The sequence below is a fragment of the Podarcis vaucheri genome (genome assembly GCF_965113315.1).
Source record: "Podarcis vaucheri genome assembly, chromosome: 17".
Taxonomy (NCBI): domain Eukaryota; kingdom Metazoa; phylum Chordata; class Lepidosauria; order Squamata; family Lacertidae; genus Podarcis; species Podarcis vaucheri.
This window is the reverse complement of record NC_138755.1, coordinates 3,442,519-3,580,542: the sequence shown is the minus strand read 5'-3', so window position 1 is coordinate 3,580,542 and position 138,024 is coordinate 3,442,519. Positions and strand designations below refer to the sequence as shown.

Genomic DNA, 138,024 nt, shown 5'->3' with positions numbered 1-138,024 from the left:
GCAAGCCTGAGCCACGTGTCTCTCCTGCCCAAATGGGCCAATCACTGGCTCCCCCCAACTGTAGGGCAACTGAGTGGGAGGAGGCAGGCAGACTCCGGAGGTCCCGCCCTCGCCCCGCCCCTGGGGCACGCCACCCGAGCAGCTTCCTCTACCGCTGCAGGTATGCCACCACCATATTCCATACAGCAACCTTGCCAGGTACCATTAGTGTTCTTTTGAGCAAACAGTGTGTTGCATGGAAGTACTGAGTGAAAATGTGTCTGAAGAGACATTTGAAGCGAAGGCCTTTAAGTGTGCATGTACTGACAAAAATAATTATACAGAGCCAGCCAACCTTCTCAGCTGGTGAACATAGCATGACAACCACACTGGAAAGCCTGTGTGAAGCGGTTTCAGTGGGAAACGGCTAGATTGTTCCGTTGACATACAGCAGTACATCATAGCCTGCACAGGCCGATGGGTCATGCCGCGTTATCTCAGAGAAGGAGTAAATGGGCACTATTCGCTATCATAAAAGCGGAATGAAAAGCAGAGATAAGTGGCCATTGAATATCCTGCTATGAGTCAGGGAGGGCCTGATCTGGCCAGTGGGCCAGATCCTCCACCACATGGACCACTTTGACAAGTGGGTAGAGTTGCTCACCTATCAATTGCCTGGTTTTTTTAAATTTGCTTTTTATTCCAATTGAACAAAATTAAATAAAAATAAAAGGTGCATAAAGGGGGGGGAGGAGGAAATGTATATTATATCACTATAAATGCAAACAACTACAATTCCATATTTGCTTGTCTAACACATAGGCAGTGCTTTTCCCCCCTAGAATATTAGGTGCCAGTACAGGTATATAAATGTTGTTATTATCCAAATACATATATTGATATTTATAACCTACTATATTTTTTATAAATGCGTTCCAAATATTGTCCATACACATAAGCAATCCATTCATAACTTGCAAGTGTTGTCACAATGTCAATCCATTGGCTGAACCCGGGAGCCTTAGATTTATCTTTCCAGTGCATCCATATCAGTCCTTTGGCCATAGCAAGGGCACGGAGAATCCATTTACATTGTCCAGTTGTCAAATTCCATACAGTAGGTACGTAATTCAAAAAGAACACTTTCCTCTGAAAATTTTACCTTTTTCCGCACAGTCATGTTTATCCAATCCAATGTTTTCTCTCAAAACTTAGTAAGCATAGAATATTGTAAAAACATATGTTTCACAGAAGTCTTATCCAACTGCCTGGTGTTAACACCATGACCTCAAGGGAAGCACGGCCACCAGGCAGGTGCCATCACTGTATCGCCTTTAATAGTCAGCTGAAAACATTTGTTTGGGCAGGCTTATTCAGACACACACCAGGCTGCATGTTTTACTGTGTTTTGTTGTTTTTATATCATTTTCTAATGGTTTGAGGCATGTTCCCACCAAAAAAAAAAGGAAGCACTTTGCACTTTTCTAAACCCGAAATCTGTGCTGGGAAGCATATCTGACTTACACCCACATTTCCTGATCAGGTGTAACTGATCAGGTATAACTAGGGATGGCAGAATTAGTCCCGAGAGGGAAAAGCACCCCCATCCGGCATGTGAGCTCCATCACCTGGAAACTCACCTGTCCTCATGAGGACTATCACCATTCAGTTCACACAGGTTCTGCTACATGACACATGACACAACGCATGTCTGTTGCTGTGCGACTCTACCGCACCCCAGGAAACCTCCGCTGTGCCCCCACAGCCTAGGAGGGCGACTGCCGTCTTCCAGCTATGGCTTGGCATGGTATTTTACAGCATGCCAACTCCAATCCTGGGACAAGCTGTCTTCGGCTGATGGGGAGTGACTCTGCCCAGCTGGGTCTCTCTCTGTCTGCCTTGTGGGTGCATCAGCCTGGCCAGTGTCAGCAACTAATCCAACCTGACAGGTCCAATTGCTTAGAAAAGTCCCAGAGATTTCCAGTGCCTCCCGGCTCTGGCTGCAGCTGCACTGACTCAAGAGGAGAGAAGCAGGCAACCCTCGGAGCAGTTGCAGGAGGAGTACAAGCCTGGCCTGCATCCCCTGAGCATCAGCACATCAAAATATGTGGTGCCCAGAGATACTGGATTTGGGAGGTGAGTAGCAAACCCTCCTCCTTTTCACAAAGGAACCATTCCCACACTTACCCCCATCTAAACAATGGAATATAGGATGAGACAGGGCACAATGTAGTTATTCTCTCTCTCTCTTTCCCCCTCATTGAAAAGGAAATATTTAAACTGTATTATCTTTGTAATTTAAATGCATGGCTGTTCATATCTGAGCTGTGAGCTGCCTTGTGAAAATTATGTAGAACAGCATATTATAAATTTGAACACTGGTAAAAATAAATACAACCTAACACCTTCCACTCAGTTTCCTTCAAGGTCTTGCATTGGGTTGGGGCAGAGTGAGTGCTATATGTAGATTGTGGGGAAACTGAAATTGGACCACCTGCCTGGTGGAACGAGTCCTTAATCCATCCCTTGCATGTGGCTACAGAGTCTGTTCCAGGGCTGGGTCAGCTAAGCTGTAGTGCTGCCTTAGGTGAAAATGAATTCTGCTCCCAACCACATGGGATGGCAGGCAGAAGGGACTGACCCCCTCCTTCAACAACACACAGGTCTTCCTCATTGCTGCCCTTCCAGAAGTAACTGAAGGGAAGGGAAGGCCTGGTGACTGGGGCACACAGTGGCCCCCTATTGCCCCAAACCCTATGGATGTAACATCCTGGGACTTGGGTTGGGGAAACCACGAGCACGTTTTCTCAGCCTGCCCCACTGCTAGTCAAGGCGGCAGCAAACAGGGAAAGATGCTGGAGGAGGCGGCAGGAGGGAGCAGTCCTTGGCCCTCCATCAGCTCTGCACTCCGCGCCTGTGTTTTTGCATTTTGTATGCGTGGGGTCAGCCCACACCAGTGGACCAACACCCCTCCTCCATCTCAAGATTTCCCTTGCGGTACTCAGTAGGGACGCGGGTGGCGCTGTGGGTTAAACCACAGAGCCTAGGACTTGCCGATCAGAAGGTCAGCGGTTCGAATCCCCACAACGGGGTGAGCTCCCGTTGCTCAGTCCCAGCTCCTGCCAACTTAGCAGTTCAAAAGCACGTCAAAGTGCAAGTAGATAAATAGGTACCGCTCCGGCGGGAAGGTAAACGGCATTTCTGTGCGCTTCTCTGGTTCGCCAGAAGCAGCTTAGTCATGCTGGCCACATGACCCGGAAGCTGTACGCCGGCTCTCTCGGCCAGTAAAGCGAGATGAGCGCCGCAACCCCAGAGTCGTCTGCAACTGGACCTAATGGTCAGGGGTCCCTTTACCTTTACTCAGTAGGCAGGACAGTGGGGGCAAAGCTAGAACGAGTTGGCTCTGCCTGCCATTGTCTCTGGCGCCACCTACTGTTGGCCTCCCGCCACGCCACCCCAGGAGGCACCAGGCGCCACTAGCGTTGGCTGCAGCATCTCATAGCAACCCCGCGACCCTCCGCGCCCAATTCCGCCCACGCTGCACCGGTGCCTTCTTTCTTCCCCCTCCCTTTTCTGTCCCTCTTGCTTCTCCCCTAGATTTGCAAATCTCCCTCAGCTCCTGCTCGCCCTCTCCATCTCTCTCTCTCTCTCAGCTGCTCGCAGATTGAATTATTTCATTCTTTGTAAACGAGCTTCGGGAAGCGGCAGGACGGACGAGAGACGCAGAGGAGGGCGCGGCTGAAATGAAAGAGGCGGGTAGGAAGGACAGATGAACTGCCCCCCCCCCATCGCCCATCACCAGCCTTGCTGAGCATTCAGCCTCGCCACGCCCTTTCTAGGCCCATTTGTGCTGCTGTCTGCTGCCATCTAGTGGGAATCCGGGTTGTTGCACATTAAGAAAAGCGGGCGGGGGGCGAGTAATTCCACGGGGTGATCCTGGTGACTCCCCTCCCTCCCTCGTGCAACACGCGGACTATTCTGCTTAGTGCTCAGGCCAAGAAATGTTGCATAGGTTCGAGCTCTCAGAACAAGGCCACCAAAACGTGTTTTCCGCCCGGTGGTCGTTCACCTGGGTGTCCTTGATAACCCTTTCCCCCCCTGGCCCCCCAAACAGAGTGTCTCCAGGCCAGAAGCAGGCAGTGACCGCAGCTCAGTTCATTCAGGCGGATTCGTGCCGCTTGATGTCTCTCAGCTGAATGCAAGATGAGGCTCCACATCTTGTGGAGGGGAAAACACGCGCATCAGGTTGGGTTGGCATTATCATTTTGTCTGTGGCAAGGCATCTGTGCCATGCTTGTTTGTGCATGCAGGGCAGCCATTCATTCCTTAGAAGCAGTGGCGTAGCGTGGGGGTGCAGGGGGGGCTGGCCGCACTGGGCGCAACATCTGGGGGTTAGGGTTAGGGGGCGCAAATCCATGGGTTAGGGGGCGCAAATTACTTGCCTTGCCCCGGGTGCTGACAACCCACACTACGCCACTGCTTAGAAGCATTTATTTCCTTGTCGCCCTATAAACAAGTCCTCAAACTCCACTTGCTACAGGCAGGCAACCAACAAGTGAAGAAGAACATACTATCAGGGACGCGAGGGGCTGGCCTAGAACCAGCAACAGCCCAATGCAGTAGCTTTCCATCCAAGTGTCCCTATTTTCCAGGGACAGTCCCGAAATTACAAAAGCCATCCTGGCTTCCGATCTGATCCCAGAATGTCGCTGTTTCCCCTGCCAGTGTTGTCGCTGCTGAGCTGGAGGAGAAGGCTGAGCGGTGCTTGGCCCAAGCAATGGCCGTGGTGGCCGTGACAGCTGTGAGGGAGCATCCTGCGGCCCCTCCGCCCCTGCTGGCCTCCTCCTTTGGGCAGCTTGTAGTGGCTGCTGGAGAGCAGGCGAGGAGGCCATAGCCACCAAAGCCCAGCCCCACAGGACAAGCCGGCTCTGAGGGGCAGGCAGAGGACAAGGCTGCCCTAGGCGGGAAGAAAGCGGGAGGGAAGTGCAAACAGTCTTGAACTTTTTTTAATGAAAAGCTGTATCCAATCTTTGGCAATGGGGTGCTCAGACAGTGAAGGGTTTTTTTTGGGGGGGGGACTTAAAAGGGTGTCTCATTTTCATCCCTGAAATACTGGATACTGTGTGATGGTCCCCTACAGAATTTAAAATGCTGGGTGTGATCTTTCAGATCTTAAATAACTCTTCATCCTGTATTGATGTTCAGAAGGAAGATGGGGAGGGGAAGAAAAGAAGAGAAATCAATGTTGCATTGTTAGGCAGATATCTGGTGCTTTTGAAAACAATGAAGCAGGAAGTTAGCTGAATGCAGATACTGCTAATTAGGTTACCAAAAAGCCATGTTGGTAATATTCAGTGAACAAAAACTCCCTCCAGGGACAAAGCATTAAATGAAAAGAAAAGGAAAAAACCAACCACCATTTCCTCTGAAAATCTGGCAAACAAGAGCAAAGGTACATCTGTATCTGCAAAGCCTTTCAGGTCTCCTAGAACTATGGGAAAGCAGAGAACAGGTCGGGTCAGGGTGCCCTTTATGTGAGGAAGTTAGATATTAATTCTTGAGGGGTGGGGTGGGCACGCCAGGTAGCAGGTCTACAGCAAACAAACAAGCATGGTGATATTATCTAACAATGTTGCCATTTTTGTTAGTTATCAAACCCTTGGAGATTTCTTAGTTGGGTAGTTGTCTGCCTTTTACTGTCCCTTTGAGGCACTGAGGAAAGTAAGGTAACTTGGCAAACCATCCTATACTGCTCTCGAGTAACTTTGCACTGGGGGGTTCGGAGTGGGGAGGTGAGGGATACTTTCCCACTGCACCTGGAATGGCCACCTGATCCAGGACACACTCAAGAGCAGCTCAGGAGGCTAGGAGAAAAAACGTTACTTAGAAAAGCCCCCAAGTGTCATAGAAACTGGAGACACATCCTCAGGGACCCTTGAAACATCACCAGTGCCCACCCATCAGGCATGGTGCTGGTGCTGGTATTCACATAACACAGAGAGAGCCAATCTGCGCAGGCTGAAACAGGTGATTGACAGGTGGGCAGTGGATGGACTCAGCTACCTGTCAGAAATGGCCTGGCCACTTTTGGGTCCATGGTGCCAGACTCAGAGCAGTTTCCCACTCTGGCATTGCAGCCTGCGCTTCTCCCTCTCCCCCATGGGAAGTGCTCTGTCCTGGCACCACCTGTGGTTGGTGTGTGTTTACATCCAGTGCCAAAATGAGGTGCTTAGGATCCTGGGTGAAGATGTGTGTTCAGGTTCGAAAGAAAGGGTTACAGTGATATAAGACTAGATTGAAGGAAAGATTAAGAGGACAGAGGCTTGACAGAAATATTTAGAAGTTGCTAAAAAACTTTGGACATTGGGATGCAGAAAGGGGAGGTATGGGGGAGTCTGAGAAACAAGGTTTATGAAAAAAAGGTTATGAAACTATACGTGTTTGTATGTCTTTTTATATATTTGTATTGTTTTAAAAAAAATTGTAAAACCAATAAAAAAATTTATATAAAAAAAGAAGATGTGTGCTCAGGTTCCCATGTATGTTTTAGAGATAGGCTCTTTGCAGAAAGTACCGGTACCTCTTTGCACAAAGGCCACAACAAAGCCAAAATGGCCTCAAAAAATAAATACAGTGGTGCCTCGCAAGACGAAATTAATTCGTTCCGCAAGTTTTTTCTTCTTGCGAGTTTTTCGTCTTGCAAAGCACGGTTTCCCATAGGAATGCATTGAAAATCAATCAATGCGTTCCTATGGAGACCGTCCGGGGACAGAGGGGACCTGTTTTAAAGCAAGGGAAGGGGCAGCGGGGAGAATCGCTTCTCCCCGTTGCCGCCCCTTGGTTCAAAAGGGGTCCGGGGAGAGAGGGGAAGGCGCGCGCGCCTTCCCCTCTGTCCCCGGAGATTGCGGGGCTGGCAACGGGGAGAAGCGATCTTCTCCCCGCCGCCCCTTGCTTCAAAAGAGGTCCGGGGTGCGGGGGCAAGCTTCGTTTTGCGAAGCAAGCCCATAGGGAAATTCGTCTTGCGAAGCAACTCGAAAACGAAAAAACCTTTCGTCTTGCAAGTTTTTCGTCTCGCGAGGCGTTCGTCTTGCGGGGCACCACTGTAATCTGCCCTCCCATCTCAGCCCAGTTGAAATTTGCCTCCTTCAGTTAAAATCATGCTCCCAGCTATTGTTCAACTAATGCTTTAGTTGATTAATCTGCTACAAGGCTGATGAAAGATTGCAGCAGCCCTGATTCCTATAGTTCCTTGAGAACTGGGATGGCACAAGTGGTGTTGACCTATAGGCTGGAGGCTGTGCGCAAATCATCTTTGATTGCTCCACACTCTCAGCAGCCCTGTCACATTTTAATAAACTGTAGAGAAGCAAAGCCAGTAAGGTCCAGTTATAATTTGTCATTCCCAGTGCATTTGGCTCTATGATGGCATGGAAGTCATGTCTGAAGTCACACCACCTACATAAATTAGATAAATTAGATATTTAGAGGGAGAAGCAATCTAGCTAACTTCGGAAAGTGTTCCTCAGCAGCCGAAATGCATTGCAGATGTCTTATTAAATTAAGTAGGACCTGTTTGTTTGTATGTTTAGGTTACTTCCTAAACAAACAATGCAAAATTAAGAGACAGAAGTAAATATTTTGTTCCCTATGGCAAGGAGTGCTAGGATGGGAAGCATCCATGTAATCCACCTTGTCTTAGACGCAACCCAGTGATACATCAGAGGAGCACTTGGCTTGATTTGGTTCTTGGGGGGGGGAGAGAGAGAGAGAGAGAGAGAGGTTGCATTGGAAGTAAGCAGGGACATGGCAGGGGCTTTGTCATGTGCCAAAGACACACGAGAGCAGAAGCAGCAAAGCAGGCTGGGAAGTGCTGGGACTGCACAGTCATTTGGGCCTAGTCAAGTTACAGTGGTGCCCCGCAAGACGAATGCCTCGCAAGACGGAAAACTCGCTAGACGAAAGTTTTCCGTTTTGGAGGTGCTTCGCAAAACGAATTTCCTATGGGCTTGCTTTGCAAGACGACAATGTCTTGCGAGTTCCTGCTGTTTTTTTTTTCCTCCCCCCCCCCCTTTTTCTAAGCCCTAAGCTGCTTATCAGCTGATCCTATCAGCAGATAAGCCGCTAAAAGCCGCTAATAGCGCTAATCCGTCAATGGGCTTGCTTCGCAAGACGAAAAAACCGCTAGACGAAGAGAATCACAGAATGGATTCTTTTCGTCTTGCGAGGCACCACTGTATTCAGGCCTGACTGCTAACTGTGGAGTCACTCTGGCATGTGACTCATTCTCCTTATAAGAGCAGCCATTTTCTCTCTCTGCTCTCTGTAAGATTTCAGTGAGAGTCTGTCCTCCTCAGTGGTGAGCAGAGTCAGTATGGAATCTCAGTCAAACTGTTTGGAAGCATGTTGTTTATGAAGAAGTTTATTTTAACTCAGCAAAGCTTTCTTTCACTTAAAAACTCTGCATTATTAATCTACGCTGCGCACCAGGCTTGAACGCCGTCCTGGAAACCAGGAGCGCCAACCACCAGCGTCTTTTGGTACACACACAAATATTCATCACCAGATCACTGAAACGCCCAGCAATAAGTTTCACCTGTGAATGGACTTTTACCACGCCTCAAATGCAATAGTTTCCCCTCAATGAAATCTGTTTGCACATTCAACAGGTAAATGAAGAGAAGCGAAATTATGGAGAGGGTTTTTATTTTCATTATAAAGTGTCTAATGTTTTCTCTTTAACATTTTCTAAAACAATGCACGCCCTGCTTACATAATTAACAGTCTTTCCTTTGTTTTAGCAGGTCTCATATATGAACTTAAACCCCAGACAGCTGATTCACACAAGCAGTTCATCCTCTCATGTTACAGGGTCCCGCAACGAACATTGTGGGAACAAAACCACATCCCTGCTGCCTGGGGCTGATGATGGGAGTTGGCCTCCAACGTCTGGAGGGTCACAGCTTCCCGGCTCCTGCATTAAGGACCAACCATGCACATGTTGTGTGAACAGGCCTGCCAATAAGAGGAAATAAAAATGACTGGTTACTTGTCTCTCTATTGCACTTGCAAATCGCCATCCCAGTAGGGAACAAATGGTGTAAAAACACTTGTGTACCATTTTGGCTAGCGAGCTAGCTAAACAAACAAATAAATAAATAAATAACTAAATCTCCATCGTAATTGGTTATAAACAGGAATCCGTGGCTCACATTTTTTGGTTCTAGGTGGGGGGCGGGGATAAAAACACCCCAATATTCCTTCTTTGACCATGTCTCTTTTTTGACAGCCACTGCCAGAATGGAAATAGCTGTCAGGTGGGAAATGTGGGGAGGCCCTCACTTTACGATCTTGGTTTTTCCAGGTACATGGGACATGGCACTATCTGGGAGTTTAAATCAGCACAGCAATGAGATGATAAATGGGCAGGGTAAGAAGGATAAATTTCTAAGTACAGTGGTGCCTCACAAGACGAAATTAATCCGTTCCACGAGTCTCTTCGTCTTGCGGTTTTTTCGTCTTGCGAAGCACGGCTATTAGCGGCTTAGCGGCTATTAACGGCTTAGCGGCTATTAACGGCTTAGCGGCTATTAATGGCTTAGCGGCTTTAAGAAAAAGGAAACAAACTCACAAGAACTCGCAAGACGTTTCGTCTTGTGAAGCAAGCCCATAGGGAAATTCGTCTTGCGGAACGACTCAAAAAACAGAAAACTCTTTCGTCTTGCGCGTTTTTCGTCTTGCAAGGCATTCGTCTTGCGAGGTACCACTGTACATGGCAATTGTTCATTGATTATATCAACAAATTGGCACTGTCGCTATGACCACCTGCCATGGGTGTAGCCTGGATTTATTTATTTGGGGGGGGGGGAATTAGGGTTGCCATATTTTGAAGAGCAAAAAAGAGGACACTATGAAGATTCTCATTTTAAATACTCCTACTATATGTAGGCTATAGAAGCGGTGATATATTGCTCAGGGGGGCAGGGGAAGACAAGGGGTAAGCAAGTCTTCAATCACCAGTCTTGTCTAGGACTCATCCAAAAAGTATAGCCAGAGACATTTGGGCAAATTTTTAAAATGTTACCCCTGAAAAAGAGGATGTGTCCTGGAAAAAGAGGACAAATGGCAACCGGGGGAGGGGGCAGAAATGAGTTACCTGCGACACAGTTGGTCAGTTAAGTTTATTTATTTATTTATTTGATTGGGGCGGCAGTCCGTCCCCCCCCCGAACCCCCGGCCACCCCACCTGCAACCAGGGATGGAGGAAAGGGGGTGTGCTAGGTATGGGGCTGCGCCAGGTGTCACCACTGGGGGGGGGGATTATCGGGCGACACTCAGCACAGGGCCCAAGGCTCTGTGCTGTCCAAAGGGTCCACCCACTGCCTCCCCCCCAGCTGTAGGGCGACTGAGTGGGAGGAGGCAGGCAGACTCTGGAGGCCCCATGCTTGTGCAGGAGACCTTCCAGCAGGCTGGACTCAGAGCCCAAAATGTGTCCCGATTGCCAACACACCTTGCCTCTTGTATAAGGGGGCGCCTGGCCAATACACATGCAAGATGTCCTCTGTCACATCGAGTTCCTTGCTGATCCCTTCTTTGCGGGGCTCAGGGTCAGGGGCCAGAGAGCCCAGTGCAATCTGGGCCAATGATGATGATGCGAAAGGCATCTTCAGCTCACAGGTGCCTAGCCCACCTTTTGCAGCAAGGAACACAAGTGAAAATTTGTTGTATCTCTTTTTAAAGTTGTAAATAACAACTTCAGCTCTGACCAGTGAGAGGGCTAAAACCAGTATTATTGCCAGGGACAGTCAGTGGCGGAGAAAGCCACTCGGACACCTGGGGCGCAAGCTGCCCATAGGGGTGGGACGAGCGTGGGGTGAGCAGCCCATAGGTGTGGGGCGCACCGTGGGGCCTCCAGAGTCTGTCTGCCTCCTCCCACTCAGTCGCCCTACAGTTTGGGGGGGGGAGGCAGCAGGCAAACTGGGCAGCGCAGAGCCTTGGGTGAGTGCCGCCCGGCATAGTCACCCCCCTCAGTGGGGACACCCGGGACAGCCCCATACCTACTGCACCCCCTTCCTCCGCCCCTGGTTGCAGGTGGTGTGGCCGGGGGTTTGGAGGGGGGAACTGCTGCCTCAATCAAGTAAATAAAAATATACTTAACTGACCAATTGTGTCGCAGGTAACTCATTTCTGCCCCCTCCCCCGTTTGCCGTGTGTCCTCTTTTTCCAGGACACATCCTCTTTTTCAGGGGTAACATTTTTTAAATTTGCCAAAATGTCTCTGGCTATACTTCCTGGATGAGTCCTAGACAAGACTGGTGATTGAAAACTTGCTTTCCCCATCTCTTCTCGTGCCCCCCTCAGCAATATATCACAGCTTCTAAAGCCTACGTATAGTAGGAGTATTTAAAATGAGAATCTTCATGGCGTCCTCTTTTTTGTTCTTTGAAATACAGTGGTACCTTGGGTTACATACGCTTCAGGTTACAGACTCCGCTAACCCAGAAATAGTACCTCTGATTAAGAACTTTGCTTCAGGATGAGAACAGAAATCATGCTCCAGCAGCATGGCAGCAGCAGGAGGCCCCATTAGCTAAAATGGTGCTTCAGGTTAAGAACAGTTTCAGGTTAAGTACGGGCCTCCAGAACGAATTAAGTACTTAACCCGAGGTACCACTGTATGGCAACCCTCACTTGCCTCCCCTAAAATAAATCCTGGCTACACCCATGGCAGGTGGTCATAGCGACTGTGCCAATTTGTTGATATAATCAATGAACTATTACCATGTACTCAGAAATTTATCCTTCTTACCCTGCCCATTTATCATCATGCTGCTGCGTTGATTCAAACTCCCAGATAATGCCATGTCCCATACCTGGGTAAAACCAAGATCGTAAAGGGAGAGCCTCCCCCCATTTCCCACCTGGCAGCTATTTCCATTCTGGCAGTGGCTGTCAAAAAAGAGACCATGGTCAAAGATTGAATATTGGGGTTCAGATCCCCCCCAAAACCAAAAAATGTGAGCCACAGGTCCCTGTTTATAAGCAATTACGATGGAGATTTCAGGATTTATTTATTTAGCTAGCCAAAATGGTACACAAGTGTTTTTGCACCATTTGTTCCCCACCGGGATGGGGCTTTACAAACCATTGGAGCAATGGAGAGACAAGTAATCAGTCATTTTCGTTTCCTCTTTCACCAGAATGCAAAGGTGGCGACAGAGGTGGGGACGTTTTGCTTGCTGTTTAACAAGTAGGAGCCCTGCCAGAAAGAAAGAAAGGAAAAAAGGCAAATCTTGCTATATAAATAGGACTTCAAGGCCATGCCATCCGTTTTGGGTCCTCTGCCACTTGGCCCCCTCCTTTCCTCACTGCCAGTTATTAGCTGCTTTCCCCCAGTGGCAAGAGAGACAGAGAGAAGCAGCAATGGGGATGGGGAACCTGTGTCTCTCGAGATGCTGCAAGGACTACAACTCCCATTAGCCCTGTCCCTCGGCCATGCTGGATGGGGCTGAAGGGAACTGGAGTCCAGCAACACCTGCAGAAACACTCTGATTAAGATTTTGCTTGTGCTTGTGTAATTGATTAATCAATATGGTGAGCCGGCTCAAATATATATAATCAGTTAACACATGCAGACTATAAAGCACACTGGACAATTTATTAAAGCTCCAGATTCTATGTACATTGTCTTATATCAAGGCAGTCCCAGGCTTGCCTGCTTCTCAGCACCCAAAATCTATCAATGTCCAAGAGTATCCGAGACCAAAGAGTTCTCTGCTGGCTCCAGAACACAAAGCAACATCTTGGCTCTAAGGATGGCATGTTCAGCGCCTCCTCTGACATCAGTAGCCCATGGGCAAGTCCAGAGTCCAGCCAAGACTATGGGGAAGCTTCCTGTTGCAACCATCTATCAAGCCACAGGAGGCCCAAAGAGGTCCATCGTTTCCACCACCAAGGAGAGATGCTCCAGGAAGGAGCTGATGGACACACGCAGAATCCGGGCTTCATCTGCTCTCCATCGACTGCAAAAAAATTAAAAAAATGTATTTTGTGTAGACTGAAACATAAAACTTCAACACTTGCACTACACTTAAGAGTCCAATGAACATGCCACTCCTTCTGCCAATATCCTCATTCTATTCCAGTCCTTGAGCTCCCCTTTTACTCTTGGCAGACACTGGGCACCTGGTCCAATACATTTGGATGCCAGAAAATATACTGTTCCACTTAATTAATTTATTCTTATCATACCACCACCTGAATGCAAAGTACTCAACAGAGAGGAATGAATTATTCTTATTATCCTCCTCCTCTATATAGTATCATCAGCTTGTATAGCACTTTGCAGAAAATACAAGGCGATAGATCTCTGCCCTGACAGGCTTACAGTTTAAAACTTGGCTAAAACGGGGAAGGAGAGGGACGTGGGGGCAGGCGAAGGAGGCGATGATTTGACTGACAAGTGCTGAGCTTTAGTTAGAGGCCTGGCTGCTGCAGTGTCCCTGCTCCAAGGGCTTCATGGGAAAGGTGATGGGAGGGAGGGCTTGAAGGAAATAAGTGAGGAGGATGCACAGAGGGGTTCTGAGAAGTGGTACCAGGCATATGGGGCACCAGGGAGGAAAAGGCAGAGTTGTTTCGGGGAAAAGGAGACGTCTAGAGGTTGAGGAGCGAAGATCACAGGCAGAGATGTCTCGGGATACAAGAATGCTGTCCTAAGGATGGGAGAGCATGGCCACAGAGGGCTCTGAAGGAAAGAGCAAGGCGTTTGTGATGCATCCGAGGGAGGAGCATCATGTTATGGGAGTGCTGTGAGAGATGAGTGATTTTGGCAGCTAAGTCAGCAAGGGGAGACAACAGAAGGTCGGGGTGCAGAAGGGCCCCAGCTCAGTGGGAGAGCAGCCACTTTGCATGCAGATGGTCAATCCCTGGTCGGTCTGGGAGCTACGCCTGTCTGTCCCCCTGAAAAAGTGCAGGTGGTCCTGTGCTGAATGGATGGTAGGCAGATTCCTCCGTTCCCCAGGAAGCAGAAGCACACGGATCCAAACGCAGGTCTTGCTCAGCACACCTCTTTCTTTTACTTCCACCCCACTCTTCCTCCAAGTTATGCTCAAAACAGCCCTGCAGGGTAGGCCAGGCCAAGAAGCAGACTCATTCAAAAGGGTTCAGCTCCAAGGGCCTCCTGGCAGTTCCCTCCTGTGAGAAATGAGGTTACAGAGATCCAGGCAGAGGGCCTCCTTGGTGGTGGCACCCGCCCTGTGAAACGTCCTCCCATCAGATGTCAAGAAGATAATACAGTGGTGCCTCGCAAGACGAAATAAATCCGTTCCGCAAGTCTCTTCGTCTAGCGGTCTTTTCGTCTTGCAAAGCAACCCTATTAGCGGCTTAGTGGATTAGCGCTATTGGCGGTTTAGCGGCTATTAAAGGCTTAGCGGCTTAGCAGCTAAAAGGCTATTAGCGGCTTAGCAGCTTAGAAAAAGGGGGGCCGAAAAAAATCGCAAGACGTTTTCGTCTTGCAAAGCAAGCCCATAGGGAAATTCGTCTTGCGAAGCGCATCAAAAAACGGAAAACCCTTTCGTCTAGCGGTTTTTTCGTCTTGCGAGGCATTCGTCTTGCGGGGCACCACTGTAAACAACTTCTAGAAGATATCTAAAAGCAGCCCTGTATAGGGAAGTTTTAAATGTTTTATATTTTTATATCTATTGGAAGCTGCCCAGAGTGGCTGGGGCAACCTGGTCAGATGGGCGGGGTACAAATAATAAAACTGTTGTTGTTTAAACCCTGGTACAAGTCCAACATGCCATCCATTGCAGCGCCACCTTGTCTCTCATCCTCCTGCAGCTTGTGCAGGAGACCTTCCAGCAGGCTGCACCCAGGACTCAGAGCCCACCATTTGCCCTGACTGCCAACACACCTTGCCTCTTGAAGAAGGGGGCGCCTGGCCAATACTCACACATGCAAGATGTCCTCCGTCACATCCAATTCCTTGCTGATCCCTTCTTTGCGGGGCTCAGGGTCAGGGGCCAGGGAGCCCAGCGCAATCTGGGCCAATGATGACGATGGGAAAGGGATCCTCAGCTCACTGATGTTGGGGGTAGCGATAAGGAGCATAAAACGTACAATAACACCCCCCCACACACACGCAGGCACACACTGCCCACCTTTCCAACAAGAGACACTCTCAAAGTCACCTTTGTATTCTGTGTTTAATATTTCTGGGAGAGCTTCTAGTCCCTGGTTTTTTACTGCGGAGCTCTGATACGGATTGGAATCTCTGCTTCTCCATGACTGTGGATGGGAGAAAACTCAAGACCAATGTTCAAATTGCAGGGTGGAGGGTAGAGGGGGGCCAATTTTGTGCCGATCTCTTTCGCTTACTATTTTTAGAGGGGGGGTGTATCAGGGAAACAGGGGGAGATGTGTTATAACTAGAACAGGAGGGGGCCCAGGTCATGTGGATTTCATTCAAGGCCTTCCTACCTCTTTCCTTTCACCCCACTCAGTCACCATTCTGTCCTATTTGCATTAAAGGGCAACTTATCCCGATTTCTCTCCTCACAAAGAATCCTGGGCCCTGCAGCTTACCCCTCACAAAGCTACAAAGTGCCCCTAATACTTTGCGGGTGAAACCCTAGCAACCCACCACCTTGATTTCCCAGCAGCTCGGGAAATGCAACTTAGCACACGCGCAATTCATTCAAATGCATGTGGTGGGTCTGCGCTTAGAGTCCCTTCAGCAACACCCGGGCAAGTGACCAGGGATTCCGGCCCCCGCCCCCCCCCCAGCAAGAGGGCTCAACCTGCCGGATCCTAATCGCACTTTTAATTTAAATCCCCTTTCGATCTGCAAGCGGGGAAACCCATTTCCAGCGCCTTGGCCCCTCCTGCCTCTTTCCGGAAAGGCGCTTGCCAGAGGCGCCTTGACGCAGAAGCGAGTCCCGCTTCCGCCAGGCAGGATGAGGCCGCACCGGGGCAGCCGGGGGCCTGATCCCCCCTCCCCTCGCTCTCGCCCGCGATCCCGGCGCTGCCCTCCCTCCCCCCCCACCTGGTCCGGGAAACTACTGCCCCCCCCCCAGGAAAGGAGGCCCCGAGCAGGAATGCCCGCCCCTCTTGGAAACAAGGAAGGGGGGGGACCGCGATGCCTCCCTCCAAGGGACCCAGGCGTCCGAGAGCCCAGCCCGCCCCCTCCTCCTGCTGCTTCTTTCCCGCCGGATACAAGGCGAGGCCTGGCCGGGACACAGCGCTCCCTCCGGCCGCCGCCGCCGCCGCCGCCGCTCCTTCCATCGCCACCTCCCCCTCCTCCCCCCGGGGGCGGATCCCGGGGAGCGGCCAGCCCACGTGGGGGGATCCTTCGGAATCCACCAGCCTTAGCTGCAGCAGCGTCGGAGAGGAGGCGGCGGCGAGAAACAGGCGCTTATGAATAAAAAAATTCCTTCCAGTAGCTGCTTAAAGACCAACTAAGTTAGTTCTTGGTATGAGCTTTCGTGTGCATGCACACTTCTTCAGATACACAAGATGCATGCACACGAAAGCTCATACCAAGAACTAACTTAGTTGGTCTTTAAGGTGATACTGGAAGGAATTTTTTTATTTTGACTATGGCAGACCAACACGGCTACCTATCTGTAACTGGAACCATGGAAGGCGCTTATGAATGTTAGAGGGCAAGAGACCCTCTAACAATGTGTGGAGGGTTGGGGTTTCCTTTTGTTTTTAATCTATTTTGTTGGTTTTTCCGCAGAAGAGCAATAAACACGAAAGCAAAACTTGTCACTCCGCCAATCACTTTTGGTATCAAGTACAGCAATCCCGCAATTTAAGTGCATTTAACTTGCACGCTTTCAGCTTTCTGCGCTCAGCGGTGGTTTTAGTGTGTGATTTTTTTAAATTAAAAGAATGGGGTTGAAAGGATTGCGGGGAAAAGACTTTGGCAGGCTGGCACGCCATTGCACCCAGTATGTTTTGACTACACGCGATTTTGGCTTTAGGTGTGATTCCCCGAATGCAAGCCCCAGGTAAGTTGCGGGCTTTCTGGTCCACATAACCAGAGCCGGCCCACTGAGGAGGCAGGGCAAAGCACCCGCTTCTGGTGGCGAAAAAGCAAGAGGCAGCGCTCTGCCCACCCCTTCTGCCACCTTGTGGAAGGCTCCCTCCTCTGGCTGAGCTGGGCAAGGGCACAGCAGGAGAAGGGGTCACATAATGGTAATTAATTTGTTGCTGATTTAGGCCTATACACATGGCTTCCCCAAAGGATTCTGGGAACTGTAGTCTTTCTTTTTTAAAAAAACAGCTTTTTATTCAAAATTAAAACAAAACATATTATCCAGAAACATATCCTTATTTCCCCCCACCCATTTTTCCTCCCTTTCCCTCCCTCCCCCCACAGAACCCACTCACCCCCACCCCGACTTCCCTCAGTTCCAGTCTTTGGTTTCTCTAAAAATGCTGTTTTCTGCATGTTACACAGTTGTATAAATCCTCAAACTATTTAGCTGATTATTATCAATAAAAAGTTTGTGAATGTTTATTCAAAACCAGCCAAGGAGTCCAGTTCGCTTTGTTTTGTCTTCAAATACTTTGTAAAGGGTTCCCATTCATCTTTAAAGTCACAGTTATCCTTGTCCCGTAGCTTATATGTCAGTTTTGCCAGTTCTGCATAGTCCATCAATTTTTCTTGCCATGATTCTTTAGCTGGGGTTTCTTCAGTCTTCCATCCTTGTGCTACCAGAACTCTCGCAGCCATTGTCGCATACATGAAGGTGTTTTTCAGCTTTTTTGGCAGATCATTCCCTACAATCCCTAATAAAAATGCTTCAGGCTTTTTAATAAATGTTAAATGGAACATTATCTTCAATTCATTGTATATCATTTCCCAAAATTTTTTAATTACCTTACAATCCCACCACATATGATAAAATGTCCCCTCCTTTTCCTTACACTTCCAACATATATTTGAACTAGTTTTGTACATTTTCCCTAACTGCACTGGTGTTGTGTACCATCTGTACATCATCTTCATGTAATTCTCCTTCAATAGGGAACAATCTGTAAATTTGAAGTCAGTTTGCTCCCCATGGCAAGGAGTGCTAGGATGGGAAGCATCCATGTAATCCACCTTGTCTTAGCCACACACCAGTGACGCATCACAGGAGCACTTTGCGCTTCATTTAGTTCTTAAGGGGGAGAGAGAGAGAGAGAGAGAGAGAGAGGTTGCATTGGAAGTAAGCAGGGACACCGCAGGGGCTTGAACCCCGTCCTGGAAACCAGGAGCGCCAACCACCAGCGTCTTTTGCTTTTTTTTGGCCAATGCAACAAGGTGAAAAGCAAAACCTGAGAGAACACTCTGAATACAGAATGTTCTCAAAGGAAAAAAGAAAACCCTTAAGAATTATGAAGTTGCAGACAGAACACAATCGAGGTTTTATCCCTTGCCATTAGCAAAGGGTATTCACCTAGATGTGTTTAAGTCACAGAGTGCCACGTTGACTGCCATTAATTTGCAGGGCAGAACAGAGAGACTGGTTCCAGTCTTCAAACTCTGCCTTTATGCTCACCTTTTTGTTTGTCCCTCCGAAGTGTGAATTCATGGGCCTGGAAGTTCATTCTGCTGGTCTGTGAAAAGCAATCTGGACTCATTAGTTTGTCCCCGGCCCTTTCCCACCAATTCCAGAGAAATGTTTTTGGAACCCAGCTCTTCTTACTGACCTGACTTCTGCAGGAAGAGCTGGCTTCACCTGAGTGTGGTGGGCTCTTGGACAGAACTGTGAAGAGATCAAGGGGGGGGGGGGGAATGGAGAAGCCAGCCCAAAAGGATTGTACTGAAAAAGATCACTGAATTGTGGAATGTGAAGTTCACTTGCCGTTAAGTTTCCTGAAGGCTTGCAAAATTCTATTTCTTGCGTCACTGAGACGCACCTGGAAGAGACTTAAGCAGCCCTCCCCTCCAGACACAGGAGCAAAAACATCCAGTTACCTAAAGCAGCGCAGTCAAGACGCAGGTGTCTCTCAATCCTGCACTGCAGATGTTCACTTGATGGATCAAGAGCTCTGAAACTGCCTCTTACTTGTCAATGGAGCAGATCTGCTTCTGGCACAGGTAGCTCTGGAAAAGAGCTGGAATGAAACAAGGATGGATGCCCCACCCAAAGATGTACCTTATTGTGTGGTGATGGCACAGGAAAGGGCCTCCCCTGCAGTGGTGTCCCGACACGAGAAGTCCCTCCAGGTAGAAGTACGGAGAGCGACCGCATTCGGCTTTCAAGTTTGCAGCTCTTCTGAAAAAGGGATTGAAGAACCAACATTGCTCAATACAAGCTCTTTGGAAGATTTAGTTTGCATATTTGATGTATGATTCCATTTAGAGCCTACCTTTTCTCCAACAGGCTCAGGATGCTTGAATGGTCCCCCTCACTGCGACCTGAAAGAATCCTTGTACAAAGAGTTGCAGGCAGAACACAACAGAGATTTCCCTCTCAGCCAAGCACAAGATACTCACCTAGTTGACCTTCAGCCAGAAGAGACACAACTGTATTGCTGCTATAATTACGATGGAGCATTTAGAGATTACTTGTTGGCTATCGCTACCTCTGAGAATTCAAAAGGTTTTTTTAATAGAAGCTACAATTGCAGTTGAAGGTAACCAAGTGATAGGTTACAGGCAAAGGAAGCAGTTTGCTACACCTGGTTTTTAAATATATTACCTTAGGAACAGAAGAACTGGCGAGGATCCAGATTTTAGTACCGTATTTTTCGCCCCATAGGGCGTACCGCCCCATAGGACGCACCCCAGCCCCCAGAACAGCCTGCTATCTGCAAGCCTAGGGAGCCCAGCAGGAAGTCGCGCCAGTCTCCCCAGGCTTGCAGAGAGCTGCGCAAAACCCGGGCGCGCTCTTCAGCGCGCCCCAGGCTTCAGAATGCAAGCAGCTCTGCGCAACCCTTGGGAGACCAGTGCGACTTCCCGCCGGGCTCCCGAGGGCTGCACAGAGGTGCGCAAAGCCCGGAACTGCAGGCAGCCCTGCGCAGCCCTCGGGAGCGCCGGTCTCCCAAGGGTTGCGCAGAGCTTCCTGAAGCCTGGAGAACGAGAGGGGTCGGTGCGCACCAACCCCTCTCGCTCTCCAGGCTTCAGCGAAAGCCTGCATTCGCCCCATAGGACGCACACACATTTCCCCTTCATTTTTGGAGGGGGGAAAGTGCGTCCTATAGGACGAAAAATGCGGTATTTGTTGGAAACCCAGCAACCCTATCATGCAAGTTTTCACCAAAAAGCCAGTAATATCATTTGGGTCAAATTAAATTTTGAATAAAGTCTCAGCATTTATGGATCATGTTCCCTGCATTCAACAATCATACATGTACCCCAGGCCAAGAAAATTGGGAGCTACATGCCTCCTTTATCTACAGAATTGAAGGGTACAGACCTCTATTCTAAAATATTTCACAAATGTGGGTTATTATGTGTGGCCCCGCTCTGGTCATTAGTGGAACAATCAGCCACCCCCTTATGTATGAGTGAAAATGGCCAGAGAGTCGGGATTCATAAGATTTCAAATATTTTCTCAGTCATTTCAGCCTTCTCAGTCATTAGCAGACAATTTATTCTGCCCTTTATGTACAGGAAAAAAATGGTTATGGCTCATCCTTCCTAATTGTGAATATGTTTGTGCTTAAACATTTGCTGGACTTTTTTTGCTTAAAAATGGCTGACAAAATGGTGAAAACCTCTACTCACTCCAAGGCCTCTACCAGGCCGCCTCTGCCATTGCCTTCAGTAGATTCACCCTCAAAATGCCTTATTTGCTTTTTCACACTGAAATCAGCAAGGCAACTGTTACAGACCAAGGAAGCAGTTTGATGCATCAGCTTTTAAAATGGGTATTCTAAATACCTAAATACCCTTAGGAACAGAATTACTGGCGAGGATCCAAAATGCTGGCATGTTTGGAACCTTCTGGATTTATACACATCTGAAGGAACAAAAACTCAGTATTCTGGAGACCCTCTTCTGCAGTTGCCCAGTAAGTACAATTCATTTGGCTTCAGATGCCAAATGCCACCACTTTTAAGCAGCTGCTCAAGAGCGTTTGTTATTCTACTCCTGGGAAGCCACATTATAAATGAAAGGAAGTTCTTCCCATTAGCGAAGGAGCTTATCTATAGTCCCCAAGAAGCTATCACAAAATGGCTGCAAAGCATTTTTGTCAACAAAGCAATCTGAGTTAACATGAAATTAAACGGAACTATGTTGTCTTCTGCGCCTCTGCTTTGCCCTTTAGCACATGCACAGCTTTCCTTCCCCCTGGATCCCCCTAGATCCCCCTACCCTTCTAACTTCTAAGTCTTACCTGTCTTAAAATCTTACCCGTCCTGGTTTTTCTAACTTCTGGAGCGAGGTTCTGGAGCGAGCGGTTGCAGACCAGATCCAGGGGCCCTTGGAAGAAGCTGGTTTTCTGGCTCCATTTCCATCAGGGTTTAGGCCTGCTTTTGGCACAGAAACGGCCTTGGTCGCCCTGCACCTGTCGAGAGACAAGGGAAGGTGCTCAGTGACCCCCAGTGCCTCCCATCAGCTTCGGCTGGTGGCCCAGTTGCGCCCCTCTCTGGACGGGGATAGCCTGACTCCTGCTGTCTCTGCTCTGGGAACCCGTTCTTGGGTCGTTCTTGTTTTGATTTGGTGTAGTTGATATTTTATGTGAGCCGCCCTTAGACCTTCGGGTATGGGGCGGTATAGAAATTATAGAAAAGCCTTTTATTTTCTGCAATTATTCTTCACTCTGCTTGAAGTAGACTTCATATCCACCTACCCTCTCCTTGGTTCCTTTTTACATCCAAAGACTTGTTGGTCGAAAGGGAAATAAACTGGTTTTTGTCCCTCCCGTTTCTTCATTTGTCTTAGTTTTCCCTTGGCTTTTCTAGTCATCAGGTGCATCTGCCTTTCTTGATTCTCTTTAAAATCTTCTTCTTGGTATTTTTATGAGTTTTCAGTTTAAATTTTGCTAAGCTCTCTTTTGGGGGCTTTCTCAAAGTCCATTATCTGTCCACAATGTACTCTCCCTGTTTTATTAAAATTGCCAACTATGGAGATCACAAGGGAACATTTGTTGTATCTCTTTTTAAAGTTGTAAATAACAACTTCAGTGAGACTTCAGCTCTGACCAGGGAGAGGGCTAAAACCAGTATTATTGCCAGGGACAGTCTCACTCACTAGACTCTGGCTCGCTCCTTCCACCACCTGTCAGTCATAAGGGCACATAAAATAGTCCCTTGGCGCATTAATACAGTGGATACAAATGGGTTTGTTTTCAACATGGGATCACTGCGCATGGGTGAGAAATTAGTACCGGCCCCACTCCCTAATAACAGGGTTGCTGGGGGGCCAACTTGAGTAAAATATGGGGGTGGGGGGCAGTAAGCCCTGGCCTACATAGTCACATGACATGACACACACAATTAAATGGGAATTCCCCTGGACTTTGGGGGGGGGGCGGCCTCCTCAAATATTTGGGGGTGGGCGGGCGGGCTTAAGAGGAGTTAACTTCTAAGCCAGGGTATGTGTCATTCCTGGATCGATGTCTTTGCTTGCTTGACTATGTGTAGCACCTGTTGTGCCTTTTAATGGCATTTTGCCCCTGTATCACACTGATCTGAGCATTAAAGATTTTGGTAGACATTGCAGCCTGAGTTTGAATTCTTCTTTGAGTGGGAGCCAGGAAACTCTCCTCCACAGTGTGCCTTTTTGGAGGTTCTCCTTGTGGGAGGGGCCCGAGGGCCCCAAAATGGCCTATCGCTTTAAGAAAATACTAAGAAACTGTTAAAGCTATCTATCTATCTGAATAAATTAAAAATGCTTCTTCTTGGTCTTGGCTCTTATGTCTTTCCTGTTACTGGTGCAGACCACTCTCTATTCCTGTATACCAGGCATGGCCAACTCCCAAGCAAGTGTGATCTACTCCCAGTATTAAAACAAATGGCAGTGATCTACCCATTGTCATTGCCAAGAGCTTTTTTGACTGGGGGAGGGGGGAGTGATCAACCTGCGATCAACCTGCTTGACATGCCTGCTGTATACATAGAAATGTAAGACTGTTGTCACCCTGCAGTTCACATTGCCACCAATAGATGGCCACGCACATAGATGGTGGAGCAGCAGGCAACCAGCCCAGGGAAGCCACAGATGAAGAGCAAGGACAGGCTGAGGTAGCTCCGCTGCCACCATGCACCTCACACCAACACTGCCATTTTGGCCTCAGCAGTGCTGGCCCCTGAGAAGGAGGGAGGCAGCAGCGGATCAGGATGGTTCCTGGGGAGCTGCCCTGCCCTGTCCTTCCTGTTCCTCTGCAGCCTGCCTAGCCCACCTTTTGCAGCAAGGAACATAACAGGCAAATGTCCTGGAAAGTGTGGGATAATAACGTTTGATGTGATGTTTTATAACTGCTGCACAAAGAAATCAGAATGAATGCGTGATAAACAGTGGTTGTCATAGAAATTCCCCACATATTTATTTTTTTACAAACAAATCAGGATGTGTGCTCAATAAACAGCTTGCCTGGAAGTGAGTAAAGAGCCTTGTGAAGTGGCGTCCTAAGGATTCACCAATTTATTTATTTTTTTATATAATTTTTATTAGAGTTTCAAAAAAAGAAAATATCATATACAGAAAAAAAAAACGAGAAAATAACAATAAAAGTAAAACCATATGTACAACCAATCATTTTCCTTTTGGACTTCCATCAGCGTTGCTGACATCATTCATAGTTAACCTTTTAATACACATTCCATCTTTTTTGTTCCTATTGCCAGTTATTCCATCCTTCCTCATAATCTCTACTAAACAATATTTATTGATATTTTACAAAGCCTCTTTAAATCCCACTAGCGTTATTTTTGCCCCATAATTATTTTCCAAATAACACACAAATTTCTCCCAGTCCTTTATAAATTTCTGGTCCTTAGTATATCTGATTTTCCCTGTCAATTTATCCAATTCAGCATATTCTATCAGTTTTGTTCTCCACTCTTCCACCGTTGGAACTCCTTCCTGCTTCCACTTCTGGGCTAACACAATTCTGGCAGCTGTCACCGCGTACTGGAAAAGTCTACAGTCCTTTCTTTTGACATCCTTCCCTACGATACCTAATAGAAATGCTTCTGGTTTTTTCACGAAAGTATATTTTAGCATCTTTTTCATCTCATTATATATCTCTTCCCAAAAGCTTTTAACTTTCTTACACTCCCACCACTGATGGAAGAAAGTCCCTTCTTTATATCTACATTTCCAGCACTTGTTGTCCACCTTATAGATCTTTGCCAATTTGGCAGGTGACAGGTACCATCTGTAGAGCATTTTCATCATGTTTTCCCTCAGTGAAATGCAAGCCGTAAATTTAATGTTCTCTTTCCACAACCTTTCCCAATCCTCTAGTTGAATGTTATAGCCTAGGTCCCTTGCCCATTGTACCATCACCACTTTCACTTCCTCATCCTTCATATGCCACTCCAGTAGTATTTTATACATTTTTGACAGGATTTTATGTTCGTTATCTATTATCTCTTTTTGGTAAGTTGACTCTTTTTCTACGTAATTTCTTTCCTTCAACTCCTTTTTAAACATTTCGTTTATCTGAAAGTAATGCAGCCAATCGTATGTTAACTCCTTAACTTGATCATAGGGTTTTAATTTCCACTTCCCTCCTTCCTTGGTAACCATTTCTCCATAGTTTCCCCATTTCCCTCTCATATTAACTTTTTTTACAGACATCATTTCTAACGGGGATAACCAGTGCGGGATTTTTGGTTCCAATATGTTTTTGTATCTGTTCCATACCTCTATTAGAGCACCTCTAAAAATATGATTCGTAAATCCTTTATCTGCCTTCTTTTTGTCACTCCACAAATACATATGCCACCCGGCTTTGTTGTTGAACCCTTCAAGATCTAATAACTCCTTATTCTCCAACTTTACCCATTCTTTAATCCAGCACAGACATGCTGCCTCATAATAAAGTTTCATGTCTGGTAGAGCGAAGCCACCTCTTTCTTTTGTGTCTGTTAGTAATTTAAATTTAATCCTGGGCTTCTTCCCTTCCCATACATATCTTGAAATCGCCTTTTGCCACTCTTTAAATATTTTTGTGTCTTTAATTATGGGTATAGTTTGGAATAGGAATAGCAACTTAGGAAGAACCATCATTTTTACCATCGATATTCTTCCCCAGAATGATAATTTCATTCTGGTCCAACTCTCTAAATCTCTTTTTGTGCCTTTCCATACTGGGATATAGTTAAGTTGATATAAATCTATGTTCCTATCGGAAAGCCATATTCCTAAGTATTTAATCTTTTTCACAACCTCAATTTCCGTTCTTTGTTGTAATAATTTGATCTTATCGCCATCCATATTTTTTACTATCATTTTAGTCTTTTTCTTATTCAGCCTAAATCCTGCCATTTTTCCGAATTGTTCCATCTCCTCTAATATCTCTTTTATACTTTCTATGGGTTCTTCCACCGTCAAAACCACGTCATCCGCGAAGGCCTTGATTTTGTATTCATTTACTCCTAATGTCACCCCTTTAATTTGGCTATTTTGTCTAATTGCATTTAGAAGGACTTCCAAAACTACAATGAATAGTAGAGGCGAAAGTGGGCAGCCCTGCCTTGTACCTTTACATATCTTTATTTCTTCTGTGATAGAGTTGTTTACTATCAATCTTGCTTTCTGGTCCGTATATATTGCTTCAATGCCGTTAAAAAAGTCTTGACCCACCTCCATAAGCTCCAAGTTCTTCAACATAAATTCCCAAACCACATTATCGAAGGCTTTCTCTGCATCTACGAATATTAGGCTTGCTGGTTTATCGCATCTATCAGATAGATATTCAATAACGTTCACTATGCTTCTTATATTATTTCTTATTTGTCTGCTGGGTAGAAAGCCTTCTTGATCTTTATGTATGATCTTTACTAGTATCTTTTTTAATCTCTTAGCTAAAATTCCTGCGAAAATCTTATAGTCTATATTTAATAGCGAGATGGGTCTATAGTTCTTGACTTGTGTGAGGTCCGAATCTTGTTTTGGTATTATTGTAATAAATGCGTCTTTCCATGTTCCAGGGATATCTTTTTCTTTTAAGATGTTGTTCATTACTTTAATCAACGGAGCCATTAATATGTCTTTCATTTCTTTGTAGTAGCTGCAAGTGAATCCGTCCGGTCCTGGTGCTTTCCCTCTTTTTAACTCTTTTATAACTTCTTCTACCTCTTCCTTGCATATTGGTGCATTCAGCTGTTCTTTTTGATCTACCGGGATCTTCCTTACCATTTTTTCTTTCAAGTATCTTTCTATTTTTCTTTTGTTATTTCTATCTTTATTTCTGTATAGTTGCTTATAAAAGTCCGTAAATGCTCTCCTAATTTCCTTCGGTTCTGATGTTTCTTCTCCATTCAACTCAATTTTATGAATTGTGTTTTGTTCTTTTTTTTTCTTAACCTGCCAGGCGAGCCATTTTCCTGATTTATTGGCGAACTCGAAGTTTATCTGTCTTAATCTTTTCACGTTCCATTCAACCTCTTTATTAACTAACATTGCAAATTGGGTTTGGAGAATCTTTATTTCCTGTTTTATCTTCACGTTGTTGGGTTTTTTAATCAACTTTTGTTCATTGTTCATAATCTGTCTCAGAATCTCTTTTGTCGCTCTTTCTTTGTTGTTCCTTTTCCATACATTCTGTTGGATGCAGAGGCCCCTCATCACTGCCTTACTCGCGTCCCACACCACACTCGTTTTTGTCCCTTTATCCATATTATTCATAAAGAATTCAGTTAGATTTCTTTGTACTTTTTCAACAAACTTTTGGTCATTCCATAAATTGTCGTTTAGTCTCCACCTAAAAGATCGTTCTTCCAAACTTTTTAACTCCATTACTATTGGATTGTGGTCGGAGATCACCCTCGCTTGTATTTCAATTCTTTGTATTCTTGGGGTTAACTCGTTCGAGACCCATATTTGATCTATTCTTGAGAAAGATTGATTTGGTTCTGAGTGATGGGTAAACTGCTTCTCCAATGGGTGTCTGAGCCTCCACATATCTACCAGATTACAGTTCTTCGTCATCATAAAAAAAGTTTTGGGTAGTTTCCCTTCTTTATTCATCGTTTTTCTTAATCTATCCATTTCTATTGAAGTCACACCATTCATATCTCCCATTAGTATAATTTTTTGGTCCATATACTCAAATAACATCTCTTCGAGCGATCTAAAAAATTCTGTCTTGTTCCCATTTGGTGCGTAGATCCCAACAATTATTAGTTTTTCCCCTTGCCAATTAATTTGGACCGCAATGATTCTCCCTTCTTCATCTTTAAATAATTGGTGTGATTCGATTTTATTTTGAATATATAGAACAACGCCTCTTTTTTTCTCTTTATCCGAAGATATAAATTCGTTCCCTAATCTTTTATTGATCAGAATTTTCCTATGCTTTCTTGCCACGTGCGTTTCTTGCAAGCATATGATGTCCAACTTTTTCTTTTTCAAGATATGTTCAATTCCGTTTCGTTTCTTCTTATCGTTCATTCCATTGATGTTCCAGTTCCATAATTTTAGCGTCATTCTTTTAGCTGTTTGGATTTGAGTTTACTTTAAAGTTTTTCTGTCCTTTCTCCTTCTTCCTCTTCCTCCTCTTCTTCTGATTCTCTCCCGGTCAATTCTTCTTCTCCTTCTGATGTAGAGTCTTCCTTCCTTCTTGCTCCTCCTTCTGCTCCTTTTGCCTCTTCTTCTCCTTGTTGTAGTTCTTTATATCTTCTTGTGAATTTTCCTATTTCCTCCGGACTTACTAGTCTTCTTTTTACACCTTTATAGAAGAACGAAATTCCTTCAGGGAATTCCCATCTAAAGTCGATCTTGTTTTTCTTAAGTAATTGCACCAGCGGTTTGTAAGCTTCTCTTCGTTTCAACAGTCTTATTGGTATGTCTTTGAATAAAATTATGTAATTCCCGTCTATGTATAATCTTCTCTCTCTATTCCTTTGGAGTACCAAATTTCTCATTTCTCTATCTTTAAAGATTATTAAACAATCACCCGGGAATTTCTTTAACTTATTTGTTTTGATTTTCATTCTAAATGCATTTTGTATTCTCTTTGCAACTTCTTCCTCCGGTAAGTCTATCCACTGCGCAATTTCCTTTGTCAATCTTTCTTTTATGTTTTCGTTTTGTATTTCCGGTATGTGTCTCAATCTTAAATTCACTTCTCTCTGTTTTAGTTCATTCATTGCAATAGAGTCTTTCATTTCTTCCTGTGTTTTAATTAAGTCTGCAATCTCATTTTTCATCTTCTCTTCTTCCCGTTTCAACTCTTTCATTTCCTGCTTTGATTTCTTAAATCCTTCATCCACTCTCTTTGAAACCTCTCTGATCTGTCCCTTCAGTTCACTAACTGTCTCCTCAATCTTTTTATCCATCTTCCCGATTTTATTATCTACCTGTTCTAATTTCGTCTCTAAATTTTTCTCGCTTTGTTTTATTTCTGCAAACATCTTCAATATTTCTGTTCTAAATTCTGTTTCTTGCTTTGAGGGTCTCCTTTCTGTTGGAGTCCCCCCCTCGCCTCCTTTTTTTTGTGTATGTGACATTTTCTTAGGTATTGAGATATCAGGTATTCACACCACTTGCTTACTATACCGTTGCCACCCAATTCTAATTAATTATTAATGAAGTACCAACCAGAAGCCAACAGTATAACAGATTCAGCCTAAGGAAGAAAAAGAAGAATCAATAAAACCGATACAATTTCTACTTCTTTGACTTATCACACCCGGAAGCTTTCCATTAAATATTTCTACCCCCCCCCCGGGGAAGGGGAGAAAGAACAAAAAAGAAGTTAAAAAAAAATTGTTAATTTATCGCCTCTGTCTGTATCTTTCTGTTTTCTTCTTGCCCCTAATTGTGCTAATCCATCCGTGGCATTGGTTGAACAGTACACTGATTTGTCAGACCAAAGTCTAATTTCTAAAGTCAGGTAAGATTCAGATGTAGTTCAATTATAATCCAGAGGAGGGCGTCGAAGTAGACAAAGAAGTCAAACCAGATTCTAATTTATAAGCTCCAAAATCTAATCAATATACTTTATACTGAGCAGTTCATAAAGTATGAGCTGTTAGGAGAAGGAGTTTCTCTAAAGAAGTTTCTAATCAGCTGAGTTCACAAACTTTATACGGTTTCCATTAGAGGTTTCAGCATTGGAGTGTAGTAATTAGTTCAAGCCACAAGATGGGGCCAGAGAGCCAAGTTTAGAGGGAAAGTTTTAAATGGTTATTTCCCCTATTCTTCCAGCTCTGCCCCTTAATTTTGATAGTCTTATTCACCAATTTATTATGGCGTAAGATCGACTAAACGACTAAACAACAACAAAAGATGTAGTGTAGTGGTCCCCTTGCCTCGCCTTACTAGAAACTGCTGAGTCTGCTCAGACCATTTAGGCCATAGGGTTGCCATATTTCAAACAGTGAAAATCTAGACAGAAAAGTTGTCGAGCTTTCTTTAGTTTCCCCATACATCCAGATTTCCCCTGAACATTTCATAGAATCATAGAGTTGGAAGAGACCACAAGGGCCATCGAGTCCAACCCCCTGCCAAGCAGGAAACACCATCAGAGCACTCCTGACATATGGTTGTCAAGCCTCTGCTTAAAGACCTCCAAAGCAGGAGACTCCACCACACTCCTTGGCAGCAAATTCCACTGTCAAACAGCTCTTACTGTCAGGAAGTTCTTCCTAATGTTTAGGTGGAATCTTCTTTCTTGTAGTTTGGATCCATTGCTCCGTGTCCGCTTCTCTGGAGCAGCAGAAAACAACCTTTCTCCCTCCTCTATGTGACATCCTTTTATATATTTGAACATGGCTATCATATCACCCCTTAACCTCCTCTTCTCCAGGCTAAACATGCCCAGCTCCCTTAGCCGTTCCTCATAAGGCATCGTTTCCAGGCCTTTGAGCATTTTGGTTGCCCTCCTCTGGACACGTTCCAGTTTGTCAGTGTGCTTCTTGAATTGTGGTGCCCAGAACTGGACACAGTACTCTAGGTGAGGTCTGACCAGAGCAGAATACAGTGGCACTATTACTTCCCTTGATCTAGATGCTAAACTCCTATTGATGCAGCCCAGAATTGCATTGGCTTTTTTAGCTGCCGCGTCACACTGTTGGCTCATGTCAAGTTTGTGGTCAACCAAGACTCCTAGATCCTTTTCACATGTACTGCTCTCAAGCCAGGTGTCACCCATCTTGTATTTGTGCCTTTCATTTTTTTTGCCCAAGTGCAATACTTTACATTTCTCCCTGTTAAAATTCATCTTGTTTGTTTTGGCCCAGTTCTCTAATCTGTCAAGGTCGTTTTGAAGTGTGATCCTGTCCTCTGGGGTGTTAGCCACCCCTCCCAGTTTGGTTTCTGCTGCTCACTGCGGTATTCTAGATATGTCCAAGAAATTACAGACTTACAGTAGCCCTACATCGGCACTATACATTTAAAGCATTATTGCATTACTTTAAGCAGTCATGGCTTCCCTCAAAGAAACCTGGGAGCTGTAGTTTGTTAAGGGTGCTGAGAATAGTTAGTAGACCCCTATTTCCTTCACAGGGTTACAATGCCCAGAGTGGTTTAACAGTCAACCTCTCTTCCCAGGAAACTCTGGGAATTGTAGCTCTGTGACAAGTATGGGGAGCTCCTAACAACTCTCAGCACCCTTAAGAAACTACAGCTCCCAGGATTCTTTGGGGGAAACTGCCAGGGATGCTGTAGTTGCATCTGGCATTGCAGGCATTGCAGATCCAGCATTAAGCAGAAGGGTTGACTAAACGACCTCTAAGGTCCCTCCCAACCCTAACATTTTATGATCCTACACAATTTCTGACAGTGGCCACCCGCAAGGCACAGACATAGGACTTTCCCATAGCTGCAACTGTTTGTTGCTACCCTAGAGCTTTCCTCCAATCTTTCTGAAGTTCAGAAACTTTTGCGGTGAGATAGCAGCTTTATGCCAGGAAATTTCATGCCTCCTCCTATCATCGGCATCAGGGAATGATTATCGCTCCCTGTTTACTGGCCCCCCAGGGAACCAAACCACTTGCAGTCCTTGCTTGGACCATTGTGGTGATGGAGCCAAGTGCAGTTTTCCAGGGGCACCACTTAGAATCATTGAACCCTGGAATTGTAGAGTTGGAAGGGACCCTGAGGGCATAGCTGTCAACGTTTCCCTTTTTTAAAGGGGAATTCCCTTATTCCGAATAGGATTCCTCGCAAGAAAAGGGAAAAGTTGACAGCTATGCCTGAGGTGACCCAACCCCCTGCAATGCAGGGATCTTAACACATGCTCCCCCATCCAATCTGAAACCATACCAGACACTGCTTAGCTTTGCAAATGTGCTAACAGTTTTATTGCTGCACCATCTTCCACAGTGAACAGTGAATGGAAAAGGAAAGTTGGGGTTGGAAGAATGAGGAGATGCTGAGTGTTAGTCCGTCCAGCCCATAAGTGCCCAGGTGTGGTGATAACCCCCACCATGCTTTTTTTAAAGAGACGGATTCATGGAGAAGAGCGTCTATTAATGGCACTGGACATGAAGACTGAATGGATCCTCCAGGTATTCTTTGGAACAAGGCTGGCTCCATTTCTTAGGGGGACTTTGGCAAAGTGTCCCCACCAAAGCAGGCTGCAAAGTTCAGTAAGGAATCAGCAGGAGGCAGGCATGATGAGCTGCCAGCTGGGCAAGCGCTCCAGGGAGTGGGCTATTGCAGGGTGAGGCTCCCAGACGACAGTAAGCGTCTCACTGGTTACAAGCTTGAGAATGAAGCAGGCAAAGAACAACACTCAGGATGTTGGCTGATTATATGACAATGAATATTTGTTCTGCATTTATCCTGATTTGCTTGAGGGTGTTTACATCTCTTTCTGTTAGTCATTTGCTCACTCAACACTTTTCAATGCATTTTCATGTTCCTTTCAATCTAAACTGTGAAAAGCCTATCTGTGGGTGTTTGTTTGTTTTGGAAAAAGTAGATTTCTTATGCTAGAGGGACAGAGCCTTTAATCCAATTTAAGGGTGCAAACCTAAAGTTCTCAGGGATGTGCTTGAATCCCTTCGCCAAAATACTGGCAGTCTGGAGGCTGTGTGTGTGTGTGTGTGTGTGTGTGTGTGTGTGTGTGTGTGTGTGAATGAGAGTAGAGCCAAGACATCTTGTTGCCACCAGTTGCCAAACCTTGAAATAAACCATTCTGGTCCTTGGGCTACTGTGGCCATGTGCCCTGCTTTACAGAGGACATTCCTCTTTTGCAGTAGCAGGCAACCCTTGGTCTACTAACGCATGCCAGGGACGTGGTGGGAAATTTACATGCTGACTGCTTTAAGCTGCACATCATGGATTGCAAAGGTGCTGCCTCCCGCTGTCTGTGGCAGGACCCACTGACATAGAGCAAAAACTTTGCTGAGGGCCCCCTAAGACTTTGAACCAACCCTGTTCCAAGGTATACTGCGCCTGCACCTGGAGGCTCCCCTTAGTTTTCATAACTGAGACCACTGCTAGCTCTTCTCTGTGTATCTGTCTATTTTTGGTTTTTTATTTAAACTTAAATTGAGGACTGAGCCATGCTACAGGAGGCTGCGCCTTGCTAGGAACCTTCAAGGCTGTCCCAGGAGTACGCTGTGAGAAAATGGATAACCCCTCAGGGTGATCTGTATCTACTGAGTGAGGTGAATGAGAGATTAAACAGGTGAAAGATGAGGAAATTGTTTTAATGGGGATTCCATGTGTTCAGTGAAGCCGGCGACAGCCAGCAGCCAGGGTCCCTGGGAGAGGGCAGCCTGAAATATACAGATCTCCTACAGGGCTCTCAAACTTTAAAAGCCTCCTTAACATTTTGGAAATCTACTGCTTGAGTTTCCGCATTGCAACTAAAGGCAGAGCAACACAGCACTTGCTGGTTTCCTCCTCACCCTGCATTTGTCACGCTATGTCCTATTGCCAATGGTGGTGCAACTCCAAGTCAGAACTTCTGAGCAGGAGAGAGGACTGTTCAGCCTTCCTTTTGCCTTCCAGCTCTCCCCAAAAAGCCCCACCTCACAATTCAGGGGGAAAATGAGTATTGGGGGACTGAGGCAGCGAGTCCTCATTAACCAGCATTTATTTATCTATTTCATATATTTATATACCACTTAATACCAGAACTGTCTTTTCAGGCCCTTCCAGACTGCTGGGGGGGGGGTTGTTTTGTTTTTCTGCAGGTGTATTCTGCCACATGGGGACACGGGTGGTGCTGTAGTCTAAACCACTGAGCTTCTTGGGCTTGCTGATCAGAAGGTCGGCTGTTTGAATCCCCGTGATGGGGTGAGCTCCCATTGCTTGGTCCCAGCTCCTGCCAACCTAGCAGTTCGAAAGCACACACACACAAAAAAGTGCAAGTAGATAAATAGGTGTCGCTCCAGCGGGAAGGTAAACGGCGTTTCCGTGCGCTGCTCTGGTTTCGGTGTTCCGTTGCACCACATGCTGGCCACATGACCCGGAAAAACTGTCTGCAGACAAACACCATCTGCCTCAGCCTGTAAAGCGAGATGAGTGCCGCAACCCCAGAGTCGTCTGCGACTGGACTTAACTGTCAGGGGTCCTTTACCTTTACCTTTTTATTCTGCCACATATCACTGACGAATGATAGCAATGATGGTGGATTTATACTGGACCTTCCACACATGAATTCTGCTTTATTAGTTGCTCTGTGATGCCCATTACATCATTAATAATAATAATAATAATAATAATAATAATAATAATAATAATTTTTTTTTATACCCCGCCCTCCCCAGCCAAGGCCGGGATCCATCTGTCTGGCATCCATCTGTCTCAATAGACAATGGAGTGCACCTCTGCGGGTGAAGCCAAAACACTGCATCAGCAGCACTGAAATGACATTTCCAGGGCACAAGCCTGAGCAGTGTGTCCGGAGGTCCTGGGCTGCCCAGACAACAAGACCCCCTCTTGGCCTCGCTGATGGGGTCCAAAGGAAAGCAGAGCAAAACATTTGGCACCAGCTTGGCTGAAGGAGTTGCCAGAAGGAGCGCCATCCAGCCATCTTAGGGACTCTACTCCAGATTTGTGTAGGGTTTGTCCTGAGCCTTTTCTTCCCCCGGAGATATCCCACAAGGCTCCCTTCCCTGGTGGAGGACGAACCCCATCTACCCCTCACTTCCCTTTACAGCACGTACAGAAACTGCCTTCTTGACCATTGAACCCACTAGTGGTCTTGTCCACTCATTCTGCCAGAGCCTGTCTCCTCACCAAGGGCTTGAGACCCGTTGGCTACCCTCACCTGGATTTACCAGCCAGTCAAAGCTGTTTCCCAGGATGTGGCCCCTGTCATATGCTGACAGCTTCCAGGAGCCACAGGTGAGAGCTGAATGCAGAGTGGGACCAAAGGTGGATGAATTGCCTCAGAAGGAGCATGACATCTCTCCCCACCAGACGTACGGCCCCTCCCCTTACACTCCATACAGCCCATATGCACCATATATATACAACAAATATCAAGGACTGCCAACATGGCACCTGTAAGGGCACCTGGCGCCCCTGCCCCTCCTTCTGCTGAAAAAAAGCATTTCTATGGTAGCCAGTCAGCTAGGCTGTGTGTGAGCTCAGCTGCAACATGAGTGTGTGGTGCCCATTTGTAAAGGTGGCCATGGGCTCCCAAAAGCAGGGCAATACAATAAAAGCAAAAACACAACACAAACATAGACGTATGAACTGCATCAAGCATGACTAACTGAGGCAGGAGAGGTCACCTCACTTCTTGGGAGTAGAATCATAAGCACGCAGGGGCCCTGGATCCACACAAAGCAGACAGGATGCCCGGTGAACAGCAGGCATGGCATCCCTCCCACGCCAGCTTTGGACAAATGAAAACAGAACATCTGGAAGCCCCCCAGTACTTCTAAGGAGGGGGAGGTTGGGGAGGCGAAGGAGCTTGTTTCAGGCCTCTAGAATGAAGCAGATCAGGGCAGGAGGACTCTGGTACATCAAGGGTCAAGTGCTGAGGACCGGGAGGCTAGTGTGCTGTCCAATTTTCTGAATTGCTTCTCCTCTGCCAGTTGGCCAGGACCTACCCTGAGTTGCATAAATTATGTTCTGCAGATAAAGTGGGAACATACACACAAGACCCTGGCCGGCTGCCCACTCCTCTCAACCCTGCCCCTCCCGGCTCTCAACAAGGCCATAAAAGGGATAGGACTGAGAAGAGGGTTGGGGGAATGCTGGGGGTGGGGAGCAAGGGAAGGGCAGAATTTCAGGAGGTGCTTAGAGCAGGGGACCCTCTGGATGTTGCTGGACCCCAACTACCATCAGTCCAAGCCAGCATGGCCAATGGTCATGGGGCAATGGATTGGGTCCTGTAGTCCAACAGCAGCTGGCTCTCCATCCTTGACTTAGGACAGTCTTCAGCTTGGGGCTCTCCGGATGTCTTGGGAGTTGTAGTCCAAAAGGCCAAGGTGGCAACCTCAGGAGACAAAGGGCTTATCTGTACCAGTGGTATAGTGCCAGAGCCAGTGTGGTGTAGTGGTTAAGAGCGTTGGACTCGTAATCTGGGGAACCGGGTTCGCGTCTCCGCTCCTCCACATGCAGCTGCTGGGTGACCTTGGACTAGTCACACTTCTCTGAAGTCTCTCAGCCCCACTCACCTCACAGAGTGTTTGTTGTGGGGAAGGAAGGGAAAAGAGATTGTTAGCCACTTTTAGACTCCTTTGGATAGTGATAAAGTGGGATATCAAATCCAAACTCCTCTTCTTCTACTACTTCCTCTTGTCCCGTGGGAGAGCAGGCGAGGAGGAAGAGGAGAGGCTGCCACCCCTGAGGCCCAGCCTCACATGGCACGCTGGCTCTGAGGGGCAGGCAGAAGGGAGGGCCCCCTGAAAATGCTTTGTGCACCTGCATATAATCTTGCTCCTTTCTGAAATGTATTTAATGGTGTGTGTTTTTCTTTTTGTAAATCTACCAAAGAATAAAATAAAATACAATTGGGATTAAGGGGTTTTCTCAGAATGTTGGAGGGCTTACGTGCGATGTCCCGTTGGTGTAGTGGTGGAAGAAATGTCCCTATTTTCACCTGAGGAATGTTGGAGGGTACACAGTATGCCAGATATTATCTAGATTCTGTCATTTATTTATTTCTTGGGTTTAGGGAGCTCCCCTCCCCCCCCCCACCGCCATACACATAAATAACACTATGAACCAAGCTGTGGCTTAGAAGGTGCAACTGGAATCCCTGGGCCTGGAGAGGAGGATGGGAAGTAGGGTAGGGAGGTGGGCATTCATATTTCTCTCCCACGTTACCCAAAGTGAGATTTTCAGGCCTGGAGTGGTGATACAATCTCTCTGCCCCATAACCCCTTGTCCGATAAGGTGCCAACTGATGTGGAAAAGAAAGGAAGGAACTTCATTCCTTTAAAGTAAAGCTTGGGGAGCAGCACATGTGCACACGTGGGATGGGTAATCCAGGGCTTCTTGCTTCTATCCAAGTTAGCATTCGGTTCCTACTTTGGACTCCTTTGCCTTTAATAGCTGCATGGAGCAGGCAGAGCATTCAGCAGCTGTGGCTTTACCCCGCCCCCTCTGATTTCCTGTCTGTCATGGAGCCGCTAAAAGCCAAAGCATGCACACACCAAGGTTTGCCAGAAAAGAAGGTGATGGCCTTAGTTCAGGCCTACACAATGTGTGGGTCATAAGATGCACAGGCCTCCCCTGGAGGGATATGGAGTCTTACTGGTTAGAGCATGAGGGGCTTGGAGGTAGAATGCTTTGATCCTAGGAGGCCCAATACATTCACACAAAAGTCAAACCCTTCTCAATGTTGAGGTTTCCAAGCACAGAATTGGGGTGAAGTTGGCACTAAGGTCCATGTTGGGATCCAACCGTTCACACATTTGGTGGCGTCATCATCCACCAGCACTTTTCCTGCTGCTCCTCCCGTTTCCTGTAGGGTCTCCTTCCCTCTAGAGAGAATCCACCCATTGCAGAGTCAGTGTGTTTGGCACCGGGTCAAGTTCTGTCAGCTGTGTTGCCCAGGGGGTGGGAAAAAGGCGGCTCAACTGGCCCTCTCCCCTTCACTGGCCCCCTCCCTTCCTCAGCCCCTCCCTCCCTCCCTCCTAGCTACCCAAGACTCAGGCACGGACTTTCTCACCAACGTTCTCCCTGAGAGGAGCATTGCAGCATCCTCACTGCCAAGATTCAGGAGAGAGAGCTCGGAGGGCTTCAGGAGATGCTTCTCAGAGGGATGTATCCAGCATCTCTTCTCTTTCCCTGGTGGGTTCTACAAACAAGCTGTGGGCAGCAAACATGGTGAGGTTTCACCTCTGAAGCTACTTGCCAGCTGATGCTCTGACCATGGATGACCAGGTAACTGCTTGAACAGGTAACACACCAAGGTGGCCCAAGTTTGCTCTTGCATTCTTTTTCTCGGTGAGAGTCCAGCCCCACTGTCTGCCCCACGCACCCTCATTTTATTCCACTGGGCACTCCTGCAATGCCCCTACCTCTTCACACCCCGCCCTCTGCTTTTATTTATTCATTATTAATTTCATAAAATTTCTATATTGCTTGATTGTAGAGAAAACCTCAAACCACTTTTACTCTGCTACAGAAACAACCTTACTGTGAGGCAAGTTAACTATAGCAGGCAATGGCGAGACCTGACTTGTGGGGCATGATAAACCAGGACTTTGTCACATGTCTGGTTGGCCTGATGCTGACTTCCTTGGGAGCAGGATCTCTTCATCAGCACCTGTAGAATTAGGTGTTTGGTGAACTCTCTGCCCCCAAGTGCAAATGAATTATAACTACATCTGGGGAAAGTTGTGGAGGAGCCGGTTGCTTGAGGGGGATAATGCAATTGTGTTGCATGCAGAGTGTCCCAGGCTCAATCCTTGACGTCTCTGGTTGATGGATATCTGCGCTGCCTGTGACCTTGGAGAGCTACCAGTTGGATAGGCAGGACTGGGCTGGATGGGCTGACAATGTCCAATGACAATGACTCCTTGCAAGGCAGCAGCTACATGGTACCCTCTTTGATATGGGGGTACCATCAGACTTGAAGGAAGCAGTTGATCTATGTATCTGCAAGGTGAAGGGCTGGGGGAGAAATGCCATCACTTGCTGTCTCCAACTTAGCCGTGTCCATTCATACGCTGCTGCATTTCCCTAGGAAATTATGAACACTTGCCAGGGAAAACCACCTGTTCACATTGCCCAGTGCATAGGATCCAACTCTTAGGGGCCAATAAAATATTTGATGGGTATTGCCATTCAGCAGTTGTGTGTGAACCACATCAAGTGATCAATTATGCAAGACAGGGCTTACTTAGCCCCTCCCCATTTTATTCAAGTTGGCACCCCTGGCCCAGTGGCCTCTAAGGGGGCTTGTAACGGGCAGGGGGAGTTCAATTGATGTTATCTTTCAAAGTTAAACCTACCAAGTTTGTGTGTTCCAAAACACAACCGTCCTTTGAAATGCAGGCTTCTATGAATTTTGCAGTGCAGTTCTGCAGCCAAGTAATGTCTACAGCCATGCATATTTTAGTATAATGTGCTCACCAAAAAGCATTTATTAGTTAAAATTACATATAAAATGGAGTTGGTTTGCAAAAAAATGTGTTTCTTAGGCAAAATTGCATGGAAAAATTAGGAGACATTTGTGCCAAAATGCTGAGCTGGGGGGACGTATTATTTAAAAATGCAGATTTTTGTCCCTTTATGATTTACCAATGGGCAAATTGTAGGGCTTAGGGCCACACATTTCTTAAAAAATCTACTTTTGTGGAAGTTTTGTATCTCAGAAAATGTTCATCCCAAATATTGATAAAAAATAGTGCACACACAGGTAAACAAATGTCCCACAATGGGGTGTGGAGACATTGAGGAGGGGAGGCAGTCAAGACCCCCACTCCTTGTAAAGTTCACTCTCTGTACCCCCCTCTGCTGTGTAGGGAGATCAGGCATGGAGCTTCCCTTTGCACTCTTGGGGTAGCGTGCCAGTATCGCAAAGTGATGTGAACAGAGGAATTCTGGGGTGGAGAACAAGCCCCATGCACTTCAGACTCTTAGTGTTCACACAGTGTTAAACAGCAGGCTGATCCTGTGTCAGATTTCCCAAGAGCAACAGTTGAATTCCAGTCAGGGCCAGTTCTGATTTTCTCCGGTCATAGTCAAACACACACACACACACACACACACACACACACTGCATTGGGCTCCGTTCCCACCCTGCTGATCAATTGCGCATTCAGGAAACATCTCCAGCCATTAGCTCCCGCTGAGGAAACATCAGTCAACCATCCCTGATTGTTAGCAAACAACCCATGCAAACAAAACATGGCAGCCGTTACAATACCAACTTTCAGTAAAACACCTGAGCTGGGTTTTTATTGTTTTTTTTAATCTGTCAGATATGAAAAGCATGTCATTCCCAGTTGAGGAGGTCAAGGCAGTTGGTGTCGGAAGCCTGAAGTGAAAGAAGAGAATGGTTGCTGGACCACTATGAGTGTCCAAACATTCTGTCCCTGGCCTGCAGGAGAGCCGATATGGGAGACTGGGCTGGACGGGAGACTGTGCTGAGGGCCCAGGCAGACATGGAGACAGGCTAGCTCAGCTGCTATGGGGCAGCAGTGATTTTGGGGTAGCAATGGGGGAGGCATTTGATTCAGTTCCCATTTAAGGTGGACTTGCCTACTTCACATTTTCTGAACCAAAACACAGCCACCCTTCAAAATTCACACTTCCTCAAATTTTGCAGTGCTATTCTCTGGCCATGTTCTGGGTACAAAAATGTGCATGCTAGGGCAAAGTGTGCATACAAGTGCAGATATTAAAATAACATGCAGAAATCTGTTGCATTAGGGGAAATTGCTTTGCTGAAATGTGTATACTAGGCTAAGTTGCATACAAGACTCTATATCTTAAGAGAAATTCACATTAAAATGCCAATGAATTTTCACAAGGACCTTTAAAAAAATCACACATTGATGTGGAAATGTAGCAGACTGCTAAAACTGAGAAAATGAAAAGTAGAGGGAACCTGAAGTTGGCAGATTTGCCCTTTCCTATTTAGGGATTGTTATACTTGCTCTCTGTTTATGCTTCTGAGCTGATGAATTCAGATTCTGCATGCACCACAACACCCATCATCATGGCAAAGGATGATGGGACTTGTAGTCCAAAACTTCTAGAGGGCACTATGTTGGCGAAGTAAGTGCTGTCTCCAAAGAACCTTATATTGCAATAAACCAGACTAATATCCTGCCCTTGATTCCATCCCTGTGTACCCTTGAGTTGCAGCAGTGCATCATTTAATCACGCGTCTGTGTTTCATCCCTGTGTTTGCCTTTGAAGTGCTGAGTTGGATTAATGGGTGTATACCATAACGTTGTTTGGGTGTTCTCCCCTCCCATTTGCCCTCTTAACTTCTGCAGAAGCAAATGCTCAACGCCTCTTCCACGCTGCCTGTCCCCACCTCCAACACCTCCCTCCCTCTATCTGACGACCGGGACGACGCTCTAGCCCAAGTGGAAATCGCCATCTTGGCCTCCATCTTCCTGCTAGCCACTCTGAGCAATGGGCTGGTGCTGGGAGCCCTCTTCCGCCGCACTCACCGGGCCAGCCCCATGCACCGCTTCATCTGCCACCTCTGCCTGGCCGACCTGACCGTGGCGCTCTTCCAGGTGCTGCCGCAGCTCATCTGGGACATCACCGACCGCTTCCAGGGCCCGGATGTCTTGTGCCGCGCCATCAAGTACTTGCAGGTGGTTGGCATGTTTGCCTCTTCCTACGTCATCGTGGCCATGACTTATGACCGCCACCGAGCCATCTGCCGGCCCATGCTGGCTTTCCGGAAGGGCCCAGCCAGCTGGCATCGCCTGGTGGTGGCGGCATGGACCGCATCCTTCCTCCTCAGCCTCCCACAGCTCTTCATCTTCTCCAAAACCAAGCTGCCCAGCGGAGCCCACGAGTGCTGGGCTCACTTTGCAGAGCCCTGGGGAATTCGGGCTTACGTCACGTGGGTGACTCTGATGGTCTTCGTCTTCCCCACTTTCTTCATTGCTACCTGCCAGGCCATGATTTTCCGTGAGGTCCACCGCAGCCTGCGCCTGGGGCCAGAAGGAGCATTGCGGGGCCGGGGCAGCCGGCAGGGGCCCTCCCCCATTTCCGGGGCTGTGTCCAAGACTGCAAAGATGACCCTAGCCATTGTGCTTATCTACGTGTTCTGCTGGGCCCCCTTTTTCCTAGTCCAGCTGTGGTCTGTGTGGGATCCTCAGGCCCCGCTAGACGGTGAGTCGTGCAGCAGCATAGGGTGTCAGGTTCCAGACTACAAAACTGGCATCCACCGCAGCATTTCAATCCACACACACATTTGCCCCGCATTTCTGGGCACAGATCTGGGCTTTTCAGGTATGGATCCAAGTGCTTCCCCTCCTCCACAAAAAAACCCTCTTTACCATTGTATTGGAACAAACTGCAATCCACCCCAAACCTGAATTGCTATTTCTTTCAATTCAGCATTAAAGAGTGTGTTTTCCTGGGGGAAATGGCAGGGCAAAAAAAGAAAGCAGTTGGACCAGCTGTGCCTAGAAAGCAAATGGTAAGTGTGGATGAGCCCTTAAAAGCACCTTCCTCCTTCCTTCTTATTGTATGCTGAGCAGCAGAACAAGGGCACATGAAAAAGTTCAAGGTTACAGGTAGGACACTATTTCTCTTGCTTTTTTAAAAAGGTCTGCCACTTCTTTACTTCCTTCTGTTTACAACTGTGGATACAAACTACAGGCTATGTTTCACATATATAAAAGCATTGTTTACTCTTTAAAAGAAATAAGCACACACACAGCTACACACCCTGCCAATCCAGACCACAGCATGGCAGGGAAGGACTTCAATGCCTCCCCCCCCCCCCCGCACTTTCCTCCAGCTTTGGGAAATGATCGGGAAAACGGTAGGGGGCTAAGCACCACTGTCATGATCCAGATCAAGGACTCCCCATGGCCAGCTGTGGAGATGACTGTCAGCGTGCGGCTGGGGCCTGAAACAAGTTCCAGAGTTTCAACCTGGCCAGCTGGATCCCATTTGTGGTCTAGGAACCTACCTGCTGCCTCCTATTCTCTTATCTCACTGACATGGCAAAAGGTGGGTGGCAGGGTGGGCACTTTGCATGCACTGTATTGAATTCCATTATCTGTGAATGAAATTTAAGCACAGCATATGGACTCACAATTCTATGCCTAATACAGACAGTCCTACTGGACCCTCCATTGGGAGTGGGGGACAAGCAAGGATAAGGAGGGGGAGAAGGATTAAAAGGAATTTATATACTGCTTTTCATTTTGAGAAGAAATAGCTAGATGGTTCACAAGCCAGTTCAAGCCACCAGCAAAACAATGGTGCAAGTGCAATGCAACCTGCAGTGGAGCCGGCAGGGAATAGAACTGGAGGGGGTTGTCTCAGCCCCCAAGACGTCTTCTCTTAAAGATTTTACTTCCTGCCAGTGGAGAGATGGGTGGAGATAATCCCACACAGGATCACATTTCTTCCCTAAAGGAGAACAATGGTTTTCAGCTAGGGATATATGAGGTCTCTTTGGGAACGACATCGCCTCCCCTGGAAGCCCCAAAGCATGTGAGCAGGCTGTGGTTACCCAGTGTTGGGAGAACTGCACTCTATCTATTCTCAGAGGTGCCCTTGCCTTTATTATTTGTCTTCCAGAGCATGTCCCATGGCTGAGCTCTTGCAATTCCCAGGCTGACCCTTGCTCCTTTTCTCCTCTCCAGGTCCAGCTTTCACCCTCCTGATGCTCCTCGCCAGTCTCAACAGCTGCACCAACCCCTGGGTCTACGCCACCTTTAGCAGCAGTATTTCGGGTGAGCTGCGACAAATCTTTTGTCCCAGACTGGCCCGTCAGCAGATTGGTTCCCTGCATGAGGACTCCACCTTCACTGCCAGCTTCTCCCTGGGACGGGATGCCCTTTCCTGAGCCAGAGGCCACTAACACCAAGGGTGGACCTAGCAAGGAATATGTTCCTTCTGCTGAACGGTGGCTTCAAAGGCACTGGGGCTTGGCCAGAAAGGTGGATGCAAAAGAAACCCCCAAAGAGGAGCGCCACTCTCTCACCAGCCAGCTCTATAGGGTGGAAGGATGCCCAGCTTAACAGAGAAGCCGGCTCCAAGGACACAGGGGCACTTAGGATGGCCGGAAGACCATTGTTTTCAGTGCCCTCTGGAACCTGTAAAGCAATGCCTTTCCCAACCCTGGTGTCATCCAGATGTTTTAGGCTACAACCCCAGCTGTGCTGGATGGGGCAGGTAGGAGTTGCAGCCTAAAACATCTGGAAGGCACCAGGTTGGGGGAGGCTGGGCTAGACCAAGCCACCTTATTAAACACTGCAGCCTTTTGAAGTGAAACATCCTAATCTTTTGTAGGATTTGCTCTTTTTCATGCTTAGAAGGGGCAGGTGCAAGATGAGAGGCAGCCCTAGCATAGAGCAAAATAGTAATAATAATAATAATAATAATAATAATAATAATAATAATAATAATAATTTTTATTTATACCCCGCCCTCCCAAGCCAAGGCCGGGCTCAGAGCGGCTTACAAGCAATAATAAAAACAAGTTGAATGATTACAGCTTAAAAACAAAATTAAAATACAACATTAGAATATTACAACATTAAAATAAAATGTAGCCTCAACGCAGGAGGAGAAGGAAAGAAAAAAAGAAAGAGAGGGAGGGAATCAAATTGGCTCCAAGCCAAAGGCCAGGCGGAACAACTCTGTCTTACAGGCCCTGCGGAAAGAAATCAGATCCTGCAGGGCCCTGGTCTCATGAGGCAGAGTGTTCCACCAGGCCAGAGCCAGTGTTGAAAAGGCCCTGGCTCTGGTTGAGGCTAATCTAACTTCCCTAGGGCCCGGGACCTCTAGGGTGTTGCTATTTATGGAACTTAAGGCTCTCCGTGGGACATACCGGGAGAGGCGGCCCCGTAGGTACGAGGGTCCTAGGCCGTGAAGGGCTTTAAAGGTCAAAACAAGCACCTTAAATCTGACCCTGTACTCCACCGGGAGCCAGTGCAGCTTGAAAAGCACTGGGTGAATATGCTCCCATGGCAGAGACCCCGTGAGGAGCCTCGCTGCAGCATTCTGCACCCGCTGGAGTTTCTGGGACAGCTTCAAGGGCAGCCCCACGTAGAGCGAATTACAGTAGTCAAGCCTGCACATGACCGTCACATGGATCACTGTGGCCAGGTCGGGGCGGGAAAGGTAAGGGACCAAGTGCTTGATGCGGCAAAGGTGGAAAAATGTTGCCTTGGCTGTTGCTGTAACTTGCACCTCCATGGAAAGGGAGGCGTCAAGGATTACACCCAAACTCTTAACGGAAGGCAATGGCACTAATTGGGCCCCCGCAAGAGAAGGGAGTTGGTCCCTCATCCCCATGCCATCCCGACCCAGCCATAGGACCTCTGTCTTCGAAGGATTTAGTTTCAATCGGCTCCCACGAAACCATCCAGCCACAGCTTCCAAGCATCTGTTCAGTGTGTCCGGGGCCGAGTCAGTGTGGCCATCCATCAGCAGATAGAGCTGAGTGTCATCAGCATACTGGTGACAGCCCAGCCCAAAACTCCAGACAATCTGGGCAAGGGGGGCGCATAAAGACGTTAAAAAGCATCGGGGAGAGAATTGCGCCCTGCGGCACTCCACACACCAAGGAATGGCGCGACGACATTTCCCTCCCTAGTGCCACCCTCTGTCCCCGACCAGAGATAAAAGTACACAGCCAGTTACAGGCTATGCCCTGTATCCCCACGTCTGCGAGGCGGTGGTCCAGAAGATCATGATCGACCATGTCAAAGGCCGCTGACAAATCTAAAAGGATCAGCAGTCCTGACCCGCCTCGATCCAGTTGTCTACGGAGATCATCTGTTAGGGCAACCAGAGCCATCTTGGCCCCAAAACCAGGACGGAAACTGGACTGAAATGGATCTAAAGCCGATGTTTCCTCCAGAAACCTACCAAGCTGTTCAGCAACCGCTCTCTCAATTACCTTACCCAGATATGGAAGATTTGAAACTGGGCAGTAATTGGATAGGTCTAAGGGATCTAATGAAGTTTTCTTTAAGAGTGGACACACTACTGCTTCCTTCAGTTCCCCTGGGAATGTCCCCGTGTCAAGGGACAAATTGATAATTTCAACCAGGGGGGTCCGCGCAACATCTGGACACTCCCTAATCAGCCAAGATGGGCATGGATCAAGGAGGCAGGTGGTGGGCCTACCAACTTGGAGGAATCTATCCCCATCAGCAGGGAGTATCCGATCAAAATGGTCCAACACTGGACTTGATGTCAGTCGAAAAGAAGGCAGCTGCCTCCTGGACACCATGAAGGTGAGGAGGCAGATAGTATCCAGAGCTAGTTCCTACCTGTTGAAGTTAAGGAACCTGACTAAGGGCTCATCCACACTTCTGCTTGTTTCATGCTGAGAAGACACAGGTCTGAGTGGCTTCCCATTTCTCTTGTGCTTTGGAGGCACAGGTCCAAATAGTTTTGCATTTGTCCCACAGCTTTGCCCAGGAAACATGCTGTTTACCACAGAATCCGAACAAATGGTCAATCCACAGAAAAACCAATGGACATTTGTTCTGATTCAACGATAAACAGCAGGTTTCTCTGGGAAAGCGGCAGAAGAGGTAGAAGTGTGGACGAGCCCTTGGTCATGTTTATCAGCTTCAGTGGGTCTACTCTGAGTAGGACTAGCATTAGCTATCAGCCATTGATTTGATCCAAGGGCCCAACAGGTGCTTGCCCTTTATTCTAGGATTGCCATATTTCAAAAGCTGAAAATCCAGACACAAAGTTGTTGAGCTACACTTCCAGCATTGGTTGCCAGGTTGCCAGGTTGCCATATGGCCGGAAGCTGTTGACGAGGGATGATTGCCGGCTATGTCCTGGAAATTCCAGGCGTATGGCAACCCTATTTTATTCCAATGTGGCTTCTGCAGAAGAACCTATCACTGGATGGTGCCCCATGTGAAACTGGTGAGGAGCTGGGTTTCCTTCCTCTTCAGAGAATAAACTGTCTTAAAGGCAAACGAGCAACCACAGAGGTAGCAAGTCAATATTGACAATGCCTATAGGGCATATGAAGGGGAGACCAGAAATCAACTTGGATAACAGCCCTGCAAAATTTGGAGAAGTGTGGATTTTGAAGGATGGCTGCATTTCGGGTCATGTATTGTTTCAGGAAGTGTGAAATAGGTAAATCCACCTTTAAATGCAAACTGAATCAAATTTCTTCCTCATCCCTACTTCCCACAGCCCTCCCTCCCTCCCTCCCTCCCTCCCTCCCTCTGATAATAATTTCTAGTTTTATTGAGGTGGCTGCATTACCCGGTTGCAGATGGCGACTATATTTGCTGCTGCAGACTTGACCCAAATAACTGTTCGTTATTTCTGTTAAGCATTTTCAATAAAATTCATTTAAAAAGAACAGCAACAAAAACAAGTTGCTAGTTGAATGAATTACTTACACAGCGTCGGGTAGCCTTGCCCAAAGACATGTCCCCTCCAGATGGGTGCTTTATTGCAGGTGCATTCATTCTGCAACATGTGATTGACCCAATAATGGTGGTGAATTTATTCTGTTTTATTCATTGTTCTGTGACGTTTCCCTGATGCTACCACATTATTATCCAGAGGGTACAACCAACGAACAACACATCACAACAAAAGCAGAATTTTAGCTGGAAGTTGCAGGAAATGAAGCTGTATGTCCTCCCCAAAGCTTTGGCAGGCACAAATAGTATTAAAAGCAGGGTCACGAATAGCCACCTGATATATTGGAGGCAACTCCTAGGGGCTGAGGTCCCTTTGCATGCGCAATAAAATACTTGAGGGGGGCAGCCCTCCCCAAAGTTGATGGGCGTTGCCGTTCAAATGGTGTGAGTGCACCGCATTACGTGATTGATTATGCAGGGCGCGGCTTACCTGCCCCCCCAAATACTTCGTTCAAGTTGGCATCCCTGGCCTGATACCGTCAAGAATCATCACGAATGCAGAATCCAAAGGATGTCTGGAGGGAGCCTGGGTGTGGGCTCCAGCTTCTCACATTCTTCAGATTCCCAGGAAGAATACACAGTGAGTATAACTGGTCTACCCAAAACTCTGTGGAACTCTGTTGTGCAGGAGGAACACCCGCGTAAGGAAAGGTTTCCCTGTTCACTGTATCCCCCACGTGCAGTCCAGATGCCAATGAAGGGCCCTGCCAATAGTCTCACTCTATTCTGCCTTGGTCAGACCACACCTGGAATACAGGTGCCAGCTCTGGGTGCCACAAGTTAAGAAGGATATTGGCAAGTTGGAACATGTGCAGAGGGGGGTGGCTAAGATGCTCAAGGGTCTGGAAACCAAGCCTTATGAGGAATGGCTGAGAGAGTTTGGTATGTTTAGTCTGGATCAGTGCTTTTCTTCTAGAAAAAAGGGTGCCCGTAACCTTGAGTACCCCCAGAAAAAAAACACTGGCCTGGATAAGAGGAGACTGAGAGGAGATGTGAGAGCCATTTTCCAATATCTAAATGGCTGTCACCTGGAAGGTGGTGTATCTTGTTCGCTCCTGCTCTGGAAGGAGCCAAAGGTTTCAAATTACAAGAAAGGAGATTCCACCTAAACACCAGGAAGAGCTTTCTGATGGTAAAAGCTGTTCAACAGTGGAATGGACTCCCTCATAAGGTCATGGACTCTCCTACCTTGGAAGTATTTCAGCAGATGTTAGATCTGTCACAGATGCTTTAGTTGAGATTCCCACACTGCAGGGGGATGGACTAGATGACCCTCAGGAACCCTTCCAACTCTACAATTCATAGAATCATGAAATCAGAGAATTGTAGAGTTGGAAGAGATCCCAAGGGTCATTTAGTCCAACCCCCTGCAATGCAGGAATCTTTTGCCCACTGTGGGGCTTGAACCCATGACCTTGAGATTGAAAGTCTCACGCTCTACTGACTGAACTTTCCTATGAGAATGAGAATTCTCTGACTGTGTGGACCTTGAATCGGGAAGCCCTCTGTGAGTCCAATACAACCTATGGGTTTGGGGAAAGTAATGCAGTTCATCATCAGCTTTATTTGGGTTTCCCAGAACCCAGCAGAAGCCTTGAAAATGCCAGCATTTTATCCCAGTCCTACAGAACCCAAGGAAAGTTTCAGATGCCACAAAATGCCTCAGATTCCTGCAGTTTTGGTCCCATGAGTGTTGCTGAAAGTTGGCAAGATTGTGCACAGTGTGCTCTCTTGACCTGTTGAATGTTAGCTCAGAGCCACTAGATGGTGCCCTGCTGCTGTAAGTCCCATTTAGCTGCCATTGGTATACACCCTATTTAGTTCACCTGGCTCTGAGCCCTGCTGCTGCGACCCACTGCACCCCATTCTTCTCCCAGTTCCAAGAATACCCTGTGCTTGCATATATTTAGCTGGGCCGCCATTCCCCATTTCCGCTCCTCAGCAAAGGAACTCTGGGACGGTGGCATATTTATACCCCTTGTCCCAATGCATCTCGCTCGCCCCATGTCTGCAAATACCAGGCGGAGGCGTGCAACTGCTGAGATCCTCCCTCCTCGACTCCCCTCGCCCTCCAATCTATGTTGGCCAAGGCTGAGAATAGAACTGGAGTCAAGTTCCTGCACACAGATGGAGAGAAATACTGTGCAAGTGAAGAGTGGACAGGCAGGTTAAATAAGAACAGACAAGGCAGTTTCAGTAAAACACGAAGCCTATGCAACAAAAGGAAGTGTTAGAGGCAGAATTATAAAGAGGTTCTTGATAGCGTTACTGGATCCCCCCCTTCTGAGAGAGCAGCAGCAGCGCCTGCAAGTGCTGATCTTCTCCCTCCTGGCAGGATGATCAATAACGATTATCTGATTGAGTGCAAGTTGGATCCAGAAGACCCCCATTTGCAGGAGCCGGGATCTCCCATGTTCCTGCAGTCCGCTATCAACACACCACCCAAAGCAGACCCTCGGGACCCGCGTGGGATCAACCAGCACCTTAAGGTAACAGAGGGAGCTTACCTGCCTGCCTTGGGGTGGGGATGCCTAAATTCTGACTTCCTAAACTCTAAGGGCGCAGCTCTCTCCTACCCACCCAAGGTGGGAGTTGTATCCTTGTTCACCCCCAAACTCCTCCCAGCCCTTCACCTGCAGCACAACCGATTCTTCTCCACCCCCTTTGCTGATTGCTGCTCCTTACATGCCCCAGAACCACACAGAAGGAGACGGCATGGGTCCTCCTGGTCCCAAGATGCTTTGCTCTGCCTTACAACATTCTCTCTCTTCGCTGGAGAATCTTCAGTGACCAGATTCCCTTGTTCTTCCCGGCAGCTGGAATTCTCCGACATTCTTGCTGAACCTTCCTCGTTTCGCAGCTTTGACCGGGTTTGGACCTGGAGTGACATCGTCTTTGAGAGTTCGCGCCTCTGGTGCTACCGCATCATCTCGCTGCTGTGTGCTGTGCCCGTCTCCCTGTTCTCGGGCTTTCTCTTTGCCTGCCTAGGCTGCCTGCACATCTGGTGAGGGTCTGCCCCCTTTGCTCTGCCTCCTCTTGCCCCTTGGCTCTGCCAAGGCCCTTGGCTCACGCCCAGCCTCTTGCTTCCAGTTGGTTGCACATTCATTGACCATTAGCAAGGCTAATTCTAGTGGTTACTGGGGGGAACTACCAACAGGAGGAGGCTGTGTTACTCTAACACAGACTTTGCCAAGCTCCAGGCCCTTTGGACTACAACTCCCATCAGCCTCATTGCTGGCTTGGGTGATAGGGGGTGTAGTCCAAAATGTGTGGAGGGCACCAGGTGGGCAGAGGCTCTTCTAGCACTTTGACTTTTGACTTGTCCTGTAGTTTTGTGGGTGCTTCAGGGAGTAGACTAGTAATGGCAAACTAATCTCTTAAAAGACACTTTACCAAACACTTATCCCAGAGGGAGTTGGTGCTAAAGTATGTGTCGCAACCCACATGCATGTCCAGCACTCACATGTATTCATACACACACCAGTGAGAGGTTTGGGGTCTTCATTTGTGTGCGGGCGAAGTGAGTTTGTTGCACAAGACTGCCAAATCCACTTTTAATTGCACAACCTGAATTTGCCAGGATGTGACTGAATCTGATCTGCAAAATAGCAATACACTAGATCTGGAAGCACCTACTGTTTGTGTGATGGCCTTGTTCTGCTAGTTGGGGGTGCAGATAAGTACTGTCTGCCTAACACTGATGTGAGGAATGGAGGAATCTGAAGACAGAAATGCTAAATAAATTGGTCACTTGGTGGGACCCAGGAAAACAAGGACATGAACCAGAAAGGAGCTTTCCTTCTTTCAAAAAAGTTGGAAGAATGGTAGGCATCTTCTGGAGGTGTCTGGGGCTGCACACAGGGTTGTATCCAGTGCTAGGCCTACACAAAGTAGACCCATTGAAAGTTATGAACCTACCTAAGTTAGCCATGTCCATGCATTTCTACTCTTTTTTATTATTCTTTTTAAAAATTATTTATTTGAAAATGTGTATTTTAAATCTAGATCAAGATTATCAATATTGCTTACAAAAGAGAACCATAAAACAAATATAAAACATTTCTACTCTGAGTAGGACTAGTGCTGGCTACAACCCATGGTCTCTGGGTCGCAGGTTGCCTGCCTGCAATCGAAGACATTCTTATTAACAATGCTGTAGGTGAGTATATATTGGCCCTTAGGCTGCCTAATTGGAGTCTAAATGTTGGGGTGCTTTGTTGCTTCCTGGAGGCTGCCAGCCACATCTCTCCCCTCTTCCTCCCTCAGGTGTGTGATGCCCTGTATCCAGCTCTGCACAATGGCAATGCCTCCGGTTCGCACCCTCTGGGCCAGCATCCTGGATGTTGTGGTGGCCCCACTTTTCACCAGTCTGGGCCGCTGCTGCAGCGCCATCTACCTCACCGTTACTCAGAAGTGACACAGAGACGCCTCCCCCCCCCCCCCCGACCCACGTGCCAAAGACTTTCCTTCCCATTTCACTCAGATCCACTAAACAGGCTGGATTTCACAGCAGAGAGTAGAACTCACAGGGAGCTTTTAGCCTTGGGTCAGAAATGGGGAATTGTGGGCGAGGGAGCAGGTCAGAGGGAAGGAAAACAAGGAGGCCAGAGGACGAGGGGAATGGCGCTTCAGAGAAAAGTCTCAAAATGAAACATCCGTATTCTGTTCTCTTATTGTCATGCCCCTGCTTTGTCCAGACCTGCAGAAAGAATTCCACATTATTCTAGGAGTGGGCTCTCCATAGACCTCCCTGTGATCCTTGGATGAAGGGTGGTCTACATTTTTTAATAATAATAATAATAATAATAATAATAATAATAATAGGTGAGGGACTTTCAAAACTACCCTCCTCCGTCCCTGAGATTCTAGCTGGATCATCTGTCGGTTAGTATCTCAGAGACAGGGATGGGGATCCACCTGGCTTTGCACACAAGACGGTCTCTGGCTACTGGCCATGCTGTCTGGGGCTGATGGGAGCTAAAGCCCAGCCATCTCTGGCCAATCCCCGACAGCCCACATAAGAATCTCCTCCAGGAAAAGTAACACTGGGATTAGCCTTCTGAAATTTTGCACATGGGGGGGGCAGGAGGGGGACTAGGGCAACTCCAGACTCAGTGTTGGGCTCTGGCAGAAGATATGTTCATTTCTGTGGGAAGCAGCCCCCACTCCCTCCAGCCCCTCCTCCCAAAGCAATAGCTGAGATGTAAAGCTCCGTCGTCGTCTCCCCCTTTATTTAATAAAAGAAAAAAAGTTGATTTGCTTCCCCTTGTGTTTGAATTCTTTTGATTCTGTTCTGGCAAACCAGGCACAAATGGGTGTTAAAGGGACAGGATGAAGGAGGAAAAGGTTCTGTGCCTCACAGAGGGGTTGCAGAGGACATATCCCCCAACAGCCTTAACTTTGGATTTGGGACATCATAGACTCCACCACACTCCTTGGCAGCAAATTCCACTGTCAAACAGCTTTTACTGTGAGGAAGTTCTTCCTAATGTTTAGGTGGAATCTGCTTTCTTGTAGTTTGGATCCATTGCTCCGTGTCCGCTTCTCTGGAGCAGCAGAAAACAACCTTTCTCCCTCCTCTATGTGACATCCTTTTATATATTTGAACATGGCTATCATATCACCCCTTAACCTCCTCTTCTCCAGGCTAAACATGCCCAGCTCCCTTAGCCGTTCCTCATAAGGCATCGTTTCCAGGCCTTTGAGCATTTTGGTTGCCCTCCTCTGGACACGTTCCAGTTTGTCAGTGTGCTTCTTGAATTGTGGTGCCCAGAACTGGACACAGTACTCCAGGTGAGGTCTGACCAGAGCAGAATACAGTGGCACTATTACTTCCCTTGATCTAGATGCTATACTCCTATTGATGCAGCCCAGAATTGCATTGGCTTTTTTAGCTGCCGCGTCACACTGTTGGCTCATGTCAAGTTTGTGGTCAACCAAGACTCCTAGATCCTTTTCACATGTACTGCTCTCAAGCCAGGTGTCACCCATCTTGTATTTGTGCCTCTCATTTTTTTTGCCCAAGTGCAATACTTTACATTTCTCCCTGTTAAAGTTCATCTTGTTTGTTTTGGCCCAGTTCTCTAATCTGTCAAGGTTGTTTTGAAGTGCGATCCTGTCCTCTGGGGTGTTAGCCACCCCTCCCAGTTTGGTGTCATCTGCAAATTTGATCAGGATGCCCTTGAGTCCATCATCCAAATCATTGATAAAGATGTTGAATAAGACCGGGACCAAGACAGAACCCTGTGGCACCCCACTAGTCACTCTTCTCCAGGATGAAGAGGAACCATTGATGAGCACCCTTTGGGTTCGGTCAGTCAGCCAGTTACAAATCCACTGAGTGGTAGCATAGTCAAGACCGCATTTTACCAGCTTCTTTACAAGAATATCATGGGGCACCTTGTCAAATGCCTTGCTGAAATCAAGGTAGGCTACATCCACTGCGTTCCCTTCATCTACCAGGCTTGTAATTCTGTCAAAAAACGAGATCAGGTTAGTCTGACATGACTTATTTTTCAGAAATCCATGCTGACTATTGGTGATCACAGCATTCCTTTCTAGGTGCTCACAGACTGTTTGCTTAATGATCTGCTCCCGAATCTTCCCTGGTATTGATGTCAGACTGACTGGGCGGTAATTATTTGGGTCCTCTCTTTTCCCCTTTTTGAAAATAGGGACAACATTTGCCCTCCAACATCAAAACGCTGGGGGCAGAAGGGACAGGGAAAAGGAGTGGCAGCAGCACCCGGCCTCTCCTCTACTGGGCCCCAGCATGCCAGGGAGCTGTGGAGGCCACAACATCCTGCAGCTCCACTCCCGGGTCAGCCCTGACCTGGAGACAGAAGTGGCAGGGAGGAAAAGTGGTGGCGGCGATGGCACACCTCTCGTCCGCTGGCGCGTCACTTGGAGCTGGGCTTCAGTGGCAGCAGCCGCTGTCCAGCGGCCGCTAGGAGCTGCCGAGGGAGGAGGCTGGCAGTGGCGGCCATGGAGAGGCTCGGCCTCCCTGAGCTCAGTGGTGGTGGTGCTGGAGGGGGAAAGCAAGACATTCTCAGATCCAAACAGAAGCAGGGAATGCCTCTGTGAATCCAGGAGTGTCCTGCTTAAAACAGGGCAGTTGGGGGGTATTGGAGGAATGGCTGGTGGGCGGATGGAAGTTAACAATAATGTGGAGATTGCAATTCACACCCCTCTCCAACTTGTGTGAGACGGAGCCCAATTCAGTCTTGAGTTTACTCAGATGTAAGACCCGCTAGATTCCAGTGTGCATAAAACTGCAGTAGGAGTCTGTTTGTCTTCTCCGGCAGCCCCTCGCTATTCTAATACCCACAGGCAGATGACAGAGATAGTGCCGGGAACCACACCTTAAAATGCCACGCTGCTGCCAGGAACACTGCATGCTTCAGCTGCTGATGCCCATCACCGTGGTACCCCTGGAAACGCTGGCTGGCAGCAAGCCTGTTGCGTGCACTTATGGAGCAAGGGTCGCATTACGAGCACATACCTCCCTTTCCCAGCCATGTCTCGGACTTGGCTGGGGGCCCTTCTATAGCTCTGGATAGTTGCACTCAATGCCAGCAGCAGCAGCTGCCCACCACTGTGGCTTTGTTATAAAAAGAGGCTGCTGGATCCGACCAATGGCCTATCTAGTCTAGTGTCCTGCTTTCACAGTGGCAGGACCAAATGCCACAGCCCACTCCCAAATTGCGATTCCCAGCAACTGGAAATCAAAGGCTTAACTGGCAGTGGAGGTATTTGTCTAATCCTCTTTTAAAGCCATCCAAATTGGTGGCCATCACTACTTCTTGTGGGTGTGAGTTCCATAGTTTAACTATGTGGTGTATGAAAAAGTGCTTTCTTTCTTTCTCTGCCTGAATCTTCCAACATTCAGTTTCATTGTATACAATGAGAGAGGGAGAAAAACATATCTCTATCAATTTTCTCATAGGAATAGTTTTCATAACATAGAGCAGAGGTTTTCAACCTTTTTGAGTCCACAGCTCCCTTAACTGGAGAGCCAGTGTGGTGTAGTGGTTAAGAGCGATAGATTCATAATCTGGTGAACCGGGTTCGCGTCTCCGTTCCTCCACATGCAGCTGCTGGGTGACCTTGGGCCAGTCACACTTCTCTGAAGTCTCTCAGCCTCACTCGCCTCACAGAGTGTTTGTTGTGGGGGAGGAAGGGAAAGGAGAATGTTAGCCGCTTTGAGACTCCTGAAGGGGAGTCATAAAGCGGGATATCAAATCCAAACTCTTCTTCTCTTCTTCTTAACCAACAACATTCTTTCTGCGGCACCCCTGTGGGGCTCAGGGGCCCAGTTATGCCACCCCTTGCCTGCAGAGCTGGCAGCCTCTCACCAGTAACATACCGTAGCTAGCCGTTCGGGTGCCTGGTGTGGTGCGCGCGTCGTGCAGCCAGGGGCAGGGCGAGCCACCCATGGGTCTGGGGCACACTGCGTGGGGCCTCTTCACTGCCTCCCCCTCAGCTGCAGGACAAATCTGGACTGGTTGGATGGTGCCTTGTACGCCTCCTTCCAGCAACTCCTGCGGCCAAGCTGGCGCCAAACGTCTTGCTCTGCTTTCCTTTGGACCACACCAGGGAGGCGTGTCCTGGGCAGCCTGGGACCTCCAGACACTGCCCAGGCTTGTGCCCCAGGGAGGTCACTTCAGTGCTGCCAACACAGCGGTTCCTCTTCACCCCTGGAGGCACACTCCATTGTCTCTCAAGACAGACGGATGTCAACAACAATATTGACAGCAGCACTGCATTCCAAAATCCAGAGAAGTGTGAATTTCAAAGGATTTGGTTCAGATGTTTCAAAAAGTACAGATTTTTTAAGTTCACCTTTAAATGTGAACAGAATCAGATTTCTCCCCCATCTCTAGTGATGCAGACTTTTAACACTGCTGGTAGCAGCTTTAGCAGCAGTTCTTAGAGCAGCTACCCCCCAAAAAATTGGGTCATCTGTTACTGTTTTGGTCCACTGACTTTAGATTGGCTGTATGATCTCCGACACACCTGACCTCACAGTAACCCTGTGAAGTACAAGGTACTTGTAGGTGTCTCCTAGGACACTATCTACAAGCTGATCTTAAGTTGGTCATAATAGAAAAAAACAACTTTTAAAAGAGACTGCAACGACACTGTTGAATTACAGTTCATTGAGAGTCTCACGCCACTTGCTTCTGTCACTTGTGAACTGAACCAGCATGATAGATTTTTATCACACTATGTGAAAATTGCCTTACAGATGCCAAGGTGCCAAGGTGTGTAATCAACACAAGTGGTTTTTGGGAATGGTCACTGTCCACAATGTAGGGCTGCAGGCACCCCATACATTTATAGCACATTGAAAGCCCATTATTTCCCCCACAGAATCTTGGGATCTGCAGTTTACCCCTCACAAAGATACAATTCCCAGCACCCTTAAACTACGGTTCCCAAGATTCTGTGGGGGAAATAACGAGCTTTAAATGTATTGTGTACACAGCCTTTATGGTCTGCACCAAAGTGGAAGGAATTAGCACCAAACTTTAGCAAAAGAATTGCTGGATATTGGTTTTTCACAAGGAAAAGCAGACAATTGTGTGTTTATAAAGGAAAGGGCAAACTGTAACAAAAATATGTGTGTATGTAGATGATTTCTATAAAAACTGGACAGCACTGGCCCCCGGCCTCTTAAGTGAAATGGGCGCACAACCCTAGAGTCGGACACGACTGGCCCGTACGGGCAGGGGTACCTTTACCTTTACCTATATGTTCCAGGTGACAATCAAATTGCAGACATTTTTACTAAAGCACTTCCAAAGGTTACACATGAAACACATGTAAAAAATATGCTTTATGTTTTTGTTCCACCATAATGAACCGAATGGTCTCTTTAAATTTGAAGGTTCATTATTGTTGCACAAGATGTGTATTTCTTTAAGGGCCAGAGCAAATAATGTGACCTAGTATTACAGCTGTGAAGCAGTGTAGCAGGTGCTGTTAAGTTATGTTAATTAAGCTGTTGGGTATAGTATATAAATAGCAGCACCTGGCTCTCTCAGTACCCTGGTAGATGGGCTGGGTCATGCTTATTGATATATTGTAATTAATGTAAAAGGAGTTTTTGTTTTTGTTATTAAAACCTAGCAAAAGTTATTTTTGCGTTCCTTGTAATGTGTGGTCTCCCCAGCATGCCTTCTGCAGTGCAACTAATCTGCAAATAGCCAACATAAGTATCATCATTTGTACTTCTCTGCATTTCATTTCCCTTTGACATCACAGTTTACAATCTCTCCCCTCCAAAATATGTATGTATGTATGTGTATGTATGTGTACAAGTGTGTGTGTTTAGACACACATGAACACCTACTGCTACACTTCAGGGTAACACTTCATGCATCTGATGACGTGGATTGAATTCTACAAATATATATGCCCTATTAAATGTGCTGGTCTTTAAGGTGACAACAAGACTGTTATTTTTGCTGCAACAGACTAAAGTCACTTCCAGATGACCTGATCAATCAACAGTCGTCCTGATTGGTTTGTGGAAAGGCTAGATGATGTTGTGTCAAAATGAGCATTATCCCACACTTTCCAGGGCATTTTCCTGTCACTTTTCTTATTACAACAAGTTGGATTTTGAGGGGAAATTGGTTTCTTTTGCAAGAGCTCCAAATCAGCTTTAATTCCGCAGCCCAAATTTGCTGGGTTATGATTGAACACAATCTGAAAATGATAGATACGTGGGATAGCTCAGTCAGTACAGCGTGAAACTCTTAATCTCAGGGTTGTGAATTCGAGCCCCATGTTGGGCGAAAGAGTCCTGAATTGCAGGGGGTTGGACTAGATGACCCTCATGGTCCCTTCCAGCCCTACAACTCACATGTCCATGTGCATCCACATGCACAGTTATCTAAGGCTGACATCGCACTTGAAAAGCCACCTTAAATAAATAAATAAATAAATAACTTATTATTATTATTATTATTATTATTATTATTATTATTATTATTATTTATATCCCACCCTCCCCAGCCAAGACTGCACTCAGGGCAGCTAACATCAAAGTATATAATACATTAAAACATAAAATCAAACAATTAATTGAAATACAGCTTAAAATCAAATTAAAATCAGAATAAAATCAGATGGCAACTCACAAACTCTAACTACAGTATAGGGGTTGGGAACATTAAGCGCTCGCCAGGCCCAGCTATTTGTGCTGGTCTTATATGGGCCGGTGGGAAGAGTTAGAGAGGCCACTTCCATGAAGGTCTTGTAGAAAGAGGGGGGTCAGACTGGGACCCAACCAAAGTCCCAGCCGAACAGCTCTGTCTTGCAGGCCCTGCGGAGAGATGCCAAGTCCCGCAGGGCCCTGGTCTCTTGCGACAGAGCGTTCCACCAGGCCTGGTCAAGGCCAGCCTAACCTCCTTGATGCCCGGGACCTCCAAGGTGCTATTATTTGTGGACCATAAGGTCCTCCACGGGACATACCAGGAAAGGTAGTCCCATAAGTAAGAGGCCGCCTAGGGCTTTAAAGGTTAAAACCAGCACCTTAAACCTGACCCTGTACTCCACCGGGAGCCAGTGCAGCTGGTAAAGCACTGGATGAATGTGGTCCTGTGGCAAGGACCCCCCCCCCCATAAGGAGCCTCACCACGGCATTCTGCACCCGCTGGAGTTTCTGGGTCAGTCTCAAGGGCAGCCCCACGTAGAGCGAGTTACAATAATCAAGCCTGGAGGTGACAGTCGCGTGGATCAGAGTGGCAAGATCAGGGCGGGAAAGGGAAAGGACCAACTGCTTAGCATGACAGAGGTGGGAAAATGCTGCCTTTGCTGTAGCCGAATTCAGCACCAGCTGAAGTTTCTGAGGCAGCCCCGTGTTTAATGCATTGCAGAGAGCCCACCATGGACAACAAGGCTTCCACCTTCTTACTTTAAATTCTCTTCAATTACTTCGCTTCTCAAAGGCCAAAGGCCTGGTTGCAGAAGCAAGCAGCTGCTTTGCACCTAAAGATATATAATGATGGTGTCAGCAAGTGAGCCTTCCTGGGAAGAGTATTCCATAAATGAGGAGCCACCACAGAAAAGACCCGTCTCGTGCTGCAACCCTCTGGGCCTCTCACAGAGGAGGCACACAAAAAAGGGCCTCATATGATGACCGCAGGATCCTAGTCAGTTCATATGGGGAGAGTTGGCCCTTGAGATACTGCAATCCTAAGACTTTTAAGGCTTTATAGGTCAAAATCAGCATTTTGAATTGAACCCGGAAACTAACTGGCAGTCAGTGCAGTCAGACCAGGATCAACCTTATATGCTCAAACCATCCTGTCCAGAGCAACCAGGCTGCTGAATTCAGCACCAGCTGAAGTTTCTGAACTTTCTTCAGAGGCAGCCCCGTGTTTAATGCAGTGCAGTAATCTAATCTATGGGTCCTCTGTCCTTAAACATTTAAGGTGATTAGTTTCCCTGTGCTGTAATCAGGAGCAAAAGAAAAAGGGAGGAGAGATATTTTCCATTTTAACAAGATATAGGTGACCCAGAAATGACAGATACCCTTTAATTTTTTTCTGAAATCCTGGCTGCCACCTGGATAGCTCTTTTCAGCTGGATGGACCCTGGACAGAGACCCTTCAGAACAACATTCCATTGCAATTATTGTATGCTATGAAATAAAAAAGGGATAGAGCCATTAACTATAGCATAAACTATACTAAGCCTTACCAAAAAAAACCTCTGCCCTACCCTAGAGGCAGATGCATTCTGGCTTTGAAGCAGACTATTTTCAGAACAGACTCCCCTATCTGTGGAGGGCAGTCCAGACGGAGTCAGCAGGTGGGGAGAGGGAGCTCCATCCTGACAGCCAGTGACAACTGGCTGGCGCTCTTCAGAGGGAAAGGAGCTAAGCAGGGAACGGCCTGGAGCCATGGCCCAGCAAGGAGGAGGAAGAGAGGAAGAAGAAGAAGAAGAAGAAGTGACCCTGGGGAAGATAGACTCCCGGGACCCCCTCACCAAAGAGATAGATCTGGTGGAAAGAGACCCCAAGCAGATCAACCAAGAAGTGGTAAAGGTGAGAGCATTCCTATTTTAATGGCAGAAAGAAGCACACTCCTGAGGATGCAAAATGATGAAGTTCCCTTTAGACTGAGAGCAGATGGAGCGAGGAGGTGGGGGGGGGGCAAAGCTTTCAAAAATAGCCCAGGAACAAAAGAGAAAATTCCTTCTGCAGATAGCACCAATGCTCCTTTGCAGTAACTTAAAGAAAGCAGCGTGTGCTCTCTACCCTCCCCCTTACGATATTCATTTGTGCACCAAGTGAGACTTAAAACTTGAGGGGTGTGCTTTGTCCCCCATCCACCTCCCCAGAACCCTAAAGTCCACAAGCGGGAGCCGGGTGCAAAAGTTGTGAAGAGAGGGGGAGATTAAGGGACAGTGCTCCTCTGAGGAGCTTGTTTTCAGTGCCAGAATGGAGCTCACAGCCCTTTCAGGCAGAAGATCCCATCCCTCCTTTCCTTGGCAAGCTTTCTTCGTTTCACCAGCCTCTCTGGGGTGGGTGGGTGGGTTGCTGCTGTTGTGAAAACAATTGGGACCTACTGTAATACCTGCAGATCCTGATCAACCTTCTGCTCATCTCTGCTATGGCACAAAACTCCCCTTAAAAAAGGGAGAGTGGCATATGTGCCCCACGGAACATACAATCTAAAAGAGCCTTGAGCATCTCGTATTGTGGCAGAAAGGCAGGACTTTAATGTTGTTGTTCATTATATATAATATATATATAAGGCAAGAACATAAGAATAGGGATGGGTAGTGATAAGCAGCAAATGCAGTTACTTAGATGAAGAATAGGTCAGTGGCTGATTCGGGCCAAATGTGGCCCTCGGCTGCTTCCCATTTGGATTCCAGCACAGACCCACCCTTTCCCTCCTTCTCCTGAGGAGAGACCCAGGCAAAGGTCTCTTTAAAGCCCTTTCTCCTTCCAGTATAAACAGCAGAAGCTCTTCTGCACTCGATCCATGAAGCACTTCACCAACTGAGATACAAACAAAAGCCCAACGTCTGTTGCAATTTGCTACAGCGAAAGAGAGTAGTTTCTCCAAGAATCCTTTCGTCTGTGGGCTCACCCACACTTCCCTTGATCCGAGAGGTTTTTCTTTTGTTCTGCTGCTTTTCCCGGGAAAGCCCACTCTTTACTGCTGAATTGGAACAAACGTCAATCAGGTCACAGCAGTAAAGGGCAGGTTTAGGACCTCAGAGGTGTGGCTGAGCCCTGTGTCTGGGTGGATATGGCCATTGAGCAAATGCTGCTGTCCGTTCAATGCTTATATTTGTTTCAGAACAACGTCCTTGTGGACAGTTAGGGCTGATCCATACTTCCTCTTGTGCCGCTGCTTTCCCCTGCTCTTTAGCACTCAATTGGAGCAAAAGGAAGCTTGGGTTTTCTGCGGATTGCCATTTGCTCCGATTTAGAGCTAGAGTGGCTTTCCCTGGGAAAGGAGCAGGGCAGCCACCCAGACCCATTGCTTTCTCGGCACAGGACAAGCCGAAGTGTGGATGAACCCTTAGTCGCCAAGGGATGGCTTTGGGGCAGCTGGAGTGAAGATGGCACGGCAGGGGAGGAAGAGTCAGCTAGGTCTTCGCAGAAAAGATTGGGCTGTGAAAAGGATTTGAAGAGGGAGGGAGAAAGAGGTAGGAGGCAGTTTGTGGCCTAAGGGCAGTGAGAGAAAATGGCCAATGTACTGGACCTCTCACCGAGCCAGAAACAGAATGCAGGTGCCTTAGCTGACACCCTCACTGCATTTATTTCAAAGACATGAGCCTCAGGTGCAGGACTGCAAAGCTGCCTACAGCTAAAATTTCCATAAACATGAAATAATGTTTTTGTGGAATAGAATTAAAACAGGAGAGTGAATGGGAGATCTCAAAGGCAGCTGGAACAGTCCTTCAGCCCATAGTGGCAGTCGCTTCCTCCTAGTTCATCTTTAGAAAGAATTGGTCACCACCAAAAAATTCAGAGTGGTGGCTATTTCTGTAACTCAGACCCACATCCGCGTTCATTTCTCCCAAGCACCAGCGGCTCATGGGAGTTCAAAGAGAGGAACTGGCAATTGGTGGCCAGGATTGTTCTGGGCAGTGCTTTTCTTCTAGAAAGAAGAGGTGCCAGTACTGCTACCTTTGAGTACCTCCAGAAAAAAGCACTGCTTTGCAGGGAAAACCATGTGCTTTAATGTGTGGTGTGCACTGACAAGGACATGGTCAGTAATGCTGTGGGTTCATGAATTTTACTAGCCCATGTATAGCCTGGAAAAGAGAAGGAAGTGCTTCCAGTCTTACAGGTCACCTCATGGCAATTCTTACTCCCCATAGGTGACCAGGCAAGTGGTGTGGTGTTTTTTTATTGTACTCCCCAAGGCTCCAAGCTGTGTGTGTTTGTGTGTGTCTGTTCATTCCAGCTGCAGTGGGAAAGCAAAGCCTCCTCTCTCTGTGTTCCATGTTTGGCCCTCAGAAGTAGAACTGGATGCAGTTCTCGTTTTAGCTTTATGACTCTGTCAACGGGTGGTTATCCCACCGTGCAAGGAAGCTAACAAGGCTATAAAAAGGACAGATTGAAAAGAAGAAGAAAGAAAATGGTACTGGAAGGATAATGCTCATGTTTAATCCACTTTATGCTGATCACGTTGCTCTACCTTTGGGAGGTCTGCTCTCATCTCTTTACATTTTAATCTGACTTTTGCTCAGGATTTAAAATACAGTTGTACCTTGGATCCCGAACGCCTTGGTACTCAAACGTTTTGACTCCTGAACGCCACAAACCTGGAAGTGAGTGTTCCGGTTAGCGGACGTTCTTTGGAACCCCAACGTCCAACCGGCCTTCTGATTGGCTGCAGGAGCTTCCTGCAGCCAATTAGAAGCTGCACTTTGGTTTTCCGAATGTTTTGAAAGTCAATCCGATTTCTGGAACGGATTCCGTTCAGCTTCCAAGGTACAATTGCACACCAACCCTGCCCTTCTTGGCAGAACCTGGACAGCTCCCAACCATTAAAAGCAGTCTGTAAATTCACACTTTCTCTAATCTAGGATGGATTATGATCAATTTGCACAGAAGTCCAGGGACTATTTTAGTGCTGGGGGCAGAAAACCTATATGACAACCCTTCTGCCACAAATGAACATGGGTGGGTGGGGGGGGTGTGCAATGCACCAGGAGGTTCTACCAGAAGTTCCTCTGGGTTTGGTCTCATCAGTCTGATCAGTCTGATCTGTCTGATCTGTCTCTAATGGTGGATTTCAACTCTTTTGACTGAGGCAGGTGCCTCTTCCTGGCGCATGAGAGGTCTGCCTCTGCAAGGAGATTAAATAGGTGTGCTTAAACAACAGTCATAGCTCTGTAAAGGCTCTGTAGAGCCAGTAAAGGCAAGTTTCCCAAGGAAGGAGGTTTCACAGAACCAGCCAAAGGAGCCAACTGAGGTTTCTACACAGGAAATTGCCATCCAAAGCAAAGATTTTCTCCTGATTACCTGAACAGCCCAAAGGATTCATATGGTTAGGAGAGATCCTTGAGGTAAACTGGACCCAAGGCCACAGAGAGCCTTAAAAATCACTACATTGCAGTATGTTAAAAAATATGTTAAAAATGTAATCCGAGGAAATGATTGAGGAAAATAGAAAGAATGAAACATGAGAACATAGCCAGAATAACATACAAGAAAGGCCAGTCGGCTGGCACATATCCTGTTTGGGACAGAATCTTCCCCAAAGGTGTTTCATCCTCATGTACATTTCTGACCATTGATTGTGGACCTCCTGGCTCCTCTAGAAGTGGGTGCAGAACCAGGGCAGAATGACAGGCCACCTAAGAACAAGAGATCCCGTCGAGTTCTCACAGGGGCCCAAAAGGTGTCTGTGAGCAGAACCTGAACAGAGGAGCCCTCTCCTCATGGTCTTCAGAGGCACTATCATGGCAAGTAGCTCCTGCTAGCCATGTCCGTCATGAATTTGTCTAATTCTCTTTTAAAGCCATCCAAGTTGGTGGTCATCACTTCTCATGGGAGCGGATTCCATAGTTTAACTATGAAGAGCTTCCTTTTGACTCTTCAGATGTTCATGATGCAAATGTGTGTGACAAAGCATAGTTGGCCACTTGTGGGGGGGGGGGAGGCAGCTTCCTGTGTGGAACAGCTTGGAGTACTGAAGCAGCTGGGATGGGAGGTTGCGTAACTCTATCCTGACGATGGCAACTCCCCACATAGGATAGAAGACAAATGTCTGTGAGGGTGAGCACAGGCTTAGAGCTTCACCAAGAGGAACAACGGCTTTGGGGAGGGGATTTTCAGCAAGCACCGTCTCTTGCTGTCTCTCTGCTCATAGCCATTCCATACCAGAAGCTGCTTTGGCCTGGCCATTTTGTGACATGCAGCTGTGTGAAATGTCTAGCTAAGGGCAAAGAGCACTCATCCATCACACGCTAGGACCCAGGTGTGCAAGGCTGGTTGCAGCTCCCCCAGAGGCAGAGATGCTCAACAAGACTTTCTAAAATTCATATTCTGGTTAAAATTAAGCCCTGCCTGACTCATGGCTTTTTTCCCTACTTTGCCAGGTGGACTTTGAAGATGTGATTGCTGAGCCAGAGGGCACGCACAGTTTTGACGGGGTGTGGAAGGCGAGCAACACCACTTTTACTGTCAGCAAGTATTGGTGTTACCGGATTCTGTCGGGGGCCCTGGGCGTGCCCCTCGCCCTGCTCTGGGGCTTCCTCTTTGCCTGCATTTCCTTCTGCCACATCTGGGGAGCCATGCCTTGCATCAAGAGCTACTTTATAGAGGTGCAGTGCTGTGGGCGCTGCTATGCCCTCTGCATACGCACCTTCTGCGACCCGCTCTTCGAAGCTGTGGGGAAGGTCTGCGGTGACCTCCGAGTGGCCCTGCGCAAGGAACGTGCCAAGGATTGAGGCTCTGTTTGGGACCAGGACAGGACTCCGGGGTTTGCCTTCCTCCAGCTAGAGGCCTGATCTAGGTGGGAGCTTCCGGCTGGTGGAGCTATTCCTCTAATTCCCTGTCCTCCACATGCCAAGACAAAGTGGTGGTCTGGAATGGGAAATCCAAATAATAGCCCCTAAACACACACACACGACAGAAACCTCATCAATTAGGCTGGCATGGCAGGCGTTCTGAGTAGGATATGCCCTATGGGTCATGCATCTGTCTATTTCTGCCCCCACGAAGCAGCCCTCTGTCTCACAGTGTGCCACAGTATGAATTCCTTTGTGTACAGAATTAAAGCATCATGTCTCATGTTGTGATTAGCTCCATCCTCTCCTAGGACCGACAGTCACAAGACATAAGGTTTCATCCATCTATTCTCTCGTCCCTTTGAAGCTGCGGTGTGCTGTCAGGGACAGCCTTTCAACACTTCTTTTTCCAAACAGGGGAAACAGCAGCACTGTGGCAACTGCACAGTTACAAAAACCCAAGTTCAGCCACTAGTGTCAATTCCTGCTTTGAAAAGAAAGGTGACTATTTTCCTTTTGTTAAAAGAAACAAAAACAAAATTGCATTGTATGAAAATAAAGCCCAAGAGATCCTTCAGTGCCGTGTTTATTCCATAAAAAAATTCCGGCTGGAGGGTGCTATCTGCGGAGAGTTTACAAATCCAGTTTATTGCAAGAGACAGCAGGGGGAGATCACAGTACAGAATTGTTTCTGGTAATGGAGAAGAGAATCAATACCAGGGCTGTGTGTATGCTGTGATTCTGTGAGAGAACCAAAAAGGCACAGGATGTGGTACTGGGCACCAAATTCCACTTCCTGAGAATCTCAGCTGTATTTTTTAATAAAAAAAATTAAAGCAGGTTTCTAGCCTTAATGGCTGCAAAGATATGCTTGAAAGTGTGTGGTCCAAAGCCTGTTGATATTTTAGAAGCCACAGGAGTGGCTTAGTAAGATTTCCATGGGGTGGAATCTCAGAGCGCTGTACTGATGCTTCCCCCTCTTTTTGACGAGCCCAAGCAGAATAAGTTATGAAAGAGACTCCACACAAGTTTGCTTGATTTGCATAATTTATACAGGTTGAAGAATTCAGCTTTTCTTGGCACAGAATTTTAAAGCCTAGAGTTACACACAGCCCTGATTAATACTGAGCAGCTCAGACTTTTTATTTTAAAAAAGGAGAGAGAGGAACAAAGTAGACCTTCCTTGAATGCAAGGGAAACATTGGCACATGGATGCACTCCCCCAACTATGTCCCCTTACTTATTGCCCCAATGTAAAAGGGTGATGCGCACAGGGATGAGGTTGCACCGGGGACAGCGTGGGGGGGGGGAAGAGTTTTACAAATCCAGACAAATGTGAGAAGCACCAAGGGATACACTGCGGGGTTTGGGAAGCGAGGGAAGAACAGAACACAGCTGGCGAGGGCTTGTGTGAATCATGTCAGGAACAGAACACACATACAAGAGAGAGAATCCTCCTTTTCAACCCCTTGCATTGTAACCCACACTAGTCACTATTAGCCCCCCACCCCACCCGCCAAAGGAATCCTGGTCCCCCACCTCACCACTTTCACATGCAAATCCAAGTGCAAACCATGGGTAGCAGAGGAGAGGCGGAACAGGTGGGGGCAGACAGTCCTAAAAGTTGCCATATGTTTAAAGCAGCTCCCCACCCCCACCCCCGACACCCCCCCACCCGAATCCACAACATTAAAACTTCCAGACTCGCCTCCAGGTGCACAAGGACACTGGATAGCAAATTCCACTTAACGCATTTGGCTTGAAATTAAACTCCCATAAAAATCAGATCGCCCCCCTCCCAAATTGTTTTGTAACAGGAGAGAGAGAGAGACACTCACACATCTGCCCTGAGTTGGTATTCAGAAGATGAAGGGGAAGGGGAAGATTATCACAGTATTGGGCAAGACATGTTGGGGACACTTCCCCCCACCCCAAGTCTGGCTCACTCTCCGTTCCCAGAGGATTTGAAGACCCCTCTGCCCCGCAGGAGCACCCTGTTCGAAGAGACCGTTTTGGCAGGGATGGCTCCCTTCTTGCCAGCGGGGGTGCCCTTTGGGGGCTCTGGCTGCTCAGGGTGGGTGAGGGCATCGTCAGCCCCCATGTGCTTCAAGCCAGAAGTTTTTCCAAGAAGTTCCTTGAACACAGAATCCATATTTCTGGCAACCTCCTGAAAATTGAGAAATAGAGAAAAAGACTGGTGAGGGAGCAGGGCAGTTGGGGGGGGGGAGGAACTGCAGAGGCAGAAGAAATGTTCTATGAGGAGAAAGAGAGAAAATGATTGGCACTTTACCTTATCTATTTCCACCCGTTTCTCCATCGGCCCCTGCCTCTCTGAGCTGTTGACTCCCCAGGGCCGTGGGCTAACTTCTGGCCTGGGGCAGAGCAAACAGAACAGAAGAGAGTATTACATTCAAGACCTCCTATTGTCCCTAACTGCATCATCAGGATTCTAGTCCACATAGTTAAATCTCTGCACTTCTCTGCTTGCCTCTCAGCTATGTTGTTCTGCACTTCTGTTTCCCAGAGTGATGGGAAGTTATGGGCAGGGTCACAGGGCACATTTCCTTGGGGGAAGAGTATGCTAGAGACTTAAGGTGCCTTTGCATTTTGCACATTACTTCTCTAACCACAATGACAAGTGTAAGAGAGAGCAAGAGAGAGAGAGAGAGAGAGAGAGAGAGAGAGAGAGAGCGCACTATCAGGCTACACTATAAATCTATGGAGGGACATTCCTTATCTTTGTGCAATACAGGAACAGATTAACAGAGGTAAGATGCCTTTACTTCTATTCTGGATCACTGTTCCATACAAATTCAAATACTGCTTACCTCCTTTGCTTTTTTCCTGACACTGCTCTGTCAAGGCTTATGATGTCAGTACCAGCATTCCTTATGTTTTCAGCAAGCTGTTTCTCTTCAGCATAAAACTCACTTTGCTAAATTCTCCCTGATCTTTCCAGCATCATCTTACCTGCACCTCTGCTGCTCATTTGATTCTTCTTTCCCTACTAATGGATCCCTATGGCTGGATCCGCTCAAGCAGTGGCAGAATGAGATGGCAGAATGGACTGTTCCATTTCAATCTGCCTACAGAGGAAAACAATTTTTGAACGTTCTCCCATGTATATATATTAGATTTCGACTTGCGGTGAGCTTTGTTGTTTTTTAGTGTAAGGAAGCATTCATGGGGCAGCGACACAGCTCAGTGGCAGAGCAACTGCTTTGCATGCAATTCCCGGTGCAATCCTCAGCATCGCCAGGGATCCTGCAATGCTTCTGCAGGTCAGTGTAGCCACTACTGAACTCGATGGACCAGTGGTGTTCCTTGTTATAAGCCTTCTTCCTATGTTTGATTCTAAAATGAGAATCTCATGCCTACGGTCACTTTACCACTCCAAGACTCTGCCACCTCACCTGCTGCATAGGTTGTAGATCTAAGCAAAGGCCCGACTATTACATTGCCAGAGTGGTGGAGTCACTTCTGCACGGCCAGATCCCAGGCCACTCTGGGATCATCAATGCAGTCTGAACAGAGGTTCAAAAGAGAGTTTGGATGGCCATCTATCAGGGATTCTTTAGTGGCAATTCTGGCATTGCAGGAAGCTAGACTAGGTGAGCCTCGGGTCCCATCCAGCTCTACAATTCTATGATTCTAACAAGAAGCAACCCACCTCCTTCTCTTCTGCCCTGGGCAAGGGCTTCCCATGGACCTTACTAGAGCAGCCTCACACACTGCTCTGATGCCCTGAGCACACCCAGCTGAAGGAGGACAAACAGACAGCAGTTTAATTCTTTATTACAAAGCATGAACTTGTGGTATCTCCTAAGGTGCACCAAACACTCAAGTACGCTTCTGGTGGCTAAGCAGCTGGCATCCCCTCCCCAGGCTAGTGCTCCAAGCTGTTGAGCAGAATGGTGGCCACATCTCCACCCAAACTTAGGTACTCTTGACTGACAGGATGTGTGCAAACAGCCTGCGGCTTCTCCTACATGGATGTTGCCACTGTGCCTGCCTCTTCGAACCCCTCCTGGTCCTTGGAGACAGCAGGGAAGAAGACGGAGGGGATTGGGGATTCTACCAGCCACCTCTCTCAGGATCTGTCTCTTCCTCTGCTCCTGGCGTGTTCTGCACCTCCTCCCCTGTCTCCAACTGCTCAGCCTCTTCCCCTTCCTCCAGCCCCGACTCCTGCTGCCTCGTGGGAGGCACAAAAGCCCACAAATGGCTGAGCCCTTCCCCTGCCTCTGCTACACACTCCTCAGAGCTCTGCCAGTCCCTGACATCTGGTAATACAAGAGTCATAGAATTGTAGAGTTGGAAGGTTCAACCCCCTGCAATGCAGGAATCTCAACTAGATCATACATGGAGAGATGGCTATCCATCTAACGTACACTTGCAACCACGGGGAATTTCTCCCACCTACCCATGCTTTCTTCTTCATTGCTCTCACCTTTCAGTTGGGTGAAAGGTCCTGGAGTGGGCAGGCTGCAGGAGGGGGAAGGACAGGCGGCCCCCATCCATGAAGGGCGATGCCAGCTTGCGGATGGGGCTGCTCCCTCCACCACGCTGGCGACCCCCACCACCCGCATCCGAATTCATCCGCAGCCTGGGAAAGAGAGAGAAAGAGCACCTGCTTATAAGACGGATCCAGCCCCAAGGTGCCCAGGCACAGCCATCTCTGGGGTGGAATGCAACCGTTCCTACAGGTGCCGTCATCCTCCACCACGCAGCCAGCGCTGAGATGCTGCCACTTCCTGGGAAGAGGTCTGTCTGCCACACCTTCTCCTACCTGCTGGCGGGTTCAGGGAGCGGCTCATCCACAGAGGGTCCCGTGTCAATCTCTAACCTGGAACTCCGGGGGCTAGATTGTTTCTCGCTGCCAGGGTAAGCGACAGGGGGAAATAGAAACTTGTTAAAAAAAGCCGGTGGGAGGAATTTTCCTCCCGAGCTAGCCTACGGTGCTTCCCCACAGTCACCTTTCTAGAGGTCCTCAGAGCACGGCCACAGTGGGGAGCTGCAAACACTAACTTTGCTTAGCCCACCCACGAGGAACAGGGAGTCCTGAAGTAACTATTCAGCACAGAGGGGCATCTACCCAGCACTCCCACTGCTGTAAGGACCCTGCCCTTTTATTTTTCTTAAAACAAACAAGCTTCTGACACAGCATACACATCATATATTTAAAGCCCATTGCTTCCTGCAAAGAATCATGGGAACTGTAGTTTACCCTGCCAACAGCCACAATTCCCAATAGCCTTAACAAACTACAGTTCCCACGATTATTTGGAGGAAATTGTGCACTTTCCATGTATGTTGTGTATGCACCCTAAGTCTCTAGTCCTCATTATGGCACATAAATCTTGGAAATAAAAGGTCACTATATAGGAGCATCATGGGGCACCTGTTTCCAGTACCTTTGTGACTCTCTGTTGCCCATTAGTTCTAAATATCCATGGACTTTCCTCCTGAATCTTGGTCTACACATGCAGCTGAGTGCTGGTGCTTACCTTCAAAGCCCCACATGGCTTGGGACCTGGAAACTTGAGGGATTGCCTTCTCTCACATCAAGCAGCCTCAGAGGTTATGTATCAGGTAAACCCCTGAGGAGAGCATCTTTTTCGTAGCGGCATCTCACTGGTGGAATTCTCACCCCAGGGAGGCTCGCCTGGTGCCTACACTAATATATTTCTATATCAAACCCCTTTAAGCTTTTACCAGGCTTTTAACCTCCAATCTATTTCTCCTCCTTGCTCCCTGGGCCACGAACATATCAAGCACTGCTTTTCAGTGTTTCTGTTAGTTGATCTACCCAGGAAATTTATGATTTAACGGCAGTATACTTTTTAAATAAATAGAGGCAGCAGAATAAGGGCCCTAGAGTCCCAGTGTGGTAGACTGGATTGTGCTTCTTCAGGCTGCAAATGGAGGAACTTGCCTTTTAAAAAACATTCTCTCACATAAAAGAACTCCATGCACATGAAAATCTAGGACCGCAGGCAGAAAAGTTCTAGCTCAGCCTTCTGTGTTAGTTTTCTACTTGCAATCTCTTCCTCTTCCTCTTCCTCTTCTTCATGTCATTTCCCACCCCCAGCCTGAACCAATGCAGCCCAATCTGCCACCTAAGGACTCTATGACCTCAGGCTCCTGCATGCCTAGGGCAGGCCTGGCACAGCACCATCACAGAACATCACAGCTCTTCAGCTCTGTAAAAGGCTGCTTCTTGGAACAAGGTCAAAAGGTTCCTTAAAGAGACAGGCACATTTTAACTCACAACTGCACTTGTGGGTTCTGGGCAAAATGCAGAACTCCGATGATACAGAGAGGAGAATGCAACCCAGCTCCCACTCACCCGCAAAGTAATCAAAGGAAATCCATATCAGCCTTAATTGGGCTGAGGGAAGCCACAGACCCTTTTCCTTCCCCACAGGCTGCGGTTATTGGTCAGTGGTAAACGTGGCCTGTCTTGTAAACAGCTCCTTTCTATTCTGCAGTTGAGTCCAGGCATGGCTTCAGTGCTGCAGGGGAGGCCCTGCGTAGTCCCACTGAGACGACTCATATGTTTTGCGCCACTTCTCATCCCACAAGTGACCCACAGGAACCCGCATGCTGTGGTCCAGCATATGAGCTAGTGACTGGCAGCCTGCTTGTGTGGCTTCAGCCGTTCTTTGTCAAAAGCAGTAAAAAGAGCCATCTCAGCAAAGGAACGTGTTTCCCTTCCAAAACAGGAAAGCATTTACAAGGTGTCACAACCAACTGCCTGGAACAATGAGGAGCTGTATATATAGTAGGACAGCCCCAAAGAAACGATAAAGACGAAGGCTGTGGTAATAGGACAGTTGATGGTGCCAGAGGTTTCCATAAACTTCTTTTGGCAAACCCGCCCCCAAGAGGGAGGGAATGAACCCTTCTTCCAAATAAGACAAGTGAACTGCAGTTGCTGGGGGGCATCAACAACAGCCCAAGAGTGGAGACACTCCAACATTCAGGCAGGACGCCATTCATGCAATTAGCAAGTGGCTTTTTATAAAGTAAGTTGCAGTCAAAGGGGAGAGGAATCCAGAATGTGGCATATTAGGCGGGGGGGGGCAGGGATGTAGCTTTAGTTCTTTGCCCCCAGCCACATCCCTCATCTCGACCAGGCCCCGCATGGCTTCTACTGGCTTTTGAGAAGGAGCTCCTCCCTTGCGTTCCCAGTGTCAACAGCATAGGAACACAGGGGAGCTGCCTTTTAATGAATCAGACCAAAGGTCAACCTCAGTCAGTATTGTCTACATGGACTGACCGCCGCTGTCTAGATTACAGACATGGTTCTCTTCTGGGTGGGACCTGGAGAGACCAGGGATCCAACCAGGTTCTTTCTGCATGCAAAGTTCTGTCACTGAGCTACCATATCTATATAGTGATATGAACTGGGGCTGCAGTGGGAGATGAAGGGTTAGGGACCCACTAGCACTCAACCCAGGGAGTGCACTCATCCAGTGCTTTGGTTGATTGGCAGAGGGGACTTTGGGAAGACTTCACCCCCAGCTACCTTGATGCTTCCACTTCTCCAGCTTATTTCATTAAACCTAGCTTAACAGTTTAGGAGTAAGTAACTCTCTTCACACGGGCCAATTGCCACTCTCTTCCCCAGGTCTTCCCTTCAAGGTGTGCCACTCACCTGTCAGGCAGGACAATGGGAGGCACTAGTCCCCGGTTGTTGCCACGCTCACCTCGCCGCCAGCCAACTGGGCCCACTCGCTGTGGCGTAAAGCGCTCCTCATGCTGAACCGCAGAAACAGAGCGAGGCACCGTCTCGGACTGGGAGTCACACTCTGGGAGGGCAAGAAGGCACAAGACCAGAAGCTGGACATATTCTCAATTTGGGTCTGGGCAAGATGTTTCTGCAGATCCCAAAAGGAAACATGGTGGCTTAAACGGAGGACTGAGGGCTCTTCCCAAGGACCTCACCCACCTCAGGGTAGTTGTCAGTTGCTTGTGATAGATGCCAAGGCAAAGCCTGAGCTAGACTATGACCCCAGATAATTCTTGGTGACAAAGCAGATCTAGCCAGTTTTGGTACTTGCGTGTCCATAAAAAAAGAGGGGGCATCCATAACACATTATTAAACAGGAGGTCAAATATTATTTCAAGTGGCTTCTGAAATGGCCATTGTTATTTTATGGGTTGGAATAATGTATACTGTAGGGGTGCTCACCTAATATTATTGTGACAACCTGGAGGTGGGCTGGTCACTGTATGTATCAGTACTCTCTGTGGGTGCATTTGTGACCCAGGCCAAGTCCTTCCAGTAGCGCTGCCTTCAGTAACTGGGATGATGGGCAGATTTGGTCCTACCACCTGGGCTGCAATCTGGGGCATATGGTAACCCCAGCTGCACATAACTCCCCACCACTCACCATCTTCGCTAGCTGGTGTTTCGGGGGTCCCCTCCGTCTCAGGCTCCTCTGCTGTGGCCTCCAGTGGCAACACATCACTGTCAGCAAGAAGGAGGGAAATAAAAAGAAGAGGAGGAGTTTGGATTTGATATCCCACCTTTCACTCCCTTTAAGGAGTCTCAAAGCGGCTAACATTCTCCTTTCCCTTCCTCCCCCACAACAAACACTCTGTGAGGTGAGTGGGGCTGAGAGACTTCAAAGAAGTGTGACTCGCCCAAGGTCACCCAGCAGCTGCATGTGGAGGAGCGGAGAGTGTGACAGTTACCATTTCCTTGCAGGGGTCTTTCCAGTGGGACGGAGGAATGAGCATTACCAGCTGCGCTGAACCACATGCAAATTTCTCACACACACAACAACGCCTCACTGCTCCTTTGCTCACAGCACCCACCCTCTCCCCATCGCCCCTTCATACCAGTACTCCTCCTCAGCCAGGGCCATGACCTTCTCATACTGGGGTCCGGGCAGCTGGCTGGTCCCAGGGAAGATGGCCTCGTGATGCACGATCAGGCACTTCACCACCTCGTTGATGTGGGGCTGCACCGACACAGCGTCCTGGCCTGCAGGGACGGTCACCAAGGTAGGGCCAAAGCACACAGCTAGGTTGTGGGGATCCATCATGTTCTCATCGCTATAGTGAGACAAGCTGAGGGAGGAAGGAGGTGTGTGTTACAGGGGAGGGGCCTCCTAGCCCCAGGGAGCGCGCTCTCTCTCTCTCTCTCTCTCTCTCTCTCTCTCTCTCGCCGTCTCCATCTGGCCACCCAGCACCTGGATACTCACTGGTTGAGGAAAGCAAAGAGGTACCGCAGGACCACCAACACAGCAGGGGGGAGCTGGGAAAGGAGAGCCCGGAGGTGGGAGATGCGCTCGGCCGAAGATTCGAGCTCTGAAAAGAGACCATCAGAGAGGGCAGCACATATTGGACTTGGATTCACATAAACACAGGCACAAAGAAAGAGGCCAGGAGGTCCCGCACTTGAGTCGGGATTTGTAAGCTTGCTGAGCAAACAAACACACAGCAGAAGTCTCCAGTTCTTGGTCTGCCTCCTCTTGCTTCTTGGTGTGTTATTTGTGCTTTAACCTTCAGAAGTATCTGAAATGTTTCCATGATTAAGTCATGCCATTGTTCCAGCAGCTGAGACCTAGAGGCATTTCCATTCTGCCCAGCTGAGAGTCTCAGCAGCTCAAAAGCTGCTCCTCTTTCCTTTCCCCTCACTTCCGTTTGTCACTTCTGCACAGCACTGCCAACATTGGGGACTATCAGCTGTACTAGGATCGAGTGCGTGTGTGCCATAATGTCAATCCTATGCACGCTAGTTACTATAGGCACTATATATCAACAAACAAACAAGAATAATGAAACAAGGGTCTGCACATCTGCGCACAAACTTACGGGCTGTTGCCAGCAGCTCAGGGACAATGTCACAAGGAAAGAGTGGCTTCTCCAATCCCCGAAAATACAGTTTCAGCACTCCAGCTACGGAATCCAAGTCATGGTGCATGTAGCCACCTGCTAGTGGGTCCTCGCCTGGTGAAGAGGGAGCAGTCATGACAGCAATCCCTTTCTTAACCTTATCACATGGTCTCTCATGAGCCCAAAGATCTTTCTCCCATCTTTTTACTTTGGCCTTCAGTGGTTGATGGTACAGTGAGTTCCAGAAACATTGCTATGGTCTAGTTTTGTATGTTTAGGCTGTTCTGAATTATTGTTACATTTGCACTTTTTAAAGTAATATTTTGACGTTTTAAACGACTCTAATTTATATTTTATTATGTTGTGACATAATTTTGTGAGTACAATTTTTTTCTCTTGAAGAGCGGGATATAAATCTGTTTACTGGTCATCTTTGGACCGCTGTGTTGCAGGAGCAAAAGCATTTGGACGCAGGAGAGTGTCTTTACAATCCCTCCTCCTCAGCCATGAAACTTCCTGGATGAACTTGGACAAACTAGCCTCTCCCACTAACCTACCTCAAAGGGCTGTTGTGAGCATAAAGGAAGAAAGAATTGTGCATGGAAATTGTATTGAGATTCCTTTGGGGTATGATATTTAAAAAGAAAATGCTATAGAAGCAATAAATACATAATTGTGTCAAAGCAGAGTGACTGATTTGGAGAGAAAGGTGGGTGTCTTTCAGAGGAAGCGCCTGCAGAGGAAGTCATCCTAGGGGAAGAGCGATGGATCAGTGCGTAGAACCCAGGCTTCATAGGCACATACATGCAAACTCAACTGCTGGAATTTTCATGCAGGGTTGGGAAAGACCCCAGGCTGTTTGAATCCCTGGAGAGCCCCTGCCAGTCAATGTTGACAATAGGGGGGTTGGTGGACCAACAGTTGGACTTGCTATGAGGTAATGTCTCGCATTCCCTTTAGCCTAGAATCACCTCCCACTAATAATCCCATTTATCTGCAGGAAAGCTATGGTGTAAACTTTTACTGTTAGCCACCCAGAGAACCTTAGCTATAGGGCATCATATAAATACTGTAAACAAAATAAATTGAGAACTACCGGTAGGCAATGAAGAAATGGGCTCCTTGCACTTGCTCCATGGCTCAGGTTACCGTATTTTTCGCACTATAGGACGCACTTTTTCCCCTCCAAAAATGAAGGGGAAATGTGTGTGCGTCCTATGGTGCGAATGCAGGCTTTTGCTGAAGCCTGGAGAGCGAGAGGGGTCCGTGCGCACCGACCCCTCTCGCTCTCAAGGCTTCAGGAAGCTATCCCAAGTCTTGCAAGCCCGGCGGGATGTCCCGCGGGCTCGCAAGGCTTGCGGGCAGCAGCCTGCACCCAAAAGCTGGGGACAGCGGGGAGGCGCAGAGCCGCCACCCCGCTATTCCCCGACCTGATCTGGAGGCTGGCGGGGGGAGAAGCAAGCCTGCTTCTCCCCCCCACCATCCCCACAACCTCCAGATCAGGTCGGGGAAAAGCGGGATGGCGGCGCTCCGCCATCCCGCTATTCCCCGACCTGATCTGGAGGCTGGGGGAGGGAGAAGCAAGCCTGCTTCTCCCCCCCCCACCATCCCCACAACCTCCAGATCAGGTCGGGGAAAAGCGGGATGGCGGCGCTCCGCCATCCCGCTATTCCCCGACCTGATCTGGAGGCTGGGGGGGGGGAGAAGCAAGCCTGCTTCTCCCCCCCACCATCCCCACAACCTCCAGATCAGGTCGGGGAAAAGCGGGATGGCGGCGCTCCGCCATCCAGCTATTCCCCGACCTGATCTGGAGGCTGGGGGAGGGAGAAGCAAGCCTGCTTCTCCCCCCCACCATCCCCACAACCTCCAGATCAGGTCGGGGAAAAGCGGGATGGCGGCGCTCCGCCATCCAGCTATTCCCCGACCTGATCTGGAGGCTGGGGGAGGGAGAAGCAAGCCTGCTTCTCCCCCCCACCATCCCCACAACCTCCAGATCAGGTCGGGGAAAAGCGGGATGGCGGCGCTCCGCCATCCCGCTATTCCCCGACCTGATCTGGAGGCTGGGGGGGGGGGAGCCTCCAGGCTTCAGGAGAGCCCCACCACCAGCCCCACAAGCTCGGGGGAGAGCGGGAGAGGCGCAGCGCGCCCTTCCCGCTGTCCCCCGACTTGTCTAGAAGGCTGGCGGGGGGAGAAGCCTGCTCCTCCCCATCGCCAGCCCCGCAAACTCGGGGGACAGCGGGAGAGGCGCAGCGCGCCTTTGCCGCTGTACCCCGACTTGTCTAGAAGGCTGGCGGGGGAAGAAGCCTGCTCCTCCCCGTCGGCAGCCCTGCAAACTCGGGGGACAGCGGGAGAGGCGCAGCGCGCCATCCCGCTGTCTCCCGACATGGTTTGGAGGCTGGCGGAAGGCTTCCTCCTCCCCCAGCCCCGCAAGTTCCCAGAGCGATGCCAAAGCTGCGCGCAGCTTCGGCATGGCTCTGGGTCCCGTTCTGGGGGAGGGGGAAGCTCGGGCTTCCCCGCCCCAGCCCCGCGCCTGGCGGGGGGGGGGGATAAAATTTTTTTGCCTTTATTTCCCCCCCCCCCCCAAATCTAGGTGCGTCCTATGGACCGGTGCGTCCAATAGTCCGAAAAATACGGTAAATGCCCAAGCTCCTTTCAGAGCCAGCACACTGACTTCGCTCTTCCCCTGCACATCAGCTACGCCTTCCTCCCTTGGCACAACATCCTTCCAAGTCCTTTCTCCCCTGACTCCTGGCTGCTGTACATCGTCTGCTCATTATTTTGTGCCCCATGGGAAACTGTGACCCCCACCACTGCCCTTTCCCCTCCTTCTGGCAAACTCTCAGGCTCATCAAATTTGCCCCCTACTCCTCTCTCTCCGCTGCACACCTCATCACCTTTCACAGTGGCTCCCCAGGGAGGCTCGCCTGGCGCCTTCATTACATACCTTTAGGCACCAGGCCAAAACATTCCTCTTCTGCCAGGTATTTGGCCGATTAGCATTCTACAGCTTTTTAAATGTCCTTGGGGACGTGGGGTTATTGGCTGGTCTTTGTTTTATTACGCATTTTGCATGCTCCTTTTGTATTTTGTTTTTGTTGTGAACCACCCTGGAATCTTCAGGTGAAGGGCAGAATACAAAGGAGATGATGAAGAAGAAGAAGAAGAAGAAGGAGAAGAAGAAGAAGAAGAAGAAGCCTCACTCACCTTTCTCAAAGGCATTCCGGATCTCTGATACCTGTGCTTGGGACCCTGGCACTCGAAAAATACCTTCATGCTGGAGCCCTGGGGAGAAGAAGAAGAAGACAGGTCGGGGGAGAGAACCCAGTCACATTTCCAGCAAGGAAATTTCCCCTTACTGCTGGGATCCACTCACTGCTCTGCACAAGTTGGAGATCCTTTTGAAACCTGGGAGTCTGGTCCACATCCCCACAGGGAAGCATTTGCTGGGAGGGGAGAGGGGCTCAGCTTACCGTGGAGATTGATGAAGCGGATGCAGCTCTCCACGACAAGGGGGACAGCCTGGCCTGAGCTCTGGAGTTACGAAAAGGAAATGAAAATGTCACAGAGCAGCTTCATCACAGAACAACCAGGACTGTGTGGATGCTCCCTTTCCACAGGAGCCCATCAAAAGCATAGAGCGTAATTTGGGGGGGGCAGAATTCAGTTTCCTGATAATCCCAGCTTTCATTTTTTTAAAAAAAGTTTCCAGCTCTCTTGATTGTGAATATACTTATTTACCGTATTAATACAGTAAATACATTTATTTTCTCCCTTGGTCAGTATAGTGTGGAAGGGACATTGCCAGTTCAGCGTTTATCTTAGCCTTGGATTCATGACTTGGCCTTAGGCCAACCACTCTCCAGCCTCAGCCCCCCGTCCTCAATATGGGAAGAGTAACGCTGACCTACTTTACAGGGCTGTTGTTAGGATTACTAGGATAAGAGATAAGAAATGAAATAATGGAAATGCTATATATATGATCATTACTATTGTGAGTATTATTATTATTATTATTATTATTATTATTATTATTATTATTATCATTATTAATTTCCATAGTGTTCAAGCCCTAAACCTATTTCCCAGAGATGCAAAGGCACAAGCAAGTGATCTCTCACCTTCTGCTCTTTAAAAAGCAAGGGTTCTCTCTCTCTGTCTTATGGAGAGAGAGAGAGAGCGAGAGAGAGAGAGAGAGACTACCAGCTAGTGCAGTGTAGAATCAGACTGCTGGGAAGACCTGGGTTCAAATCCCTCCCCCTGCCCTGCCATGATGCTTGGTGGGTCGCCATGGGCCAGTTGCTGTCTCTCAACCTAAGCTGCCTTACAGTGTTGCTGTGAAGGCAAAATGGAAAGCGGAGGAAAGAGAGGAGAGCCACCATGTGCACTACTCTAAGTTTCCTGACGAAAGGGTGGGATTTACCGTATTTTTCACCCCATAGGATGCACCGGCCCATAGGACGCATCAAGTTTTTTGGGGGGGAAATAAAGGGGGGAAAAATTTTTCCACCCCCAGGCGCTTGTGGGACAGGCAGCGGGGAGAAGCGCTCTTCTCCCCGTCTCCCACCTTCAGATCAGGTCCGGGGACAGCAGGGAGACGCGGCGCGTCTCCCTGCTGTCCCCGGAGTGGTGGGGCAGGCAGCGGGGAGAAGCGCTCTTCTCCCCGCGGTCAGCCTCCAAACCACTTCAGGAGACAGCGGGATAGCGGCGTTCCGCCTCCCTCTGTCCTCCGACCTTGTGGGGCTGGCGCTGGGGCTCTCCTGAAGTCTGGAGAGCGAGAGGGGTCGGTGCGCACCAATGCCTCTCGCTCTCCAGGCTTCAGTGAAAGCCTGCATTCGCCCCATAGGACGCACCCACGTTTCCCCTTCATTTTTGGAAGGGAAAAAGTGCGTCCTATAGGGCGAAAAATACGGTAAATGCAAATCAGCCCATCAGATTCCTAGTGGCTGGGGCTGGTCTTCAGTGCCTTATGCAGCTCCTTGCCTCCCCAAGGTTAGCAAGACCAGAATGAATTGTGCACAATTTCCCTTTGCCTTCATGACATCGGTTTTACTTATAACAGAATTATTATTTTTTTCAGAGCAGTATATACACAGCTCTGACCATGTCCCACCTAGGAAAATGGCTCCACCCTGTCCAGAATATTATTATATAGCTCCAGGTTATGAATACATACCCACTCCTATTATTGTTATTGTTGTTATGCACCCTACAACAATGAAGAAGCAACTCTTACAGATGTGCAAAAAATAAATGCTAAGCAGGTATAAGTGGAATCTCTCATTTACATGTCATTCCCCTGCGCTGCAAATGAGAGAGACCTCTGAATAATGAGGAAGAGTCTTTACAGTCATGTCAAACTCAAGCTTATTGGCACTGACAAAGCAAAGAACAGTGTTATGGCCTAGAAATCCCACTAGGTGGTGCCAGAGTGAATGCAATTCTCCCTCTGAGGCAGGGGGGATCTGGAGAGGACCAGGGCATGAACCATGGCACAACAGGATGTCAAACATTAACTTCCCTCAGTCCTGTCAGGCCACTTAGGGGTTTCCAAACAAGATACTGGACCACCATGAGGGATAGGAAGTTGGTGCCCTTTTTTATTTTTTCACAAGAATAGGTCATGGGGCTGACACACTATTGTCTGCTCTTTGCATGTGAGATTCAGTCCTGTATACCTGAAGGAGTGTCTCCACCCCCATCGTTCAGCCCGGACACTGAGGTCCAGCTCTGAGGGCCTTGTGGCGGTTCCCTCCCTGCAAGAAGTGAGGTTACAAGGAACCAGGCAGAGGACCTTCCCTGTTGTGGTGCCCTCCCTGTGGAACGCCCTCCCAGCAGATGTCAAGGCAATAAACAACTATTTTACTTTTAAAATGCAACTGAAGGCAGCCCCGTTTAGGGAAGTTTTTAATGTCTGATGCTGTATTGTTTTTAATATTCAGTTGGAAGCCACCCAGAGTGGCTGGGGTATAAATAATATATTGTTATTAGTATTATTATTATTAGTAGTAGTAGTATTAAATATTGTTTGCAGGTGTGCATGGGTGGGGCTGCGGGTTCAAAGAGCCACAGAGCTGCCCCCACTGTGTGTCTTGCTCCCCTCTTCCTGGTAATGTCTGTGTGAAGAGATGCCCTCATGCTGTGCACTTCTATCCCTGAAGTGATGTCACACATGTTGCACATTGTACATGCTCTCTCAAGCTCACTTCCATGGGAAGGACTTGGCTTTAGCTACCAGAAATCAGAGGTGGAGCTTAGGTGATTTCCCCAAGCCATTCTGAGGGCTGGGGAAAATGTCCCTGACCGTCCTGGCCAGCCTTTCCCACCCGACTAAAGCTCTCCCCCCCCCCGCCGCAATCTGAAGCACACTCTCCTCCTTCCATTTCAGTCAGTGGATTGGAAGGGGCCATCCACTCAGGGTAACATGTGGTTGCAACATGCAGTCGCTATTCATCACAAGCGCAGGCCGAGGGCTCCCTGTTACAAGCAAACAAAGAAGAACAACAAAAGGAGATTGGAAGCAGCATGTCCAAAACACACAAGCAGGGAGGAGTGTCACACACATGCACCCTCAGGGATGCAGCTTCACACACCTCGGTGTGCAAAGCATGCACACATGCAAAGGCAGCACTTCATCTTCCCACAAACACTTGTGCACAAGTTACACACAACAAATATGTGCAAGCTCTCTTCACAAAAACTAGCGAAGCATCCTCTCCGTGCCTGTCGCATTGCTGGTCCCATCTGCTCTGCCTGCCCACCCCTGCCTGCCCACCCCCCAGACATGTACCTGCTTCCGTGTCTGCAGCCTCCTCCTCCTTGGGGCAGCACGGACAGGAGAGACAGAGTCAGCAAGCACATTACAAGCAGCGGGAGCAGCGGGTGCGACTGGGAAGAGCCAGAGGCAAAAGCAGGGCCAGGGAGGCAGAGAGTTCTTGTACTAGGCAGAGGGCAAGAAAGCGGGGCTAGAAGGAGCTGGGCAGGAGGGCATAGCTCAGGGCAGCAGCCAGTACCTCCAAAAAGGCCTGCAGGTCACCCCCGAAGAGCTTGTGGTGGCAGCACGAGGGCGGGCGGGAACGCCGGACGCGCTGGGACTGTGGCCTAGAACCAAGGTTTGTGTAGGGTGGGGAGGAAGGAAGATGTCAGAGACTCCCCCAGAGCTGGAACTGGACTCCTTCCCATAGTTCTGCTTGGTTCCTCAACCACAGAATACACAGTGGAAGCCTTCACTGCCCCACTGGGCACAGGGGAAGGGGCAACACGCAGAGTGCCCATCTCTCCACCCCCAACACTGCCATGTGAGTATCCACCATTTTCATGACCCTTTCGGTTTCCTTTTACCTGGCCAGTTCTCGGTCCACAGCAGCACCTGGGAGAGCAAGGAAATAGAAGACAGGGAAGTTAGCACCTGGAGTCCTGGATCTCTGTGGCATATCTACACCTCAAATTTATGGTGAAGACAAATGTACACAGTTTCATCAGCAAACATGTGATGGAAGCACCTCCACTTGCCATTTACAGCCTGCTCATTATCAGAAAGTGGAATTGCACAGATTGACACAAGAGCTAGCCAATGAAACGAGGCTTCTTCCTCTCCTGCTTTTTTAAGCAAGACTGTGCACAGTGCTGATTGGCCAGCACTTGTTTCAACTATAAAAGCCAAATTCTTCACCTCTTGGAATAGTTTTTATAGTGTTCTAAAACAATGTAAAATCCTAAATAAGTTTAAAATGCTGAATTTAAATGTGCCAGCTGCTAGGAGTTTGAGAAGGGTAAGAGAAACAGGCAGGCTTCCTAAAGTATGATTTGATGGGTGTGTCTTTGAAATGAGTGGAGGTGAGGGAACAAAGCTCCTCTAAAAAGGGACCTCTGTCTTCACCCTGACGCTGGAATACCTGCAATCACTTTTCCTATAAAGAAACCCTGGAGACAGCAGTTTTGTGGGGAGCCTGGAGGATTCTTAGCTCAGATCCTCAGTACTTCACAAACTCTTGGGTTTATTTGCAAGAAAGGCTGGCAATTAAACAGGTATAAAACTACAGATAATTTTTGTACTCCAAGCCATCCCAAATTCCCATGCCTCATCTAGCCCAAGGCTACAGTACCCAGACTGGCAATCTACTCCCCATGTTCTCACCCTTCTCTATCGCCTCCTTCATCTGGTCATGCTTTGCTTGTAGTTTGGTTTGAATGCTTCGTCCGGAGAGATATTCTTTGAATTTCTGCACAAGAGACACCAAGAAGTCTGTTATCAGAGAAGACAGCAGGAAACCTCAGGCTCTAAGACAGAAAGAGGGGCTGGGATTACAGCTCTGTCCCTGGGAAGACCTGGAGAAGCCTTCCGGAGGCAAGAGGAAGAGAAAGGGACCTCACTCGGGACAGCCTTGCCATGGCCAACAGGGGCATAAGTTCTGGTGGCCTAATCAAAAGTGGGGGCGGGGAGAGATCTCCAGAGCAGGATCCACTGCATGACCACAGCCTGGAAAGGTATCTGCTCCCATGTCAAATGCAAGGGGGCCTGTGCTTGGCTCTCTTGCTCTTTTCACTTATGCACCACTTTCCATCACAGAACATAGTGGTCTGGACTGCATAGGTGGGACTTGCAAGAGGCTGATGAGGAGCCAGGCCCACATTTTGGGTCATGGGGATTCACCTTTAGGACACCATCTATCAAAACGGCTTTGAACGTTCATGGTTGTAAGAATCTTTGGCTGTGTACCATGATGTAGAAGCTCTCCGTCTCCTGCTGGTTGGCCCGGCGCTTTGCCAAGGCCTGCTTCCCACCAGCGTCAGAGCCGGTAGACTTGAGCGACTCCGTCGACTGACAGCCCTGAAAGGCATCCAGTGCTTCTGGCTCCTCCGCTGCCAACAGGTCCACCAGGCTTTGCAGGGTGGCCTTCAGAGTCTTGTTTACCTGTGGAAGGAAGCAGAAAACTCTACACTGAGAGCCATTGACAGTGGAAGGTACCTAATGGACTGCTGGCACTTAACAAAGGGAATGCAATGTTCCCCTTATAATACTAATGAAGGAGCTGGGAGGGCGGATGGAAGGTGAATGGTTATCTTTCCCCTGCCCAATAATTGTTCCCTGCAAGTGACCCCCAGCTATTCTTTTCTCAAAGGAAAAAAGCAACAAGAAGGAACCAAAACCCAAGTAAAGTCATGGGGGCACCTGACATTGGCAAATCAGTGGGATCAGGAAGGGCTATACTCCAGTAAATTTATTTTTTATTATTATTATTATTATTATTATTATTATTATTATTATTATTATTACTACTACTACTACTACACCACCCATCTGGCTGGGCTTCCCCAGCCACTCTGGGCGGCTTCCAACAAAAGATTAAAAATACATTAAAACATCAGTCATTAAAAACTTCCCTAAACAGGGCTGCCTTCAGATGTCTTCTAAATGTCATATAGCTATTTATTTCTTTAACATCTGATAGGAGGGCTCCCATTTGCTAATCCTCTCCTTTCTTGTTTTAAATTGCTGAGACTTTTAGTTATGATAATATATTCATAAATTTGGCAAACTATAAACTAGCTAACTACTGCATGTCCCACCCGCTGCCCTGTTTTATCACAGCAAATGTGGAGTTGGGACCAAACATCTGCCCCCATGCTGCCTACCTAGCAACGTCTTAAGTGACATATTAGTGTACCTGCACATCCCCTGGGTCTTGGGTGGTGCAGTCCAGGTTAAGCTCCAGGCTTATTAAATGTGTACATTGCTTCCTGCTAAAAAGGAGCAGGGCTGTAGCAGGCAGAAGGCAGAAAGCAGCGGGCTGAGTTCTCAGCAAATCCCACTGACTCCTATGGAATGTGGGACATGGTTCATTCATATGCTCTATATCCTGCTCTATCTGAATAAGATTCATCTCAAATATTGGGGGTGAGGAGGCTTAGTGGCAGAGCACCTGACTTGCATGCAGAATGGCCCAGGTTCAGTCCCCAATGGCGTCTCCAGGCTGAGCTGTGCAAGACCCTGCCTGAAACCCTGGAGAGCCACGGCCTCCTTACTGGAGGTGGATGAGGTCTGACTTGATATAAGGCAGCTTCCTGTGTTCCTAAAATAAAAACCAAAGGGCTTGGATTTTCCTAAATATTCCACAAAGCCCCACAAAGCACCCTGTACAGCAGTGATTCTGAGTGGAGTTTGCAGCTGTTTGTACACAGTATTTGCCTAGATGGGTGAGTGACACCCTCCCCCTAGCGCTTCTTCCTCTGACCAGGGAGACCCACTGATCTCTGCTGCCATAGAGGAATCAAGAGCAGAGGGGAAGCAAAACAGAAAGTGAGGTCACCAAGGGAGAAGACTCCCCACCCCTTGAAATCCACTGGTGCCTGCACAGACATTGCTCACTTTCTCCCACACTAATGAGAAACTGCCACTCACTCCAAGAGGAGCACGCTTGGGGGAAGCAAAGCGTTGGATGGCTGGTGAGGGTGAAATCATGAAGCATCCCTGGCTCTCATCCATTCAACCAAACGGAACACCAACTGTGAAATTTCTAGCTATTGACCTGAAGCCACTTCCTTCACCTCACCAAAAAGAAAGGAAATAGCCAGGACTATAAAAGCACTAGAAAGCAACATGAAAGGCAGGAAAAGCTGTGTAATACAAAAGGATACCTTTCACTACTGCATAAAAAAAAATCAAATACAGTTGGCCCACCAGGGTCTGTTCTGGGGGTCCGCGCACAAAGGCAAAATCATGCAAAATCAGGAACCCCCAAAACTGCCCCCTCCTCCCCCCGTAAGGCAGAGGGAAACTTACTGTACCTTACAGAAAGGAAACCCTGGGATATTCCCAGAGCCCTTGCGATGCCTTCCCAAATATGAGCAAGGGCTCTGGGAGCATCCCAGAGTTTCTTTTCTGACAGGTAAATGACCACGCAGAACTGCTTTTTTAAAATGTATATGTGATTTTATATCATTTTATCTAGTTTTATCTAGCTGAGCTTTAAAATTTTGTAATTGGTGTTTTTATCTTGATACGGGTCATTGACCGTAATAAAATGACTTGACTTGACCTTCCCAGAGCATGGTAAACAAGGAAAACCCACTGGGTGCGCAGGTGGTGGGGAAATAAATAAATGGAGACAGAGGAATATCAAGTCCCGCCCCCCCCCCCATTCATTCATTTATTTCTCCACCCCTTGCAAAAGGTTGTGGTAGTGGGTGTAAAGTGGATGTAAGTTGCAGGCCCTCTGCTTATGGTTATGTGCTCATTTGCGCTTAGTTTGAGCCAGTACTCAGCCCTGTGGTTTGTCCTTAATGCTTCTGAAGACATGCAGAGTGTTTCCAGATCACTACTCCAGCCTGAGTGAGCAGCAGGGTTGTGGTGGCGGCTCTGCCACTCTGTCTGAGACTGCTACTCCCCAGCAAGGAATTCAGCCTAAATGTGTTTTCTTTAAAATGTGAAGCCATGATTTAATGTTTTGTCTTTGTGTGGAGGAGCATTCAGTCAGTTGAACCCCAGCCTACAATCTGAAGACACTAGGCCTATGTCTTGCACAATATTAATCCCAGTTCGTCGCCACCAGAATCCATGGCTACCATTTGGAAATTTCTGGGCTCAAGCAAGTCAGAGGAGAGGGGAGGGGGCTTGACTTTGTTCTCTGCTGACACTCACCTCATCTGTCTCCAAGGTGATGGCATTGAGACGGGACTGGAGATGCTGGAAGCGGGAAACTAGTTCATTTCTCAGGGGACCCTCGGCACGGACCTCAGACACCTGAAGATGGCAAGGATAGACTAAGTACCAGACAAAAGGGTATGTTCTATAGGGAGCCAGGAATGACCAGCCACTTACCTCGTCGCCCTCATGAGGCTGGTAGTCAAAGCACAGGGGAGGACAGTAAGCTGCAGGGTTGGCCTCCATCAACCTGGACTTGTCCCCCAGCGGGTCCAGGGCATCAATGGCTCCTTCAATGGTGCACAGGCCCTGCTGCCAAGCCGCTTGGGCCCGGGACTCAGCTGCTAGGTAAGTCCTCAGCACTTTGCCCAGGGAAAGGTGGAAGCCAAGGTCAAAACACTGGGAAGAAAGAGACAAAAGAGACACCCTTAAAACCACATTTGCCCTCATCCCTAAAGCGAATTGTCGAATGGGTTGGTCAACTCTGTTTCTGAAAGATGTTCCTGTACCTTAAATAGCTGCCTAATGCAGGAAGGACAGCAACATACAGCAGGCACAGCTTTACCTGTCCTGATAGCTCCATGATGAAGGAAAGCTGCACCCGTTGAATTTCTCTATGCTATGCAGCTGTTTACAACCAAAACGTCTTTATCAGAGTCTGATAATATATGTAACATAACACACAATGACATTGATAACACAGTGCAAATTAGGCATTATGCCTGATTTGCAGGACAGGATCTGGAATCTTTTTGGTCTAGCTTTTTTCTTTCTCATGTTCTGAAGGCTAGGAATCCTATAACAGTAGAGGAAGCTGAGATGAACAAAGAAGTCATACCCTTTTACAACCCTACTCCCCCAGTTTATGTTTCTAACCTGACAGCAAAAACTGCCCATATATTTTCAGAGGTCCTCCCTCTCTGTAGAACTAGAAACTTGGGCTAGAATTATAAACTGAGAGCTAGAAACTTGGTGTTTTCAAATGAATGAAAATTACTTGCTAAGGTAGCATATCACCTGCTAAAGACACGGCCTTTTCAAGCACACCCGCCAAGTACCCAAAGGGAAGGCATGGCAAAGACACTGGCGCCTCTTGAAGTCGCTTGACAGTCATACTCCTTTCTCCCTCCACCCTCCCAGGAATCCTGGGAACTGTAGTTCCATGACAGTAGCTGGGCAGCGCTAACAGAACTCTCAACGTTCTCACCAAACTACAATTCCCATGATTTGACCATGATAGTTGGTATAAAACCAATATGCAGTTGTTATGTGGACATCCCCTTAGTGACGGAAAGAGTAAAAATTTGTCACAACACAGAAATAGCCCAACTAAATGCATGGCATTGATTTTTGTACTGCCAAATTTTATGGTTCTTGCACCAGCTTGGGTGGAGGACGGACTCACGTCTATCAGGTCAGCAACATCGCGCACATAATAGTTGCTGATGGCAGCATTGGCAGCGTGCAGACTCAGCAAGTAGTCGTTCCGGGCCTTGGCACATTTCAGCTTGCTCTCCATGAACTTGGACTGTCTCTGCAGGGGTTAGAATCACAGAATTGTAGAGTTGGAAAGGACCCCCAGAGCCATCGAGTCCAATCTCCTGCGATGCAGGAATTTGTAGGAGACTCAGTTAGGCTCAGACTGCAGCCAGCCCTCCCTCCCTCCCACCAGCTCCCACCTTCCCCAGTTAGAAACCCAGTTCCTGTGCAGGCTATGTTCTTTTCTGACAATGGCAGCAATTTCCCCTCATAAGTCTACCTGCTTGCTAGCATCATTCCTATAGCAATAGCTTGACAAACTGTTGAGCTAGATAAAAAGTAGCTTTGCACTATCTTTATTGGTTTAGGTAGACAAGGTGGGGAGGATGCAAGAGACAGTTAACCACCTCCTGCTTCAAATTAACCCCTTTAAGATCCTCTCCTCCCAACATCTTAATATCACATAATCTTCCCCAATGGCTGCTGCATGATACCTAATAGTAATCCTCACTGAACACAGTAGGACTTGTACTATAAATCTGCTAACCATGGAGGGGAAGGACAAGGAGATACAGATTCATGGTAAAGAGCCACTCATTGATGGATTTATCTCATCTTCTTCTAAAGCCATTCAAGAGGGTGGCCATCACTGCTTCTACAAAGGTTCAGAGTTGCACTGACATCAGAGAATGATTCATTGGTTATCTTAGTGTATTACAAGAACTGTGTTTAAGTTGCAGAGTATGTAACCCATGTTATTATCCTTTTAAGATATGGGTTAGATTTTGTATAAAAACAGCCTTGGGAGATGGCCCCAGCCAGTCTGTGCCAAGGAGCATGAGGTCACAGAGCAAGCGTGGGGCCGAAGCAGCTAAATCAGCCGGCCCCCACGGAGAAGTGGCCTGTGGCCTGGAGCTCACTGACTGACATGAGGACTAATGAGCAGGAGTCCGCAAGGGGTGAAGACTTGCTCCATGCTTTCTGCTGTGCCTGTGAAACAGAGAATGAAGATCAGCTACCATCCACCCCCTGCTCTTCTGAGGCACCTTGAAAGAGCTGCAGGGGAAGGATGGGGCTGGTTCCAGGGGTTCCAGGCTTTACGCACTTTTCCTTTTACGTGTGGACCCCCAGGACCAACCATTGCATGAGATGTAAGTTACCTGTGGCTGTGCTATAGATCTTTATTATTATTTTTAAAATTTATTTATTTTTTTATACCCTGCCTTTTCCCCTGGCAGGACTCAAGGTGGCTTTCAAATAAAAATAATAAAACATATAAACCCCTTTTAATGTGCCAGCAGTCTTAATTTAAAGCTCATCCTGCCTCTGGCATCATCTGACACCGAAGTCTTCTCCACCACGAGCTACCAGGAAATTCCAGAGTGGATTGGTGGCAGCGGAAAACAGGAGAAGCGCTGGGATCTAGACCTCTGTTGACAAAGGGAAGCCGAGGGAATGGGTGTCCCTAACAGTCCCTCAATATCTCAAAAGGACACATTAGATTAGATTTTAAATCTGTTTAAAAGGCAGACAATGAAGTTAAACTATTTAATAAACAGACTGGCCTACATGAGCAATCCTATGCACATTTATTAACTTCCATAACATTAATGGGCTTACTCTAAAGTAAGTGTGCATGGATCTGTAGCCCTCATTCTTAATAGCCAACTGTTACCCCAAGAACCTTCTGGAATATTTAGAGAAAGCCCCCCACCTCCACGAGGCCCCCTCCCCTACCTTTTCCAGCAGCCGCTCCACTTTCTTGAGGGAGGTGCGACGGGGGGCCTTATCCAGCCCTGCCCCACCGGGGGACCCCCCAGGGTCAGAATGCCTCCCGCCACCGCGCTTCTCCTCTTGCCGCTCAGCCTCACGCAGCTTCGCCTCGGCGTTCAGGCAGTCAAGGCGGTACGTCTGATAAGACTTCATGGCCTGCAGGGACACAGTGGACATCAAAAGCAGACCGACTCACAGCAGGCATGTCCAGCCAGGAGCCCCAGGTCTGGCCACGCAAAACTGCATTCCAGCCCCCTCTGCAGCCACAGCCCAGGGCCAAGAGTCTTTGGAGCAGACGCAGACCAGGGCCAGAGAAGGGCCTCACTGTATATCCCCCTTGTTTAGCGGCATCCAATGTCACCTGCCTGCCACACTGCCTTCTTCTGCAATGTCAGCAGCACTGAGAAACCCGTGGCCTGAGGTAGCTGCCGCTATGGAGGAGCCGGACTGTTCATGGGAAGGGGCCTGAGCTCCGTGGCCGAGCCTAGGCCTTGCGCTCTCAGGGCTCAGGGATAAATCCCCGACAGCCCCAGGTGAAAGGATCTTGGGAGCAGGACTAGGAAAGCATAGCTGTCAACGTTTCCCTTTTCTTGCGAGGAATCCTATTCGGAATACAGTAAGGGAATTTCCCTTAAAAAGGGGGGGAAGTTGACAGCTATGCTAGTGAAGGAGGTGAGGACAGGTGACCCCACCTAGGCCCAAAGTCACCCCCCCCCAACCAGGCCTCAAAACTGTCCAAAATTCCTTTTGTCTTCTAAAAATCCAGAACAGCTTTTCTCTGCTCTTCTCTGCTTTTCTCACAAGATGCTGTGGCAAGGGCAAAACCGTTACGAGAAGGCTTCAAAAAGCTAATGAATAGACAGCTTTCTGTTCATGCTCAGAGGAACTCATGGGCAGGACTCCTGAGGGAGGAGAAAGGGGAGGGAACGGGAAGGGGAATATATACTCTGTGCAAATGACTGTGAACCCGTGCATGTTTTTGTGAACTATCACACTTGCTCCTTCTACCAGTTCATGGATGGTAGAAATAAAAGCTTTTTCTCCGAAACTATTCCTTGAGTGTCTGTTGACTCCCATCTCCCTTTCCTGAGCGCAATATTTTCCCCACCCGAGGGCAAAGCCTCATAAGGCTACACTAGGAAAGACCTCTCTGCCGGACAATAATGCTTGTCCCTAATGACTATTATATAAATAGTCATAAATAATATAATAGTTGCCTGCAACACTCATGTAACCACACCATATTGTTGAAATGGTAATCAAGGTGGTGCTGCATTCTCACCCAAGTACAAAAGACCATTAGCCTGACCATTTTCGAAGCCACGTGACGTGGTTTGTATCAGGAACCCCATTATAGTCTGCAGGCTAGGATTGCCCTTGTTGAGCTGCCTGTGAGAGTGCGCTCACTCGGGCTTTGAAGCCTGGTCAGTGGAGCACCAGCATCGTTAACTTATTTGTACGCTGATTTTCCATAGCAAACCAAACTCTAAGTAGTTCAAAACGTCAGGAGAGAAAACAGAAAATTTAAAAGGCAAAATATATCAACGAAATGGAAGTAAACTGTCATCCAAATAATAGTAGTAGGCCAATCAAAACTCCTCATACTGATAAATATTCTATTAGGAACAGTCCTGATCTTGGGGACCCTGGGTCTGAGCATGCACATTCCCCCTCCAGATTTGGATAAAGCTATCCGTGGTCACAGCCTGGCCTCAACAACATCAACACATTTCACTGCTTTAAAAAAACTGCAATATCCACCAAATATCCCTAGAAGAGAGATGGGGATTTTGCCCTCCAAACTCAAATGCACTTCCAGCAAATACAAAGACAACCACAAACAAAAGTCTTTCTAGGCCCATTGCTGCAAGAACCGCCATCACTGGTCCTGTACTGCAAGAGCCCAGAAGGGTAGTGGTCACCGGTGGGAGATCTCGCTTGACACTCACCATCTGCAACTCTGAAATTGCCTTCAGTAGCTCGTCCTGCATCTGCTGCTCCATCTCTTTGCTCTGATCAGGGAATATAAAGGTGAGCATGTCAACACAATGTATTCTATGTGTGTCTTGAGATTCTGGACAGGCACAGGAAAAAACATGGAATTTGGGACTGCAGCATGCTGAGAATCTCAGATTTTATGTTTAATAAAAACAAGTTTCTAATCCTTATAGCTGTGAAATAAGTTTGCAGCTGTGTGACTAAGGCTTAATAAATATCAGCTGTGCGAGTCTTTCTAAGCAGGCAATCCCGCAGTCAAAGGGCAGGACTTCAGTGTATACATTACCATAATTGACCAAAATTACAGAATTCAGCTTTTCATTGCTGAGCGCATGGGCTACCTTGGTGCATGTTTTTAAGGTGCAGGTCCAGATAAGATCAGTGGTAAACCATAGTTTCCACTATGTGACAGTGATATCCAAACTCAAGTGATTGTCCAGTAGTCAGAGTTTACACACACACTCAACTTGAGAAGAGCCTAAATACAAACAACATACTAGGCCCAGAAGGTATGGTGGGCAACCGTGACACTACGCCCCTTCCTCCATAAGTACACCCTGCCCCCCCTTTTTATTGGCTCTTTGCTTCTACATCCATGTTTGAGATCCCCAGCTGCTGTTTTCCCAGCTTAGGGGCTGAATAAGGGAGGTGTTTGCCACAGTCGCCTAGCAAACAAAAATGGTTCCCAACCACTTCTGAAATTAACCTGGAAGTAATTGGGGAGCATGTAGTGGCATAGATGCTGAAGACCCACAGAGAGGTTTTCTTCTAAGACATTTCCGTTTTAAAGCAAACAAAATAGCTGGCTGAGGACAAAGTGTGGCTTCAGCAGGGGCTAAATTCCCAGCAGCTGCCACCACATGGCACATTATTTTAGGCCTGGCATCCTGGGAAACAGCTCGTTTTTTCTTTCCTTATCAGGAACCTGCCCTTCTGTCATCCAGACTACCTACCTTTCGAGCCAGCCTCCCAACATCTTCACTGATGTGCACCAACCGCAGTGCCAGGTGGCCTGTGTAGATTTCACTCAGTGCTCCGTGATCCCGGCTTGCCTGCCGCGTCTGGTTGAGAATCGTATACCAACAATTCAGAGGGGATGGGAGATTTTGGTCCTTCCTGCAGGGAAAAAGCAGAGATGCTTTTTAATCTTTGACTAGATGAACTACCCATCTCTATTGTGCCTTCTCCTGGTCTCTCCTAAGCCTCTGATTCTTTTTATTTTGTTTTGTTCCACCACTATCTAAATTTGAACTGTAAGCCAGGGGTGGGGAACTTGTGTGACCCTTCAGGGATGTAGATGATGGTCAGAGATGATGGAGGATGGAGTCCAGCAACAAGTGGAGGGCCATCCCTGTTGTAAACTCTCCAGGGCAGTGACCTATCTTTTACTTATGTCTCCTTTTTCACTTGTTGGCATCTGTCTGCCTCAAGAGACAATGGAGTGTGCCTCCAGGGGTGAAATCATACCACTGTGTTAGCAGCACCAAAGTGACCTCCCTGGGCCGGCACAAGCCTGGGCAGTGTGCATGGAGGTCCTGAACTGACCAGATGTCAAGACTCCCCTCTTGGCCTTGCTGACATCGTCCAAAGGAAAGCAGAGCAATACATTTGGCAGAAGCTTGGCTGCAGGAGTTGTCGGAAGGAGGTGTACAAGGCACCATCCAACCATCTTAGGGCCTCTACTCCAGATCTGTGTAGGGTTTACTCCTTAGCCTTTTCTTCTCCTTAGCCAGATATCCTGCAAGGCAGTAGAGGTTTATGAGCAGCATTTTCCTTCTCCTAGATGGGCTACCCTCCCAGATTGACAGGCCCATCTACCCTTTGATTGTCTTTGCATGGTCTTTTGCTTTAAAAATATTTATGAAAGCCTTATTGGATACAAATGTTTTAAATAAATAGCTGATTTCATGTGCAGTGACGACACTCTGTAAACTGAGCACACATTTCACTCTTGAGCTTCATGCAAACATCCTGATGGACTGGTCAATGAGGAGGAAGTGTAGGAGGATCTTGGGAAGCTGGAGGTCTCTGATCCTGGAAGGAGCCCAAGAGGCTAGGAGGCCATGGTCAAAACTCACAGGAGGACTTGGACCCTCAAGAGGGTCCCAGTGGTGTAGACCTGAGGGAAGAACCAAGTGTATTGCCAGAACAACAGCCCTCCCCAGTGCCATCAGATACCCCAAGCATTACCTTGCAAGGCTTTGGCCCTGTCTCTGGCAGCACTCACTGTCAATAAAGACGAGAGCCTTCCTCCTTAGGGGAGGCACCTGGGGATAGCTCTGACAGTGAGCTGTTTCTGAAGATGCAGAGGTGACTGTGCCAGTGTGAACAGACACACTGTGCTCAGCCTACTCAAAGGAATGCCCCTTGCTTGGCTAGTCTCAAGTCAAGCCTGCCCTGCTCTTCGAAAAGAAAGCACAGGTCATGTGTCAATTGTTGGAACTGCAGTTTATGGCCAGCCATGTATCCTACCGCTTTGCTGTGCCTTATGAACTTGTAGTTCAAGTTCCAAGTCTGATAAGGAGAGGCACACACAATGTCACACAATTCACTGGTGACAGCTGCTCCTCAGACATACCTACACCACAGGCTAAAAACTGGTTTGGCTGTCAGTCCCAAAATCCAGGGCACTTGCAAATCAGTAACAGAATTATCAGCACCCTTCCTAAACTACAATTTCCAGGATTCACTGGCGGCAGCCATAGTGGTCTAACAAGTGTAAAACTAATATATAGAATCACAGAATCATAGAGTTGGAAGAGACCACAAGGGCCATCGAGTCCAACCCCCTGCCAAGCAGGAAACACCATCAGAGCACTCCTGACATGGTTGTCAAGCCTCTGCTTAAAGACCTCCAAAGCAGGAGACTCCACCACACTCCTTGGCAGCAAATTCCACTGTCGAACAGCTCTTACTGTCAGGAAGTTCTTCCTAATGTTTAGGTGGAATCTTCTTTCTTGTAGTTTGGATCCATTGCTCCGTGTCCGCTTCTCTGGAGCAGCAGAAAACAACCTTTCTCCCTCCTCTATGTGACATCCTTTTATATCTTTGAACATGGCTATCATATCACCCCTTAACCTCCTCTTCTCCAGGCTAAACATGCCCAGCTCCCTTAGCCGTTCCTCATAAGGCATCGTTTCCAGGCCTTTGAGCATTTTGGTTGCCCTCCTCTGGACACGTTCCAGTTTGTCAGTGTCCTTCTTGAACTGTGGTGCCCAGAACTGGACACAGTACTCCAGGTGAGGTCTGACCAGAGCAGAATACAGTGGCACTATTACTTCCCTTGATCTAGATGCTATACTCCTATTGATGCAGCCCAGAATTGCATTGGCTTTTTTAGCTGCCGCGTCACACTGTTGGCTCATGTCAAGTTTGTGGTCAACCAGGACTCCTAGATCCTTTTCACATGTACTGCTCTCAAGCCAGGTGTCCCCCATCTTGTATTTGTGCCTCTCGTTTTTTTTGCCCAAGTGCAATACTTTACATTTCTCCCTGTTAAAATTCATCTTGTTTGTTTTTGCCCAGTTCTCTAATCTGTCAAGGTCGTTTTGAAGTGTGATCCTGTCCTCTGGGGTGTTAGCCACCCCTCCCAGTTTGGTGTCATATGCAAATTTGATCAGGATGCCCTTGAGTCCATCATCCAAGTTGTTGCTAAAGATGTTGAATAAGACCGGGCCCAAGGCAGAACCCTGTGGCACCCCACTAGTCACTCTTCTCCAGGATGAAGAGGAACCATTGATGAGCACCCTTTGGTTCCTCTTCATCCTGGAGAAGAGTGACTAGTGGGGTGCCACAGAGTTCTGTCTTGTTTATAGTGTAATTCATCTCACTCCCACCATATACCATGTGAAGTTAACAAGTATAACTTTTCACAGAATGCCAAACACTGAGTTACTGTTCCACTTTCTGTTGTCTCATCAGAGTGAAAAGATTTGGCCATCTGCTCTGCAGGAGCTGCTTCTTAACTATGCAGGATCCGAGTTCTCTCTCAAAGGGTGGGGATGATGTTGCTGTGGTGGCGTGGGACCAGTTATGCATCAGCACAGTAATGGGGTAACCTGGAAGTATCGTGATGAATGTGATCTTTTGGTTCTTTGTTGTAAATATGGCTATATAAAAAATAAGGATGTCAGGGAATTCCAACAAAAACAGAAATGCTGTTGTTGCCTTCAGTGTGCAAATGATTTGTAACTGATTACATTATCCCCCCCCCCATTTGCACTGCATTTCTTTTGCATTGTAACAAACGGGGTAGAGTAAAATAACAACAATGTAATTTACATAATTTGTGTAATTTATGTAATTTATTATGTCAGTTAATTCTGCAGTGAGAAGAATATTGAAGGATTTTGCAGAAACTGAACTGCAGTGGAACAGAAACGGTGTTTCATATCATGATGTGACGGGAAACTCAGCCAGACCAGAGTTTGGTGATGCAATGCCTCATAATTCCACCAAAATGCTGTCTGGAGCCTCTCTCCGGTTGGCCGCAGGTACAGCTAGCTGTGGGGGGGGGGCAGAGTCCCAGCGGAGAATGGAGAGATGCCATTCTTGGCATTCAGCTGGTTAGGAGTTTAGCTCCTGAACTGTGTAAGATCCACTCTGAGGAAAACATCAATATCCAGAGAAGGAAGATCAAAAGACAATGAGTGGAGTATACAGACAAGACAAGAGAAAAACTAGGAAGCTGAACTGGGGACAGGAGAAGAAAAGGTATGAGGGAACACTCTACTTGGGTCTCCATCCAGTAAGAATGCTAGAGGTCTTCTAGAAAGAGGAAAATCCCAAACCAGTTGGAAGGGATGTGATGACCTCCTGGGCCTGTTACACTGCTAGAGGAGCCTGAGAGGTGAGATTTATAGAAGGCTGAGAAACTGACAAAAAGTGCCACCTTGTTTAAGAACCCAAATATTAAGACCTAAGCTGGAACACCTATACAATTAGCTTAAGAAACTGAAGTGAAAATAAGCTGTGCATTTGCCAGTATCTTCCTCCATTGCTCACCCCCACCAGAAACAGTTTTAAGAACACCTTTTAAAATGATAAAACAATCACTCAGACAAAGGCTAATTCAGGCATTCCTTGATGTGTTGTCAGTGCAGAATGCCTCATGTCTTCTCAAAGGAAGGTTATAATAACTTCAGTTCTTAGAACTTAGTATTCCAGTAGTCCTGTCCTCAGCTCCTGCCCCCCAACCACCTCCGCAATTCCCCCACCATCATTGTCCTGGGACCTCCTCTGCCAGCATATACCCGTCTCCACCTGAAGTTCTGGTGTTCCTTGGAACCACGAATCTTAGCCGAGAAGCGCTCTGACAGCTTCTCCAGTCCCCGGGAATACTCTTGCTCCACCTCCGCCTTCCGGCGCAAGAAGTCGGCCACATCTTGGAGCAACTGCTGCCGACTCTCAGCCTGGGAGTCCAGACCTCGGACTTGCTCCCCCATCTGCCAGCGCATTTCTGAAAGAGAGGAGCAAAGCTATCAGCATCTGAACTGCTCTAGGATACAGGGTTCTCAAACGCTCTTTGGGCACATCCAGACTGCCGCTGGTTTGTGGAAAGGATTCAAGCCTCCTGGAACTTTACGCTTTCACAGTTAAAATGGGTCAAAGCACTCTGTTACTCTAGCATGACTTTCCAAAAGAATCAGATTTATTGCAGTTTGGAAAGTGAATAGGAAACCATGCTGTAAGTAAACATAATTATGCCCAGTGTGAACCACATTTTGTAAGCCTCCCCCATATTGTTATTTATTGCTGTTGATTGCTATTTAAATTAGAACCACAGATTCAGTATTAGAATTAAATAAGAAAAGTTAGAAGTAACTTGTTTTATGGAGGTGATTTCAATCTAATTAAATTGATGCTCCAATAAACACTGTAATTTCACAAAATCACATTAGTGAAATTTGTTAACAGTAACTTTGGGCTGAAAATCATTACAATTTAACAAATTTAAATATGATTTTTCATATTTATTTCACTCAAAAAATCAAAATTACCCACATGGGATTAATAAAACAATTATTCACCGTTTGCAACAGTTATGTTAATGACATGTGGGTGATTATGATTTATTTATTTTTTAAGATATTTATTGAAAGTTTTTAAAATATAACAAGAAAAATAAACATACAAAATAAAAAACAGTTAAAAACACACATTGATTTTCAATAACATAACTTCCAATGATTTTACAGCATCTTGAAGACTAACACTTTAATTATGGCATGAGCTTTCTTTTCTTTTTTTTTAAATGATATTTAATAAGAGTTTTAGAATTACAGAAAAAACAGAGAAGAAAAAGAAAGAGAAAAAACAAAAGAGAAACAATCCACAATCAAACAATACAGATTGATAAAAATAAAAATCAAAAAATAAAAACAAAGCATGTAACACAACACAATCAAAAGGCAAAAATAAGCCACAAAAATTTAAAAACAAATCCCAGGAAATTTTTGACAGCCTGACCTTGAATCCAAAGACAGGTGGGGAATGAGCGACAGAGTAAAAACAAGAGCTGCGTCGAAGGCAGGGAAAGGCAAACTGACACAAACAACCCTATTTTCTCAGGGACGTAGATCTTCAGTCCCTGCCGTCTTGCAGACTGCACCCTCGCCAACAACTCTAGCTGAAGAAGCTGAACAATTAACAGGTGAGGATATGGCATCTGGAGGGTCTAACACTTTGTTAGAGGAAATGCTACAACAATTTGCAATTTTGAACAAAAAAGTGGATGACCAAACTGCAAAAATTGATTTAGCCACATCCTCAATTACCAAACTTTCAGAACAGGTGGCTAAGCACTCACAAGACATTGGAAATCTAAACGACGCAACATCTGAAAATCGAAAACTGGCGGAGGCTGCGAACCAAAAAGCAGAGGCCGCAGCAAAAGGAGTGGAGGAACTGAAAGGAGAGGTAAGACCCCTCCACAAACATATTACAGACCAGCAGGCCTACCTGTCTTTGGTGGAACTGCGAAACAAGGAAAATAATCTGAGATTACGCTCTATCCCAGAGATTGAGAAAGAGGACTTGATAGGCTTTCTAACAGCAGAATTCTCTAAATTCTGGGGTATTAATGAAGACACAGACTTTAAAATAACAACGGCATTTAGATTGGGAAGAGTTGTTGGAAAGGACAGGCCTAGAGACTGTTTGATCATCTTAAGGACTAAACAGGAGAGAGACAAGCTACTTGACCTACATTTTAACAAAGCACTTGTGATACAGGACAGAAGAGCACAAATCTACAAGGACATCCCTAAGCAATTATTGGATCTCAGATCTAACTATACTGACCTAGCTGGACTTTTGAGAGGTAACGGAATACCATACAGGTGGGAGTTTCCACAAGGTCTTTCATTCAAATACAAAGGAAAGAAGATAAAAATCAAAACGAAAGAGGATAGCCAGAAGTTCCTACACGACAACGGAGAAGACTTGCAGAAAGGAGCAGCAGCTATTTGGCCACCACCTGAGTCTGGGAAAGAGCCACCACCTTCGGATCCGGACAAAAAAGAAGACACCCAATAAAGAGTAACAACAGATCGATACAGGATGTCCCTGCAGCTGTATAGTTGGAACATTAATGGCGCGAATTCCCCAGAAAAACGCAAAAGGATCTTCCATATTCTAAAGAAAGAAAATTTGGATATAATCTGTTTGCAAGAAACTCATGTGACCAGGTTACACAAGAAGGTGTTAATAAATAAAAGACTAGGCCAAGAATTTATTTCATCAGACAGAGTTAAAAAGAGAGGCGTGGTGATCTACGCCAAGGAGAACCTTTCACCAAAATTCTTGTTCAAAGATGAACAAGGAAGAATCCTGGCTATCGAAATATCGACCCAAGGAGAGAAAATATTGATATTAGGAATCTACGCACCAAATGAGGGGAAATCAGAATTTTACAAGAAGCTGCATGAGACATTACTGGACTATCTGGACTACTCTAACATCATTATGATGGGAGATATGAATGGGGTTGTCTCTACTTTAATGGATAAGTCACAGAACCAGAATTTGACCAAAGATGGAAGACTACCAAAAACCTTTTTCGAATTAACTGACAATATGGATTTAATTGATTTATGGAGGACGAGAAACCCCCTTGGTAAAGAAGGAACTTTCTTTTCTGAGGCCCATCTGTCATGGACAAGAATCGACCAAATTTGGACAACTAGAGGGCTGGCACCTAAGACTACAAAAATAGAAATCTGCCCAAAGACATGCTCCGACCATAACGCTTTGAAAATGGAAATGAGACTAACTACTGCCGACTCCTTCAGATGGAAAATGAATGACAATTTATTAAGAGATCAAGAGATTGTAAAGAAGGCCCAAAAAGCTTTAAAGGACTATTTTGAAATTAATTTGAATACCTCGGTGGAAAAAAGAATAATCTGGGACGCGAGTAAAGCTGTTATGAGAGGGTTTCTGATACAACAGAATACGATCAAGAAAAAGTTCTGGAATGGTAAAAAGGATAAGATATTGGAGAAGATAAGGGATGGTGAGAAAAAATTAAGATTAAACCCAAAATCAAAGGAGACTTTAAGAGAAATTAAATTCCACCAGTCACAATATGCGAAACTGATCAATCAAGAAGTGGAATGGAAGATTAAACAAATGAAACAAAGATCCTTTGAGTCGGCGAATAAATGTGGGAAACTGCTAGCTTGGCAGTTGAAAAAGAGACAAAAATTAAATTACGTTACCAATCTAGAAGTTGAAGGAAAGAACATTCAGAAACCGGGAGAAATTAGAAAGTGTTTCCAGAAATATTTTAAAAAATTGTATACACAAGGATCCGAGGATGCGACTGAGATAGAACAATTTTTGAAAGAAAACGGCCTTCCAGAAATATCACAAGAAAAGAGATCAATCTTGAACTGTAAAATAACACAACAGGAAATTGAGGATGCCATTCAGAATATGCAGCTAGGCAAATCTCCAGGCCCTGATGGACTCACCTCCAAATATTATAAGACTTTAAAAGACTACTTGATACAACCATTAATGGAGGTTTGTAACCAGATTATGGGGGGAGGGAGGGCACCAGATACGTGGAAAGAAGCATTCATCACATTGATACCTAAAGTGGAAACTGAAAAGACTCAACTTAAGAACTACCGACCCATCTCACTCCTAAATGTGGATTATAAAATATTTGCGGATGTTTTAGCAAATAGATTTAAAAAAGTATTAAATGAAGTAATTCATAAGGACCAAGCAGGCTTTCTCCCAGGTAGACATTTGTTTGACAACACTAGGAACATTATCGATATTTTGGAACTTTTACAAACAAATATTAATACCAAAGCAGTGTTAATTTTTATTGATGCGGAGAAGGCCTTTGACAACATTTCTTGGAAATTTATGAAGAAAAACTTGGAAGGGATGGGAGTGGGAAGGGGGTTTGAGAATGGAATAGAGGCAATCTATTCAGAACAAAAAGCTAAGTTGATAGTGAACAATGTGGTGACAGAAGAACTTCATATTGAAAAAGGAACACGCCAGGGGTGCCCCCTATCCCCTCTGTTGTTTATTTCGGTTCTGGAGGTTTTGCTGAATATGATAAGGGAGGATCGGCAGGTACAAGGAATACGGGTCGGAGCGAAACAATATAAACTGAAAGCATTTGCAGATGACTTGGTTTTAACATTACAGGAGCCAGAACCTAGTACAAAAAGAGTTTTGGAATTGATTCAGAAATTTGGTCGGGTGGCGGGTTTTAAGTTGAACAAACAAAAAACCAAAGTGTTAGGGAAAAATTTGACGGTTATTGAAACAGAGGGGTTCCAGAGGGAAACGGAACTAAACATTGTTAAAAAAGTGAAATACCTGGGGGTCAATCTGTCTTCTAAGAATTTGAATCTATTCAAAGATAATTATGAAAAATGTTGGTCAGAGGTTAAAAAAGACTTTGAAATTTGGTCAAGACTGAAATTATCCTTGTTAGGCCGAATTGCAGTTATAAAAATGAACGTTTTGCCAAAAATGTTGTTTCTGTTTCAAGCCCTGCAGGTCGTGGACAGAGTGGAATGTTTTGGAAAGTGGCAGAGGGATATCTCTAGGTTCGTCTGGCAGGGCAAAAAGCCCCGAATAAAGTTTAAAATATTAACTGATGCAAAGGAGAGAGGGGGGTTTGCCCTGCCGGACTTAAGGTTATATTATGAAGCTGCGGCCTTCTGCTGGATGAAGGATTGGATCTTATTGGAAAACACTGATGTCCTAGATCTGGAAGGCTTTAACAATTCGTTAGGTTGGCATGCGTATTTGTGGTATGACAAGGGGAAAACATATGGAATGTTCAAAAACCATATTGTCAGGAAAGCAATATATATGGTCTGGAAAAAATACAAAGACTTATTGGAAAGTAAAACTCCGAGGTGGATTTCACCAATAGAGGCCAAAGCTCGGAAAACAGCCAATATGGAGGCACACTGGCCAAAATATTGGGAAATAATAGAAAACATTGGAGGTAATTGGAAGTTGCAGAGCTTTGAAAAACTAAAGGATAAGGTGCAAAATTGGCTACACTATGCCCAAATTAATGAGGTTTTTAAGCTAGATAAAAAGGTAGGATTCCAGGTGGAAAAATCGAAACTTGAGACAGAGTTGTTAGAACCAAAGACCAAGGTATTATCGAGAATGTACAACTTGCTGCTTAAATGGAACACTCAGGATGAGACAGTTAATGTCAGCCATGATAAAATGGGCTCAAGACATTGGTTACAATATTATGTTCGAAGACTGGGAAAGGTTATGGACCACCGGTATGAAATTTACGGCATGTAGTGCCTTGAAAGAAAACATTATGAAAATGGTATACCGGTGGTACATGACCCCAGTCAAACTTGCTAAGATATACCATTTGTCTGACAATAAATGTTGGAAATGTAAGGAGGCTGAAGGGACATTCTTTCACCTCTGGTGGACTTGTCCAAGATTGAAGGCCTTTTGGGAAATGATTTATAACGAGTTAAAAAAGGTGTTTAAGTACACCTTCCCCAAGAAACCAGAGGCCTTCCTTCTGGGCATTGTCGGCCAGAAGGTGTTAAAAAAGGATAGAACTTTTTTTATGTATGCTACAACAGCAGCAAGAATCCTTATTGCTAAGCACTGGAAGACCCAAGATTTGCCCACACTGGAGGACTGGCAGACGCAATTGATGAACTACATGGAACTGGCCGAGATGACTGCAAGGATCCGAGACATGGGAGAAGAGGCAATGGAGGAGGAATGGAAAAAATTTAAAGACTATTTGCAGAAGTATTATAAGTTGTATGAAACATAAGACGTCGTATGATTGGGAACGTTAGCCCCAGCAATGAAATTTTATTATCTATGAAACTGACAATATTCATGAAAGAATCAAAGTTTAAACGGGTAAAAAGGATATTATGTTATATTTTTAGAGTAATTGGAGAATAAGAGATTTAAACTTAAATTGCAACTGAAAATGTAAAGAAACACATGAAATAAGGGTATAATTTGCTGGCAAATTTTATTATCAAGAATGCACTCATGTGGGAGATGTGGGGAAGTCCAAAGGAAATTTGAAATAAGTTGTCGAAATGGTTGAGATTTTCTGTTTTTTTTTTTCTTTTTGTCTTTAGCTCTGTCTTTTTTTTGTTCTCTATGTAATTTGGAAAAAATGTAATAAAAATTATTATAAAAAAAAATAAAATAAAAACAAATCCAATATTCTCAAATCCTTATCTGCCATTACCTTCTTTCTTTGACCTCCTCACTCCTCCCTTTTTTTGTATCCTAATTGTTAATAGTCACAGCAAATCCTTTCCATTTTTCATAATATTCTGTCATTACATTACCTTAATCTATTTTAACCTTATCTTACTATAAAAGACCCTAAAACTTAAAACTTAGATCTTATTTATACCAATTTCTCATAGCCATAAGATGTTCTTACATAATTCTTTTAACATTTTTGCTAAAGCCAAATAATTTCATTCCAACATTTTTCTAACATTCATCAATTTTATAGGGCAATCCTAATAAAAAAAAAAAAATTTCTTCCAATCTTCATCCAGCGTCTCTTCCTCCTGGTCCCGGGTTTTGTCAGTCCTTTCTATCTCATCAATCTAGCGCATTAACCTGGTAATCTTATGTCCGAGGCCCTTAAGTCTCTTCCATGTCCCTTCCGCGGCTCTTCTTCATATTTGTACCTGTACTTTACTTTGTCTCCTGCTCCTTTCACTCGTGGGAACTCCAACTTGACAGTGTTTTTGACCCTTCTCGACAAATCAATCCCTTTTCCATGCTACACACTAAACTCCATGTGGTATTTAAAAACATGTTTCAAAGTCCCTCCAGAATTAAGAGCCCCCACAACCCCAAACATCTCACGGCCCATTGCCAGACTTGAAAAGTCCAAACATCTCTGCATAGGGGGGTCTATCCAACCCCCCATTTCCAAACCAAACCAAACTTTATCTTTCCAAATCTGGCTTTTTCCAAGTTCATTTGTCAGCTCCAAGTACTCATGTTTCTGCTGGGCCATAGCTCCCTCCATCTCTGGCGCCCGAGGTTCAACAACATCCTCTTCCCTCATCTGATCTGTCAGAGCACACTCCTGATTTGATTCCTGGGTGGGCTCTATATAGTTACCCACTACCTGTCCGAAATTTCCGATTGCAGCAGTCATCAAGTCCGTCTTCTCATGTAGCTGTTCCAGTAGGGCACTTGTTTTGCAGAAAGCACTCATCAGAGCTTCTGAATACATTGTTCTGCAAGGTCAGAAGTCTATTCCCACGATCGTAATCTGTTGCAGCTGTAGAGCTCCCCGATTCAGATTTAATAACAGTTTCACAGGCTCCCTCTAGGGGAAGAACTTCTATTTGTTCTTTTCTTTTAGAGGCAGATCTAACAACAAAGTTTCCTTTTTCAGATATTTTGTCAATATTTGTTCCTTTAAAATGCAGAGGAGAACAATGGAATCACTATGTTTCTCTTCTTTTAACTATCTGTCAAAGACGTTTGTCTCTGGTCAATGAGCTTCCCAAAGAACGTCAGTCCTGACACCCGGGCATGAGCTTTCTTTTAGCTTGTGCTGTTTTATCTGTGTAAGCTGCTTGGAGCCCTGAACTAGGATAAAGGCAGGATATAAATAATAATAATGATAATAATATGTATTAGCTTATTCCAGAGCCCTGTTCTGATTCTGAGGTGCCGAATTGTGACCAATGTGTTTAGAATCTGATTATAAGCAGTTCTAAGCTGTATATGCGTAACTGAATTATGGATTAAGTAGAAGCTGGCAAAGGTGGCCTCTTTTTTGCTCTTCAAAATATGGCAACCCTATACGTATACAGTATTTTTACTATGATTATAATTTTAGCACCAAGTTTTGTTTAGGTTGCTATGAAACTATTAAACATGTATCGATGAACCTAACATACACATTTTTAGAAAATCACGTCTCAGATTAAGATAGAAACACACCTGCCTGCCGGGTGTAACAGAGCAAACGAGATTTGCTTCTCATCTGCATAATATCTGGTATGAGTGACTCCTAATGACTTAGGCCTGGAACAGATCAGAAGTTCCCCTCCTTGCTCAAATGAACACGTACAAAAGCCAAGGTTGGGAAAAGGTCCAGGCAAGAGAGCTCACACCTCACATGAGGAAGCACATATCCCTAGATGTGCAGGTGAGGAACCCTGCCAGTTCTATTTGGCCTGAGGACATGTGGGCATACTTTCACACTCACATTCTCCCTCTCTCGCCCACGCTCACATAGGCACTCAACTCTCCAAACAGAGGCACATATTCATACCCTCACTTTCCTAACTCTACCCAAAGTGCCAGCTTGGTTGGAAAGTTAAATAATGAAACAGACCAGATAGGAAAGTTCTCTAACACCTCAGTGTATGTTGGCAAATTTAAGCTAAACATACACCAAAACCTTTCCGCTACTACACCCAGTGATGATGTGCAAAGAAAGTCAGCTGCAAACACGTTCAGCTCCTAACGATTTGCGTCTTCAAAACAATGTTAGCTCTCTTGACGGCACCTACATTTTTAGAGATAGCATCAATATAAAAAAATGAAATGTTACTACTAGTTTTAAAACTTTTGCCAGCAGAAGGATTAAAGAGAAGGCAAACTTTTTTGTGGGGGAGGGGAGAGAATAGAAAATGAGGCAACAATTAATTGCCAGGTTGATGTTACCGATTAAGAGTGCTATTCTCATAATTCCAAGTTCATATGCAGGGATTTTATGTTACTTAGTGACCAGGAAAATGCATTATCAACATACTTCTACATTGTTGTTGTTTAGTCGTTTAGTCGTGTCCGACTCTTCGTGACCCCCTGGACCAGAGCACACCAGGCACTCCTGTCTTCCACTGCCTCCCGCAGTTTGGTCAGACTCATGTTTGTAGCTTCGAGAACACTGTCCAACCATCTCGTCCTCTGTCGTCCCCTTCTTCTTGTGCCTTCCATCTTTCCCAACATCAGGGTCTTTTCCAGAAAGTCTTCTCTTCTCATGAGGTGGCCAAAGTATTGGAGCCTCAGCTTCACGATCTGTCCTTCCAGTGAGAACTCAGGGCCAATTTCTTTAAGAATGGATACATTTGATCTTCTTGCTGTCCATGGGACTCTCAAGAGTCTCCTCCAGCACCATAATTCAAAAGCATCAATTCTTCGGTGATCAGCCTTTTTTATGGTCCAGCTCTCACTTCCATACATCACTACTGGGGAAACCATGGCTTTAACTATACGGACTTCTACATAGAATCATAGAATCATAGAGTTGGAAGAGACCACAAGGGCCATCGAGTCCAACCCCCTGCCAAGCAGGAAACACCATCAGAGCACTCCTGACATATGGTTGTTAAGCCTCTGCTTAAAGACCTCCAAAGAAGGAGACTCCACCACACTCCTTGGCAGCAAATTCCACTGTTGAACAGCTCTTACTGTCAGGAAGTTCTTCCTAATGTTTAGGTGGAATCTTCTTTCTTGTAGTTTGGATCCATTGCTCCGTGTCCGCTTCTCTGGAGCAGCAGAAAACAACCTTTCTCCCTCCTCTATGTGACATCCTTTTATATATTTGAACATATCCTTTTTTATATATTTGAACATGTATTACCTCCTTCAGGTAATACATACTCTACTATTATTTCATACATGTTCAGGGGCTGATCCCTGGTTCATATTAATCCCAGGAGAGCAGGGGAAGGAGCAGTAATGATGGACCAGTAATGATGGACAATCTTGCATGCCATTAGCACTAGTAATTTCTCTGCAGCACATGGACACAGGGAAGAAGAGCACTGAGCATTCTGTGCCCATGTGAGGCCACAAAACTTCAGGGGCTCCCTTCATGATCTGAAAATGCACCACTGAATGTGTCTGGAAAAATCTTTTCAACACAATGAGATTCCTTGGCAGGCAAGAAATGGGTTCCTTGCAGGCAAGAAATTAGGCACCACTGTGTTAAACTAAGATCAGACTAAGCATGACATTAGTCATGACTATAGTTTGCCATTGAGGGCAAATGGGAACACCTCACCACCCTCTCAATACCTCCATCACTCACCTACTTGTCGCCTCCCTTGCTTGTTGTCACCGCCCACCCATCCTCCTCCATTGTACAGTGGTACATTGGGTTAAGTACTTAATTCGTTCCAGAGGTCCGTTCTTAAGCTGAAACTGTTCTTAACCTGAAGCACCACTTTAGCTAATGGGGCCTCCCGCTGCCGCCGCGCCGCCGGAGCACGATTTCTGTTCTCATCCTGAAGCAAAGTTCTTAACCCGAGGTAATATTTCTGGGTTAGCGGAGTCTGTAACCTGAAGCGTATGTAACCTGAAGCATATGTAACCCAAGATACCACTTTTTCCATGGCCTCCGCTTCCTCCGCCAGTGCCACAGACATACTTCCAGAAATCAGCTTCCAGAAGTGCTGTGATGGAAGGAGGAGGAAGAGCAGTAATGCCCGGGGCCAAGGTAGGTATTGCTTCCCTTATTTTCTTCCACACTCTGGTGTGGGCCAACTGACTCATGCCACAGGGTGGGACAGAATAAAGCCCATCTTTTGGTCCTGTGCTCTGGCCAAAATGGGACACCTGGGATTGGGATCAGAGGCTGGGGAGGCTTCTGTCAATCTGGGATGTCTTGCATAAAATGGGACAGTTGGGCATTATGTAGTTCATAATACTTTAACTAACAGCAGGTTGTGGAGGGCAGTTTGGTGCCATCAGGACAGGATTGAGGACAGACATCCAGGGTCCCACTGAGCAGAACAGCCCCCTGAACACAGCAGAGCTGGCTTACCCATTTTAAGTCAGTGAAGTAAGACACATTACCATCTAATGCAACATTATGTCTAGAATCTAAAATTCCCTAACCACACTCTGGGGGTGGGGGAGCAGAATCAGGGCCATAGCATGGGGAGGGGCCCTTGCCACAGTCCTGACTGGAACTGCCCATCCCAACACTATGCCTGCTATTTACAAGGGGAAGAAACTCTCACTGTCCCAGTATTGAATGAATTGGCTCCCTCCACATATGGGTGACGCATGGGCATCATCTCCAGCACATTCCCTGATTGGTGGGCTATGGTCATGTTTCCAAGGATGCCGAGAACCAGATTTGCCATTTTTACATGGCTTTCATGTTTTCTGATTTCTGATTGTGCCATTCCCCCCCCCCCCCGGACAGAGGGAAGATAGGATATGACAGTTGTTCCACCAGCGTAGCCACAGGAGCAAATCTCTTGTCCACCCCAGGTGTAGTTGATGTACTGTATAGAACTGCTCTGTATTGGTATATTTGATATAATAAATTTCGTTAAACTGACAGAAAAACCCACTCAAGTTTTTACACAAAAAATATTGGGCCTTTGTTAGGATAAAAGTGGTAGCTACCACCCTCTGGAATGCCCTCCTCCAGGTAATTCAAGAAGCAGAGACAGTAATGGCATTTAAACAGCTCTTTAAAACCTGTATGCTTATTCAAGCTTTCTGACTTCTGTGTACACACTCCTTGGTTTTATAGATGATGTTGTAACCCTTCCATACACAATTTCATTGTGCCTGATCCTTTCCAAGGCTCTGATTGTTTATCTGAGTGTATGGACAGCTTGGGAACACCTCATGCTCACTTTTCATTGGTCTAAAAAATATGCTTCTACAGACCAAACTATATCAACTCTGCATCATGACGTGCATCTCTCTGTGTGTGATTTACTGCTTTGTTTCAGGCAAATTCTCTCACAAAAACCTCACTAACCTCATGGCAGAACCACCTTCGTAAAAGCATCATATGGAAAGTTTCAAAAGAACAATTAACGTATACAGTACCTACAAAAGTAGATAGGGAACCCCAATCATTATATTTGCATTTTCCACATACCAAGTATTTTTTAAAAGAACCATCTAGCAACAGGTCAGACAGTCACTGCATTCTAGAATACCTTGCAGGACATTAAATGCTGATCCACACACTCAAACTTGACACATACAAAGGAGGAACCATAAATGCCAACCAAACAACAGCAAACAGAAAGACAAAAATGTGTGATAAACACATATAAAACAGCTGTAGCAGCACTGGTGTATCCAGAAATGCAAAGCCAAGCAAAAATCATAGCTTTGAGCATATACATATATCCACCAAGGTATATGAACATGCATAACGCTACTGTACTGGCTCAGCTGAGAGCAACTCCCATGTATCCAGACATTAAAACACAAATACAGTAGGAAAGCCACACATGCATATACATTATGGCATTAAAATGTATGCAAAAGGGAATCCAATCATTTCTCCATGGCCATTTGTATTCATTGGAAACAGAAATGGTTCAGTTTATACAGGCAAGTGCAGTGGCGTAGCGTGGGTTGTCAGCACCCGGGGCAAGGCAAGTAATTTGCGTCCCCTAACCCATGGATTTGCGCCCCCTAACCCTAACCCCCAGATGTTGCGGCCGGTGCGGCCGGCCCCCCCTGCACCCCCACGCTATGCCACTGGGCAAGTGTGCACCACTCAAATAATGTCACAGCATGCATGTGGTTTGTACTTTGGCATTGATCACTGGCTGCAAACAGACTCAAGAACCACCATGCTTGCAGAAAGTTAATACAGTGGTACCTCGGGTTAAGTACTTAATTTGTTCTGCAGGTCTGTTCTTAACCTGAAACTGTTCTTAACCTGCTGAAGCACCACTTTAGCTAATGGGGCCTTCTGCTGCTGCCGCGCCGCCGGAGCACAATTTCTGTTCTCATCCTGAAGCAAAGTTCTTAACCCGAGGTATTATTTCTGGGTTAGCAGCGTCTGCAACCTGAAGCATATGTAACCCGAGGTACCACTGTATTGAAAGACTGCAGGGCCTAAGAAGTGATGCTCTGAGACAAACAGGACAGCTATGACTGGTTTGATTCATCAAGTGTTAGACAGCAGGCATCTCACACCAAGGGTTTGCAGGTGCTTCAGCCATGCTGGATAATGGGCAAATTGCTGATCATCCAAGCTGGGTGCAGTACAGGCCTTGGTAATCGTGTCCACGGCAGCTTCCCCACCCTGGTGCCCTCTACATGTTTTTGACCACAAATCCCATCAGCCCAGATTGTTGGCTTTGCTGACTGGGGCTGATGGGAATTGTAGTCCAAAATATTCGGAGGGTGGGTGGGAGAAGGCTGGTCTGAGTAATAGACTGATTTACTCAGAGGCAGCAGGCTTGTAAATAACCATGTTACTAGTTGCCTGCAGCTTGTAAGAATTATCTCCAGGTGACTTGGCAGAGAAGCTTTCATAGTTTAGAAGACATACCCCACTTCAGACGCAGATGGCTAACCAGGTATATGAGATCAAACAGGCTAGTAAAAACTTTTGTGGGCAAGTAAGTTTTGCAGACATCATCTCAGTGAGATAGCAGCCTAAGGCTTCATCTGCATAGAAAGTTGTTCCTTTACAAGACATGGCTCCCCTTGGTTCTGGACAGCCATATTCATACACCTGTGCCCACACCTGGGAAAGCATGAACTGCCCTGGACAGAGTAGAGTTTGTGCTGTAAACGGGACTGGGTAAGTGATGCAATTCTGCATGAGAGCAGGAACAATGCAGATTGAGGTATCAGGGGGCAATTACCGTATTTTTCGCTCTATAAGACACACCAGACCACAAGACGCACCTAGTTTTTGGAGGAGGAAAACAAGAAAAAAAATATTCTGACTCTCAGAAGCCAGAACAGCAAGAGGGATCGCTGTGCAGTGAAAGCAGCAATCCCTCTTGCTGTTCTGGCTTCTGTGATAGCTGTGCAGCCTGCATTCGCTCCATAAGACGCACACACATTTCCCCTTACTTTTTAGGAGGAAAAAAGTGAGTCTTATAGAGCAAAAAATATGGTAAGCTTCCTGGGAATCTGACCTGCTGCTTTTTTAAAGCAAGTTTCTAATCCTCACAAATGTGAAGTTGTGCCTGAAAGTGTGGGCTGAATAGCATTTCTAGGAGTCAGGGAGTAAGTGAGAGGCATCATTCTCACTTTTCCACATGATTACCAAAACAATGGTAGATTTACATAAAATGTTTTTATATACAGTATATAACTGCAGGATTCAGCAGTACAAGAGTAATACTGCATAATTTCTCAATTTCCACAATCTATCTGGGAGACATGGAATCATAGAATTGTAGAGCTGGAAGGGACCATGTGGATCATCTAGTCCAACCCCCTGCAATGCAGGAATCTTCTGCCCACTGCGGGGCTCAAATCCTGAGATGAAGAGTCTCATGCTCCACCCACTGAGCCATCCCAGCTGCTATATATACATGATTCAGCTTTTGGTGATGAAGGATTTGGGTTGCCATTGTGCAGTATTTTGATTTTACTTAATTCCCATTTATGTTCTTCCCATGGTGTATTTCATAGCCTGGACAGAGAAAAGGGGCCACCATGAAGTAGAGGAAGCAGCAAAACAAGAATAAAACGGCAAAAGTGAACAAAAGGAAGAGGGTTGGCTGAACTTCCCCCAATCCTCTCTTCAGGACACGAGAGTTCAAGCTCGCAGCCCTGCAGAGCCAAGGCAGCTAGGAGTCCGCTGGGTTAGCAGAAGGAAGCAAGGGCACAGAGAGACCCCTTCGCTTGCCGGTTTTATCAGCAGAAGCCAAGGCAAAGCAGCGGGGGGATGGAGAAATGGTCCGCAGCCCTTCCCCCAACCCTCTTCACAAAAGCCTCTGAAAAATCAGAACTGACAACTTGGAAGCTGAACTCAACCCAATGAGCAAGAGGGAAGAGAGAAAGCTCAGTTGGGAAAATGGGGAAAGGGGAATGAGTTGGCTGGAGAGAGAGAGGAATTAGGGGGATCTAGGTCCAACCCCCACTGTGTATGGCTCAATACTTGCATGAGAACATGGTGTAGAGGTGGAGGTCTGGAGGCTTGGTACCAAAGACAAGATCAGAAGGCACTTTGAGCCCCTCTTGGAGGCATCTGTACCAGTCGGCCCTGATGGTGGCGGAGGGGAGGAGAGGGAAAGGGGGTGTGCGATTGCACTGACAAGTGCAGAGGTCAGAAGTTCAAGGGCCTGCAGTCAGATTTATAGCCCACCGTATCCCACAGCATCAGCACAGGTAAACAATATTTGCGCTCTCATTCATAAAAACATGGCTTGTTATTAAGAGAGGGAGAGGTTTCACTGATTGCCCTGCTTGAAATTTGTAATCTTATTTTTAAAAAGAATAAAATAAAGTTGTAAGCCACTTTGAATATTGTGATTGCAATAGAAGGATGAGAAATAACTCATCTTAATAAATATGCCATAAACAACCATTTTGTTTTAATGTTTGGTCTTATTATGGAAGCCACCCAGAGTGGTTGGGGCAACCCACCCAGACAGGCAGGGTATGGAAATAATAATAATGTCTGTTGGGCATAAAGTCCACCAAAGTTCACCTGCCAGCTTCCACCTCAGCTGATATTTTGATCACAGCATTTAAAAACAGGCTGGTTCAGCCTTTTCCTGAAGCTAAAGGGCAGCCTGCCTCTCTCTCTCTCTCTCTCTCTCTCTCTCTCTCTTTCACACACACACACACACGCACACAACTTGCTTGGTGTTCCTCTCCATGATGACAGCCCCCTGAAGTGACCATCTTAGTAAAAACCTGTGAGTTTGTCAAATCAAAATAGTCAAAACCTGAGGTAATATCTGAGGCGGCAGCAGAACTATTTCTTTGCCTGGCAGAAAGGAAGGTTTGCAGTTGTTGGCTCTTTCATTTATTGAGCGTTGTGTTTTTGCTGCCTGGGAGGGGGGTTTTCTGCCTCAGGGGCCAAATAACTGAACTGGACCTGGGTCCTCCTATGCAGCTTGACTTGTGGGTTGTGGGGGCTAAGCCATTTCTTGCTCTGCCTCAGGCGGCAACCATCCTGGGCCGGCCCTGCACAGCTGTGCCACATTTTGCTTCCTGGCAGGGCAGTTTCTGTTAGCAGGAGAGAGAGGGGTTTGTTTTTCCAGAATATTTAACCTCAGCTTCTCTCTTGCTCAAAGCACCTGACTACAGTATGAAGTTTGAAACATTCTTGCTCACCTAAGATGCAGAATGGCAGAGTGGGGCAGGCACCAACCGTGGGAATGGTAACAAGAGGTCTGGCGAGGTACTCAAAGAGGAAATTAGACCTAGTAGCAGGGAGAGGCTGCTGCCATAAGACAAAGCAGCCCCTTCAGTCTGTTATAGAACTAATGAAGCTTAAGCTTCAGGGCCCCTAATCCCAGAAGGGCCCCAGAAGTGACTTCGGTCCCCTTGCTTAAAATTTTGGGGTCTAGTAGATCTAATTTGAGGCTCACTGATTTGAGTAAAATTGATCAATTTTTTGTTGTTGTATATATTGTAACAATCCCAAAGTTTGAGAGTTAGTAGCACAGATATTGTAAAGTGTGGTGGCCTGTCATGGAACAACCCCATTGAAGAAGAGAACAGTGGTTCCCCGGACCTTGTTGCTGGTTGCAAAGGGGCCCCAATGACACTTCAAGCTTCAGGGCCCCAGAAGCGTAGGTCCACCACTGCCTTCCTTCCGCCTTGTATATTTTTCAGTGGCAGAAAGGGAGACAAGGCCACATCTGCACCATGCATTTAAAGCCCACTTTGACCACCATGGCTCCTCTCCCCTTGCAAAATGTCCTGGGAACTGCAGTTTGTGACGGGTGCTGCTGAGAGTTGTTAGGAGACCCCTTTTCCCCTCACAGAGCTGCAGTTCCCAGAACTCCCTGGGAAGAGGGATTAGTTTTTAAGCCACTCTGGGAATATATGGTGTGCATGTACAGATGTGACCAGCTAGGGTCCAATGCACTGTGCAAATATCCATTAAGATGAAATGTCGTTCCGCAGGGCACATGCAGGAGGACAAGAGCATCTCAACGAAATTGTGCCCGACGCCAACTGCCGCGTGTGGTGCTGGGACCACTTGGCCTTCCTGGCTCCGATACCCAAAACGCCTTGAACCAGCCCTGCTAGTGGGACCAGGGGCACTGCCTTGGTGCCAGGATGGCTGGTGCCTGTGCTTGTAACATTTTGAGCCCCAGAAGGGCTTTGAGTTGGCAGTCGAGGTTTGTTGTAAGATAGCATAAGCCTAGGCAGGTCCAGAATGGTGCTGTGATCCTGAGGAGGAGGTGAGCAGCAGAGGAGCGCTGGGGCAGAGAGAGAATCGTTGCTGGCTGATCAACTCACCCAGCCTAGAGGAAGTTGAACGACCGGAACCCAAGAAGGGATGTTGCGTTACAATCAACAGCTTTGCTGTGCAAGGGTGTCTTAACAGGGGAAGTGGAAATTAGTGTTTTACAGCCGAGGGAGGTTACAGGGAGGCAGAGGACGCCTGGGTCCTTTTCCTGTCAGTTCGGCACGCGGGCACGGCGCACGGTTTTCTTTTTTCTGCACCTTCAGAACCTCACCTCCTGCCTCCAACCCCTCGACCACGTCTCTCCCGCTAAGAACCCGAGTTTGCAGTCTCGCCTCGCCGCCACCACCAGCAACAATATTCTCCCGTCTACAAAATCTGGGTCACATTTCTCTAGGTTTGGGTGGGGGGAGAGACAGAGACAGCGTCCCTCTCGCAGCCATAGAAATGCAGCTGCAGTGAAATCCAGCGCGGCTGCTCTTTGACGCGGGAGCACCCGAAGGGGGTGGCGTGTGGGCGGGGGGGAGGCCCCTGGCCGGCTGGAAGTCGGTCACGCAGCTGAGGACGGATGAGCAACGGCGTCCTGGTCCCCCGCGCCCCCGAGCCAGGCCCGGGGGGGGGGCAGGAGAGCGCGCTGCCGCCGCCGCCACTTGCACCTGCAGGCAGATGTCCGGCTGGCTGCTCCCCACGCCCGCCCCTCGGCGCTGCGTTGGCGCAGCGGCCACCCGACAGCTGCCCACCCCTGGCACACAATGCCCTCCCCACCCCTGGCCTGCCCTTGCGTCCCCAGCCCCACCCCCCCCGGCCCTCCCCGCGCAGCGATGCCCCTTGTCCGGCCCGCAGGCGTCGCCGGCTGCCCCCTTCTCCCCGCGCAGCCTCGCCCGCGCCCCCGGCACCCCCCCCCGCAGCCCGCGCACCTCCCTCGGCCGCCGCCTCCCCAGGACCCCCCCCCGCCCCCCGCCAGCCTTACCTTTCACCTGCGTCTCGTACTCGGCCAGGCTGCCCCGCTCGCGGCGCGCTTTCCCCGGCGCGCTCATGCCGGCGGCGGGCGGTGCGGGCCGGGGCGCAGCCGGGCCAGCTTGTCCGCAAGATGCGCCCGGCAGATGCGGCGCGGTGTGCCGCGCTCCCGGGCGAGGCGCCGCCCCCTTCCCTTCTTCTTCTGCTGCCGCTGCCGCTGCTGCTTCCCTTCCCCAGAGGCAGAAGCTGGGGCTGGAGCGGCGCCGTTAACCCGCTGCGCTCCGGCTCCCCTCCTCGCGGTGCCAGCCACAATCGCAGCCCGTGCCAGGCGCGCACTCGCTCGCTCGCTCGCTGCTCTCCCTCTGCCAGGGCTGGAGCCCAAGGCTTTGTGTCGCCCTGTCCAGCCCTGTGGCAACGCAGGCCCGGCCAGCAACAAGCCCCACAGAGACGGGAGCGACGGTTGCACCACCAGATCACACCCTCCTCCTCCTCCGCCGCCGCCTTCTGCGCATCAATTGAGCTGCTGGAGTAACTGAAAAGCCGCCGCCGCCGCCGCCGCCGCCGCCGCCGCCGCCCCGTTTCCTGGCAATTAGTAGCGACGAGTTAAAACTCTCCTCACACGGGTCTCTTCAACCACTGGGGCAACTGCACTCGTCTGGCGGGCTGCTGGGGGAGCAGGGGGCTGGGCGAGATGGCTGACCTGTGATCCAGCAGGGCTCTTCTTCGGAAGCACGAGCCGCAGCAATGTGTGGGTTGCCCCAAATGTTCAGGCATAGGCAGACACGACCTAGGTCAGTTAGCCTGGGCTCATTTAAGCAGGCATCGGGACCCCAAAGGAAGCATGCGCGTGGGCACTGGGTAGGTAGAGGTGTCAGGGAAAGATGCAGCCACCTTGTTACATGCAGAGATCCTGTGGGGATCTGTGAACAAACTCCAGGGCGACTGACTGACTGAATCAGCAACACAGGAACTTGCCTGCTCTCGAGTCAGACCATTGTGTCTATTGAGTGCCATATGTTTATTTGTTCATTTATTAAATTTATATACTGCCCTTCACCCAAGGATCATGGGCAGTTTTCAGTATAAAAACACAAACATACATAACATAATAAATAAATAAATAAATAATCCCCCCACAAATTAAAAGGCCATATAGATAGTTTAATCAGCCAAAGTCCTGGGGAAAGAGGAATATTTTTGCCTGGCCTCTAAATATAGGTACGGAAGGTGCCAGGTGAGCCTCCCTGGGGGGGGGAGCATTCCACAAAACATTGGATTAGATCAGCCTTCCCCAACCTGGCACTCTCCAGATGTTGTTCAACTACAACTCCCATCATGCTTGGCCAATGGCTGATAGGAGTTGGGCATCCATCTGGAGGGCCCTAGGTTGGGAAAGGCTGGATGAGGCGTTTTGTTCCTTCCATTGGGTCCTAGCGTGTTACAGAAGAACCCAGAAGCTCTCTGGAGAGGCAGATTACACCTCCACAGGGCTGTGAACTTACATCCAGAACCAGGATGCTCTTGTTTACAGTGGTACCTCTGGTTAAGAACTTAATTCATTCCGGAGGTCCATTCTTAACCTAACACTGTTCTTAACCTGAGGTGCCACTTTAGCTAATGGGGCCTCCTGCTGCCACCACACGATTTCTGTTCTCATCCTGAAGCAAAGTTCTTAACCCAAGGTACTATTTCTGGGTTAGCGGAGTCTGTAACCTGAAGCGTCTGTAACCTGAGGTACCACTGTATATGGTCCTTTATCCTGGGATGAATTCTGCCCCTTGTGCAGCATTTCACTTATCCATCAAATGCTTGGTTATTTGCCAGTGGTGTCGCATCCATCACCTGCAGATCTGGGTTCACAGGACATCGCTAACAGCAATATAGCTAAGTGCTTGGAGCTACCCTTCAGTATTTCTATCTAGTATTTCAGAAACATGCAAATGTACAGATACTAATCAGCTATGATATTTAATTACTTGAACCATTATGATTGAACATGAAATTGTCACCCTGAGGATTGGTTATAGCAGAAAGGCAGAATGCAATAAATAAACCAATACATTATGTAAGTCTTTAAATTGTAGAATGCACAACTTTGCACTGCTTTTTGGAAAAGACAAACGGAAGACAGTTCAACTAAAAGACTAATGTCCCTGATTTTGTGCCCTCTATGACCGATAGCTGTGTGACCCAATATAACTGTAGCTCTCCATAGTTAACACCCACAAGCTGCAACTGGAGCTTCCACACTCTGCAGTCCACTGCAAGTGGGACTTCCCAGCACAGGAAGCTGATTTGCTTACAATTCCACACCCTGCGCTGTCTCAGCAGAGTTCAGATGTCCTCTTGCATGCACACCCACCCCAGAGCAGCTGAACAGGCACTCTCAGAGTGGAGATTATCTACCCTCTGCCTGCAAAACCACACATCTCAAATTATATATGAGGCTTTATTTATATATAAACACATACACAAAGAAGATCTATTCAGAGAGTATTTTCACACTCCTCTCACAGGCAAAAGGGATTGGAGGGAGGCAGCAGGGTGGTGGGGCAGAGGCAGGGAGGGGGCGCACTGGCAAAAGCTGCAACAGCAAAATGCCTGCAGCTCAGGAGCCAGGAGGCCTCGGCAGGGCTGCTAAGCAGACCATAGCTGGCACTGGAGGAAAAATGAGGAACTCAGTGAGAGGGGAAGGGACAGGGGGGTGGTGACAACCTCACTTTTTGGCCCCCAAACCACAGGCTTTCCTCTCCCTGGTCATCCAGCCCATTGCTTCTTGCCCATCACACACACTTAAAGCCCCCCTGCTATCACTTTGTATAATCCAGTCAATGGGGGCACATGGAGAGCCACTGGGGAATGACTAGGTAAACACAGGGTTCACACTTCACAGAGGCTTTTCATAATAAAGTGGTGTTTGAAGCTCTCAGCAGCAGCAAATCAAAAGGTAGTTAGGAGCTGGGGACGCCTGACGAAGTGGGGGCTAGGGAGCAGGGCTCTCTTCCACATTACCAAGGTCCTGTCTGACAACCTCCTTGCAGAGCTTTCACCAAACAAAGATGTGCTTACTATGTCAAATTTTTGATGCTGCCTTCACATTAAGGCCCAGTCCAGCCCCTCCCTTACATGCATAATTAGGCAGAAAGAGCCCTACATGCATAGGGCAGCTGGAGTTCAGCAGAAGGGGAAATTGTGGAGGGGAAATAGGTCTTCCTCTTTCTATTCAAGCTGCTGTTTCTACCATGAGGCAGTAGCCTTCTTTAATAAGTTTTATACATTTAAAAATCTTATTTCTGAGCACTGATCTGAGTTCTAGAAAAGCAATACTACAGACATCTCCCTCCTTACGTTCCCGGGTACTGCTCCTGTACATGAAATCATGCATAGTGGGGAGGGAACACCATCTAAAATGCCTGTAAACATCCTCTAAGCCACACACTGCTTCTTGGGTTTCTCAGCACCAGAGGAAGATGATGATGCCTTGCATTTAGGAGCCATCTAAAAAAAAAAACCACCTCCAAAAATTCATGGGATTGCCGTTGCAAAGGCTCCTAGGATAGCTAGCTGTATTCCCTCTCTTTTCGGGCCATTTTTGTCGTTTTTATGTCTTTTTGCAGATCTTGTTTGTTTGTTTGTTTGTTTGTTTCCTAATGCTGCACATATATGTGGTCACACGCAAGTGGGGAGACATATGATCAATTAATATCAATCACAGCTACTAAGCGGTTGCAGCTTTTAGGTGCTTCTGAAAGGGAGTGCCATCATCAGAAAGCAACTGTACTTAAATGGTTTGGTTGTAGTGCACCTGGAAAACTGTGGTGGGGAGTCATGAGTCACCAGGCACACTGAAACATGTGCTGGTGAGCCACAGCCAGGGCAAGCCCACCCATGAGGCAAGGTGAGGCAACTGCCTCAGATGGCAGGATCCACAGGGGCTGCAGATCCTGTTGTAGATCTTTATTCCTCTCTGGTTCCTGATGTAGATCTTCACTTTCCCGCTTCCCTGGTGCGAGGGGGGCACTATTTCATGGTTCGTGTCAAGGGCCAAAATGTTTTGGGCCAGCCATGACCAGAGCCACCATTGGCAGCATGCCCACTGCATGTTTGGGGACACAGCAAACACCAGTGTGACACGCGTGCAGCCAGGTGAAACATTACTGCCACGTGAAGTGGCTGATTAGGCTGACCCTTTCAACAGTATTTGCGCTTAAGGGTGCTTAGTGACCCGACCTGCACGCAGTCAATAATTTGCTACAAAGATTCTGGGTTGCTAATTGAAAACAAGCAGACACACATGATGTGGTCAGAACCTCCTATCTACTTAAGGCCCATTATAGTCCTGACTCCCGACTAATGGGGATTTCAGTGGAGAACAGATTGAAATGAGATGCTAATTTAGAATTTGGGTTAGAGTACAATTGCACAACTCTTTTCGAGCTCTCAAAACTGCAGAGAAGTTGACAATGAGACAGAGTTTACAGAAAATCCTAAGAGATGCTGTGCCATTTTTTTTAAATGACCCTACACCAATACAATTCTGCACAATTTAATTTAGAGAGGTCTCACCATTTATGCAATTTTAAAATTGTGTTTAACTTATTCATGGGAAAAGGCCAAGCAATCTGACCACCAGGAATTCTTCTTGCCTCTTCACCTGCCTCTTCACCTGATTAGTCCTTTATGAATTGTGAGAGTTCATCAAAAACTACTCAGAAAACTTTCAAACCTACTAGAATGTGATCTAAACCTCCCTTTAAATCCATCTCAGCCAAAAGATGGGAACTCACTCAAACTCACCAACAGATGGCACCTAACACCACGGAAACTGGCACTGATATGCCCAGGAACCTCACCTAAATGTTGAAGAGGCTGCACTTCCACAGGCACATGCCTCCACATGTGGTGGGAATGCCCCAAAATCCAACCCTTTTGGACATCAGTCCTACAAGAGATATGGAAAATAACTAAAGGGGTATTTGAACCGGCCCTACCAAACATCTTCCAAGATAATAATGTCCACTCACATTATACAGAGCTTATAACCCACCTACTCTCAGCAGCCTGAAGCCTCATAGCCAGACACTGGAGAGACCTCTCAGGAGTAGCCATGTTCAAATATATAGCCATGTTCAAATATATAAAAGGATGTCACATAGAGGAGGGAGAAAGGTTGTTTTCTGCTGCTCCGGAGAAGCGGACACGGAGCAATGGATCCAAACTACAAGAAAGAAGATTCCACCTAAACATTAGGAAGAACTTCCTGACAGTAAGAGCTGTTCGACAGTGGAATTTGCTGCCAAGGAGTGTGGTGGAGTCTCCTTCTTTGGAGGTCTTTAAGCAGAGGCTTGACAACCATAAGTCAGGAGTGCTCTGATGGTGTTTCCTGCTTGGCAGGGGGTTGGACTCGATGGCCCTTGTGGTCTCTTCCAACTCTATGATTTTATGATTCTATGATTCTATGAGTAAACATGGACCACTGGTACCAAATGGGAAACAGCCTTGCGAGAAAAGCTAACCAGCAGACAAAGTGACATGGGGACAAATAGAAGAGGGCTCTTTCACCCCAGTATGGCTTCCCTTTATCTCATACACAGCCCAACAAGACGACAACAGCATAATGAATCAATCTGGCTTACTTGACCCAACAAACCCCCCTCCCCACTTCACAAATGCAAACAAACCTCACTGCAGACAACCACAGACAACCATCCACACCCTGGGCTCCCCCAATCCCTCTCACTACCAAGGAAATGTAATAAGCAAATAGAAGGAGAACCTACCCAGTTGACGCTGACACAAAACCCCACATGTACACTGTAAAAAAATAGAAATTTCACCACCATCCCTCCTCTCCCCCCATCTTCTTCCTGGCCTTATACTGTACTCAACACTAATGTCTCATAACAAATCTGGTCACTGTCTCTTCGAGCTCCTGCCGTCGGGACGGAGATACAGGACGATGAAGACAAGAACGAGCCGTCTTAAGAACAGCTTCTTCCCCAGAGCGATCTCGGCCCTGAATGGGAAGCCTGGACTTTGAAAGTCATCTAATCTTCCTTGCTGTATTATACTGTATTGTTTTAATTAGTGTTTTTATAGTTGTTTTGATTTTATGTGGAGTGCCCTACCTGGGTGGATGGAGCAGCCAAGTAATTACGTTGTCCCCGAGAGGGGGCACTGACAATAAAGATATTATTATTATTATTATTATTATTATTATTATTATTATTATTATTAAATGTAGCTGATCTGTAGAAAAGACTGTACAGCCTGAAAAAAGAGACAAGGCACTTTTGTAAACCAAGAAAATCTTTAATAAAAAATATTTTTTTAAAAAAGAAAACTTGTAAGCCCCTTCTCATCAGTACAAGATTTACAAACTTGTTTCTAAAAACAAGTGATAGCAGAGACCTTCCAGAGGCTGAGTTCTGTCCCACTGCCATATGGATGCATGGATATTATTATGGGATACATACAGCACTTATCTCTATGTGCTCTTCCATTCCTTTCCCACTCCACTCCCAGTCCTCAACAAGGTATTCAGAATTCTGTAACCAGAGGTTTAACAAAAAGTAAATCACACTGGTGTCATGAGGTGTGCATAATTTGTTCCAAGAAGAAGTTTGTGTTTCCAATGCCCATATACAGCAAAACCAATTATGCAACTATTTATTTCCTGATGAACTGAATGGCAGCTTCTTAGTCTTTAATTGACAATTCTTACACCCACATCATCAAAATTGGAAAAAGAGAAACCAGTGGGAGGGAGACACATAATGACTGTCTCTAGTGGCCATTTACCACTTCTATACGAGCTAATAAAAAATATTATAGGAGTCAAGAGCCACAAAATGTCTTAAGCCATTCTTCAAGCCTAGTAAAAGATTAGAAAGGCGGACTCCAGCTGTGAAATGATAAAGTAATAATACACCAATAGGGGTGTGCAATGGGCTTTTGTGGGGAGGGAAACCCCGACTTCCATGATATACAAATACTGGAACTCAGAGACAGAAGGTTTGAAATTACAGATGGAAAAATAGAAACCACAGATGAGTCAGTGTGTTATTTGTAGTGCCATTCTCCAAGTGCAAGAAACCATGTGTGTGTGTCTTATATATCTACACACATAGAAGATCAGATGGTTCACTCTCTTAACCCTTGCCTACCATCTTCAATATTTTAAACAGGCATCTGGATGCTTAAATCCTTTTCAGGGCTAGATTCACCAGAACTGAGCCATTCACCTTGGGTAGGGGGAGGGAAAGGTCCATTGCCACTCTCTTCCCACATTCTTGGATTTCTCCGCTACATCTGCTCCATTCAAGAGTCCAAAGTTCATGGGGGAATTCAGTTACAGAACCTTCAGAGGCTGGAACGTGGCAGCCACAACCAATGACACTCAAGGTCTCTTCTGAGTCATGGTAACTGCCTTCTGAAGTTGCTCTCTTGGCACGAGCTGAAGAGTATCCAGGGCGTGAATCAGCTGCTCCCGGGAATTGCCAATGAAAGTGTTGCTAAGGAAAGCGGGGAGCCCCCCAATGCCATCGCGCAGGGTATAGAGGGGGACACGGATGAGCCCCATCACCTGAAGCCACAAAGGAAGGGAAATCAGGTCAAAAATGCCCTTCTGAACCCTTCCCTCCTCTCCTCCCCGCCCCCCCCCCATGAAGCAACCAGGAGTATGTGACTTCAGCAAGAGGACAGAATATCATATTTGGGCACACAATTTAGCTCCCTGAAGATTTCAACGTCCTTTAAATGACAACATCAGTTTCTAGCCCCCGAGGCTTCCAAATATTTTGGGGCAAAACCTGGTCAAAGCTCAGGAACCAAAGAAGGTGCTGAGTGACCAGAGATGAGGATTCAGCTCCCTGCATAGCTCTTTCTTCCACTCCATGACTATTAAGGCCAGAATAAATTATGCAAAACTGGGGGAAATAGATGAGAAAATTGTTCAAATTAAGAAAATCAGCATAATTCTTCTTAATTCACATAATTCAGGCAAGCTGCAGAATTCAGCCGATTCTGGGGGGGAACTGGCATTATCTTGGCCCAGAAGTTCATAATACTTAATGCAGGATACATACACCAGCCCAGTGTGTGGCAGTCCCCAAACCAGACAAGACCAGCCGCACCCTGCCCTGTATTTCCCACACCTCTAAGCCATGTTCTTTTGCCTGAGTGGCCCCGTCTTCTAGGGTCCGGAGCTCCTCCAGGCTGAGCTGCTTGGCGTAGAAGTGCGTCACAACTCGCCGTGGCCCCTCGGGCACATGGGAGCTCACGTAGTGGTCCTCAGCCACGTGCAGCGAGGCAGCGCCAGGCCCCAACTCTTCCCGCAGCTCCCTATTCAGACCCTCCTCCAGAGACACATCCTGCGGGTCCACAAATCCACCGGGAAACCCCAGGCGCCCATCGAACCGCATCTGCATCTGCAAAGGGAAGAGACAAAGCAGTGGTTTGGGTCTCTTAAAGCAACAACCCTGGATATGACTTTGGATTTATGAAATGGTGGGTTGGATTTGGGATCCTGCCCTGATTATTTAATTACTGCATTTATAGCTCATCTTTCCCCCAAGGAGCTCAAGTTTGCATACATCATCCTCCACGCCCTCATTTTATCCTTACGACAACCCTGTGAGGTGGCTTGTCTGGAACTACCCTAAGCTCTAAAACATACCCAGTTCCATCTGCCTTCACTTTCTTCAGTTTCTGGGTCTCCTGTTCATCATCACCTGCAAATGTCTCCAGTACAGTTTCACCTTTCGCAGAAGACTTTCAACATCTCTGCTCACTGAAATTGTTGGAACTGGTCTTCTCCTGCCCTCTTATTTACTGGTGTGCTCCAGCGAAGGTCATTTGTTACAAAGGTGAATCAAGGAACTCCACACTCTTTGCCTTTCTCCTCCATTCCCAGTACAGGGGGCAGGTGCCTCTTCCTGCACTGCAGGGGGTTGGACTAGATGACCCTCAGGGTCCCTATGATTCTATGTCTTGCCCCCTTTTGGCAAGGTTGCTTGCCCTTCCCTTTGACACAGAAGGGCTCTCGAGGGGCTCCCTCATGTCCTGGTTAGAAAAGGCTGAGAAAGGAAATTATTGGCAACTGTTAGTTTTTCCTGCCGATCTCACTTGGATCCCTAATGCAGCCCACAGGTTTACAGAGTTCAAGCACAACCTGGGTTCTTCTCAACAGACAATAACCATCGTTTTGTTGATGGCTCATCTGTCTTAAGATAACAGCCCACCTCCCCACCCACTTCAAACTCATCAAAATCAATCCCAGTGTTTATACCAGGAGTTCAGAGACAGCACTGTTTAATTTCTAAAATACATGCCTCAAAATCACACCTTCTGGCACATAACTTTTGCCCCCTAAAGCTTACCAGTAATTATCACTAAGTTGCTAAACTTGGGGGGGGGGGGCTATCAAAAAGGCTAGGCTAGGCTAGTCATTTCCCCTGCCAGGTCACTATTCTTAATGGTGTGGTTTTTTTAACAGATGAGCATTCAGTCCTGTGGTACTATCAGGCCTGGAAGCAAAGGTCCAGGGCTCAGCTCAAGGAGGAGGGGGGCCCTCAAAAGCAACACGACTGGCTTACCACAGGTTTAAGTTAAATAATACATGCTGCCTTCTAAGAAGCAGGGACGGAAGACCGGAATTAAGATTCCGGAATTAAGTCCGGAATCTAAAATTACCTAAGTGCAGCAGTGATTCACTCACACCTGCCTCAAACTGCAGCCTCAATAAATATTGCTTGCAGCCATAAGCCATTGTAAACCAGAACTATGGACACGCTAAAGTCTCACAAATCTGTCGTGGCACAATAAATGCGTTAGTCTTCAAGCCTCTTCGTCGCTTCCTGCTGCAACAGATTTACAACGCTGTTCCTCTGAAAAATAGGCCTGTCACCCGCAGGAAGCATTCACGATTTAATTTCTATCCCGCCCTCCCTTCCAAAGCAGCCCGTGAACGAAAGGCAACATCCAGGGACACCTCGGTTTCCGTTCAAGGCAAGCAGCCCTGACATGAAAAACGGGTCGCGGGACTGCTGAGCTATGAGCAAGACAAGCGTGGTCTGCAAACGCCCATTTTTTTTAATGCGCGCGGGGGGGGGGCTTACTCTTCCTGCTAACCGGGAGATCGCCACCTGTCCCGCTCATTTCTCACCAGCGCTGCGAAACGCAGCGGGAACTTCCCGAAGAGGCGTCCGGGGCAAGGCGCGTACAGGAGGGCATGGCAAGCGTGCCGCCAGTCGGGCGGCGCCAGCTGCAGCGCTTCGGCCCTGCTCAGAGCCCGGGACTCGCCCATCGCCCGGACTCAGAGCCCCTCTCTCGGCTTCCGAGTCCCACCAGCTGCGCCGCCGCCGCCGCCGAGAGGAAGCAGAAGAATACAGATCAGAGGCACCGCGCCTCCAATCAGCGCGCACCGAACTTTCCTTGCGGCCAATCAGAGGCTCCGGAGGAGGAACCCGCGGAGGCGCGCGGGGTCTCCCCATTCATGCCGTTGGCCGCGCGAGGGCGCCCCCTTGCCGCGCTCCTGCGAAACCTTGCGAGGCGACGCAGGAGCCCGTCGCCTTTCCTCTCCTCCTTGCTAGGACGAACCCCTCTGGTCTGCGCCCCGCCGCATTGCTTTAAATGCGCAAAGCAAAAGTGCTTAAGGGCCGAGGCCGAACTCACGCCAGGAAGCACTTTGTTGCGCCAGTCCGAGGTCTGCCTGCGCCCTCCAAGCTCCCCTAGGAACCCCAGCAGTGCGGCTGGAGAAGTCATGTTTGAAGGGCTATCCAGTCCCGAGCCTGAGGCGAGGGGGGTTAGTGGTTTGTTTTTGTTGTGTTTTTAGTTTTTTGTCTTGCATTTTTATGTTGTGCACCACCTTTAGATATACGGATGAAGGCTGGTTTACAAATTTAATAAATAATAATATTGATGGAAATCAGTGAAAGACACATTGAGCAGGTACACAGGGCAGTCTCTCCCCCCACGCACACCCCCACGTTGCAACATATTGCATTTCTATTTAAATTATAGCACTGCTTTTAAAAAATTTGCATCTACATAGTAGCTGATACAAATGTTATGTAAATCTGTCTTCTGCCCCTTTATTTGGTGATGTGCCAATAGCTGCTGTATCTGGACTGCTGCCTGCCCTCCAGGTCACCCTGTAGTTAAGAGTGGCTGGGGAAACCCAGCCACATGGGCAGGATATACAGTGGTACCTCGGGTTACATACGCTTCAGGTTACAGACTCCGCTAACCCAGAAACAGTGCTTCAGGTTAAGAAATTTGCTTCAGGATGAGAACAGAAATTGTGCTCCGGAGGTGCGGCGGCAGCAGGAGGCCCCATTAGCTAAAGTGGTGCTTCAGGTTAAGAACAGTTTCAGGTTAAGAACAGACCTCCAGAACGAACTAATGGAGGAACCAAGACTGTTGGTCTATACAGAAGTCCTCCCAATTAGTTTAGGTGGATTTGGGGAGGGGGTGTCCTCTCCCTCTTCTCTAATATGAGGCTGTACCTGGATTCAAACTCCAGACACAGGGAAAGTCCTCCTTTGAAGCCCCTATGCTCCGAGCATCTTTGAGTGGGCTTTCAAGTTGGGGGGAGCTACAAATGCCCTATGATACATGTCACTGCTCAGTGGAAGCCCTCCCTCCCCCGGCATGCAAAAGGTAAATTGATAACTTTCGCCTTCCTTCCCCCTGCTTCCCAATCTTGTCCCTTTTAGCCACTAGAGGTTCATGTTACTAGTAGATATCTCTCACTCGCTTTGCTGCATGTTCTGGCCAGTTGGGGTGCTTTGCCCAGTCTTTTCCTCTATGGGTCCTTGAACCCAGAAGGGCACTGTGTACACTCTCTGCAGGCCTTCTGCCAAAGGGGCTGTGTGGGGTCGGTGTTGCATCGTTCCCCCCCCCCCCGCCCGAAGTGTACCACAACTGCACCACGCCAAATGAGGGAAGATGTCAGACACTGACATTGCTAACCCAGAAGTGGCATAGCAATAAACAACAGATAAAAAGTGTTACCCTAAAATGTGATTCACCACCTTTCTCCCACCTCCACTGGAAATTGAAAGGTTGGTGTCTCTCAGAAAAGAGGGGGCAGCCCTAGACTAAGTTGTGCAGAACCACGTAAGTAACTGAAATACAGAGGACTGGAGATTGGCTGAATAACTAGGTTACATGCAGAGGAGCTGTGGGCCTCCTCCGTGCTCCCTCTCTATGCAAGCTCCACTGAAAGGACACACAAGCCATGCCAGCACACGCACCCCTCTGGTTCCATAAACTTTTATTTCCAAACCCCCTGCAAGCAAAGACACAGATCCTTCAAGGGCTGGACTTCAAGTGAGTGGCCTGGCGAAAGCCCTTGCTAGGAGGCCGAGTCAGAGGCCTCTGAGCTGTCCTTGACATCTGTGCTCTCTGTGGCCTCGCTGACCTCGCTGACCTCTTTGCTGTCGCCGCTGTCTTCGGCCCCAGGCCCGCTGCCCACCACGCTCCCAGGGCACTTCTCATCCCGGCAGGATTCGCCAACGTGGTTGGCCTTGTGGTCCCCACTCTTGTTCTCAATGGAGCCCAGGACAGAGTGCTTGCTCTTCTCTTTCAGGTCCACCTGCCTCCGCAGCTGTGAGGGAACAGGGGCTCGTTTTAGCTGGAATGTGTGCGTGTTGGGAAGGCAAGCAGTTTTCATCCACAAAACCCTTAGCTGAATTACAAAGGTCTTGCGCATTCTTTCCAGGAGACAGCCCAGTCATGTCAGACACCGCCCCACCTTCCAAAAAAAGGAGCCTCAAAATCTGCAAAGCAGCTATGGGAGGAAATGTTTTCGATGTTGCTTGCCGCTGTTCACATTTCTAACATCCTGCCAAGCACGTCCAGAAAACTACCGTGAGACCCTCGTCAACCCAAGTAGCATGAAACCCCATCAGCTCAACATGCGAGTATGTATGTATATGGTTATTGATACTGACCTCCTCCACCCTTTCCGCCTGGCTACATGAGCACCCCAGCACAGGGGAGAGGGAGGCACACAGCCTCCAAAGAACTTGAAAGATACAAACAATAACCTGGCAAAATGGAGGGGAACTGCAAGCAGAGATTAGCTTTGCTGCAGTTTTCCACTTGTCTGTCTCAGTATATCTGGTTGAGAACTCTTGCGTAGGTGTACATCAGCAGAGGAGGAACACACAGCGTCCCAAAATAGGTGTGGGCACACTTACTTTTTTTTAAAGGAATTAAACAAGTGCATAGGACCAAGAGCTGTGTTGCTCATCACAAAAATATACAAGCATCATCTTACCACACAATAATAACTGACAGCAGACCCCTCAGTAATGGAATATGCCAACAGATTCAAAGCAAATGCTCCATTTTTCTAGATGCTAAATATGGTGAACAGTCTAAAAAAACACATCTGTGCAACAGAAATGAAAAAGGAAGACCAGTGAAATTAATTAGTAAAAGATGTGCACGAAAATGGCCTCAATGGAGGAAGGGGAAAGACATGCCAGGTACGTCCCTTCATCCAAATGTCAAAATATGAGCATCTTGGATCAGCCAAACACAGCTGATTCACAGGATACCTGCATTCAAACCCGTCTGATGTTATCATGTTATATGTGTATTGGGTGATTTTCCCTCACTCCCTACCCATCTTAAAAGTAAAGAGCGGGGGAAATTAAACTCTAGAGAGAAGTGCTTGATAACATTAAGGGGCCGATAGGCAAAACAAAGTTACAGGGCATCAGACAGGGGAGGAGGAGCCTTGCCACCTATTCGCTATTCTCCCTCTTCTTAACAGCCTAGGTTTTGCTTTACTCGCCATCTCACCCTCAGCTTTACAGGTTGAGAAGGTATGAAGACAGGCTGCCGGAGGTTCCAACTCCCTCTTGTAGGCTGCCTTGTCTGTCTCCAGGTAGTTTGGAATTCAGCCATCAAGCACCTTGCTTACGTGGGTCACTTTTGATGCAATGGGTGTACAGCTAGGAGACAGGCTGGGTCCCAACATCCACACCAGTGGAAGAATTTGAACTGCCTTTTAAGGGCAGTTAGCGGAGATGGAGTATCAAAGACTCGCACACTCCAGCCCTGAGGGCACCAGCAGGGTCGTGCTCACCTCCTCCGCCATCTGTGTCAAGTCGCGCTTCATGGCGTACGCATCTTCCCCATCGGCGTAGTATTTGGGCTCCACTTCACTGATCCTAGTGGGAAGAGCAAGCATGCTGGCCTCATTGGAAAAACCACCACAGTCAAGTCCCAGAAGCCTGCCCCAAGCACGCTCACAGTTGGTCTTAATGCAGAAGAGGCAGGTGTGCAAGCTGGGAAGTCCCAGTTCAAATCTCCTCAGCCATGAATTCACTAGGCAGCTGGAGGCAGGGCACTAGTCTCTCAGCCTCAGACCCCCGACCTGTAATATAAGGATAACAATACTGGCCTACCGCACAGGGCTGTTGTAAATATTATCAAGAGAGTGCACATGAAGTGCTTTGAACACTTAAAAAAATAATAAGTACTATATAGATTGGGCTCCCACCATCCCACGGCTGGCCACTGGCTGGCGATGAATGGCAAATGAATCTAAGAATGCATCTCCTGTCCTCGGAATAAATGCTTAGGTAGTAAGACTTTGAGAAGATTTGCAGGTTAGAATGGGGATGAAAAACCTTCATGGGATCATAAAAACACGCCCACCAGCCTTCAAAGATCCATGTATTTTCTAACCTGCTTTTCCTATCTAGCACTGGGATTTCCCCGGTGCCTTGGAAATTTGTTCAATTTCCCTAAAGGAGATTCAACTATTTTAATCAGATGTGTTTTTAAACATTGTTCAACCCCATTTCCAGCAACCGAAGCTGTGCATTCAGGTTTACACAGTTGCATCTCGGAGGCAGAGCACATGTTGCATATAACTTGCATCTCCAGGAAGGGCTGGGAAGCCTCCTGGCTGGAACCCTGGGAAGCCACAGCCACACGGCAGAAACCAAGCAGGTGCAACTTGGGGCTAAGTGCCAAATGCACCCCAAAGGCCCTTCTCTACCTGGGGTCTCTCTCCGGGCTACACCTCTTCCCAAGTCACACCCACTGTCCCCAGACTGTACTCCCTCTCTGGCTCTGCTTCACACTTGCCGTGAGCATTTTGGCCTGGCTGGGGTGCGTCCTTGAACTCTGAAAACACCCCTCGGTTGCCTGCTTGGAGCAGGAGGAGGGACGTGAATGTGTGCAGAAACTAGCCTATGGTGCAAAGGTAACGTTTACATTTGTTGCTCCACCCACTTTGCCTCTGGCCCCTCTTATCATAGGCATGTGGCCCTTGGATGGACGTCCAGAAGAAAATGCAGGCTATTGGCTGAAAAAGGTTGACGTGGACAGACCTGAGATAGATGAACTATGGTCTGACTCTCCATGGCTTTCCTTTGGTCCTTCCACAAACACAGCTAAAGCTGAGGGGAGCAAACCTTGCTTTGCCCTCCTCTAGTTAACAGCAAGCTGAACCTTTGGGAAACACAAGTCATCTCTGGTTGTCACTGGAGCCTTCAGGTTACTTGCTGGGTCCAACATTCACACACCTGCCAGCGGAAGAGCTTCACAGAGCTCAGAAGAGAGCCTTGGCCACACCAGTTGGTGAGGCAAGCTCTGCTGAGACAGAATGACTTGCTCAAAGCTGCCCAGTGACCTCCGCCAACCACACAGGGGTCCAAACCGCCTTCTCACTCTGACCAAACATCCACTATGACCACCTTGCCCTCCTGGTACTCACTGGAAATTGAGAGTGTTGGAGTAGAGGTGCAGCGCTGCTCGGTTACTGCAAAGCAAGAGAAGAAAAGTAGTTTTGGTAAACCAAGACAGCAGAGAACATGGGGCTAGACCTGGGACTGCAAGAAGGTCAATGAACCCTGCATGTCCCTCCCTCCCACACCCTCAAGCAGGACAGAGTAACTGCGATCTGCATCTGCCTCTGGGGTAGAGCCTGGGAAGGGATTCTGCGGAGAGTGATTTCACTTGGGCTCAAGAGAAGGCAGGAGTGAGGGCTTGATAGGAAGCCAGTGCTTCCTCTCTAGGAATAAGGAATCCAAGGCAAGGAAGACAAAAACCACTGGGTGCTGCTTCTGACACGGACGGCAAGAGGAAACAGCACTGGCTTGACAACCACACATCTGTTCCACGGGAGGACAGGTGCTTCCTCTGCGCTTAACCATGAGGTGTTTGGAACAGTGGTGGTGGTAGGCATGTGGCAACCCTGCCCTTAGCATGATGCCCACAGGAACCACTGCGTAACAAGAACAGCACATTATTTGGAAGCCAACATAAGTGGAGATGAACAGGGAGCAGGAGAGAGACTCACCTCTTGCGTACGTGCAGAGAGACATACTTGGCGTTGAAGTTCTCAATCATGGCCCGTGAAGCCTGGTCCATCAGCTTTTGGGCCAGGCCAAGGCGTCGGTGGGAACGCTTGACCGCCTAGGGAAGGACAAAAAGCCATCAGAAGGAAGAGGCATTCCATAAACTTTTCTGCCTTAAGACACTCCTTCCCTCACACACACAAAGCCACTTTCTGAACTTACAAGTTCTGGCGTGCCCCACACTAATGTTATGCCAAAAATCTGTTTGGTGCAGTGGTACAAATTCCAGTGATGGACACAAGTGTCTGTAGATCACAGTGAATTGACAGTAAAGGAAGTTTTAACAAAATGGCAACCCGCTTCCTCACATGGCCACTATTTTGTCTGGCAAGGCGGGCACAACTGGCTCTTCTGGGCATTGACCTGAACGGAAGGAACCAAATAATTCTGTCCTCCAGCTTCTGCTTCCAGAATTACTGCTCAGGCTCTCACAAAACAATCCCTAGGCACTCAGCAGTTCTCACAACCCTCCTGCCCCTTGTATTTCATCATCCATACAGCTTAAGTGCCTGTGGGGGGGTCACTAACAAAAAGCTGAGTCCTGCTGAGAGGAGACACAGCCAGCCTTCCAAGCCACTGCTCTCTACTTGCTACATCTCAATTGTCAAACATGTCCAGGGGGCTGTAACAATAGAAACTGAAAGTATTACCAAAGATGTGATATGACCATGGGGAACATCATCAGGGTCTTCTTCCCTGGAGAAATAAGAAACTGTATGTGTCAGTTCAGCTCCAATCTTGCACACCCCACAAATGTAACGAACTAAGCATCAAGACCAACACTACCGCAACACTATTTTCTCCACAATGCCAGTCTCTTTATTACACAAACCAAACACCTGTAATATAGTACCCTTCCTTCCTTCCTTCCTTCCTTCCTTCCTTCCTTCCTTCCTTCCCTTTTCAATTTTTACTAAAACAATAACAACACACACCTCAGAATACAGGAAAAGACCCTGGCAGAAATATGCAGAACTCCTGCTCTCTTAGAAAATAAATGGCAGAAGCAGAAATATAGCTAAAGTGGAATGCAGAACCTCACGCTGGAGCTTTCGTTTTTCCCAGATTTCTTGCCAGAGTTTTCACAAGAGCACTTCCACCATTTCAGCCATTTCCTCAGCAAATCAACTGTGTGTCCCCTTCGACTCCTTTGGTCTACTTACTGCACAAAGAATATAGTTTTGTGTCCTGCTATCAGGCAATTAAGTGTTTTCTTGCAGCTTCTTCCAGGCCTGATACCAAACATTTTTTAGGGTGGTGGCACTGTAAGTCAACGTACAAGTATTTCCATAATATTTATGGCTATTTGACAAATTTGAAAATTAAGAATGCCAAATCTTCACCAGTCAGCCTAGCTCAGACCGCCTTATTACAGTGGCGCAGCTTGGTTGGGCATCTACCGAGGCCCACAAGCCACCACTGATGACTGGTGTCCAGACAGCCTCCACCAGACTGCCCCCTCGGTGCAGCCATGTGCACATGCTCCAAAGGTACACATGGCTACAGGAAGCTTAGAATAAGGGAGGCAGAGGAGAGAAGCAAAGCCTGAAGTCATTGCCATGGCCATGCTGTCTCATCCCTGTACACCAACTAGTTAGCCAAGGGAGGCACGAGGTTGCAGTGTGAACATGAGAAGCCACTTGGCCTGCTTGCAGCTCACCAAACCAGTTGTTCCAGGCAGGCACCAAACAGAAGAAGCTCTGCAGCAGCTACCTGGCAGTGCCAAGACCCGCCATCTTGTCCAGAGCTGGGAGGGAGCCGGGAGCCTGGACTAGCCTGCCTACTCCTGGCACACTCAGAAGCCCACTGGGAAGGAAGGAGCCAGCTGAATGGAATTAGGGAGCATGAGGGGGTTTCCCTTGGGATGGCCACCCCACCACCTCTGCCCCACACGAGTTAAAGGTTCTTTCCCAAGAGTCAATACAGTCACGGAGCCACACCAGAAAACTTAAGAAGGCAAGAGACGGCTTATTTCTTATTGAGCAATTGCAAAGAGTACTTTTCTAGCTAAGTTCTTGACTCATCATTATATTCACTCCAGTCAGGCTTGCTTTGCAGAAATAATAGTTGATAATATCAATCTGCACAATATGTATCTGCATAAGTTCAAAGTAACTGAGCCAGCTATTAAATCATTTAAAAATTAATGTCTGAATCAGAACTAAACAAGATGAGAGAGAAGAAATACTACTAAAAGTTTAGGTTTAGTTCAGCATTAGGTTTAGGTCTCAGCTATACCAGTTTCAAAATAAAATTATACCACACACTTCAGGGAAGCTTTAGCAAAAGTAGCTACTCCTGTCCAAACATCTAGATCAGAAATATACAAAAAGCTGAGCTACCTGCTTGCTGGTCCTATCAGATATCCTACATCAGTCTTAAATTTTAAAAAATACTGTAAAATCCATTCAAATCTGTTTTAGTTAACATGATATTTTACAATACTGTGTAGCCGGACACTATTTCCTAATATAAATTTAAAATAACTTTTATTTTTCCCTAGTAGCTGCAATAGCAGCCACACATCCAATGGCTGCATGCATTCATGCATTCAAAGCATTGATATCTATCCAATCTGACCTCAGCACAGCTGCTTGCCACAGGACCCCGGTCAGAGAGACAAAAGATGTACAGTGATATATAACACTCTACAAAAGATGCTGAGTCTTCTGCTGCTACTGCACAAGTCATCTGGCTCATGGCAGCAGAAGACTCTGCTCTTTTGCTGAAGAGCTACAATGCAAGCCAGGTGACTCGCACCACAATGTGGCAGCTACAAAAAAATGCTGCTGTGCACCAGCCAGCCAGATGGTGGAGAGGCGTCTTCACCTGAGGGATCTTCAAGGTATCCACCAGAGTGGAATTTAGAGGGCTTCACTGCCCACCCTCATGCCACTGAATTCCTCTTCCCCTAACTGCTGGGACTAGTCAGCAAAGGGGAAGAAGTGAGAGTCTGCACCAACAGCATTTAGGCATATACCCCTTAAAATATGTGTTTTGCTAGCCTATGCTGGAGCCTCCTGTGAAGATGCAGTGCAAGAGATACAGTGCAAATATACAGACAGAGGCATACCAAAGCCGTGCAAATAAATGATTCTACTCACATTTTAGCCAGCACGTAGCCCACAATCTTACCGTTCTCATCCTCAGCAATGTAGGAGAGCTGGGGGAAAGAAAGGAGGCAGTTAGAGTGACATAGTGGGCTCTCTTGGGGAAGAAGCAGCACAGCCACCCACAGGCATGGCAGAAGGCAGCCGTGTCCTGAGAGGCAACGTGGCTCTTGTCCAAGCAGAATCAAAGAGCAGCCTGTTCCACAGGCAAAGCCAAAGGAAAGACAGATTATCCCATCCATCTAGCCACCACAAAGCTTGAGCCCATCCCTAAATACTACTTAGCATTTATAGATCAGTGTTTTGGGTAATCAAAGCACTTCAAATATATTATTTACAGTGGTGCCCCGCAAGACGAATGCCTCGCAAGACGGAAAACTCGCTAGATGAAGGAGTTTTCCGTTTTGGAAGTGCTTCGCAAAACGAATTTCCTATGGGCTTGCTTCGCAAGACGTCAATGTCTTGCGAGTTCCTGCTGGTTTTTTCCCTCCCCCCCTCCTTTTTCTAAGCCGCTAAGCCGCTTATCAGCTGATCCGATCAGCAGATAAGCCATAAGCCGCTAAAAGCCGCTAATAGTGCTAATCCTTCAATGGGCTTGCTTCGCAAGACGAAAAAACCGCTAGACGAAGAGAATCACAGAACGGATTCTTTTCGTCTTGCGAGGCACCACTGTAGTTGGTTGGGGAGGGCATAGAATTTTATCTTATTCTTTACAACAACTCTGTCAGACAAGTCAGCATTTTTATAATCCCCATATGGGAGCGAGTGTGGCTGTTGAGACAGAAAGTTGCCGCTTTAACAGGCTGAAATGTTGAGAATATGTATGTCAGTCCCCAAAGCGGCAGGCACTGGGCTTAGTCATTTCATCACTACCTCCATGCTGTCCTTCTCCTTGCCACCTGTAACAGGCATATGCTGGAGAAGAAAAGTGGCAGGATGGAAATACAGCTGACTCGCAATTTATGCACATTTAATTTGCATGAATTCAGCTTTAAAATTTTTTAAGGGGGTGGGTGTTGAATGTTGACAATCCCACCAACTATTGCACTCACCTTGAGATAGTGTTTGAAGTGTGTTTTTGGTCTATGCACAATTTCATCTTTACGTGTTATCCCCAGAAAGTAACCGCCACCTAAGCTAAGAGTTGACTTTATGTGGGAAGAGAACAGCCAAGAAGAACCACTGCAGCCCCGGGGACACCGTCTGGGGAGCAACTGGGCAGGCCACCTGGTGTGTTTATGGCGGGCTTGAAGTACAGACCTCCCTACCTGCAATGCCATGCCAGAGTAACAAGTGTTGATTAGCTCAGGTCCATTACAAAACCACCAAGGGCAACCAAAAGATCCTGAGGAGTCAACAAAATCTCAAGTGTTGCTAATTAAAGCTGGGAGAGGCTAGTAAAACTTGCCCTGTCACTTATGAGGCACCGTGGCCGTCTCCCAGAAGCTAGAGGCCTAGCTCCCAGACGAAGGCTGTGGGAGGGCAGCAGGAGATCCAGGAGATCTTGGGTCAGAAGGAGTTTTTCAGAGGGGTCACCTTAGCACCACAGTTGCCAATACAAAGGGGCGGGGGAGAGAGGGTGGCAGGTGGTGGTAAAGGAAGTAGCAGATTTGCAGTCAAGGTCTTTTTGAAGGGTTGAGGTTGCCCATTATTCTTTGCAACTGTCAAGTCACTAGTAAGTAGACAGAGTTACCTGGGGCCAGGAGAGTCCGTGATAGAAGTAATATTTCATTTGATAGTTCTCTGGCAAGCAAAGGAGGTTGCAGTGTTGCATGTTCATCAAGTCCTCGGGCTGGTGGAGAAAAAAGGGAGAACAACTGAAGCAGAGCAGAGAGAGATGCACCCACTTCACAGCTCCTCCCCTCCCCAGTGGGACTGACATTTGCTGTGCGTAATAGCAAAATAGAACCTCCTTATTCAGAGACACCGTATCTTGAAACAAGAGATACGGATCTGGAAAACCAACCAAGCAGGACATGACAGCTATTCTCTCCAGTACCTCATGCTCAGCAGCACCTGGCTGTTCACCTACTGGAAGCAAGTCTCCCTGGTTTTGCCAAATCAACCTGACCCGCAAACCTGACTACCAGCAGCCAATACTTCCCAATGCCAAAGGCTGGGCGAAGCTGATCTCTTCTTGTTTCACAGAGCAAAGGGCCGCCAGGGGGTGGCGGCTGCCCCACCTCGGCCCCCAGGTGCCCAGCGGGGCGCTGCGCCTGCCCCTGGAGGCTCCACCCGATCCTCGCGGCAAGGGCGGTTTTGCCTGGACAAAGCAGGCCGCGCAAAGCCCGGTGCTGGCGAGGGACCCTCCCCGGGGATTCCTGCGTGGAACGGGGCTGGACTCGAGGACCTCGGGGGGTCCCTTCCCACTCATTCTAAGAAAGGCCTGAAGCCCCAGCGCCGCCCCCGCTCCCCCCGCCGGGCCACCCCGGAGTTCGAACCCTCGCATTCCGGATGTTCATGGCGGCGGCAGCGACGCTCTTCCTTCAGCCCCCGACGCGGCCGGAGCCCCCGATCCCTCTAGAGCCGGAGCGCAGGCGGGTCCCCGAGCGGCGCCGGAAAGCACGCGTCCATCTCCGCCCCGCAGCCAATGCCTGGGAAGAGAAGAGGGGGAAGCCGCTTAGCCAATCGCCGCGCACAGCTTTGCACCGCGGTCCCGCCCAAGCCCTCCTCGGCACCCAATCAGACTGCGCCTAGAAAGTAGTCACGCCGAACAATTACGATGCCGCTTCCTCCATCTTGCTTTGGTCATGCGCGGAATCCTCCCGCGACCAGTTAAGGGAGACGCGAGGCTAATCCCCGCCCCTCGAGGGCTCACGATCTGGCGGGGCGACGCCTTCCCGCTCGGAAGAACCCTAATTGATGGCCCGCTAAGTCAATCGTTTATCACGATGGAGTTGAGTGACACGTTGAGGGCCCAATAATCAACTAAGAGAAGGGCGGAACTACTATTGAAGTTTAGACCAACTCAGGCTTCAGGGGATTCGCTCTAAACTTTATAACCCTTTATAAATTTTGAAGGGTGAAGGATTGGTATTCTCTGGAGTGTGTCCGCTATGTGTGTGCATCCTAAAAAAATATATAGCAATATCATACTACCGTATATTATTATTGTCTTGTATGTGTATTGTGGTTGGAAACTAGTATAGTGTAAAACAAATTAAAATAAATTTTGAGTATGTGATGAAGACTTTTTTTTAATGGCTTCCAATATAACTGTTCCAAGAAAACCAACACATTCTGAGGACCTTTCAGTACAGTGGTACCTCAGGTTACATACGCTTCAGGTTACATACGCTTCAGGTTACAGACTCCGCTAACCCAGAAATAGTGCTTCAGGTTAAGAACTTTGCTTCAGGATGAGAACAGAAATCGTGCTCCGGAGGCACAGCAGCAGCAGGAGGCCCCATTAGCTAAAGTGGTGCTTCAGGTACCACTGTACTTTTATTTTTTAAGTTAGCACTGAGATTTTGAGAGTAATGATTGGGGTGATTGGCACAGAGATTGGCATCAAGGGGGGATTTTGTCACCCCCCCCTCAGGGATGACACCCGGGGCGGCCTGCCCCCTACACCCCTGTCTGGATTGCTTCTGGGCCCAGTTTAAAATGTTGGTTTTAGCCCTT

At 47.4% G+C, this 138,024-nt stretch overlaps 7 protein-coding genes and 3 long non-coding RNA genes across 17 annotated transcripts; 4 read left to right on the top strand and 6 right to left on the bottom strand.

Annotated features, from left to right (window-relative positions):
* Window positions 1–8,226: 8,226 nt before the first annotated feature.
* On the top strand, window positions 8,227–9,170 carry LOC309522466. Its single transcript, XR_014215107.1, has 2 exons — window positions 8,227–8,645; window positions 8,781–9,170. It is a non-coding gene; the product is annotated as an uncharacterized lncRNA (long non-coding RNA).
* LOC309522465 lies at window positions 8,383–9,985 on the bottom strand. The gene is made up of 2 exons (XR_014215106.1): window positions 9,741–9,985; window positions 8,383–9,423 (listed from the first exon to the last, which is right to left on the bottom strand). It is a non-coding gene; the product is annotated as an uncharacterized lncRNA (long non-coding RNA).
* A 2,630-nt stretch (window positions 9,986–12,615) lies between these two features.
* On the bottom strand, window positions 12,616–16,389 carry LOC309522461 (EKC/KEOPS complex subunit LAGE3-like). Its single transcript, XM_082205745.1, has 3 exons — window positions 16,190–16,389; window positions 14,927–15,055; window positions 12,616–12,998 (listed from the first exon to the last, which is right to left on the bottom strand). The coding sequence occupies exons 1-3, from the start codon at window positions 16,255–16,257 to the stop codon at window positions 12,887–12,889; spliced, it is 309 nt and encodes a 102-aa protein (XP_082061871.1). The 5' UTR covers window positions 16,258–16,389; the 3' UTR covers window positions 12,616–12,886.
* A 994-nt stretch (window positions 16,390–17,383) lies between these two features.
* On the bottom strand, window positions 17,384–19,707 carry LOC309522463. Of its 4 annotated transcripts, none has more exons than XR_014215101.1 (4): window positions 19,128–19,707; window positions 18,679–18,734; window positions 18,511–18,585; window positions 17,384–18,127 (listed from the first exon to the last, which is right to left on the bottom strand). It is a non-coding gene; the product is annotated as an uncharacterized lncRNA (long non-coding RNA). The 4 variants fall into 4 exon arrangements; XR_014215103.1 differs by lacking the exon at window positions 17,384–18,127 and having other exon boundaries at window positions 18,157–18,585; window positions 19,128–19,247; window positions 19,342–19,707; XR_014215104.1 differs by lacking the exon at window positions 17,384–18,127 and adding an exon at window positions 18,834–18,888 and having other exon boundaries at window positions 18,450–18,585.
* Window positions 19,708–37,158: 17,451 nt separating this feature from the next.
* On the top strand, window positions 37,159–43,494 carry AVPR2 (arginine vasopressin receptor 2). Of its 2 annotated transcripts, none has more exons than XM_082205737.1 (3): window positions 37,159–37,393; window positions 40,462–41,317; window positions 42,808–43,494. In XM_082205737.1, the coding sequence occupies exons 1-3, from the start codon at window positions 37,382–37,384 to the stop codon at window positions 43,008–43,010; spliced, it is 1,071 nt and encodes a 356-aa protein (XP_082061863.1). In that variant the 5' UTR covers window positions 37,159–37,381; the 3' UTR covers window positions 43,011–43,494. The 2 variants fall into 2 exon arrangements, with proteins under 2 accessions (XP_082061863.1, XP_082061864.1); XM_082205738.1 differs by having other exon boundaries at window positions 37,159–37,409.
* A 5,094-nt stretch (window positions 43,495–48,588) lies between these two features.
* Window positions 48,589–51,842, top strand: LOC309522481 (caveolin-2-like). Its single transcript, XM_082205773.1, has 3 exons — window positions 48,589–49,070; window positions 49,398–49,585; window positions 50,848–51,842. Exons 1-3 carry the CDS (start codon window positions 48,918–48,920, stop codon window positions 50,996–50,998), a joined length of 492 nt encoding a protein of 163 aa, XP_082061899.1. The 5' UTR covers window positions 48,589–48,917; the 3' UTR covers window positions 50,999–51,842.
* Window positions 51,843–59,382: 7,540 nt separating this feature from the next.
* On the top strand, window positions 59,383–65,152 carry LOC309522460 (caveolin-3-like). Its single transcript, XM_082205744.1, has 2 exons — window positions 59,383–59,638; window positions 64,165–65,152. Exons 1-2 carry the CDS (start codon window positions 59,495–59,497, stop codon window positions 64,513–64,515), a joined length of 495 nt encoding a protein of 164 aa, XP_082061870.1. The 5' UTR covers window positions 59,383–59,494; the 3' UTR covers window positions 64,516–65,152.
* Window positions 65,153–66,096: 944 nt separating this feature from the next.
* Window positions 66,097–115,055, bottom strand: ARHGAP4 (Rho GTPase activating protein 4). Of its 3 annotated transcripts, none has more exons than XM_082205715.1 (23): window positions 114,919–115,055; window positions 96,575–96,770; window positions 92,266–92,428; window positions 91,264–91,326; window positions 89,279–89,470; window positions 87,468–87,596; window positions 86,240–86,461; window positions 86,060–86,161; window positions 83,138–83,332; window positions 82,556–82,640; window positions 81,760–81,787; window positions 81,432–81,519; window positions 77,892–77,952; window positions 77,626–77,703; window positions 74,401–74,535; window positions 73,788–73,893; window positions 73,423–73,653; window positions 72,972–73,048; window positions 72,233–72,386; window positions 69,362–69,448; window positions 69,023–69,178; window positions 66,866–66,947; window positions 66,097–66,742 (listed from the first exon to the last, which is right to left on the bottom strand). In XM_082205715.1, exons 1-23 carry the CDS (start codon window positions 114,983–114,985, stop codon window positions 66,518–66,520), a joined length of 2,922 nt encoding a protein of 973 aa, XP_082061841.1. In that variant the 5' UTR covers window positions 114,986–115,055; the 3' UTR covers window positions 66,097–66,517. The 3 variants fall into 3 exon arrangements, with proteins under 3 accessions (XP_082061841.1, XP_082061842.1, XP_082061843.1); XM_082205716.1 differs by lacking the exon at window positions 81,432–81,519 and adding an exon at window positions 81,209–81,236; XM_082205717.1 differs by lacking the exon at window positions 69,362–69,448.
* A 6,141-nt stretch (window positions 115,056–121,196) lies between these two features.
* Window positions 121,197–125,268, bottom strand: LOC309522440 (U8 snoRNA-decapping enzyme-like). 2 transcript variants are annotated; one of them, XM_082205691.1, is made up of 3 exons: window positions 125,071–125,268; window positions 123,046–123,334; window positions 121,197–122,490 (listed from the first exon to the last, which is right to left on the bottom strand). In XM_082205691.1, exons 1-3 carry the CDS (start codon window positions 125,209–125,211, stop codon window positions 122,420–122,422), a joined length of 501 nt encoding a protein of 166 aa, XP_082061817.1. In that variant the 5' UTR covers window positions 125,212–125,268; the 3' UTR covers window positions 121,197–122,419. The 2 variants fall into 2 exon arrangements, with proteins under 2 accessions (XP_082061817.1, XP_082061816.1); XM_082205690.1 differs by having other exon boundaries at window positions 123,062–123,334; window positions 125,071–125,260.
* A 1,897-nt stretch (window positions 125,269–127,165) lies between these two features.
* Window positions 127,166–137,003, bottom strand: NAA10 (N-alpha-acetyltransferase 10, NatA catalytic subunit). The gene is made up of 8 exons (XM_082205662.1): window positions 136,842–137,003; window positions 136,094–136,192; window positions 134,395–134,453; window positions 131,941–131,986; window positions 131,233–131,348; window positions 130,648–130,692; window positions 129,007–129,091; window positions 127,166–127,515 (listed from the first exon to the last, which is right to left on the bottom strand). Exons 1-8 carry the CDS (start codon window positions 136,860–136,862, stop codon window positions 127,264–127,266), a joined length of 723 nt encoding a protein of 240 aa, XP_082061788.1. The 5' UTR covers window positions 136,863–137,003; the 3' UTR covers window positions 127,166–127,263.
* Between the last annotated feature and the right edge of the window lie 1,021 nt (window positions 137,004–138,024).

Bases quoted from the DNA above. Each gene is read 5' to 3' on its own strand.
- LOC309522461 (XM_082205745.1), bottom strand. From the start codon at position 16,257: ATGGAAGGAGCGGCGGCGGCGGCGGCGGCGGCCGGAGGGAGCGCTGTG. The intron at 15,056-16,189 runs GTATCCGGCGGG...CCCCAACATCAG, and splicing joins TCCCGGCCAGGCCTCGCCTT to TGAGCTGAGGATCCCTTTCC. The intron at 12,999-14,926 runs GTGAGTATTGGC...ATTTTTTTGCAG, and splicing joins ACGGAGGACATCTTGCATGT to TCGATGGAGAGCAGATGAAG.
- LOC309522481 (XM_082205773.1), top strand. From the start codon at position 48,918: ATGATCAATAACGATTATCTGATTGAGTGCAAGTTGGATCCAGAAGAC. The intron at 49,071-49,397 runs GTAACAGAGGGA...TCTTCCCGGCAG, and splicing joins GGATCAACCAGCACCTTAAG to CTGGAATTCTCCGACATTCT. The intron at 49,586-50,847 runs GTGAGGGTCTGC...TTCCTCCCTCAG, and splicing joins CTAGGCTGCCTGCACATCTG to GTGTGTGATGCCCTGTATCC.
- LOC309522460 (XM_082205744.1), top strand. From the start codon at position 59,495: ATGGCCCAGCAAGGAGGAGGAAGAGAGGAAGAAGAAGAAGAAGAAGAA. The intron at 59,639-64,164 runs GTGAGAGCATTC...CTACTTTGCCAG, and splicing joins TCAACCAAGAAGTGGTAAAG to GTGGACTTTGAAGATGTGAT.
- NAA10 (XM_082205662.1), bottom strand. From the start codon at position 136,862: ATGAACATCCGGAATGCGAGG. The intron at 131,349-131,940 runs GTAATACTTTCA...GTCCTTCCCTAG, and splicing joins ATGGTCATATCACATCTTTG to GCGGTCAAGCGTTCCCACCG. The intron at 129,092-130,647 runs GTGAGTACCAGG...TCTTCCCACTAG, and splicing joins TCCAACACTCTCAATTTCCA to GATCAGTGAAGTGGAGCCCA.
- LOC309522440 (XM_082205690.1), bottom strand. From the start codon at position 125,211: ATGGGCGAGTCCCGGGCTCTGAGCAGGGCCGAAGCGCTGCAGCTGGCG. The intron at 123,335-125,070 runs GTGAGAAATGAG...TTCCCTTTGCAG, and splicing joins CGCTGCGTTTCGCAGCGCTG to ATGCAGATGCGGTTCGATGG. The intron at 122,491-123,061 runs GTGTGGGAAATA...TTGTGGCTTCAG, and splicing joins CAAAAGAACATGGCTTAGAG to GTGATGGGGCTCATCCGTGT.
- AVPR2 (XM_082205737.1), top strand. The intron at 41,318-42,807 runs GTGAGTCGTGCA...TCTCCTCTCCAG, and splicing joins TCCTCAGGCCCCGCTAGACG to GTCCAGCTTTCACCCTCCTG.
- ARHGAP4 (XM_082205715.1), bottom strand. From the start codon at position 114,985: ATGAGCGCGCCGGGGAAAGCGCGCCGCGAGCGGGGCAGCCTGGCCGAG. The intron at 86,162-86,239 runs GTAAGTGGCTGG...TGCCATCTTCAG, and splicing joins AGCCTCATGAGGGCGACGAG to GTGTCTGAGGTCCGTGCCGA. The intron at 83,333-86,059 runs GTGAGTGTCAGC...TTCCTTCCACAG, and splicing joins TCACCTTGGAGACAGATGAG to GTAAACAAGACTCTGAAGGC.